Consider the following 144,179-nt stretch of genomic DNA (forward strand, 5'->3'; position numbering starts at 1 on the left):
TTCTTAACTCTAGATCTAGAAGAAGGCCAACCAATGCCCCTAACATTCAAAATGATTGACTTAATCATTAATAAGTAATTTATTAGAAGTTTGAGAAGGGGTACTTCTATGTGACTGCATATCCACATTTCTTTGTTTCTTATATTTTCTATTTTGCACAATATTATGATCATGATCATCATGCACCATACTAGAACCATGAGTTAAATCATTGCCACAACCTACACCATGAGAGGAAATTAAGGAAGTCTTACCACCCTTACTATTATCATGAGACATAAGGGTAAGAATAGACAATATTAGCACATTCATTGTTATTCTCATAGAATCAAAATAAGAAAAGTTTTTAATAGTAGCACAAGGTAATTGGAAAATTATTGACAAGATGTTATGTGAAAGTTCATTAGGGATGTTAAGCCCTTACGAATAGCCCAAAACTAACCAAGAGGGGGGGGGGGGTGAATTGGTATTTAAAATTTTCTCAATCAAAAACAGAATCTTAAACCAAAAAAAAAATTCACCACAAGAAATGAAAGTGCAAAAATTAAATATGAAAAATAATAAGAAAGATCACACAAATATTTATAGTGGTTCGATCAACTTGACCTAAGTCCACTCCTCGGAGCCTCTCCTCTAGGTATTGTACTAAACTCAATGACTCTCCTTTTTCTCCCACAGCAAGAAGGAGAAGCTTATACAAACCTCTTTTCCACCGACACCAGTGAGGCAGAGAACCTAACTCCTTTTGCTTCCTTTTAAAGCAGGTGGAGAACCTGACTCCTTTTATTTCCTCCTGAAGCAGTCATAAAACCTCGATTAACTACTGAAGTAGACTTCTCTAGAACCACCAACGAATAAGAGATGATGATTGGAGAAGATGACTCAGATCCTTACTTGGAGCAATATTTGTGAAACCCCTCACAAGATCATCTCTCTCTCTCTCTCTCTCCCTTACTCTACCTCTCCTATTGTTTCTCTCAGATCAAGAAAACATCTAAAGATACAATCTTGGGTAAAAAAGAGGTCTTATATATAAGAGCTTCAAAATTGCTCTTAATTGCAACAAACTAACATAATCATCCCTGAAGATATTCAGATCATCCCGTACGATTAGTTCAAATCATTGAGTATTATCCATAACATCACCCTAAATTCATGTGTGGATGATGCAAAAGAAAATTGATCATCCAGAATGATTTCACGATCATCCCAAATGATTAGTTCAAAATAATAAATATCGTTCACCAAAACACCCTGATTGCATGTCTAGAAGATGGAAAAATAATGGATCATCCAGAATGATTTGGGATTGGCCTGAAGGATTAGTGCAAAATAATGCAAATTGTCAAGAACATCATTCTGGTTGTCCAGGAAGAGACTAAGATTTGTTGAACAAATTGTCCCGTATGATCATGCAATCATCTAGGATGATATGATCGAGGAATCAAACCTTAAACGCTTTCGTTAATTACCAAACTAATTTAGGCATAATTATACTACATCCTTCAGGATGATGTTAAAAATTAAAATATGCCTAAATAAATCTAGCGGCTTTTTTTTTCTGATTTGAGCCTATCATCCCGGATGTTGTTAATATGGTCCAGGACAATTTACTTAATTGCGGCTGCCTTAATAATGATACCCTAATTAGTGTTTTTATTTTTAACTAATCATCCAGGATAATTTGGGATCATTCTGGATGATATGATCAAAAACAAAAAAACTCTAAAATAGTAAGATTTTTTTTCCCCGAGTGTGTGCGTGCAAAGTTACTTAGCATCAAGACTCATATTATTACAGTTGACTCAAGAAAAGGTAAAAGTCACTTGACATATATTATAAGCTGACTCAGTCCTAATCTACTCAATCTTGAGCTAGTATGATTTATAATTTGATCTAGTGAACCTAAAATATTAGTAGGCAACATAGTCGTAGAAAAATAGAACTGTCAAAACTATTTGCTATCATCAAAATTATAATTCTTGAATCCATATTCACAATAATCTCCCCCTTTTTTATGATGAAAAATAATCAAAACTAAATCAAACACAAATAGAAGTAAAATAGTATGATAGAATAACTCAAACATTACCAACTACTCCCCCTTTTAACATCACAAAAAGGAGAAAACCAGAAAAGAAAAGCATAACAAAAGACAAAAAAGAAGAACGAAAGCAAAGTGTTTTTTTTTTTTGGATCAAAGCATGAATATCATAAATTCTCCATGTTATTGAATTAAAAATTTATAAGAATCAATGAGTTAACATCATCAAAATTTGAAAAGCAGAATTGCCCATCCTTTTATCTCTAGCTCAAACTTCTCTCAGGGTAAATCATCTTTTGAAAATAAAAACCTAACTCAGAAAAACCAATTGGATAAAAAAAGAGATCTGTTCAAAATTTGGTTCCAAAAAAATATCTTATAGAATAATATACTAAGTAATTTGTCACAATCAAGAAATTCAAAATCAAGCCTTTAAAAATATCAAGTAACATATGAATTCTTCTAAGATTTAAAGGTTTGAAGAGAAGGAAGCTTGCCTTTGGTGGACTCATTTTATGCATCTTGTCAATTGATTTGCATATTATGTGCATCTTTTGATTTTTGATACACTTTGTGTATCTTTTAAAATTTTTTTTGGCAGCCATTGCACATCTTTTTTGTTTTTCTTCTTTTTGGGCTCATTTTATGCCCTTGATATTTTTGTAAAAGCTAGATCCCTTTTGAAACTCTTAAATTCTCTCAATTGTGTGTATATCTTCCAGATATTAGGGAAGAAAAAACTCACTCTCTAATATAAGGAAGAATAAATCATAAAACAAAATCAATTTTATATGATAAATGCAATGATAAGATTACAAATGTTTGAAAGTAATATAAAGACTTTGAATATTATTTATATATGATAGATTACTGTAGCAAGATAGAAAAGATCTCAATCGCAAAGTCCAGTTATTAATTTAAGATACACTTTTATTTAGAAAAGAAAATTACATGGCTAAAAGAGGTTAGAGGAAGGAAAACAATCAACAGTGTTTCTCCCTTTAATTGATTTAGAGATGTCAAACATTGACTACAAATTTTAAAAAAAAATAAGGCATAAAATATCATTTTAATAGTGATCACAAAGAAAAAGAAGAAAAACTAAAATAATAGAAATGAAAAATACAAAAAAGAATAACAAGTAAAAGTGAAACAAATAAAAGAGTAGAAAAACATCAACAAGCAACAAAACATAAATTTTGGAATTTATTAAACATCAAGTTTATGCATTTATGTCAATTACACCCAATCTGGTCCTTAAGATGCTGAAAATATCAAAAGCTAGTAGTTTAGCAAAGATATCAGTCAGTTTGATTCTCAGTTATCACATGATGTAACTCAATGTCTCCTTTGGTCATATGGTCTCTAATAAAGTGATGCCTTATGTCAATGTGTTTGGTCCTTAAATGTTGAATATGATTCTTAGAAATGCAGATGGCACTAGTTTTGTCACAAAGCATTGAAATTGTGCTTGCAGGTAATCCTAAACCTAGAATTTGTTGCTTCAAACTAAAGACTTAGGCCACACAACTTCTTAAGTCAATATACTCAGCTTCAGTAGTGAAAAGTGCAACAGAGTTTTATTTTCTACTAGACCATGAGACTAAGGACTGTCCTATGAATTAGAAAGTACCATAAGTACTCTTTCTATCCACCCTGCATCTTGAAAAATTAGAATCAGAATATCCAATAATCTCAAACAAAGTGTTGTGCCTAGGATACCAGATTTTTAACTTTTGGGTCCTTAAAAGATATCTAAGAATTCTCTTAACTACAATCAGGTGGGTTTCTTCAGGACCAGCTTGAAATCTAGTATAAAGACAAACAGTAAACACTATATCAAGTTGGCTAGCAGTCAAGTAGAGCAGTGATCCAATCATTCCTCTATACTTCTTTTGATTAAAAGATTTCCCATTTTAGTTCTTAACCAACTGAACACAAGTGGTCATGGGAGTATTTATTGGCTTAGCTTTTTCCATTTCATATTTCTTCAAGATATCCTTAATATATTTTGATTGATTTAGAAAGGTTCCATCATCCAATTATCTCATACTAAACCCCAAAAAGTAGGATAACTCTCCTATCATACTCATCTCAAACTCTTTACTCATTATTTTAGAAAAGTCATCACATAGCTTTTTATCAAAAGATCCAAAAAGTATATCATCTACATAGATCTAAACAATGAATAACTCATCTCCTACTTTCCTCTAAAACAGGGTGGTATTTATGCTCCCCTTAACAAACTCCCTCTCTAGTAAAAATGTGCTAAGCCTCTCAAACCATGCTATGGGAGCCTGTTTTAATCTATATAGGGTTTTTTTTAATTTGTAAATATGATTTGGAAATTGGGAACTCTCAAAAGCTGGGGGTTGACACATCCTCTTTTCTTACCCCATTTAAAAAGGTACTCTTGGCGTCCATTTGGAAAAGCTTATATCCCTTATAATAGGTAAAGGCTAGTACCAATCTAATGTCTTCTAATCTAGATACATGGGCAAAGGTCTCCTCAAAATCAATCCCCTCTATTTGGTTGTACCCCTTAGCCACTAATCTCTTCTTATTCCTAATCACCACACCAGAATCATTCATCTTATTCTTAAAGACCCATTTGGTTCCAACTACACTTTGTCCCTTTGGTCTTTCTATAAACTCCCAAACATCATTTCTAATCAATTGGATTAATTCCTCTTGCATGGCTAAGATCCAAAACTCATCAAATAAGGCTTGATTGATGTTGATAGGTTAAGTCATTGAGATAAAGGCAGAGTGGTTCATTTCCTTCCTAAGTCCATACATAGTTCTAACACTTTCAGAATGGTTTCCTAAGATCAATTCTTTAGGATGACTCAAAGAATATCTCCAATCCCTAGAAAAAGTGTGTGTAGATTATACCCTTTCCTCCAGATTTGCATTTTCTACTCCTTAGGTAATCTCACCTACTCCTTTAGTGTTTTAGGGCTCTACCCTCTTCTCATAATTTTTAACTCCTTGGGTAATCTCTCCAGCTTCATCTTTATCCTCGACTCTAGACTTCTTAGGATCAGATTCATCAAACACTAGATGCGTAGTCTCCTCCACCATCATTTGCCTTTTATTAAATACCCTAAAAGATTTCCCTATACTTGAATATCCTAAAAACACTCCTTCATCAAATTTTGAGTGAAATTTTCCTAAGTGTGACTTTACATTATTAAGAATAAAAACCTTACAACCGAAGACATGGAGGTGGGAAAGGTTGGGTGTCCTACCCTTAAGAATTTCATAGGGTGTCTTATCTAGTTTGCCTCTAACTTTCACCCTATTCAACATATAACAAGTTGTGTTTATCACTTCAGCCCAAAAGTATTTTGGAAGTGAATACTTTGTAAGAATAGCTCTAGCTGACTTAACTAAGGTCATGCTCTTTCTTTCAGCTACCCCGTTCTACTGAGGCATCCTATGATCTGAGAAGTTGTGTCTAATCCCTTTATCCTCATGAAAGTCTACAAATCTATCATTTTCAAACTCTCCCCCATGGTCACTATAGTTGGTCAAGATTTCATAACCTAGCTTTTTCTAAATCCAACTGGACAATGATATAAACTCATCAAAAGACTCACTCTTATGTGACAAAAATTTAATTCAAGTGAACCTCAAGTAATCATCGATACTCATAAATCCATAGACTTTCCCCCCTAAGCTGGCAGTACTAATGAGTCCAAACAAATCCATATGAAGGACTTCTAAAGGTCTAGAGGTGTTAATGTCCTTAATGGAATGAAAAGAGAATTAGACTTGCTTCCCTAGCTAGCAGGCATCACATAGGTGATCTTTGGTGAACTTAAGCTTGGGGACACCTCTAACTAGGCTTTTTTGGGTCATTCTTCTAAAATTTTTCATATTGGCATGACATAACCTCTTGTACCATAACCATGACTCATCAATCATAGTTTTTAAGAAAAATGAAGCAACATATTCAATGGTATTTAAATCAAGCATGTAAATGCTATTGATCTGCTTTCCTTGCAAAATAATATTGTTATTCACACTAATAAAGCATGTATTTGCCAAACAATTTATTATGAAGCCCTTATCGCATAGATAACTGATGCTTAGCAAGTTGTGTTTCAGTCCCTCTACAAGTAAAATATTTTTAATCAAAAGATTCTTGGAGTTTCCTATTATATATGTGCCCAACACTTTAATGCATCAAACTCATCGAGTAATAGGTTTTACTAATCTACTCCAATGGTATGCTTCTTCATAAAATTATGTGATGCGTGCAAAGATGGTTTATCATTTTTAAATGCATTGAGTTTTTCTAATTTCTTAAACTCCTTCTCTAACTCAATATGAGATGACTTCAAAGAATCATGTGCATCAGTTAATTTAATATGCTTTTTATTTAATGCATCAAACTCATCAAGTCAAGACATGTTATTACTATCAAGTGTGGGGTGATCTTTAAAAATAACTTCATTCTCTTTTTACAAATTTAAAAACCCCAATTTTAAACTAGAATGCAATTTCTTATGTTTCCTATATGATGCATGAATTTTTTAAGAAATTTCAAGTAATTGATCATAGGTTAGTTCACATACCTCTTCTTGATCAGACTTACCAAGATGATCGTCGGCCATCAAGTACAAATTTGTTGTATCCTCTTCAGCTTCAGTTTTAGAGGAGTCCAATGCATAATCCATCTAGAATGCATTTTGAAATCACATCTTATCCTTGTCTTTTCTAAACTTGGGTTTCTCCTCACCCTTTTTCTTGCTTGGGTGAGTCTTAAGTGTAGGACAATCAACTTTTACATGTCCCGATTTCCTGCATTCAAAATAAATCATATCATTAGAACTTTTAAAATGTTTTCTACCCTTACTTTTATTCCACTTATGATGGTGCTTTTGATTCTTCTTTAGAAAGCTTTTGAATTGCCTCATAATTAAGGCAACATCATCACTCTCAAACCCAAAAGAATTAGTGTCTGTATTATTATCCTTCAGCGCCACAATCTTCTCATTCTTTTTCTCACCTGCATCAAGTTGTCTTTGGATCACCCCTTGCTCGTAAGAAATGAGTGATCTAAGTAAGTTATTAATATAATAAGTATTCAAATCCTTATATTCAATTATTGCATAAATCTTTGCATCAATGGAAGAAGGCAAGCTTCTCAAAATTTTATTCACTTCTTCATAATTAATTAGATCTCTTCCTAAGGCATGCAATGAGGTGATAATTTGAGTAAACCTAGTATATATGTCAGAAGTCAATTCAGTAGGTTTCATATGAAAAAGTTCATAATCATGTAATAAAATATTCAGCATAAATCGCTTAACTTCATTTGTTTCTTCGTAATATACAATCTATCCCAAATTTCTTTATCAGTAGCACAAGTTGAAACACGTATGTAATCTTCTGATTTCAAAGCTTAGAAAAAGCAATTCAAGTATTTTTTTATTAAGTTGCACTAAATTCCTATCATCAAAAGTCTATTCAGTAAAAGTAAGTTTAGTTTTAATGCTATTAATTTCACAAGTTGGAGGTGAATATCCATCCTTAATAAGCATCCATATGCAATAGTTAATCGATTATAAAAACATAGACATGTGAGTTTTATAAAAATCAAAATCAAGCAAAGGTGGTTGGGTAATAGAATACCCTTCTGCAGTATTACAATAAAATGCAAAAAAATAGTAATAAAGAACACACATAAATTTATAGTGGTTTGATCAACTTGACATACATCCACTCCTTGGAGCCTCTCCTTTGGGTATTACACTAAACTTAGGGACTCTCCTTTTGCTCCCACAGCAAGACGGAGAAGCCTGTACAAACCTTCTTTCCACTGACACCAGCGAGGCAGAGAACCCAACTTCTTTTGCATCCTCCTGAAGTAGGAAGAGAACCCGACTCCTTTTGCTTCCTCTTAAAAAAAGCAGAGAACCTCTATCAATTATTAAAGTAGACCTCTCTAGAACAACCAAGGAATAAGGGATGATGACAGGAGAAGATGAATCAGATCCTTGATTGGATCAACCTTTGTGAATCCCCTCATAAACTCCCCCTCACAAGAACCTCTCTCTCTCCCCCTTACTTTCCCTCCCCTCTTGGCTCTCTCAGTTCAAGACAGTAGCAAAAGATGCAATCTTGGGTAAACAAGAGGTTTTTTATAGAAGAGCTTCAAAATTACTCTTAATTGTAACAAACCAATATAATCGTCCAGGATGATATTCAGATCATCTTGTATGATTAGTTCAAATCATTGAGTATCATCCAGAATATCACCTGAATGCATGTCTAGACGATGGAAAAGTAAACTGACTGTCTAGGACAATTTCATGATCAACCCAGACGATTAGTTCAAAATGAGAAATATCATCCAGCACATCTCCATAATTACATGTCTGGATGATGAAAAAATAACACATCATCCAGGACAATTTGGGATCAACTTGGATAATTAGTGCATAATAATACATATTATCTAGAACATCATTCTGGACATCCATGACGAGACTAAGGTTTGTTTAATGGATCATCTCGTCCAATCTTACGATCATCCAGGATGATATGATTGAGTAAATAAACCTTAATTGATTTCCTTAATTACCAAACTAATTTAGGCATAATTGCACTACATCATCCACGATGATGTCCATGATGTCCAAAAATAAAACATGCCTAAATAGATCTAGTAACTTATTCTTTCTTATTTAAGCATATCATCTCGGACATTGTTAATATCATCCAATATAATTTTCTTAATTACGACCACCTTAACCACGATGCCCTAATTAGGGTTTCTATTTTTAACTGATCTTCCAGGATAGTTTGGGATCATCCTGGATGATATGATAAAAAATAAAAAACTCTAAAACTGTCAAAATTTTTCCCCCGAGTGTGTGTGTATGGAAGGTTACTTAGCATGAGGACCCACATTATTATAATTGACTCAAGAAAAGGTAAAAGACACTTATTGTACACTGCAAGTTGACTTGGTCATAATTTACCCAATCTTGAGCTGGTTTGATCTGCAATATTATCTTGTGGATTTGAAATTTTAGTAGGCAAAATAGTCGTAGAAAAACAGAAGTGTCAAAACTATTTGCTATCATTAAAATTATAATTCCTGGATCTAGATTTGCAAAATTATGTTTATAATTGATAGCCACCATTTGCTCATCAATATTCTCAACACTATTAAAGACTTGGAAATTTATGCCTAAAATAGAAGTACGAGGATCATTAGTCACTCCCTCTAATGTTGATGGCTGGATTGCCTCTATGATGCTATAAGATTCATCCTTTCCCAAATCCCTAGAAAAAGCAAGATCATCATTATCATTCAAAGTATGATCATTGGATAGGAGAGCTGGTTGAGAATTAATCTCTATTAGTGTGTTAACATCCTACTCAAGCTTAAAAGTAATAAGAGGTTGAGAAGCATTCAAGATACTTTTTCCCTTAGAATTAATCTTTGGAGGGATCATTTAAATTTCATAAGTTAGGATGCAAAAAAAAACATTCACAAATAGAGTGACCATGCACCTTACAATGGTTTCAAAAAATTGGAATATTTTAAAATTCTACTTTTTGTAGATACCCACTATGCTCCGGACCAAGCCAAATTTCCCTAGGATGTCTTTTTTAAAATATCCATTTTAACTAAAATGTGAGCCAAAGATAAATGAGACACATACACATTAGCCTAATCCATTTGTAGTGGTTGACCAAAAATCACAGCTAACACAAATAAAATATGAGAGTTAACAAATGAAGCCTCAAATTTGAAAAAGAAATCCATACCAGTGTTATAAATTATTCTTTCTTGACATCAAAGTCTAGTGTACATTTAAGCAGATGCATTTAACATGCTTGAATGTAAAAAGCCATCCCGGAAAATATATGACTATAATCTAGGTCATTATTAAGTTGATTAGCAATGCGATGTCGGTCCAAAAGACCAATGAAAAAGGATCTAGTAAATTTCATATTGAAAAAAAAAACTTGTGAATAATATCAAGATTTTGACACATAAGTACAAATTTCCCAACCAACGTAAAAGCAAAGGGCGCAGCTAGCTGAGAGATAACATTCTCATCAAAATCAGAGCCAGAAATCCTTTAAAAGATGTTTAAACTAAATCTAGTTTCAAAGATGAAGAAGAAGATCCACTGACAACCACATCTTTAAATGAATGAGATTTACCATTAATGAATATGTTGGGTAAACCTATTGGTTTACCCAAATCTACAATCGAAAGATCAGTAAAGGGGATTAATGAAGATGGAGTTTCTAGCGCCCAAAAAACCTCAATATGAAATATAAATAACAAAACGAAAACAACAAAAATAGGAAAAACACCTATTTATGAACAAGCTAGAAAAAACCAGTAGGAACTCTTACATAAGGAAAAGAAGAGGGCCATCAAAAAACCATAAATGTCCTTCGTATAGCTAAAGTATGCTTATCGCTAGAGCGCACTATTAATTGGTATGAATGTAAATATTAGATTTATTAAATTTCCTTTCTTTTTTGGTGAAACCCACGGAGGGGCTTACGCATTAATAAAATAAAAAGGTTACAAGGTCCTTAACAGGGAACCTCAAGCTCACTAATGCTCGATAGAGCTACAAAAGAAAGTAAAGGAAAACTTATGAGCTGATGGTTCCCTAAACTAAGAGTTATAAAATAACCTAATAACAATCTAAGGTGGCCAGAAGGCATCACCCAAAAAAGGAAGATCTTATTAAAAATATCCAGCCCAATCTTCTTGCCAAAAAAATCAAAGTTGTCCATAAGATCCGAAATTTCTTATTCCTACATGAAAAAGGCACTTTAAAAGAAAAGCACACAATGCAAAAAAGAGTAATAACAAAGATAATTATAAGGATTTAAGAAAATAGATAATTGAGAGCTGTAGCCATGAGAGTAATAGAAAAAGAGACCATTAGAATATAAAATGGCAGAAGGCTCCTTCTAATTTATACCATTCCTTAACCCATCATAGGAAAGATCCAACATTAATAAAATTAAGGAATGAAGGCTTCTATACCAAATAAATATAGGCATTAGACCTATAGAGCTCGGGATGGAATAACCATTGTACCCATCATGAGGAAAACCCCATTGCCACTCAATCCAAAACCCAAACACTTTCAAGTACATCAAACAAAAGATGCAAATAAGGTGAGTAAAAGATTAGAATTCCATATAGTGCAACACTCCCATAATGTCAGCAGCAGAACATAACCTTTCCCAACCAGAGAAACAGCATAATATTAGGGTTTACAAATTAATTAGCCAAAAGATTTCTAATTATCATAAAATTTAAACCATTGGACCCTAAAGATATTAGGATTAAACCTTAAAATGTTTAAGCAATTCGAACATATCTATAATTTGTTATAATTTTTTAACTACACCTTTAGAGAATTAATTAGAGCAAACTAGACTATAAATTAAGGTCAAATCAAGAACAAACCCCTCATAATAGAATGCAAAATATACCTAATTTCATGTAATAATTTCAAATGGTTTACTAATTATGAATTTTCAAATTCATGGGTAAAAATTTGAACTATGAACTTCAAAATTTAATTCATGCCAGTGGTTTATTCAAATCAACTTGAAAAAAAATAGGGATGGTGGGCATACCTTAGGTTCACTCGAGCATAATTTGAATCCTTTATAGGGTACCTAAACATGCCAATTAAGCAAAATAAGAAAGAACCTATTCTAATTATCCTATTCAAACTACCCATCATCTGTCTTTAATTTTTAATACACTAGATAAGGTTCTTTTCACTGAATCGAAAGAGTGCTTATACGCCCAATTTAGATTGGTGAGTGAAGCGATATTAATTTTCTAGGCTTAAGCTAATTTTAAATGCAATTAAACCTAATCTAAATCAAATACACATTTAGACACTAATTCGATCGTATGACTTACACACAGTAGTAGATTAATATCTATTTAAAAGTGCATGGGCCTTATGCTATATTGTATTGATTTAGGTTCATTCAATCTCCTATCAAATGATTTTAATTAATCATTTAAAATAATAAGATCATCATATGGATTTAAAAAAGATTAAATCACAATCATTCTTTCAATTAATAGGTAACGGATAGATATGATTTTTTCTTTAACCTCCCATAAATAATAGATACCATTTATTAAATTTGATTTAGATCAAGGTATCTAGTGAACAATTATTTTTTGTAATGATCTAGGATGATCAGAAGAAGTAGAATTGCCAATCTAATGGTTAGATTTCTATGGATTGGTTATTCTCTTTACAATGTCCCACGCCCCTGTAGATTACGCTTGGGAATAAAAATTACCTTCACACAGTTGGGATATAAGGGGGGTTATGATTCCTCTACACTTGAATTAATCCAAGGAGTACTTCCGATTCAGACACCATTGGCTGAGGAAGTATGGATCAAAAGGTGAGTTTTAACCAACAGTAGTCTGTGAGAGCTCACTTCAACTCAGTCTTGGATGTTGGGAACATGCTAAGGAACACACCAAATTTAAAGCTGTCACTCTCACAAAGCTAAAAAAAAATAAATTCAAAAAGCCTTCTTAAAAGAAGATTATAGCATTTATAGGTTGATTATAACTATATGTAAATGGATATCTAGCCATCTTGATTCAAACTATGCTATAAGGCTGGTGCTAGACAATTGAATGAGATGCAAGAAGATATCGGGAGAAGGCTATGCACATGGGTTAAATTAATTAGGTTCTTTAAATTGAACCAATAAAAATAGCTCTTGTTCTAGAAGATTTTGCCACCTTAAGCTAGGCCAAGGGTGTTGCTATCCATGATCCGTAGTTTATTATTTTAATGATGACTAATAATATTGATTGAATAGTTATATTTCCTCACTAAATATTTTAGATATTTCTTTTGACTATTAGCACTAAAAATGCAAGTAAAACATATATTGCTCAAGGCTACTGGAAGCTCAAGAATGGGTAGAATAGAAATGTCAAGTAAACAGTCTCTTAAAAAAAAGGAAATAAAGTATGTACTTTTATTTTTCTTTATTTTTTATTTCTTGAGTCTAGCTGCATAAGAATGTATGCAATTGGATAACCGTGCACACATATAGGGGGAGTGAGAAAATTTTTAAAGTTAAAAATTTTTAGACTAATTATAATGTATGACTTACAATCGTACTGAACGATCAGTATAAAAAGAATGGGCTTAACGACTAATTGAATAATTAGTTTATATAAACTAATTATATAATATGATCTAGATAATACTATACTATTCATTTTGATCTAAAAACCTTAGTCTCCAAATAAATTAAGTAAGATATTTAAAGTTTGATTTTTGAACTAATCGTACTATACGATTTGATTCATACTATACAAAAATTTGAAATCTTTCTTAAATTAACCCACATAATTAGTCAATTAAATCATGGTCTAATTAATGATAATGCATCTTACTGTATGATCTTGAATGTACCGTATGATTGAGATATAAAATTTTTATGTCCCAAATATCATATTAAATGAAAACATGATTTTTGGACTAATTATATTGTATGATATTCATATAATACAAGATGACCAATTTGAAATTAACTAATTGTACTGTACGATGATAGTAGTTTTAGATGCATGATAGAGATGATATCTAATCATCCCAGGAATAATCCTATATGAATAGAAAAAAAGCTTACAGATCATACTAGATGATCTTTGGGTCGTATAGTATAATGGCTTCGAAAAGTTGAACAGTTTGTATGAACAATTATTTACATCATACTGAAAGGGCATAGTTTTTAAACTGATTATATTGTATAATGTTCAAACATATTGTACAATCAGTGACAGCCAACTTGAAGTTTTAGGGTTTCTTGAAGTCGAATACGTAAGCAATGTTTTGATAATCTCTTGGAAAAAGAGAGGATTATGTGACTACTAAAGGAACTCTGAGAGAGAAGCTTTTGAAAGAAGTCTAAGGTTTAATAGGAAGGAGAAGTTGAGGTTTATTGTGAATATATTTTCTGGGAATATAATTTTGATGATAGCAAATAGTTTTTGTTTCTCTACGACTGCCTTGCCTAATAATATTTCAGGTCTACAAAATCAAACTGTAATTAAACCAGCTCAACATTAGGTTGATTAGGACTGAGTCAGTTTTTAATATATGATATGTGTCTTGTACCCTTTCTTGAGTCCTTTGTAATAATATGGGTCCTAATGCTAAGTAATGTTTTTGACTAGTTTAGAGTTTTTTCTGATTACATCATTCGGGATGATCCACAAATTGGCCTAGATGATCAGTTAAAAATAGAAACCCTAATTAGGGCATCCTAGTTAAGGCAGTTATCATTAAGCATATCATTCCAGATGATGTTATCATTGGCTTGGATGATAGGCTCAAATCACAAAGAATCTGCCTCCAGATCTAAGGTATCTTTTATTTTTGACATCATCTTGGACATCATCCTGAATGATGCAGTATAATTATACCTAAATTAATCTTGTAATTAAATAAATCAATTAAGATTTGATTGCTCGATCGTATCATCCTGTACAATCACAGGATCAACCAGGATGATCAGTTCATAATCCTTAGTTGTTCCAGGACGATCAAATAATGGCTTGGTTCTTTTCAAGGTGATGCTCTAGATGATATGTACTGAATTGAACTAATCGACCAGGATGCTCGTGAGATTAGCCTAGATGATCAAGTTATTTTTATTTTGTTTAGACTTTTATTCAGGGCGATGGTCTGGACTATATTCAATGACTTGTATTAATTGTACAGAATGATAGCCTATCATTTTCAATTATACAAAAAAACCTTATGATCATCCCAAATCATCCTGGTTGATTGAGCTAAATTTGTACTAATCGTACAGGACAATATTTATATCGTACAGGATGATATTTATATCGTCCTGGATGATAAAGTCTGTTTGTTGTAATTAAGAGCTATTCTGAAGCTCTTCTATATAAGACCTCTTATTCTACCCAGGAGAGTATCTTTTTCTACTGTCCTAACCTGAGAGAGCCAATAGGAGAGGGAGAGCAACGGAGAGAGAGATGATCTTATTAGGGGGAGTTTGTGAGGGGTTTCACAAAGGATGCTCCGAGAAAGGATTCATCGTCATCTTCTCTGGTCATCATTCATGGTTCCATGGGGGTTCTAGAGAGGTTGACTTTAGTATCTGATTGAGGTTCTCTTCCTGCTTTAAGAGGAAGCAAAAGGAGTTGAGTTCTCTGCCTTCTTCAGGAGGAAGCAAAAGGAGTTGGGTTCTTTGCCTACTTTAGGAGGAAGCAAAAGGAGTTGGGTCTCTACCTCACCAAGGTTGGTGGAAAGGAGTTTTTGTATGGGATTCTCTGCCTTACTATGGGAGCAAAAGGAGAGACATTATATTTAGTGCAATACTTAGAGTAGAGGCTCCGGGGAGTGGATGTATGTCTTGTTGACTAAACCACTATAAAATCTGATGTGTTCTTTCTTATTATGCTTCCGCATTTAAATTTATGTATTTTGATTTTTGTGGTGAATCTTGGTTTGGTTGTGATTGTTCTTTCTCTTAAAGAATTTTTGAAAATATCAATTCACCCTCCTCTTGGCTAGCCTTGGGACTAGTTCATAAGGGGTTAGCATTCCTGTCAAACATTCAAGTGGTATCAGAGCGGGATTCATAAAATTTAGTTTTTGAAAACTTTTTAATTTCAATCAATGGCTAACTTTGGTAATCGTAAACTATGGAAGGATATTCTATTACATTTTTTTGACAATATTCCTTTTGATTTTGGAAAACTCACATGTCTACAAATTTACAATCGATTGACTATCGCATGTGGATGCTTGTTAAAGATGGATATTCACCACTAACTCATGAAATTAATGGCATTAAAACTTAACTTCCTTTTACAAAATGGAGTTTTGATGATAGGGATTTAGCACAACTTAATGTAAAATGCTTGAACTATTTTTTATATGCTTTAAAATTGGAAGAATATATGCGTGTTTTAACTTGTGCTACTGGTAAAGAAATTTCGGATAGATTGTGTATTACTTATGAAGGAACCAATGAAGTTAAATAATCTAGATTTAATATTTTATTACATAACTATGAACTTTTTATATGAAACCTTCTGAATCAATCTCTGAAATGTATAAAAGGTTTACTCAAATTGTCACCTCATTGCTTTCTTTAGGAAGAGAGCTAACTAACTATGAAAGGGTGAATAAAATTTTGACATGTTTGTCTTATTCCTTTGATGCTAATATCACTATGATTAATGAATCCAAAGATTTGAATACTTATTCTGTTGATAACTTAATTAGACCACTCATTTCTTATGAGTAAGAAGTGAACCAAAGACAACTTGATGCAGGTGAGAGAAAGAAGGAAAAATTAGGGCGGTGAAGGCCAAAAACATAAAAACTGATTCTTTTGGGTCTAAAAGTGATGATGTTTCCTTAATCATGAGGCAATTTAAAAGCTTTTTTTTTAAGGAAGAATCATAAGTACCATCAGAAATGAAATAAAGATATAGGTAGCAAAAATTATAAAAGTTCTTCTGATATTATTTATTTTGAATGCAGGAAGCCTAGACATGTCAAAGCTGATTGTCCTACACTTAATGATCACCCAAGCAAGGAGAAGGGTGAGGATAAACCCAAGTTCAGAAAAGACAAGGACAAGAAGCGGTTCAAAGGCTTTCTGGGCAAATTCTGCATCTTACTCATCTGAGACTGAAGCTGAAGAGGAGAAAATAAACTTGTGCTTGATGAGTGATCATCTTGATCGGTCTGACAAAGAAGAGGTATGTGAAACAACCTATGATCAATTACTTAAATTTTATGAGAATATTCTTACATCATATGGGAAACTTAATAAAACTCATGCTAGTCTGAAATTGGAATTCTCAAATTTACAAAAAGTGCATGAAATTTTAAGTAAATATTACATGCAAATTGATAGCAATCACATGTCATTACTTGATGAGTTTGATGAATTGAATAAAAAGCATTCTGAGTTGATTGTTGAGCATGATTCTTTGACAGAATCCTACAACTCACTTTAATCTGATTTTAAAACTTATATTGAAGAATATAAGCATAGGGAGCATTATTTAAATGTTGATAATGCTATTTTAGAAAGTGCTAACTCGAGGTTTAAAGCTGAATTGAATGCACTTGAGAGAAATAGGAAAACACCTACACTTGATCTAAAGACAAGACATAGGAAGAGGCAAATAACCCACACAAATTAGTAAATCTTTTTCTAGTATTAGATGTTTTTCATGTGGCATGCTATGACACATTTCATACACTTGCACTTTTCACCATAGTACACATTGGGTGTGGAGACCCAAATTGTATTATTCATAGCATAACACACATACATTGCATTCTTATTTTCATAAGAAGGGCCTCAAACCTGTTTGGATTCTTAAATCTGATATTTGATGACTTTGTAGGTGTGCTCTCACTAAAGACCTCTTGAGAGCATGTGGTACTTAGACAGTAGAGGCTCGTGGCTCTTAATTACATAAATTTGATGCTTAATAAATGTTGATTTTCATGTTTACTACCCTGTTATTTTTTATTCATTCTATTTTTTTTAGTTAGTTTTTTATTTTTGATGTTATTTTATAGTTGTTTCATTTTTATTATTTTTCTTTTAGTTTATTAGTTTTTCTTGTTTTTGGTCATAACTGAAATGATATTTTATGTCTTGTTTTTGTTCTTAAAAATTTGTAGTCAATGTCTGACATCCCTAAATCAATTAAAGGGAGAAACACCGTTGATTATTTTCCTCCCTCTAATCTCTTTTAGTGGTGTAATTTTCTTTTCTAAACAAAAGTCTATCTCAAATTAACAACTTGACTTTACAATTGAAATCTTTTTTATCTTGCTACAGTAATCTATCTTATATATATAATTTTCAAAGTCTTTATATTACTTTCAAATTCTTTAAAAACTTTTTGTTGCATTTATCATATGAATTTCATTCTATTTTGTTGTTTATTCTTTCCTTTATTAGAGAGTGAGTTTTTCTTCTCTAATATCTAGAAGTTATATTCACAACTGAGAGTTTTTAAGAGTTTTGAAAGGATCTAGCTTACAAAAATGACAAGTGCATAAAATTAACCCCAAAAAGAAAAGTGAGAAGATGCACAATGATCGCCAAAAAATTAAAAAATATACAAAGTGTATCAAAAATAAAAAGATGCGCAAAGTGCGCCAATCAATTGACAAGAGGCATAAAATGAGCTCACAAAAAGCAAGCTTCCCTCTCTTTCAAACTTTTAAATCTTAAAAGAATTCATGTGTCACTTGATATTTTTAAATGCTTGATTTCAAATTTTATGATTGTGACAAATTACTTTGGTATATTGTTCTATAAAATATTTTTTTTCTATAACTAAGTTTTGAACATATCTCGTTTTCTTATCCAATTGGTACTTCTGAGTTATGTCTTTTGTTTTCAAAAGATGATTTTGCACTGAAAGAAGTCCGAGCTAGGGTTAACAGAATCGAATATTCTACCATTTTTTTGGATTTCAATCATGTAAACTCAATGGTCTTACAAGTCTCTAAATTCAATCACTTGGAGAATTTATCATTTTCATGTCTTGTTTATTTAAAAATAATAATTATTTTTCTGTTTTCATTTATTTTTGTCTTTTTCTCACTATCTTTTTCATATTTTAATTTTATCTTTTACTGTTGTTTTTGTGTTTTTTAGGCCTTCTCTAATTATCCCACCTCTTAAATTTCATTTTTGTTCCCATCGTCCTCGACGATTTTTATATCACCCTAGATAATACAGTCAATCCACTCTTAACCCTTCATCTGATGGTTGATATGATTTTTTATGTTTATCATCGTCCTGGATGAAACTTAATCATCTTGGATGATCTGATCATATCATGCTTTGCTTATTGTGATCAGCTCAGATGATCCTCTTCTTCCTGGATGATGTTTTTAATCTTTGTTCAATTATTGGTAATCATCTTATATGATCCACCTATTCATCCTGAATGATACACATGGCAATGCGTTTAAACCCCTTAAACTTAGCTAGTACGATCAATTATTGATGATCATCCCAAACCACCTGTTCGTCCTAGACGAAACACATGGCAATATTTTAAATATTTTAAATATGGCTGATATGATTCATTATTATGCATCATCCTGGACAATCCACCTAATCGGCGATGATGATATTCTTTTTTAATGGTCATCCGACTTGACTCCTCGAGATAATCGCTTGTGTCTTATCATCCCGGATGATGTCTGATCGTCCTAGATGACTTTATTACCTTTTTGACCAATCATCCTAGATGCAATTATTTCTTCTAATCATCTTGGATGATTTTGTGATCATCCTGGAGGATCAATGCAATTCTTTTTAATCGAGGCATTCACATAAATTTTTCTCACCCAAGCCTTCTACCTTCATACATGCACTTCTAGTTTCTCTGTTTTCTTGATCATGGTTGGTGGAAAAAGGTCTTACATGGCCACTAGAAGCTCCTCACGGGTAACTCTTGACCCTCATCTTACCGAGGTGGCTGACTAAGTTGCCAATCAAAAGTATAAGATGGCTGGGATCACAGTATCCTAGACTGTTAACCCTCATATCCTTTCCTATCCTATTTTTTACTTATTTGCTCACACTTTCCTCACTTTTTTCCTTACTCTTACTGTCCCATTCAATTTGGAGTTACTATTTGAATTCTTTGCTAGCTTTCACATCAATTCCTCCTTCGCTACTCTTCAGTCTTATGTGAATAGACATCCTATCGAAATCATATATCAAGAACTCCTGTAACTGTCCACCACAGGAGACAAACTCCACATCCTGTGTCAACATCCTGACAACGACTAGGCTCTGGCTAATCACTTTCTAAGGAACATTAAAGCTTCCTATTATGTTGGAGAGTTTATCAGCTTACTCAAATATGCTAGGACAATCTAACATGTCCTTCGTACCTCAGTTCTTCTAAAAGCTGGTGATCTCATTCATATCACTCCAGTCCTTTCGATCACCACTTTCTAGAACATGGCCCACCGTAAGTTTAATGCAACTGATATAGTTTTTGGATACATTGAGCACCTGATGAGCATCCGAGATCCAACAAATAAGAGGAAGCCCAATCTTGCATTAGGACACATCATTACCTATGTCCTAGAATCTAACTACAACCTCCAAAATCCTACCCCAATAAACTATCAGCCTGCCTTCTACTCAAACAACTCCTTCCACATTCTTCAGAGTACTCGTCTCCACCCGGGCCACAAGGAAACTGAGGGAACTGAGGAGGAGCCAGCTCCTGCACCTATTCTTGCACCTACTCTGCTCCGCCAGCACTCACAGCTGGATCAGCTGGTAAAGCGGTTCGACCGGTGGGAGACTCACTTTGAGTCATATATTATTTCACAGGAGCAGCAACATGCAGAAGACATTGCTCGCTTTGACTCTTTCGTAACTCACCAACAATAGTAGCACGACCAGGATATGGCCTGGTTTGGGGAGCGGTTTGTGACTCTTTCTAGTTTCTTTCCGTCGCCACCACCACCAACTCATTTGGATGATCAAGGGTTGTCTTTCTTTTAGTTTGGTTGTGTGATGTTGTCTTTTCCTTATTGTAGTTTACTTTTTTTACTAGTTTCTATTTTGTTCCCTCCTCCTTTTTGTGATGTCAAAAAGGGGAGTAGTCATATTATTTTATGTTGTATTGTGATCATCCTTTTTATTTGTATTAGTTATACTATTTTAATCTCTTAGTAAAATTTGAACTTCTTGATTCAAACTATTTCTATTTTACTGCTTTGATTGTTTAATCATTTGCCATCGTCAAAAAGGAGGAGATTATTACGAATATGTTTTTAGGGAATATAATTTTGATGATAGCAAACACTTAAGCCTCTCTATGACTGTCTTGCCTACTAACATTTCAGGTCCACAAGATCAAACTGCAATTGAACCAGCCCATGAATGGGAAGATTAGGACTGAGTCAGTTTGTAATGTACGACATGCATCTTGTAACCTTTCTTGAGTCCTTTGTAACAATGTGTGTCCTGATGCTAAGTAACCTTGCATACATACACTTGGGGAGACATTTTTGACTATTTTAGAGTTTTATGTTTTTGGTCACATCATCTACGATGATCTATAAATTGGCCTAAACGATCAGTTAAAAATAAAAACCCTAATTAGGGCATCATGGTTAAGGAAGTCATCATTAAGCATATCATCCTAGACGATATTATCATCGGCCTGGATGATAGGCTTAAATCAGAAAGAATCTGCCTCTAGACATATTTAAGTATCTTTTATTTTTAGGCATTGTTTTGGAAGATGTAATATAATTATGCCTAAATTAATATAGTAATTAAGGAAAGCAATTAAGTTTTGATTGCTCAATCATATCATCCTAGACGATCACAGGATTGACCAGATGATCAGTTCACAAACTTTAGTTATTCCTGGATGATCAAACATTAGCCTAGTTCTATTCAAGGCAATACTTTGGATGATATATACTAAATTGAACTAATTATCCAGGACGATCGTGAGATCGACCTGTACGATCAAGTTATTTTTATATTGTCCAGACATCCATTCAAGGAGATGGTCTGGATGATATTCAATAACTTGTACTAATCAGACAGGATGATAGCCTGATGATATGAATAAAAAACATTCTAATCATCCCAAATCATTCTGGCTGATTGAGCTAAATTTGTACTAATTATACATGATGATATTTATATCGTCATGGATGATAAAATCAATTTATTGCAATTAAGAGCTATTCCAAAGCTCTTCTATATAAGACCTCTTATTCTACCTAAGATAGTATATTTTACTACTGTCCTGACCTTAGAGAGCTAAGAGGAGAGGGAGATCAAGGGAGAGAGAGAGAGGATCTTATGAGGGGGAGTTTATAAGGGGTTTCATAAAGGTTGCTCCAAGCAAGGATTCATCGTCGTCTTCTCCAGTCATTATCCCTAGTTCCTTGGGGGTTCTAAAGAGGTTGACTTCAGTATCTGATCGAGATTCTTTGCCTACTTTAGGAGGAAGAAAAAGGAGTTGGGTTCTCTGCCTGCTTCAAGATGAAGCAAAAAGAGTTGGGTTCTCTGCCTGCTTCAGGAGGAAGTAAAAGGAGTTGGGTTCTCTACCTCACCTGGGTTAGTGGAAAAGAGTTTTTATATGGGCTTCACTGCCTTGTTGTGGGAGCAAAGGGAGAGATATTGTGTTTGGTGCAAAACTCAGAGGAGAGGCTCCGGGGAGTGGACGTAAGTTTGGTTGATCGAACCACTATAAAATCTGGTGTGTTCTTTCTTATTGTGCTTTTGCATTTAAATTTCCACACTTTGATTTCTGTGGTGAATCTTGTTTTGGTTGTGATTATGCTTTTTCTTAAAGATTTTTTAAAAATTCTAATTCACCCCCCTCTTGGTTATCCTTGTGACTAGTTCATAAGGGCTTAACATCCCTATTGAACTTTCAAGATTGATCGTGAGGGAGGAGGAGTATGAAGGGATCACATGGTTGCTCCGACCATGCTACCCTCTTGCTCCTCATTTGGCATTAGTGAGTTCTTAAAGGATCTCTTAGGAGAGAGGATTCTAAGTCAAGTCCTCGAGGTTCTCCGCCTTCTATAGGAGGGAGAAAAATGATTTGAGGTTCTCTGTATATGAAAGGATTCAAGTTCTCTGCCATCTCCTAGAGGGAGAAAATGGATTCGGGGTTCTATGCATTCTCCACAAGGGAGAAAAATGATTCAAGGTTCACTGCCATCATAGGGGGAGGTGATATAGCTTCCAACACTCTGGCACATCAGGTTTAGTGAAAGTGAGTTATAAAGGCTTATTCGCCTTGCTGTGGAAGCAAAATGAGAGTCACTTTTTGTTAGTGCAAATCCCATAGTGGAGGACTCTATGGAGTGATGTAGGTTAAGGTTGAATGAATCACTATAAAATTTTTGCATGCTTTTCACATTTAGCTCCTAACTTTTCGCACTTAATTTATGTGATAAGTGCTTGGTAAAAATTTGATATTAATGTTTTATTGTATTATTTTGAATTTTATTATTAGTATTTTAATTGTTATTAAATTGTTAGCTTCTTGATAGGGCAATCAACTGTTTATTTTAAGGTTTTGAAAAAATTATAAAAAGAATATAATTCCTGCTTAGGATTTTTTAAATCCCAATTCACCCCCCCCCCTCCTTATTGAGCCTCAGGCTAGTTCTATAAGATTTAACAACCTTATCAAACTTTCAAGTGATATCAAAGAGGGTTTCAAAAATGATGTTTTAAATAACTTTTGAAAAAATAATCAATGACACATTTTAGTAATCGTAGCACTGTTGAGCTTTATTCGATAAATTGCCCACCTTTTTTTGACAATATACCGCTTGACTTTTTAAAATTTAGCATGTCTACTTTCTTACAGTTTATATATTATATTATGTGGATGTTAGTCCAAGAAGGATATTATGCACCTTTTTATCTTGTGAATGTCATCAAAATTAAATGACAATTTAATGAATGGAGTAACGAGGATAGGGGTTTAGCCCAACTAACTGCAAAATGCTTTTCACTAAAATCTAAAGATTATATGAGTCTATCCACTTGTATCACTAAATAAGATATTTGGGATAAACTATGCATAACATACGAAGGAACTAGTCAAGTAAAATAGTGTAAGAGAAATATCCTGCTTTATGACTACAAAAAATTTCACATGTTATCTAGGGAGTCAAATTCTAAAATGTATACTAGGTTTACACAAATTATGACATCCCTTTATGTGTTTGGTAGATAACTCATAAATTCTTAAAAAAGTCAATAAGATTCTATGTTGTCTACCTAATTCTTACGATTCAAAGATGACTACATTTGTTGAATCTAAATACTTTAATGTTTACCCATTTGACAATTTGTTTGGATCACTCATTTCCTATGAGCAAGGAGTGACTCAAAGGCAAAGTGATGCATGAGAGAATTATAGCACTAAAGAAAATGATTCAGATAATAATAGTTCTACAGTGGAGGAGGATGATGAAATCACCTTAATGACACGGTAGTTTAAGATCTTTTTGAAAAGAAAACAGAGGCGTCTTCAATAGTATTTGAGCAAAGGTAAAAGCAACAAAAATATTAAAGTTTCTACTAACACTAATTGCTCTGAATCCAAGAAATAAGGCCACCTCCGAACTGACTGTCTCAACTTGAAAACTCATTAGATCAAGGAGAAGGGTAAGAAAAGCCAAAGTTCAAGAGGGGTAAGCAAAAGAAACAAAAAGCTTTCTAGTCTGACTCTGCCTCAGAATCTTCAAAATCAAAAATAGAGGAGGAGGTAACAAACTTGTGTCTTATGGCTAATGATAATATTAATCAATCAGATCAAGATAAGGTATGCTAACTTTGCTATGATAAATTACTCATTATTTTTTAAAATATTCATCATTCGTATAGGAAGCTGAAAAAGATGCATGCTAGTCTTAATATTGAATTATCTACTTTGTAAAAAGAACATACTAGTTTAACCTTACTTGATGAGTATGATGCCTTAAACAAGAAGCATATCAACTAATGCACATGAATCCTTGAAAACATCACATGTTGAACTAGAGAAAGCATACATTGAAAATTGAAATGTACATTCTTGAAAGTGCAAATAAATTCATAGAAGCTAACTTAACTACACTTGAGAATTACAAACCAACACATATATTAGAATAATTTCATAAGTCCTAAATATAGCATGCATCATCTAAGCCTATGAAGAGGCACCATGACCCATATGGGTTAGTAAATCAATTTCCTGGTGTTAGGTGTTACTATTGTGGCATGGTAGGTCACATAGCCCGCACTTACACAATCTACCATAAGACACATCTGGTGTTGATGAAAAAATTGCATTCATCATCGCATAGCATGCATTCTTCCCATTCATTCAAGCATAAGTCAAACAAAACTCGCTTGAGTTCCCAAATCTAACCTTTGAATTACTATATAGGGCTACTCTTATAAAAGGTCTAGTAAGAGCATGTGGTATATAGATAGTGGATGCTCGAGGCACATGACTGGTGATATAAGCAATTCACCACATTGGAGGCCAGGTTAGAAGATAAGGTGAAACTAGGAGACAACACATGGAAAGTGGTGGGCTCTGGTATAATAGGAAATGCTAAAAGTTTTATTATTGAAAATGTTTTATTAACTAATGGTTTAAAGAATAACTTACTAAGTATTAGTCAATTGTGCGATAAAGGATTTGACATAACATTTCTTTCTAAAAAAATGCATGATTAGTTTAAATGAAAAACTTGTATTAGAAGGAAAACGAATGAATAATGTTTACATGATATATTTGAATTGGTTTAAAATTTTAAATTCTATATGTTTGAAAATAATTGTCATTGATTCTTGGCTATGGCATAGGATACTATGTCATGAAAGCATAAAAACTCTCAGGAAGATTACCCAAAAATAACTAGTTAGAGACATACCTAAGTTTGACTTCACTAAGAATCACCTTTGTGATGTCTGCCAACTAGGAAAATAATTCATGTCTTTATTTCATTTAATTAAGGACATCAACACGTCTAGGCCACTTGAAATCCTTCACATTAACCTATTTGGAGCTATTAGTATAGCCAGCCTAGGAGGACATATAGATTTTTAAGGGAAGGTGACTACTCTAGATTTAATTAGGTTAGATTCCTAACACATAAGAGTGAGTCATTTTAGGAATTTAAAACTTTCTCCACTTCAATTCAAAATAAATTAGGATGTGAAAATTCAATCGTTCATAATGTTCAAGGTACATAAATTAACAATGATATGTTTGAATCATTATGTCAAGAGATAGGTATAGAATATAACTTCTTTGTCCCGACGACCCCTCAACATAATAGAATAGCTAAGAGGGAAAATAGAACCTTGGTAGAAGCTATTAGGGCACTGCTAGCTAGATACAATCTCCATAGATACTATTGGGAAGAAGCAGTGAATACTGCTTGTTATATTTTAAATAGGGCGAATGCTAAATCCAAGCTGAATAGATACCATATGAATCCCTTAAGAGTAAAACACCTAATATTTCCCACATATATGTCTTTAGAAGTAAATGCTTTATCTTAATCAATGGAAAATCACCCTTAAAAAAATTTGATCTAAAATTTGATGAAGGAGTCTTCTTAGGTTATTCATCTTTATGGAAATCCTATAAAATCTTCAATAAGAAGTCCCTAGAAGTAGAAGAGTCTAGACATGATGTATTTGATGAATAAGATAGGACCTCTGAATCTCAATGTGAAGAAGAAGTAGTAGAGGTCATTAAAGGGGTAGAAACCATTTCTATAGGAGATATAGTAGAACCATAGGAGTATATGCTTAGTAATTGGAGATATTCTTCTAGTCATCTTAAAGAACTGATATTAAGAAACCCATTAGAAGGTGTTAGAATTGGGCATGAACTTAGGAGGGAGGTTAGTAATTATACATTTATCTCCATGATAGAACCCACCAACTTATGTCAAGCCTTATCTAATGAATTATGGATCCTAGCAAATGCAAGAGGAATTGAATTAATTTATAAAAAAATTATATATGATAATTAGTTAAAAGACCTAAGGACCAAAGTATTATTAGAACAAAGTGGGTGTTCAAAAATAAAAAGAAAGACACGAGAATGGTAGTGAGGAATAAGGCTAGATTAGTAGCTAAGGAATTTAATCAACTTGAAGGGAATGATTTTGGAGAAACTTTTGCCCCTATAGCTAGACTAGAAGTCATTATGGTACTTTTAGCCTTTGCTTGCTTTAAAGGATTTAAGTTATATGAAAGGGATGTTAAGAGTTCTTTCTTATATGGGATAATCAAAGTGGATGTATATGTTGAGAAATCCCCATGTTTTGAGAACTCAAAATTCCCAAATCATGTATTCAATGTATAAAAGGCCTTGTATTGATTGAAGCAAGCACCTCGAGCGTCATATGAAAGGTTGAACACATTCCTTCTAGATAGAGCCATTGTTAAGGGTAGTATATACACCACTCTCTTCCTAAAGAAAGAAGGAGAAAATCTACTCAAAGTGCAAATCTATCTCGATGATATACTAGTTGGATGTACAAATAAAAATCTTTGTGATAAATTCTTAAAAACTATGAATTAAAAGTTTAAAATGAGTATGATGGGAGAGCTAAACTATTTTCTTTGATTTAGTGTGAAGTAGATGGATGATGGAACCTTCCTTAGCCAATCTAAATATATCATGAATAATGGTAAGGCAATAAATACTCTCATGAGCTCTACTATATAGTTAGATAAGGACCCAAATGGAAAGTCAATAAATTAGAAGAAATAAAAAGGAATAATTGGATCACTTCTTTACTTGAATACTAGTATATCTAATATTATGTTAAGTGTTTGTCTCTATGTTAGATTTCAGACTGATCTAAAAGAATCTCACCTAATTATTGTTAAGAGAATCATTAGATATCTCTTAGGAACCTAAAACTTAGGAATTTAGTATCCTAGATATAGCACTTCCTTTAAAACAATAGTATATTTTGATTCAGACTTTGCAGGATGTAGGGTTAATAGGAAAAGAACTTTTAGAACCTGCCAATTTATATAACAATCCTTAGTTTCCTAGTCCAGTTGAAAATAAAACTCTATAGCCCTATCTACCACTGAAGTTGTATATATAGTTGTAGGGAGTTATGTTCCATAAGTCCTATACCTTAAACAACAAATTTTAGATCTTAGAGTACATGCAAGCTCCATTCAAATCATGTGTGATAACACTAGTGCCATTTGCTTATCAAAGAATCTTAGCCAATATTCAAGAACCAAACACATAGACATTAGGTAACATTTCATTAGACTATGTGATAAAGGGGATATATAGCTATATCATATAGCTTCTAAAAAAACCCTACCCTATGACACCTTTAGCACCTTGACAACTAGATTAGGTGTTATAGGCATTCATTCTTAAACTCATAATGATTCAAACTATGTCATTATTTGAAATCAAAGTGTTGTATGTGTTATTTTATTTAGTGTTTGTTAATTCATGTATTGTCATGCCTTTTTTTGTTTTAAAAAATAAAAATAAAAATAGCAAAAAAAATGTTTCATGATTATTACACACACTTTTCACTAGATCCATAAATTTGAAAACCATAATTTTCGTATTGTACAGTATGATCCCCTTTCATACTGTATAATAATATGTTCATTTATTAACAAATCACAACCATTAGCCAAATCAAAAGTCTGTATGAGTTCAAATATTGGTCATCATATTGTATGAACCACCCTTCATACTATATGAAACACGTGTGAGAATCATTCAGGATGAATGCAATATGGTCGATGTGATCATTATTGCATTTCGTACTGTTCAAATCTCTATTCGTACTATATGAAACACATTTTAAAATCTATTAGGATGAATTCAATACATTCTATACATTCATAATTATTGTTTGTATTGTATGAACACCTGTCTGTACTAAACAATGAAATAGTTAAATGACATTCAAATGACTCCTTAAGACAAATGTAATTCCTTAAGATCATACAATACAATATTGATCATACTATATAATTTTTTTGATAAGTCATCTAAACGATTTAACTCATCTGATGGTACTGTACGATATCACATTGTACTGTACGATTTGTAAAAATATATAAATTGAAGAGTTTTTCAAAGGTTTTAATCATTCAACTTCTCCTTCCTTCAAACTCATAGCCTCTCCAATTTAAACTCTTCAATAGCTTGTGGAAGAAAATGCAAGAGAATGACCCAAGGGAGCTCCTTCTCCACCTCCCATCACTTTGACGATCACTTTCTATCCGTGAGAGATTAAGATGCATACTATAAGTTCAAGGAGGTTTGAATCACCCCATCTAGAATGTTAAATTAACCAGCTCTTACTTCGAGGTGATGAACCTCTTGCCTCTACTACTCTCCAATTCCTACTCACACTAGCCTTTCCTTTCAATTCCAAACAACTATATGAATTCTTAGCCAACCTTATGCTCAACATAGAAACTTTTGCCATGACTTCATTTGTTTGTCGATAAACCATAGAGATCACCAAGGAAGATTTAGGGGAATATATCAGTCTTTCTAATGAAGGACCTCTTCCACAACTCTTAATCTCTACAACTAACTTTGATCGAAGTTCTATAAACTTGACTATTAGGAATGTGGCCATAAATCAACATAAACTCTTATACAACACCCAAAATTAGAATGCTCGGGTTATCCAGCATTTTCTTAGAACCTCAATTATACCCAAAGCTGAAGATAGTGTCAATATAACCCCACTTATTTCCATAGTCACCTACCTAATAATGTCGAATACCCAATTTAATGAAGTACAGATGATTATTGATTATATCCAAAATATGACTCCTATTTGACATCCCAATATTAGAAGAAATAAATATGGCATATTAAGACACATAATAGAGTATATCTTAGAAAAAAAATATCAAATCAACTACTCTGCTCCTCCCGATAATCTTCCCATTTTTCATATGAATGCCTCATTCTATATTCTTTTCAATCGGGAACAAGAGCATGATGAGCTAGATTTTATTGAAGAAGGGGAAGTTGTGCCTGTCGATGGACGTCCACCAATACCACCACATGTACCTGCCTACCCTCTTGATGACATAATTCAGAGGCTTAACCAATTAGAAACTAGGCTGGACTATAATATCCAACAACAATATTAGTAGCATAAGGAAGACATGGGATAATTTGGAGAAAAGTTCTCCCAAATTGAAGATCATTTCACCTCCATCCATAAATACTTTCAACAATCACCACCACCATCACCTAATCAGGATCCAACTGATTTCTAGTGTTTGTTTGTTATGTTTTACTATTTTTATTTGTTATAATGTTCACTTTGTTTGGTTTTCCTCCTCTTTTTTGTGATGTCAAAAGGAGGAGAAAATGTATGTTTTAGTTGAATAGAATCATGTATTTATTTTGCTGTATTTTATATTATTTTATTTTTCTTATGTCTTTCATTTAAAAAAAATGCAACCCCTAATTTTTAAATATTAAATCTATCACAAAGTGAGGGAAAACTTAGGAGAAGACAATTTTTATCTTTCCTATCAACCAATATTATTTTCCATTATCAATAAAGGGGATATTATTATAATCTAGGATCCCTAGTCTAAAATTTTGATGATGATAAATATTATTAATTGAATTGTTATCTTTTCTCATTGAATTTTTTAGATATTTCTTTTGTATGCATGCACTAACATTACAAGTAAAACATACACTACTCAAGGCAAATGGAAGCTTAAATTGGGTAGAATATGAATATCATGTAAATAAAGTGTGTAATTTTATTTTTCTTTATTTTCTATTTCTTGAGTTTAGCCATATATAAGTGTATGCAACTAGGTGACCAAACACATACACATAGAGGTAGTGAGAAGTTTTTTAAAGCTAAAGTTTTTGTACTAATTGTAATGTACGACTTACAATCGCATTGTATGATCAGTAGAGAAAAATGGGCTTAATAGAAAATTAAATAATTAGCTTTCATTAACTAATTAAATTATACGATCTAAATCATAATATATAATTTTTTATTATCTAAAAATCCTAGCCGCCAGATAAATTAAGTAAGATATTCAAAATTTTATTTTGGAACTAATCATATTGTATTATCTAATTTGTATTATACAAAAATTTGAAATCTTACTTAATTAACCCTCATAATTAGTCAATTAAATCATGGTTTAATTAATAATAGCCAATCGTTCTATATGATATTGATCATAGTGTACGATTGATAGAGATGAAATTTGATCATCTCAAAGATCGTATCAAATGATACCATGATTTTTGAACTAATCATATTATATGATATTTAAATTATACTGGACAACCTACTTAAATTCAACTAACCATACTAAACAATGATACTCGTACGAGATGATTGATAAAGAAGAATTCTAATCATATTGTATGAATAAAGAGAATGCTAACAGATCATATTATATGATGTATTCAAAAAGTTACCTAGTTCGTCTGAATAACTATTTATATCATACTGGATAGATCTAATTTTTAAACTAGTCGTACTATATGAACAATGATGACCAACTTGAATTTTTAAGATTTCTTGAAGCCCAATACTTAAGCAATGTTTTGAGAATCTCTTAAAAAAAAGAGAGGATTGTTTGACTGGTGAAGGTGCTCTAAGAGAGAAGCTTTGAAGGAAATCCAGGGTATGAGAGGAAGGAGAAGGTGAGGTTGAGCATGAGGGAGGAGTGTGAGATGATCACATAGTTGCTTCAAGCTAGCTACACCGTTACTCCTCCTCTGGCCTTTGTGAGTTCAAAAAGCCTCTCTTGGGAGAGATGCTTGTAAGTCAAGTCCTCAAGATAATCTGACTTCTTAGGAGGGAGAAAAATGTTTTGAGGTTCTCTACCAGTGAAAGGATTCCAGATCTCTACCATCTCCAAGAGGAATAAAAAGGATTTGTGGTTCTCTTCCTTCTCTAGGAGGGAGAAAAATGATTCAAGGTTTGCTTCTGTCACTATGGGAGGTGACAAAGCTTTCAGTACTCTGCCACACCAGGTTTGGTGAAAGTGAGTCTGTAAATACCGCCTTGTTGTGGGAGCAAAAGGATAGTCTCTTTTTGTTAGAGTAATTTTTGGAGTGGATGACTCCATAGAGTGGGCATAGATCAAGGTTGATTAAATCACTATAAAATTTTTATGTACATTTTATTTTCAGTACTTTACTTTCACACTTAATTTTTGTGATAACTGCTGAGTGAAAATTTGAGATTAATATTCCATTATTTTAATTAGAATTTCATTATCAATGTTTTAATTATTGTTAAATAGTTACCTTCTGCATTAGGTGATCAAACTTTTTATTTCAAGGTTTTGAAAATTTTATAAAGAGAATAGAATTCATGCTTATGATTTTTAAATTACCAATTCACCCCCCCCCCACCTCTTTTAGTGAGCCTCGGGTTAGTTCTGTTAGATTTAACAACCTTCTTAAACTTTCAATGGGATGGGTTGAGTTTAGGGGTTTAGGGACAAGGTTTGTAAGCTTAGTTCAAGTCAAATTGGTTTAGGATGCAAAATGGGTCAAATGGGTTTACTTAGGTTCACTTAGATAACCCAAGTTATCCCAAGTGATGAGTAAACTTGGTGATGTTAAGGGAGATTATAGGCAAAATTTACACATATAAGTTTAAGCCAATTTTATGTAGAATGAGAAATGGATCAAGTAACCTCACTTAGGTGCATTCAGTTTAGCTAATTTGGTTAATCCAAGTCAACCCAAGTGGTGACTAGGCTTAGTGAAGTTCATACATACTCTAGGAGCATAATGGTAGTATTTAAAGGTCAAGGGTCAAAAGGATTGAAGTATATGAAATGTAATTAACCATATGAAGCATTTGATCAAACTAGTTTAACTTATTTAACTTATTTAACTTAAGATTAACCTAGCCCAATGATTGCTCTTAGGGTTTGCAGAAGTTTATTGGAATATGTAAAAGAGTTTGGGAAGCATGCTATTGTTTAGATTGTAATAAATGTATGAAATAATTATTTTGGTTAAAATGGTCAACCATGGTTGATAATGGTTCACTATAAGTTCTAATAGATTTGACATGTTTATATAAGTGTTTGGAATGTTTAGGAAGCAATTTCATGGTGAGAAATGAATAGAATTAAGGTTTTGATACTTTAGGTCAAAAGGTGTTCAACTAGTCAATTTGACCTATTATTGTTAACCATGGTCAATCATGATCAACCATAACTTTAATTGGGTTAAGGCATGCTTAATGATGAATATATAAGCCCTAGGGATCAATCCTAGGGTTTTAAGTCATGTTTGAATCAAGTTTGTTGCATAGGTTTTCAATTTACATTTTAATGTTGAAGGGTTAAACTTGGTCAACTTAGATCAACATGTGTATCCGATTGAGCTCAAATCATTCAAATGATAATCATGAATAATTTTATATCACTTCCCAAGGTTTATGATGATGTTTAGTTCGCTATACCATGTTGACTGACACGAGATGTAATTATGTGGATGTTTGATTTTAAATTTAGCTTTTAATGGAGTTTAAAATTTGGAAGGGCAAGAGGGATACCCAAGACCACTAGGAATGATCAAAGGAGATGCTAGGTCAATATGCAATAGGCCAGACTAGGTCTTAGATGCTTCACCTAGGGTTTTTATCAGGCTGAGACATCTTACTAAAAAATAACTAACAATGCACTATAGATTATTGGAATATGTGAAAGTTTTTGGGAAGCATGCCAATGTTTAGATTGACGTGAATGTATAATAACTATTTTAGTTAAATTGGTCAACCATGGTTGATCATGGCTCACTATGAGTTCTAACATATTTGACATTTTTATTTAAGTGTTTGGAATATTTAGGAAGCAATTTCTTGGTGTGAAATGAATAGAATTATGGTTTGATACTTTAGGTCAAAGATGTTCAATTGGTCAATTTGACCAATTATGGTCAACCATGGTAAATCATGATCAACCATAACTTTAATTGGGTTGAAGAATGCTTAATGATGAATATAGAAAACCTAGAGATTAATCCTAAGGTTATAAGTCATGTTTGAATCAAGTTCCATGTATAGGTTTTCAATTTAGGTTTTAATGGGTTTAAGGGTTAAACTTGGTCAACCATGATCAACACATGTATCCCATTGAGCTCATTAAAATGATAATCATGAATAATTTTATATCACTTCCCAAGGTTTAGGATGAAGTTTAGTTTAATATACCATGTTGAGTTGTGACATGGGATGTAATTATGGGGAAGTTTGAATTTAAATTTAGGTTTTAATGGAGTTTGAAATTTGGGAGGGCAAGAGGGCTACCTAAGACAACCAGGAACGATCAAAGTAGATGTTAGGTCAATATGCAACTATCCAGACTAGGTTCTAGAGACTTCACCACGGGTTTTTATTGGGCTAGGGCATCCTACTAAAAAATGACTAATGATGCACTACAGATTATTGGAGTATGTGAAAGTGTTTGTGAAGCATGCCAATGTTTAGATTGAAGTGAAATTATGAAATAGCTATTTAGGTTAAAATGGTCAACCATGGTTGATAATGGCTCACTATGAGTTCTAATGGATTTAACATGTTTATATAAGTGTGTTTGGAATGTTTAGGAAGCAGATTCATAGTGTGAAATGAATAGAATTAAGAGTTCAATACTTTAGGTCAAACTGTGTCCAATTGGTCAATTTAACCAATTATGATCAACCATGATCAATCATGACTAACCATAACATTAATTGGGTTTGAAAATTGGGAGGGCAAGAGGGCTAACCAAGACCACTAGGAATGATTAAAGTAGATGCTAGGTCAATATGTAATTGGCCAGAACAGGTCATAGAGGCTTCACCTATGGTTTTTATTGGGCTAGGGAATCTTACTAAAAAATGACTAATAATGCACTGTAGATTTTGGATGTAGGATATTAATCTCATAGTAAAATGAGGTCAACAATTTTCATTTAAAAGACTTAGTTAATAACTTTTAATAACACACCTTTAAATTTTTACAAATAAGGTAAATTTTATAATTCATATAAGTGGTACTATAATGAACTTAGGCTAAATCAAGTCCTCTTGTGAATGATACTCATTATTTTTTACTTGACATGAGATGTACACATGCATAGAATTAGAGTTTAGAAATAAATATCCTATTTAAAATGTGTAGTGATCATACAGACTGATTTTCTAAATTCCTTATAGTAGCATTTTAACTTTGGAGTTGGTTTCCCATCTACAACACAAAATCCTCTAAAGAGTGCCTATTATCCTTATATTGGCTATTAAACTTTATATTTGAAGGATGATTAGGTCTAGGATTGGCATAATTCTATTGTCAAGGAGAATTTCAAGTGCCTACATTATTAGAATGTTGATTATTCCAACTAAAATTAGGATAGTTCTTCCAACCTATGTTATAGGTTAAGTATGATCACTTGGCAATCCATACGCAGGTTCTTCTAAAGGCATATTAACTCCTTAGGTTGCACTGACTCCTAAGCTATCTAGTATCCTAAAAATAACAATAACCTATGAGGTCAAAATCGACAACACGTTTGATTTATGCATGCTAGAAACCTTCTTATGGTTAATTCTATCATAATTCCATTGGATATTATTAGTGGTCATTTCCTTAATTAAATCATATGCTTTATCAAACGGCTTAAACATTAAAGAACCTCCAACTACGACATCTATAATAGCACTAAGAGAACCTGCCAAATCGCTAGAAAATATCTGAAAAGTCAACAAATCAAGTAAAGCATATTGTGGGCATTTTTTAAGTAACTTTTTAAATCGTGCCCAAGCCTCATAGACTGACTCCTTATCTAACTAGCTAAAAGATGTAATGTCATTTCTTAACTTGGCAGTATTTGAGAATGGGCTAAAAACTTTTATCCTAACTTATTCCTTATTAAAACAAAGCTTGCGGGTATGGAATTCAATCATAGCAAATAGAAATAATCTAAGTTTGATGGCATCAGCTCAAAATTCATTATACTTAAATGTTATACATATTTCTAAAAAACTGGCAATATGTAGATTAGGATCCATAGTAGGAGATCCCCCAAACCAAGCATTTTGAACCATTTGAATGATTGAAAGTTTAAGTTTGAAATTATTTGTTTAAATGTTTGTTCTATTAAAGCTTTGATGAAAATAATTTACTAAAGGGTTAGCGTATTTTCTTAATCGTCTAGGTTTATCATTTTCATTAATAGGGTTTTTACATGCTTTCTTTCTAATTTTTTCAAGTAATTTTAATTTTTTGGTCAAACTAGGTTAATACAGCTTAAACCTACTACGTATGCAATAAGTACTAAAGATTGTAAAAACTAATCTACCACTTTAAGGAGTGCTAAATAAGTTTCAAATTTTGATAAACAAAATTAGATGCAATAAGTAAATTTATCTTATAACAATACTAAAAATTGTATTAATAATCAACTAAATGATAATTTAGAACTAAACAAGGTTAAACATATACAAATAACTATTTATAGTATTTGAAAATAACTAAATTGATGTCAAGTCGTTGACATGGGTAGCATTATAGGGCATCTAAACTAATGTGTCAATTCACCAATCATTGTATCAGTTTATTGGTTCAACCATCAATAACTACCTCCCTCTGTGTCGTTGTGGTATTTGGTGCTATGATGCTAGTTCTGACATTCCAGTGCTCTTTCTCTGGTGCCTCAGCATATTGCTCACTATTCTAATATTTCTCTTTATCGGTCTGGTGTTTGCTTAGCATTGTAGTGCTATCAACTTTGGCACCACAATGCTTCAATTATAAAATAGTTTCTTTTTCTTGTATATACAAAAAGATTTATGTAGCATGATTATGAAAATAAGTGTATTTGATATTATGCATTTTTTCATTATAAGAGTATCATACAAAAATGATTCCGTGATGACTTCAATTACGAAGTCAACAAGGTTTACAAGACTACAGTAAAGCAAGGTGGTAAATTCACATTTTTTTCTCTATTTTCATTATGTAGCCGTTGTTAATATCATCCGCTCACTCATCTCACATCCTGTGTGTTAAAGGGTCATGTGAATCAGGGAATAGAATGAATATCTATAATTGCCTTCACAAGTAGTGCCAAATCGTGATGGGGATATTCCTTCATAAGAGTAGATGCCTGAAATGACTAGTCGATGACATCTAAAGGAGTTCGTGTAAGGATAAGTTTGATTAAGTTTTATTTAAAATTCTCTCTCTTCTTAATGATTATTTAATGGGCTTGATTAAGTTTTATTTACTATGAATTTGAGTTTGATTAATTTTTGTTCATTTATTTAAATTTTATTTGATTTAAATGTATATTGATCTGGATTTTAAGAATTCCATATGAAATTTAATTTCAAAACTAAATTTTATATGAATCAAATTAATTGTTTTAATTTAATGTAGCTTGCTTTGGAATTAAATTTTTTTTAATTTGAGTGTATATAATTTAAAATTTTCTGAATTTTATGCATTTCATTCCGTTAAATTTTATGCTTGCCAATTATGTACACTTTAAATTGATTTCAAACACTTATTTAACATTCTTATAAAGTGGTTAATTCAAGTTATATTATTTTTATTTAAGTTTTATAATGAGTACAATGTTTATGTTTCCTTAAAAAATTTATTCAAAGCTTGCATTTAGTTTTATGTTTTGGTAATTTTATATTTTTAGTTCAATATTTATAACCATATTTAGCACTTGCAGGTGACTTAATTTAACTTAAAGTGTAATAGACCCATAATTTCTAATGTTCATATTTTCTTCTAAATTTTTATATTAAGATTTGATTTAATTTTAGCCATAATTTTTTATAATTTAATTTGATACTAAAATTTAGCAATGCCATTGGAAGGTCCCAAGTCTTGAATGAGGAAAATTGAGGGTTTTATTAGGTGGTCGACAGCTAGCATAAAACTTGTAGAATAGTCATGACATAAATCATTTAATACATTATATTAATGCTAGGGCATGCCATGAAAGCGACACGCTGTTTGGCCTGAATATAATGAGAAGTGTGCAAAGGTTGTTGTATCGGCGCCTAGATATAGTGTTAAATAGGCAAGGGTTCCCACATCATAGACGATTGTGGGCAAAAAAGTTAGTCCATGTAACTAAAATTATGTTAGGATTGTGGAATGTATGCTCTCTTATATGCAAATTAATAGAATTAATTGATATTATGATTCATAGAAAGATAAATATTCTATGCATTCAGGAAACTAGATAGGTGGGAGATAAGACTAAGGAGATTAATAGTTTAGGGTAGAGTCGTACTAGAAATGGTGTAGGTATAATTATAGATAATATTTTGAAAGATAATATTGTAAAAAATTGATAGAATTTGAGATAGGATTATAACTTTGAAGATTATTGTGATGATAAGATTATTAATATTAAAAGTGCTTATACTCCTCAAGTAGGTTTGGACATGTTCTCAAAATTAAAATTTTGGAATGACTTAAAAGAATTAATGCAAAATATATGTTTTGAAGAAAGAGTTTTTAGTGGGGGAGATTTAAATGAACATGTTGGTAGAGAGATAGAGGATTTTAAAATCATTCATGGTGCATATGGGTTTGGAGCGACTACTAAAGGTGATAAGACTATATTAGGTTTTGCTCTAGCTTATGATTTTTTTATTACTAATATCTTATTTAAGAAAAGAGATCATGAGCATCTCATTACTTATGAGAATAAATATAATAAAACTCATATTGATTATTTTCTTGTAAAAAAATTAGATTATCTAGATTGATAATATTGTAAAGTCATTCCGAGTGAAATTCTATGTATCCAATACCGCTTATTAGTTTTGGACTTTAAGATGAAGGGGCAGAATATAAAAAATATAGCATATCATTATTTTAGGATTAGAAGCTTCCATTTGAAGAATTCCAACTAAAATATCTTTGAGAGTAAGATTCACGATCTTAAGATTTTGTTGGTGCATGAGAAAGCTAATTTTATGTGGGAAGTAGTAACATGTAATATTAAGAATGTTACAAAGGATGTGCTTGGAGTATCTAAAGGAAAGCTTTTCATAGTAAAAATAGGTGGTGGTGGAATCAAAATATGCAAAAAAAAAAAAAAATTAAAATTAAAAACAAGAAGCTCTATTATAAAAGTTGTTGGAGATATAAAAATTATGAATATTTTAAAAAATATAAAGTTTCACATAACGAGTCTAAGAAAGCATTCTGTGATGTAAGAACTTTATATTTTAATGATTTATATAATAGCTTATACACTAAGTAGGGGGAAAGATATATGCATAAGCTAGCCAAACAAAGAGATGGGAGTAGTAAGAATTTAGTTCAAGTGAAGTGCATTAAGGACAAAGATTAGAAAGTATATTTTTTAGAAGAGGATATTCAAAAAGGTGGATGATAAATTTTATAAAGCATTTCAATGAAGATTCTGAAAATACGATTGATTTTAGTGACATTAACACTCTAAATGAAAATAAATTTTTTTTAGTTTTTTCGGCGTATTACTAAACTTAAAGTTAGATAAGCATTAAAGAAAGTGAAGTGTGGGAAAACTGTTGGACTTGATGATATTCCAATAGAGGTGTTGAAATGCTTAAGGTATGAAGGAATTTTTTGGCTTACTAAATCTTCTAATATTATTTTGAAGACTAAAAAGATGTCAGATGTATGGAGAATAAGTATGTTGATTCCTATCTTTAAGAATAAAGGTGATACACAAGATTGTGCAAATTATAGAGGAATTAAGTTGAACTTTAAAACTATGGGAGAGAGTTAGAGAGCATAGGTTACGACGTGATACTAACGTTTCTCAATATCAATTTGGATTCCTGCCGGGTAGGTCTACTATGGAAGCCATACATTTATTAAGAGGTTTGATGGAGAAGTATAGAGAGAAAGGAAGATCTTCATATGATATTTAGTGATTTAGAGAAAGCATATGATAAAGTTTCAAGAGCACTGCTAGGGAGAGTTCTAGAAAAAAGAGGATTAATAATGCTTATATTCAAGTCATTATATATATATATATATATATATATATATATATGCTAAAAACAATGTGGTTTGACCAAGTATTTTCCAATTTTAGCTGGACTACAACAAGGATCAGCCTTAAGCCCATATCATTTTGCTTTTGTCGTGGTTGTTCTTACTAGAGATTTGCAAGAGGATGTTTCCTGGTGTATGCTTTTTGCTAATGATATTCTTCTTGTTGATAAGACTAAAGAGGGAGTTGAGGTAAACTTAAATTATGTAGGTCAATCTTAGAGTCTACTATTTTTTGTTTTTAGTATATCTAAAACTAAATACATAGAGTAATTTTATTAGTAATAGATCTATTAAGGGGTTTGTGTCTTTGAGTGATCAAGTCATTAAAAAGAGTACACGTTTTAGATATCTTTGGTCTACTATTCAGAGTGATGGTGAAATAGATGGGAATATTATTAGTAGAATACAAGTTGGATGGATGAAGTGGATGAATACATTGGGCTTATTGTGTGATAGAAAAGTACTACTTAAAAATCATGGAAAATTCTATAAGATGGTAGTTAGACCTGCAATGCTTTATGGTTCAAAATGTTGGCCACAAAAAAAGAAGCATGATATTAAGTTAAGTGTTGCGGAGAAGAAGATGATCATTTGGATGAGGGGCTTTACTCTTAGAGATAGGATATGAAATGAGCATATACATGAAAAGTTTGGAGTAGCTCCAATGGCAGATAAGATTAGAGAGAGTCTCCATAGATAATTTGGTCACATAAAATGGCAGCCTTCCGATAACCCGGTTATGAGAGTAGATGTATTAGATTTAACCTATGTTAAGAAAGGTTGTGGTAGACCTAAAAAGACTTGGTTAGAAATATTAAAAATGGCCTTTCTTTAAAAAAAAAAAAATTTAAAAAAAAAAAATAGAAATGACCTTTCTTTATTATATCTAAATGAAAATTTGATTTTTAATCGCATACAATAAAACAAAAGGATTCATGTAGCTAACCCCGCATAGTGGGATAAAGGCTTGTTGTTACTGTTGTTGTACTAAAATTATGTTTAGCATACTTGTAAAATGTTTGATTGCATTTGAAGTATTTTATTTAAATTTTAAGCTTCTTGCAACGTTTTTGTTTCATATTAATTTATATATGAAACTTGATTTCAGATTTTAGTTTTGCACTTGCTAACTATAGATGCATAATTTAATTCTAAAATCATGTTTAGCACACCTATAAGTACTTTATTTAAGTTCTATTCTTCTTTCCATTTTTGTTTTCATTGAAACTTGCAAGTGAAATTTAAATTTTAGATTGGTTTACATTTCTAAGCTCTAATGATACATATTCAATTTAATTTCAAGATTATGATTTTATTTGGGACAACTTTTTTATTACTTTTAAAAGCAATTTTTTAATTAAAAAATATCTAATTCAAAAAAATTTATACTAAAATGTTATTTTAGAAAGCAATAAAATTAAAAGCATAGCTTGCAAACTTGATCTTGGTATTGAGAGGATTTAAGATTGAACTCGTCGCTAGGATTGAATGTATTAGAACTCGATGTAAGTCTCATTATTCCTTAACACATCAATAGAGTGAAAAAAAAAACTTGAATTTTAATAATAAAAATCGATTGTGCCTGAGCTTGACTTGTGGGTTGACGCACCAAAACTAGGCATGAATAATTATTTATGCCTGAACTCGACCAACTAGTGTGCAAGCTCGGTGTATGAGAGAATATGCCCTTGCGAGTTCATTGGTAAGAAGAGTAATATGAAATCCTTGGATTATCCAAGTCTCGAACTCATCAATAGAAATATTATTAGCACTGCACTACCCTTTTTTCTTGAGCAAGCTAGCTTAATCCCTTCTACATGTAGGGCAAGCTTATCGCTTATTGGACCATGGAGCGAAGTCAGGCAGTGCCTTACATCAAACCTTAGCTTTTGTGGGGGTAACCACCAAGACTTAAGATCTATAAGGAACTCATGCACTACTCATTACAGATCATATCGGAATGGGGAAAGTCAACCAAAAGGGTTAGCTAATTTATATTAAACTCGTCGTCTTCTTTATTGGGCCTCACCTTACTCCAAGATTTACAGCCTTCATGAGGGTAATCACCTAGACTCACTAGCTATAGGGGACTTGCGTGTTATTATTTTGAAACATATCACAAAGGGGGAGTCGGCTTATATGGGCATTAATGGTTTTATGTAAGAGCTTGGTGTTTAGGTTTTCATGAATGGGTATCAGTGATGAATAAAGTGAGTTAGCCATATTTATTTTTGACATATGATAATAAATTTTTAATAATGAGACTAGATTCTCTCTCTCATTCATCTTATTTTATTATATCAAATTTAAATAGGGAATTGACCTCGCCTAAGCAAAGACTTCTCATAGGGCCTTTGGCTCGCCTGCAAGATTTTGTTTCTGTGGTTCTCGACTTTCATATAAGTAGTCTAATTTGCTTGATCAACACTCATCTATGTCAATTACATTTAGCAATTGCCAAACCATGCGCCTTAGGCTAGGGAATTTTTGTTCCAACTCTTGGGAGCACGTGTAAGGTTCGTGTCGAGTCACCCAACAATCAAGTGAATGCAAGTGCACCTTGTGGAATTTTGATCCATTAACTCACTCATGCGAGTTCCTAAGGGTAGGAAAAATGAGCTATATGAGCGAGTTTTCTCATTTGCATTCTTAGGGACACACAAGTTCCTCGAGCGTCGCTCATGTATAGGGGTAAGTTCCCCCAATATTTTGCATTAATGTTGTAAATTTCTAAGTTATTGATTTTTATTTACTTATACTAGAACTTGCTCCTTTAGAAATAGTAAAATAAATGGAATGGAAAATAATGTTCTGTTATTGTTGTTTAGTAAAAATTTGTAAATAAGATAATATAAGTACGAGGACTCCCCTATGGATAAAAGATTATCAGATTGTCGGCGACAGAGTGAGGTTGCCCCTCATTTTGATTTCTCTCCCCTTAGATGGAAGCTTGCCAACTACATGGTAGGTAAACACCATAGCTCTGAAATGTTCAATAGAGGCATACCAAAGATAGGGTTGTAGGTTGATAGGTCATCCATAATTATGAAGTCAACTATTGCAGTGTATCGGTGGTGTTCCTCACCCTAATGATGGGTAGGGAAAGTACTTCAATCTCCCTATGATCATCTGGGAAGCCATATAACGAACCTGCAGAGGAAGTGAGCTAAGAAGAATACAAGTTTATCTTTTTAAATGCAGTTCAAAAATTATATTTATAAAACTCCTTGCATCTATCAGAATATTGACGATCTAATAGTTGTCAATTATGGAAATGATCAAGTTGATGTCTTTAAAATGATTCCTTAATATGGGCTTGTTAACTTACCTAAAAGTGACTAGTAAGACATTTGTCGATGAAGCTAGCGAGGTTGATGTTGGGTTGACCTCCTTGATATTCATCTTCTTAGCATTTGTTGTCAAGTTCACTCGCTCTCCTCCCATAATTACAAGCACTACTCTTACAATATGCATTAATGCCTTCAACTTTTTTTCCATGATAAGTACTCCTATAAGACCTTGTAGGTGAAAACCCTCCTCCATGCATGGCCATGGTCCCTGTGAAAATCAGAGTACCTCAAAATGCCCTTGATGTGCATTATCTCCTTTATGCGCATTGGCTCTTATAGAACTCCTTATTCTGGAAAACCTCAACTAACTTGACCAAGATATTTTCAACGAAATTTAGGTGAGATATGTCAGTGGACGACATGCTAGTTATTCATGGTCTAGGTGAGTGATGTAAGTTAGCACCTCCACACTTAAGAGTGGGTGGTGTTGCAATCCTCAATGGCCTAAGTGTAGGGGCGCCCTTAGATGATCAGGGCAATGAAGAAATCATGATGGATGGGGTATTTGGTCCCTATTGTCCCTGGGATGAACTTTTTCATATCTCGTTATCATTTTTGCTCCCTCCTAGGAGTAACTTCATATTATTATATTCCTCGGCATTTACATGGTTGTTGGCCAATTCAATAGCTCAATGAGCATTCTTGGCTGCTGCTGTCCATAATGAATAGGAACCTCTTTTAGTCCTTGGGTCAAGGCAGCTTGGATGACTATAGGATTTAGGTCTTTTACTTCAAGCATTTTCCTCTGGAATTTCTCTATGAAGTTCCCTAGTTATCCTCGGGCTCCTACCTCATCTTGAGGAGAGAAGCTCTTTTAGGATTTTCTAACATCCTTCTGAACTCCAAGGAGGTGGAGTGAACCATCATAATGTCGACTCTTAAGAGTTGAGAAGAACATATGACATTTTACGACATAGTCAATGTCTAAGAGGGTGGTCATGGATTCAAAGGTGATAACATGGTTTATTAGGTCAATCGAGCCCATATAGAACTCTAAGTGTGTCACTTCAAACTTTAAAGGTGACCATGCTTCTGTGGTCTCCCATAAGAATGTGTTAGTGAGTTTAGGTTCGATTCTTTTAACTCGCCTGATCAAAATACTCCTTATCACTTGTCAAGGTGTGAGAGGGATAAGGCATTGGCTTCAAAGCCAGTGCTCTCGGTCATACAATCTCCTATGGTAGATGGTCGAGTTAAATGAGCCCTCAGGTGTACTATTCATTCATGCTTGTCCTTGGAGCCCGTCTCGTCTAAGGCATCTTAGATCGTCTTCATTATCATCTCCACCATCTTCATTAAGTCTCACAAAGTAGTCTAGTTATTATCAATATTCACTAATGGTTCGATGGCACCTGACTTGTTGAGGTTCACCTATTTCCTCATCTCTAGCATCCATTCACTAACCACATCTAAGAGAATGTTGAATTAAAATTTATCTATAAATGACACACAACTTGACTAATAGTCAAACCCTTAGAGGAGTGACCTGAAAATTATGTAAGAATGAAGAGAAAAGACAATGCTAAGAAAAAGCTAGAGAAACGTTATAATAATAACCTATATATTAACTACTACTACATATGATTCGTCCATATCATCATATACACTAATTAAAGATATTTAATGAATTGATCCTACATCATCCTCATATGAACAAAAATCTATCAGTGTAATCGTATTTAGAGAAATAAAACACATATAGGATATCAATGTTGAATAAAAGTGGATGTTTTATTTAAGAAAAAAACAAGATCCAAATTTGTTAATAGTTTAGTTATAGGAATTGAACTTGTGGATTGTGTTCCACAAAAGTGACACAACACATCTAGTTTCAAATTAAATTGATTCTTATCAATAACTATAATAATGTATAAGACCTCATGAGATCTTCAAGCTAAAAATTTCTTTTTACCTTCAATCATTTGCTTCATGTTTTAATAAATATCCAATCAAATTGGATGTCCTCTTTTATTTTCCTTCATATAATACAAAAATATTGCAACTTGATTCACCTTTATAATAGAATTAGTCAGCATATAAATTCATGGTTGTTAAAATATATTCTCAAATCATAATCAAACATGATTTGAATCATGCCCATACCTAGTTTGATCATGGTTCAAACACATTCTAACAAGCCACATTCAAACCATATTCAATCATGACTTGAATAAGTTTCGAGCATGGTTCAAACATGATTATTAAAAAAGTTCAAATATGTTCTAACAAGGCTCAAAAAAGTCTTTTCGAATTGTATCAAACTACGTGTTAGATCTCCATCAAAATAATATAATTTGTCATATGAAAGAAACATTAAAAAAAGTACTCATGTCTGATTAAATTGCTGCTAAATTGAATTTTTCAATTTAAGCTTCCTCGTTGCGGCCGCCTTGCCCTGCTGTGCTTGTAAAATGCAAATGAAAGGAAGATAAAAAGCAATGGAGAAAGCTGAATTTGATGTGGGTGGAACGTTGTTCTTCCTATATAATGAGAATATAAGCATGGTGGCAGTATTTTGACTAAAATAAATTTTTGGACATTTTTCTCTAAGAAAATAAATGACGGGTATATTTCAATAGCACAAATAGTTCTAGGGTCAGATGAAAATACTTCGCGTCCTTCATGCTGGTGGAATCATCTTATACACTTGAATTTCAAAGTCAGCCTCCCAAGGCTTTTTTTCTTTTGAGAAAACAGGAGAAACAGAATCACAACATAGTTATCATTTTTTTTTTAGAAGGGAACGATCCTAACGTACAAATTAGCTTACAACTAAGGCTTCATTTGGGACGGTTTTTTAACTACTTAAAGAAGCTTTTCAGTACAAAATTTTTAATTTTTGTACTAAAAAATTATTTTAAGAGCAGGAAGAAAGCTGTCTCAAAAAAAACCTAAATCTAAAAAAAAAAGAAACAAATATCCATACAACAAAAGAGAAAAAATAAACTTTAAATTTTCCTTTCCTCCGACATACTGCATTTGTCATTGGACAAAACACAAGAAAGAACGTTACATGAAGTTATGAGAGCTAAAAAACACAGTAGATCACAATCAAAAATCAATCTATAAAGAAAATAGAAAGTTAATATGCCTATTTAGTACAAAGAAACAATAACACACATAAGACCTAACCAAAGCTCAAAAACAATTGGATAAATCACAGTAATTCTAACCTTGAATATTATTTACAAATGAAGTTATTGCACCTGATAACCATAATAGATACCAGCGCTTCCAAAATAAGAATATAAAAAAACAAACACCGAAAAAGCTTGAATAGATGTGTAAATGAACGAAGAGGCACCTGTACATGAATCGATTACATGAACTTGAAGTGATGACTACTAACATGATAAGAGGGCAACCACCTTGCTTGCTGGAGCTTTTTCCCGTTTCTCGATATAAGCAGATGGGAACCAGCCAGCTTTCCCCTTGCATTCACCCTCTGACCATCCACTTTGAGTTGCCTTTTAATTCATAGCACGCCAGGAAAAAAGATCAGTGTATCGAAGAGTTTGATGAGATAGAACAAATATGAGGTAGATGTTATTCATTGAATGCTAAGTGAAAGTGAGAAATAGAATGAGTGGATGTATCTCTCTCTCTCTCTCTATTTCTCTCAATAACTCATTTAATGCACACAAAAATTGTAGAAACCCACTGAAATTTAATGCGATGCATTTTAAAGGACAATCCAAAACCAGTACATCAGCTGACTTAGGGCAGTTTTTAATTATATTCCTCAAGTTTCAAGGAACAAACACTTCTATCAAGAACAATGATGAAGAATATGATATTTGAACTAGTATTCTGACAGGCCTACTATATCTATAAGTGATAAAAAAAAGGAATTTAACCTATAATGAAATAAACTATAAAATTGAATTAAAAGAGACTCCTAAATCATATCAGGCTATAATTATCTGAAAGGAATAAAATTAAAAAGATATACCTGACGTACCACAACGTAATCACCAGCCGAGATGCTGAGCTCGCCATCTGTCTGAGCATCGAAGGAGTGAATAACCTATAGGTAGATGACGATGAGAATCAAAAACTTTTTGTATGATAAAATAGTGATGCGTCCAACTATCAAATTCCTAAAATTAAAATAAGAAATTAAAAAAAAAAAGGATGACAAAAATGTCATACAAAAGCTACCACAATAGAAGCTCTAGGCAAAGCAAATTTTGCCAAAAGCTTCAGTAAGATATGAAAACCAAAGAAAAAAAAAAAACAAAACAAAACAGATCTGAAGGAATTGACGCAAAATATAGTGGTTCTAAATTATAAAGGAAGCTCAATAGTTGTAGAAGCATCATAAGGAGAGCGCCCACCAAACACCATCTTCTTTATTCTTCTAAGAGAACATAATAAATGCTGCCTAAAGACACCGAGAGAAAACTGCTGAAAGATTTCCCTAACGCTAGGCTGTAGCACCTAAAAGTCAAAGCGGGAGCACATTTCCAAATCGATATCCTATTCTATTACTTTTTTAAAATAGCCACAGAAGAACCATCATAAGCTTTCATAATATTCATCATTATAAGCTTCATCTCAACTCAAATAAGGTAAGCTTTATGAATCCACGTTGTAAGTTCATTTTATTGGATAACGCATAGGTATCAACTCTATTTAAACCAAATCTCTTTGCATAATATGTAAATTGCTTTTTAGCTATATATCACACCCAGATGGGTAGCCTATTCCAATATCATTCAAACTGGAAAATTGGTCATTCTAATGTAACCTTGGAGGGGCTGATTCAAGGCTTTCATTTGGTGGGAGTTTAAGGATGTGGGAGAAACTCTTGAGTGGTTGAATTATTTAACACTGCCGTTGCCAGGTCCCAAGTCCTGGATGAGAAAAGTGGAGGGTTGCGTTAGGTAGTCGACAGCCAGCGTAAAACTTGTCGAACAATAATGACATGAATCCTTTAAGAAATTGTGTTAATGCTAGGGCGTCCCCTGGAAGCGACGCGCTGTATGGCCTGAATACAGTGACAAGTGTGCAAGGGCCGCTGCACCGACGCCCGGGTGCAGTGTTAAATAGGCAAGGGTTCCCACATCAAGGACGAATGTGGGCAAAGAAGCTAGTCCATGAAACTAAAATTAGGATAGGAACTTGGAATATAGGTTCTATTACAGGAAAATTAATGGAATTAATAGATATTATGATTCATAAGAAGTTAAATATTTTGTGCATTCAGGAAACTAAATGGGTTGGAGAGAAGGCTAAAGAAATTGATAGTTTAGGATTTAAACTTTGGTATTCGGGTATGAGTCGTACTAGAAATGGTGTAGGTGTTATTATAGATAAGAGTTTAAAGGATAATGTTATAAAAATTAATAGGATTGGAGATAGAATTATAGCTTTAAAGATTGTTGTTGATGATAAGATTGTTAATATTATAAGTGCTTATGCTCCTCAAGTAGGTTTGGATATGAGCTCTAAATTAAATTTTTGGAATGACTTAGAAGAATTAATACAAAATATACCTCTTGAAGAAAGAGTTTTTATTGGAGGAGATTTAAATGGACATGTTGGTAGAGAGGTAGATGATTTTAAAAGCATTCATGGTGGCCATGGATTTGGAACGACGAATGAAGGTGGCAAGACCATATTGGATTTTTGTTTAGCTTATGATTTTTCAATTGCTAATACCTTATTTAAGAAAAGGAATGAGCATCTCATCACTTATAAAAATGGATATAATACAACCCAGATTGACTATTTTCTTATTAGAAAATTAAATCGTTTAGATTGCAAAGATTGTAAAGTTATTCCGAGTGAAAATTTATGTACCCAACATCGATTATTAGTTTTGGACTTTAAGATAAAGGGGCATAAAATAAAAAATAAAGTAAAACAATTTTCTAGGATTAAATGGGGGCATTTAAAGAATATTAACAAAAATATTTTTGGAGATAAGATTTTAGATCGTAAGATTTTGTCTGTGCATGAGGATGCTAATATTATGTGGGAAAAAGTGGCTAGTGATATTAAGAATATTGCAAAAGATGTCCTTGGAGTATCAAAGGGAAAAGCTCCCAATAGTAAAAATAGTTGGTGGTGGAATCCAATCGTGCAAGAAAAGATAAAAAATAAGAAGCCTTGTATAAAAATTGGTTTAATTTTAAAATTCTGATATTGGAATATATAAAGTTGCTCGTAAGATGCTAAGAAAGCCATATGCGATGCAAAGACATTAAGCTTTTAGTGACTTATATAATAGATTAGATATTAAAGAAGGAGAGATACTGTATAAGTTAGCCAAACAAAGAGATAGAGTAGTAAGGATTTAGTTCAAAGTGAAGTGTATTAAAGATGAAGATCAAAAAATATTTTCTTAGAAGAATGATATTCAACAAAGATGGATGAGAATTTTTTTGCTAAACTTTTTAATGAAGATTGTGAAAATAAGATTGACTGTAAGTGACCTTAAGCGCCTAAATGAAAATAAAGATTTCTATTTTTATCGGCGTATTAGTAAAACTGAAGTTAGAGAGGCTTTAAAGAAAATGAAGGGTGGAAAGCTGTTGGACCTGATGATATCCCAATAGAGGTGTGGAATGCTTAGGAGATGAAAGGAATTTTCATGGCTTACTAAACTTTTTAATACTATTTTTGAAGACTAAAAAGATGCAGATAGTGGAGAATGAGTATGCTATTCCTATTTTTAAGAATAAAGGTGATCACAAGATTGTGCGAATTATAGAGGTATTAAAGTTAATGTGTCATACTTTAAAACTATGGGAGCGAGTTATGTAGCATAGTTGCGGCGTGATACTAATGTTTCTCAAAATCAATTTGAATTCATGCCGGGTAGGTCGACTATGGAAGCATACATTTATTAAGAGATTTGATGGAGAAATATAGAAGAAAATAAGGGGTCTACATATGAATTTATTGATTTAGAAAATCATATGATAAAGTTCCAAGAGATGCTAGGAAGTTCTTGAAAAGAAGGAGTAATAATGCTTATATTCAAATCATTAATAATATGTAATGCAGGAGCTATTACTTGTTGTTCAAACACAAGGTGATGGACCAAGTATTTCCATTTCGGTTGGGTTACATCAAGGATCAGCTTAAGCCCATATCTTTTGCTTTAGTCTTGGATGTTCTTCACTAGACATTTGCAAGAGATGTACCTGGTGTATGCTTTTTGCTGATGATATCTTCTTGTTGATAAGACTAGAGAGGGAGTTGAAGGTAAACTTGGATTATGGAGGTCAACCTTAGAGTCTAAAGGTTTTCCGCTTGAGTAGATCTAAACGGAATATATAGAGTGTAATTTTAAGTAGTAATGACCTACTGAAGGGATTGTACTTTGGGCGATCAAGTCATTAATAAGAGTACACGTTTTAGATATCTTGGTCCAATATGTCAAAGTGATGGTGAAATAGCTGGGGATATTATCAGCAGAATTCAAGTTGGATGGTTTAAGTGGAGGAATGCATCGGGCTGTTATGTGATAGAAATGTACCCCTCAAACTTAAGGGAAAATTCTATAAGATGGTAGTGAGGCCTGCAATGCTTTATGGTGCCGAATGTTGGCCTTTAAAAGAGAAGCATAATACTAAGTTAAGTGTGGCAGAGATGAGGATGCTCAGGTGGATGAGTGGCTTTACCCTTAGAGATAGGATACAAAATGAGCATATACGTGAAAAGGTTGGAGTAGCTTCAGTAGAAGATAGAATTAGAGAGAGTCGCCTTAGATGGTTTGGTCACATAAAACGACGGCCTTTCGATGACCCGGTTAGGAGAGTAGAGGTATTAGATTTGACTTATGTGAAGAAAGGTAGGGGTAGACCTAAAAAGACTTGGTTAGAAAATATTAGGAATGACCTTTCTTTATTAGGTTTAAATGAGAATTTGACTTTAATAGAACACAATGGAGAAAAAGGATTCATGTAGCCGACCCCACGTAGTGGGATAAAGGCTTGATGTTGTTGTTGTTGTTGTTGTTGTTGGTTGAAAGGAAAGGGTAATCAAAAGATAAGTTCATGGCCAACCCTTGAGCTCACCTTGGGGACCACTTGGGCCAAAGGTTTCTTATGGTATCGGATCCTAGGTATGGAACCACTTGGGCAAATTAAGGTAATGTTTTTAGACATGATCTTGAGTGGTTGGTGATGTTTCAATGATTTAGATGACATAGGATGGTGAAAAGCCAAGACTAGGTCAAGGGGATCTAATTTAGACAGATTTGATTAATCTTGGAATATTGTGTGAGAGGAGAGGTTTAAGGGTGCATGGATGGGCTGGAATGGCTGCATATTAGAAAAAATGTGTGGAGAGTAGATCTAGAGTAATGGGTGATAGAAAAGAAAGGTTTAAAGCTAGGTCAAAAGAACTTTGTTGTGGCGGATAGCTTTAAGTGAGATTTAGATTTTTTTTTTTTATTGGCCTTATGTCGTGGCGAAATGCTTTGGGATGATGCTAGGAAGATGTGCTAATATGCTATGAAAGATTGAAAAAGGGATCAACAAGAATTTAAAAGATACATATTGTCTTCCTACAAGAAAAACCCAAAAAAGGAGGTCAACCACCAAGTTCTTAACCCTTAAAATTTCACTTTTCCATCTTTTTTGGAAAATTTATTTTTTTTTCATTCACTCTAGCAAATATTTAAAGCATTACATCAGCTCTAAATTTTCAAAATTTAAAAATTTTAAAAAGGAAAAATGATAGGAATTACTAGCATTCACAAGTATTCCTAACCCAAATCAGTAAATCACAACAATTCTGTTGCAAGGGGGGGTCAACTCAAACCCAAAATAAGTTGGATTTGACTTCCCTTAAGCTTACAAGCTCAATGAAATTTGAGCGGGAATTTAGACTGGTCTTTAGTTCAATTATTGAACTAAGGGTTAACTCATTATTAGCTAAGTTTTAGTTCATAGTTATCTTTTAATTAATGTAATTTTATTATAATTTTTTATGTCTTAATTTATGTTGTCCCTTGGGATTCCAAAATGGCTTTTGGAATCCCAAGAAAGTTTGTTCTCCCATGCCGTGGCTCCTTAACTTCCACGGTTGGCTGTTGTTTTCCGTGCATGGCTCCTTGGTTCTCATGGTGGCTGCTGGTTTTCCGAATTGGGAGCCTTCCCGTGGCTTTTTGGCGCCTCGGTTCCGTGCGGCCTCTTGGGTTCCTGTGGCTGTTTCCTCGATTCCTTGGCTGGGCTGTTTTTCCGTGAAAAGTAAGGGGGCTTTTCCATGGCTTGTGTTGTTTGGATTCCTATGGGAATTAAATGTTGTGTCCGTTTGTATTCCCCCTTTCATACCTATAAATATGAAGTGTTATGTAATGTTTTGAAGAGTGATATATGAATTTTTGAAAGGAAATCTACGGATTTTCTTGGAGAAGCTTGCGAGCTTTGTCCACCTTCTTCTTCCACCTCCTTTGGAAATCTTGCGAGCTCTTTCACCCTTCTTCTTGGCTTCTAACCTCTTTCGTCTCTCCGCAAGTGACCACCCCATCTGTATCCTTCGTCTCTAAGTGAAGCAAGTTTAGGATGTCTTACTATTAGATTCAAGTTTGTAAGTCGTTTAATTTTAATTTGTGTTGTAAGTTTGGTTTTTTTAATTTCTAAGTCTGTTTTAGATTTGAAATGTAAAAATTTGTTCGTCTTATTACGTAGGAGTTTCTTATTTTCATTTCCTTTGTGGGCTGAGGTCCTCGGGTCCTCCATCCCCCAGATTTTTGCCCGCATCATTTGGTATCAGAGCAAGTTAGGAAGTCCTAGGATTTGGTTGTCAAGTTTTGTTTTAGTTTGTCAAGTTTTGTTTAAGTTTGTCAAGTCAAGTCTTGTTGTGAGTCTTAAAAAGTATTGTGAGTCTAAGTTTCTTTAGATTGAGTTTTTATTTGAGTCAAAGTTTATTGTTGAGTCTCTTTTTTTTTAAGGAAAAAGACAAAAGGACGGAAGAAAACAAGCCAGATGAAATTGAAGATCCTATGGATAGATGGATTCCATCTAAGTCAACAAATCCTCTAGAGTATGAATTGTACAAACTTCAATCATGGATGCACCTACGTACAGAAAGGTATATGAAGAAAAAGCAGCGTTTACAAGATAAATTCCTGAGAGAACGGGATGAGATCATGCAGAAATATAAAGATTTGATCAATGAATTGGATGCACCGTCTTCACCTCCTCAGAAGAATCAAAAGCTAACTCATCAAAAGATGAGTTCTCAAGAAGGGGAGTCTGATGTAGGCAAGGGGGGTCAACTCAAACCAATAATAAGTTGGATTTGACTTCCCTTAAGCTTACAAGCTCAATAAAATTTGAGCTGGAATTTAGCTCATTTATGAGTTGGTCTTTAGTTCATTTATTGAACTAAGGATTAGCTTATTATTAGCTAAGTTTTAATTCAAAGTTATCTTTTAATTAATGTAATATTATTATAGTTTTTTATGTCTTAATTTAAGTTGTCCCATGGGATTCCAAAATGGCTTTTGGAATCCCAAGGAAGTTTGTTGTCTCATGCCGTGGCTCCTTGGCTTCCACGGTTGGCTGCTGTTTTCCGTGCATGGCTCCTGGGTTCCTACGGTGGCTGCTTGTTTTTCGAACTGGGGGCCTTCCCGTTGCTTTTGGCGCCTCAGTTCCGTGCGGCCTCTTGGGTTCCCATGGCTGTTTCCTCGGTTCCCTGGCTGGGTTGTTTTTCGGTGAAAAGCAATGGGGTTTTTCCATGGCTTGTGTTATTTGGATTCCTATGGGAATTAAATGTTGTGTCCGTTTGTATTACTCCTTTCATGCCTATAAATATGAGGGGTTATGTAATGTTTTAAAGAGTGAAATATGAATTTTTGAAAGGAAATCTGCGAATTTTCTTGGAGAAGCTTGCGAGCTTTGTCCACCTTCTTCTTCCACCTCCTTTGGAAATCTTGCGAGCTCTTTCCAACCTTCTTCTTGGCTTCTAACCTCTTTCGTCTCTCCGCAAGTGACCACCCCATTTGTATCCTTCGTCTCTAAGTGAAGCAAGTTTAGGATGTCTTACTATTAGATTCAAGTTTGTAAGTCGTTTAATTTTAATGTGTTGTAAGTTTTGTTTTTTTAATTTCTAAGTCTGTTTTAGATTTGAAATGTAAAAGTTTGTTCGTCTTATTACGTAGGAGTTTCTTATTTTCATTTCCTTTGTGGGCTGAGGTCCTCGGGTCCCCCATCCACCGGATTTTTGCCCGCATCATTAATTAATGTAATAAAAAATTTGGGAAGTGGCCCAAATTCTTGATCACAAAAGAAAAACTTTTCTAGGTAATAGAAAAGACAAAATGACACAAAATAGACGAATAAAATAAAACAACAACTTTTCTTCATAATATAAAAGACTTACAAACTTAGACACTTACAAATGACTCAAACAAGACAAACACCTAAAGTTGCATTTCTTTGAGAAGAGGGATACAGGTGAGGTGGTCACTAGCGGAGAGACCAAAGAGGTTAGAAGCCGAGACGAAGGGTGGAAAGAGCTCGCAAGATTTCCAAAGTGGGGATGAGAAGGAGAATGGAACAAGCTCGCAAACTTTTCCAAGCAAACCTGCAGGTTATAGCTTCCAAAAATCACATTTTCACTTAACTTAAACATACACAAAACATCTATTATTTATAGACCAAATGAGAATACAAATAGCCACAAAACATTAATTTAAAAGCTAATTAAATAGGGAATATGAAAAGCCAACAGCCAATTCCAGGAAACGAAGCACCAAAGCCACAAAAAAGCCCCCAAAAAGTCACGGTAAAATAGCCCAAGCCAACCCGAAGAGGCAAACGCAAGAACCAAGGAGGCCCGCATGGAACCGAAGAACCAAGGCACGGGAAAGGCCACTCAGCACGGAAACCTAGCAGCCAATCGAGGAAACCAAGGAGCCAAGGCATGGAAAACCAAGAGCCATCCACGGGAACCAAAGAGACAACAAATAGGGGAATGAACCTTAATTTATGAGCTAAAAAGGCTCTCTACTAGACATTAATGAGCTAATATCTAGTAGAGGAAAGCATTTATGAGCTTGAAACATAAGAAGAGGCTCATTAATGAGCTGGCTCAAGTAGAACTTACAAAATTTTCAACTCAACTTGTTTTGACCCATTCCTTGCCTACATCAAGAAATCAGCCACAAAATAGGGAGAAACAAGAGATATTCACTAGAGATCTGAGAGAATTTGAAGCAAATCTCTTGTATTCCAATAGAAGATGCAAAACAACAAGCAAATATACAATTTCCTTCAATTCAAGAGAAATGAATTACTCTCCACAATCTCCAGCAACGCCAAGAGCCCAAAACAAACCCTTGATCTCAAACAAGATTCAAATTCAAGATGATCCCCAATTTCCCCCCAATCCCCTAATTAAACACAAAGGACAATTAAGAACTTCCAAAAACAGCCTCACATATTCAAAATTTCCCTCCTAAGATGAAATAAGCAAAGCCTGGCCCACCTCTAAATCCACCCCCCCCTTCTTTTTCTCTGTTTCACCGTGAATACACATGGACCGGTCCAAGCTGCATCGGTCCAGCCGGCCCCTCCTGGGCCGGCGGCACATCAATACTCCCCTCCCAATTAATCACCTTGTTTTCAAGGTGGAGGGAAGGAAATTGATCTATCATTCTATCCATTAATTTCTACGTGGCGTCGAAATCCGGGAGGCCTATCCATTTAATCAGTACTTCTTTGTTGCCCTTTTTGTTTGATCAGACTCCTGCCAGCTCTAGTGGTTCTACAACCACCTCTAAGTCCTCCGTCATGGTATCTGGAAGTTCTTCACTTGTGGCATGTTCCCCTATGGCCCTTCTCAGCTGAGACACATGGTATACTGGATTTATAGTGGCTGATGGGGGTAACTTCAGTCGGTATGCCACCGCACCGATCCTATTCAATACCTCATATGGCTCAAAGTACCTGGGTGCTAATTTCTGATTCCTTCTTCTTTCCACTGTCTGCGGCCGGTAGGGTCGTAATTTCAGGAACACCTTCTCCCCAATTCAAACTGCATGTTTGACCTTTGTGAATCCTCCTACTTTTTCAAGATCTGTTGGGCTCTCATCAAATGTTCCTTGAAATCCTTCAATACCTTGTCTCTTTCTTCCAAATACTGCTCAACTGACGACACGGGTGTACTACCTCTCCCATAGTGCACAAGGTGTGGAGGGTCCCTTCTGTACAGCACTTTGAATGGGGTCATCTGGGAGGCAGAGTGGTACAAGGTATTGTACCAATATTCAGCCCAAGGCAGCCACTTTGCCCACAGCCGCAAGGTCTCAGACACAAAACACCTCAAATAGATCTCCACACTTCGGTTCACCACCTCCGTTTACCCGTCTGTATGTGGGTGGTAAGCTGTGCTTCTCTTGAGGATCGTGCCCTGCATTCGGAACAACTCCTTCCAAAAGTGACTAAGGAATAACTTGTCTCGATCCGTCACTATCGATTCTGGAATCCCAAACAGCCTAACAATCTCCCTGATAAATGTCGCTGCCACTGACACTGCGGTGTAGGGATGTCGTAAGAAGATGAAGTGTGCATACTTATTAAGTCTGTCCACAAACACCATGAGAACAGAGTATCCTTCTGACCGTGGAAATCCGTCGATGAAGTCCATGGACACTTCCCCCCAAACTTTGTTTGGAAGTGCCAATGGTTGTAGCAGCCCTCCCGGAGCCATAGCCATGTATTTGTTCCTTTGGCACACTTCACACCTCGCCACCAGCTCCTCCACATCTTTATGCATCCCCTTCCAATAAAGTTCTGCTGCTAACCTCCTGTATGTCTTCTGAACTCCTGAATGGCCTCCAATTGGGCTACCGTGGAACTTCTGCAACAAGTGGGGGATATGTATGGAGGTTCATAGCATAACAAATCTCCCCTGATACAGTAGTCTCTCCCCCTCAAGGCAGTAACCCGGATGGCTACTCTTATTCCTCTTTAAATCCTCTCTGATCTTTCCCAATTCTGTGACGCCCCAGGCATCCAAAGTGAAAGGATTCGTCTGACAGTCTTAATCAATCTCCATTCCTACTCCCTTGCTCGGACATGAAATTGTTAACCACATATAATGAGCTTAAATAGCCCAGCAGGTCACCAAAGCCTACAACTGAAATCAAAGCACGGTACTGCTATCAATATGCATGTCAGTCAATCAAATCCATATCAGTCAATGGTCAATGAGTCTATGCAATACGGATTTATGCAATACAGAAATCCATAGTCAATGAAACCAGTCAATGCAGCAACAGGCAAATTGATAAATCTAGCTCAATCAATACACGTCAATCTCGAAGAAATCCGTATACAGAAGAAAATCAATCAATCCGTCAAAACAATCAATCCGTCAAATCAGTCGTGTCGAATCAATCAATCAAATCAAATCAAATCTATGCTATCTAGTCAATAAAATCAATCGGAAAAGCAATACGATAAATCTCAATTTATCCTATCAATAAATCAAATGTAGCAAGTCAATACAATGCAGAATCAATAGTATCAATGAGTCTATAAGCAATATCAATAAATCTATATCCATATCCGTAGCAATGAATCTATACAATATCTATATCCATCATATCCATATCAATGTCAATAATCAATAGTATTCATGCTCAAATGATCAATCAATGAAATCGATGAAATCGTACAATATAGTAAATCCGATCAAATCAATAAAGCAGAAATCGATAAAGCAGTAAATCTGTATGTCAATACAGTAAACATGCATTCAATACGATAATACTGGACAAGTACAATCAACTGGCTATGTTGCTGTTGTAGAATCCATATTGCTGTTGTAGATATCCATACGTTGGTTTCAAAAAAAAGAGTCGTCACTCTATTGCCCGTCGGCCGCCCGTCGGCATATCTATAAGAACTCCTTATGACTCCCATCCATATATCCATAATCAATGTTTAAAGGAAAGCCCGTCGGCCCACCATCCTGTACAGGTCAATTCAATCTCCAACCAACGTTCAACCAGGTTCCACTTATGTTCCAGTATCAATAATCAATCAATAATCAATTCAATAGTCAATATTAAAGCAATCATATTAATATTCACATTCATATCTATTCAATCTATCAATCTCAGACAAATCAGAAATCCTACGAAAATTCGGCAGAGTAACGGCAGTCTACCGATTTACACAAAAAAAAAACTGCAAAAAGCACTAATTTCCAAATTCACACAGAATATTCACAACATCAATATAAGGCTATTGTTCTACTGAATTCATATCAAATAACATCCTGATATTTTTCTATTCAATTAAAATCGCGTAGAACCAATTCCGACCAGTAAAATCATCGTAGAAAACACTCAAATCGTGTACAATATTCATATCTATAACATTCTAAAAGTTGTGCGATGAAAGTTGTCTCAATACAAAATCATGTCCAAAATTCGACTACGAAAATATAAAACAGTGCACAACTCGATCAAAAATCAATATCTCTGAAAACAGAAATAGGATTCGGAGTCCTTACAGCGAGACAAACAAATCTTCCAACTACGTCGTCGGACGAAAAGCGCTCCGCGGCCTCCGAAATCCGGCTTTTCCTTCTCTTCCTTCTCTTTCTCTCTCCTGCCTTCTCTTTCTCTCTCTTCAAATGATCCAAAATATCTCGAATCCGATATTTATCAACACTGATCGTCCCGGACGATCTACAATTCGTCCCGGTACGATGTGCTCTCTGGACAAATTTCGTACAGACGAAATTAAAATTCGTCCCGGGCGACTTGCTCTCTGGACAGATTTCGTACAGACGGATCGTCCCGATGCTCCAGGTTCGACAGACGAAAATGACAGATTTCTTCACAAATTTCTTCAGTTCGCCCAGTACTAAATCCAGTTCGTACAGACGAACTGCCCAAAAAAAAATCAGCTTTGTAAGGGTTTTACAAATTCCTCATCTAACATGCTTTCTTCCTGGATGGCCCCCCAGTCGACCATCAATGGTACAGACAAAGCTAACTCCTAGAGCTCTCCCACACATCTGGATAGATCGTCCGCTGCTTTGTTTTCCAAACCTGGCCTGTACTAGATCTCGAAGTCGTAACCCAAGAGTTTGAATAGCCACCGCTGGTGCTCCTTAGTCACCATCCTTTGCTCCAAGAGGAACTTCAAGCTCCTCTGATCAGTCCGCACGATAAAGTGCCTTCCCAAGAGATACGGCCACCACTTTTGAATAGCCAAGACAATGTCCATCGGCTCTCATTCATACACTGACTTCAATTTAGCTCTGGATGAAAGCACTTGACTGAAGTATGCTACTGGCCTGTGATTCTACATCAATACTGCACCTAGCCCATATCCCGATGCATCTGTCTCTACTGCTTGAATACCCTATTCATCAAGGATTGAAAAGTTGCAGGAGCGTTAGTCAATCCAAAGGGCATCACCAGAAATTCATAATGTCCCTCATATATCCTAAAAGATGTCTTCGGACCGTCAACCACTCTCATCCTGATCTGGTGGTATCCAGATTTCAAATCCAACTTGGAAAATACCACTACCCCATGTAGCTCATCCAACAACTCGTCAATCAATGGAATTGGGAACTTGTCTGATACAGTGCCCTTATTTAGAGCCCTATAATACACACAGAATCTCCAACTCCCATCCTTCTTCTAGACCAGGAGAACTGGACTAGCCGCTGGGTCTGATCATCCCCGCCTCCAGCATTTCCCGAATCAGCTTTTCAATCTCATCTTTCTGGATCTGTGGGTAACGATAAGGCCGGACACTGATCGGTGTTTCCCCTTCTTTCAAGGTGATGGTGTGCTCCAGCTCCCTCTGAGGAGGTAAACCCTGGAGGGTTTGAAATACCTCGTTGAACTGATGTATGAGCGGTTGCACTGATGATGGAACATTGCCCTCTTCCTCGAGTCTGACCCCTTCCAAGTGGTGCAACTCGACCAAGTAGCCTCCTCCCTCCCCCTTAATGGTTCTGATAAGGGATTTGAGAGAAACCCCAACCTTGGTCAGCCCAGCATCACCCTGAATAATCCTCCTTCTCCCCCCTATCACCAGCTCCATCCTCAGTGTCCCCCAGTTGATCTTGGTCTCTCCTAATGTCTACAACCATTTCATCCCCAATATGACGTCAGTGCTCCCCAGTTCCAAGGGGAGGAAGTCCTCCCTCACCTGGATCCCCTGAATCTTCAGCACCACTCCTCTACAAACTCCTCTCCCCATCTCCCACTTTCCTGGTGCCCATCATCACCCCATACCCTCCAGTATTCACTAACTCCATCCCCAGCAGCTCAATGATCTTGGTGGAAATGAAGTTGTGGGTTGCCCCACTATCTATCAGCACCAACACCTCACGGTCAACTATCTCTCCTCTCACTTTCATAGTGTGACTCAGAGTGAATCCCACTACAGAGTTCAGAGAGACTTCTACCACGTCTAGGTGCAGTTTCTCCTCCTCTTCAGATCTGCTCCCGCCTCCCTCCTCGTCTTCCTCGTCTTCACAGACAAGGAGAACCTGAAGAGTTCGGTCCTTGCACCTATGTCCCGGCATTTACTTCTCATCACACCTGAAGCACAACCCCTTTGCTCCTTTTCTATCAACTTTTTGAACTGCCCCCCATTTCCCCCTCCAGTCTTCTCCTTGGGTGCTTCCTTTTGACCCCCTGATGCTCCCCCTTTTGTTGGTAGGAAGGTGGTAGTCATCTTGTATGAGCCCCCATAATAGTTCCCTCGAGCTCCTCTTTCTGATTTCTTCTGATCTTACACCAATTGCGCCAGCCCCATAGCCTTCCCTAGGTTCCACGGCTCCAACACCCTGACTGCTGATCGGATCTCCGATTTCTGCCCTTTCATGAAATGACCTTCCAAGGCTGACTCTGAAATGTGATCTAATCTGCTAGCCAAGTACTTGAACTTGTCCCGATATTCTGTCACTGTCCCCTCCTGAGTCAGAGCAAAGAATTGCTCATAGAAGTCTCCTCCCCCATCGGCTCGGAAATTCTCTAGTAAGCAATCCTTGAACTCTCTCAAACTCCGGATGGGCTCCCTCCTATCATGCCACTGAAGGAAAGGCCAGGCCTTTCCTTCCAAACATAGTACCGCTGTCGTCAGCTTTTCTTCCTCTGTCAACCCGTTGACAGCGAAGTAACGCTCCACCTTGTAGATCCAACCATGGTCATCCTCACCCTCAAAGACGGGCATCTTCAGCTTCCTCACCTATGGATCTCCTCAGTTTCCCCGGTACCTCCGTAACCTCCCATTCCTCGAAGGAGAGAGTTCCCCAAGTGTCCCGATCATCCCTCCGACGGTTATACTCAAATCCCTCTTCATATTCTTCTCTTCTCCCTTCAAATCATCACCTCGACGCTGAATTCCTTCAAATTCAGCACCTCGACAATGACTTTCCTCCCTTCTTCCTTCCAAAACAGCCCCTCGATGTTGAATTCTTTCATATTCAGCATCTCGGCGATGAAATTCTCTTCTTCCCCCTTCAAAATCAGCACCTCGATGCTGGATTATTTCAAATTCAGCACCTCGGCGATTGAATTCTTCCCTCCTTCCGACCAAATCAGCCTCCCGTTGGTCGTATCCCCTACTCCTCTCTTCTCTAGAAAGCGGTTCTAGAGTGGGTATGTCATTATCCTCCTCCAAGATCTCCACCTCCGAATTCCTCCTTCCCCATAACAGGTTCGGATTTTCCTCCCATGACATGGCCGTCGGTGGTCTCTTGTACTTCCGATGTCGCCGGATTGGTCTTCATTTCAAGTAATTTCTTCATCATTTCTTCCATCACGGTGAACTTCCCCTCCAACCTTTCATTGTTGGAGGTGATTTGACTTTGGAAATCAAAAAATCTTCCCTCGAAATCGGATTTCAATTGTCCGATTTTGCCTTCCAAGACTTCTACCTTCTTCCCTGCCATCGTTCTTCCCAAGAATCTCAAAGATCTTATTCCGGGAACGAAGAAGCTGCTGAAATTTTCAGGATTTCAGCTGCCAACGGTCCCAAAAACGACGCTCTGATACCAATTTGATAGGAATTACTAACATTCACAAGTATTCCTAACCCAAATCAGTAAATCAAAACAATTTTGTTGCTGTCCACAGCAGAAATCAGCCACAAAATAGGGAGAAACAAGAGATATTCACTAAAAATCTGAGAGAAAACGAAGCAAATCTCTTGTATTCCAATAGAAGATGCAAAACAACAAGCAAAGATACAATTACCTTCAATTCGAGAGGAAGGAATTACTCTCCACAATCTCCGGCAACTCCAAGAGCCCAAAACAAATCCTAGATCTCAAACAAGATTCAAATTCAAGATAATCCCCAATTCCCCCCCAATCCCCTAATTAAACACAAAGGACAATTAAGAACTTCCTAAAACAGCCTCACATATTCAAAATTTCCCTCCTAAGATGAAATAAGCAAAGCCTGGCCCACCTCTAAATCCCGCCCCCCTTTTTCTCTGTTCCGCTGTGAATACACATGGACCGGTCCAGCCCGCCCCTCCTGCGCCGACGGCACATCAAAAAAGTTATGGCAAGCCAAGCAAATTGGAAGAGTAGAATCCACTTTAATCTTATACCTATAATCAAGGGATTGTGAATTTTTAGGAGGAAAATAGAGTGGCCAATCATATCACTTATTAATCAAGCCTAAAGATAATTGAAATATAGAAAAAAAAATCTCAAGAGTCCCATACAAAAATAACAAATTAAAAGTTGAAATTTCAAAATTTTTGGGCTAAAATTTTAAAATTCAACTTCTCATTTTTATTATATTCTTTTGAGTTCCATAGCAATAATCTTTAGTGATGCTTACTTAATGATGACCTCCAAACTCTTTATCACATTTTAAGCTCTTGATTTTGAAATCTTGTAGTGGAGCCTTCAAAATAAGCCTGATATTCTATATCATATTCCCAGTTGAAATGGATCAAGAAAGTGGAGAATTATTTTGCTTCGCAACCTAAGTTTATGCTTAACAATAACCAAAATGATAATGTCTAAGAAACTTGCCTAAGAAATCAGATTGGGAATACCATGAGATGAGTACCCTTGGACTTACGATGTCAACATCTACAACCACTACTATACATGCTCCTCGAATAAGGGGCAGCTTGTAGAACGTCATCAAATAAAGGTAACTTATATATACAGAAAATATGTCCTATGCAAACTGAAGGATATAACAAATCTTCTGACAGGTTCCTGCCTGCGTCAGATAATCTCAATAAATAGCAATTATCTCTCAAAGACTGCATTGACTAATGCCAGAAAACCAACATTTAACACCATTATGCCTTTTTTTACACCTTTAGTTACGCTCAATCCATCAAGTAGTGGGCAAAAAGATCAATGAAAACTTCATGCTTGGATGGATAGTTAATATAACAATGTTCCCATAATCAAAAGGACTACATTAAAGCATCGCAAAACGTATCCCATGTTGGCCTTTCATTTGTTCTTATTCTCCAATCTACTTAAAACAAAAAGCTGATCTGATCCTGATTATCAACACAAATAAAGCGCTTATGAAATAATTTAAATATTCAAACAAAATAAATAGATGATATTTAAAGCAAAAAAGAAGTAAATAAGATTTGTAGATTGGCAATAGCTAGCTCATGCAAAAGATGACACAAAGATTAGATGAAAATATGGTGCAACTTTTAGAAACCAAGCCTTTTCAGGTAAAAAAAGTTCATCTTCATCACTTTTCTATTCCTGCTTCATGTTGTTAAGTTTAGCGTATCCTCGTCTTAGCGTGAAATCAAAAATCCTGCAACCTACTAAGATCCTAGACATCGCAGCCTATTGGAACTTTTCCCAGTCCTTTGCCTCATTGATATCTCACCAATAGGAAAAATTATTCTATGCGGACGCCGAACGTGGTTCGAAGACAAACCAGAATGCACCACATCACCCCTTCGCTCAATACCGCGGCTCAATACTGCTCAGTACAGCTCGATACTGCTGATGTGACTGCATCTGATTAGCCGCAGGACGTAGAGTTGCGTCCGACCTACGCATAGAATAATTTCTCCACCAATAGGTGTCACACGTTAAATGTGCAATCACTTGGCAAGCTGACATACATGAAACATTAGCTTGCCATCTGTTATAATAACACATTAGCTTGCCATCTGTTACAAGTTATTATTTAATATATTTGAATATATAATATATAAAATATAAGATATTATATTAGAGTCATACATATATATAAATATATATATATATATATATGCATGGATACTATCCCTTTTTTCGCTCCCAATTACTATGAAAAGAATTTGAACTTCTACTTATTCCGATAGCAACAAAAGATCTTCATATTATGCGGGCTTTCAGAAGTGGTTTACTACCAAGTATAGTTATGTAGTTTTCGGCCAATCTATCTTTTCAACAAATAAATGGAAGCTTGACCTATCAATATCTATGTATTGGGCCGTCAATAATGAATTTTTATTAGAGTTCGGATACTTTATTGATCCACTTACTTCTATTGTGTCGATACTAATTACTATAATTGGAATCATGATTTTTATTTAAAATTACAATTATATCTGAATATCAAGGATATTTGAGATGTTTTTCTTATAAAAGTTTTTTCAATACTTCAATGTTGAGATTAGTTACTGGTTCCAATTTTGGGCACTAGGGGGAATGTGTTCACATTAACTGATAGGCTTTTATTACATTGTTTCCAACATTTACTACATCAATCTGTCGAAATTGATGATTACTTATATTAATTATGTAGCTTCTTAAGAGCTATATATTGGCTAATATCAAGCCACAATCAAGATATAGGAAACCTGCATTATTTTACTAAAAGCATATTGTGGTAAGATTAAGCCGTTCAAAGAGGATGTTAGTTCCTCTAGCTTAAGTTATGCTTTAGCAAAATATATCCTTGGCTCTTCAATTGAGTCTTTTGAATCCTTTATTGGGATTTAGAGAATACCTAATTAATTAGAGGAAGAAAAAAACCTAAAATAGTTTCTTGATTATTTGTATTTAGCCAATTTAGTTACAAGAGTATCACATTTCTTCAAATTCCACCGATGATATAAAATTGATCCCAAATTAGTCCCTCTAGCACTAAATTAGGATAAAAATTTTATGACCAAAGGACTAAATTCGGATCAATTTTGTATCCTAAATTTTGTCAATTTTTTGTGAGGAACTATTTGGGATAAGTTTTATATAGTCGAGGGATTAAATCGGAGAAATATAATACTCTGGAACTAAATTAGCCATAAAAATAGTAGAGACACTATTTTAAGCCATTTACCTAATTAAATCATTATGAGAAAAAATAAAAAAAATTATAAAAGAATATTAATGAACAAAACACAACAAGATTTTTCAACATGATTACCAGATTAATGACTACATCTAGTTGTCAGATGTTGCCACTATAGATTCAACTATTATTTTCTAGTAATGTTTCACATTCTTAATTTCTCAACATAAAATATAAAGGCATCCTATAATTGGATGCTACCGTTATAGTCAACTATGATTTTATTATTAGTAATTTACAACCATAATTTCTTAGACAAAATATCTTGATATCCTAAAGAAAAACATGTGAGAATATTTTTGTATGCATTAAACATCTAATAACAGAGTAAATGTTTCAGATTAGGTGGAAAGCCTTACTTCTGCAACATAATATGTACCACGTTGACCATTTGCTGGAATTTCCCTGGAATGATCCACCTTGGTATTTAGATTCTCATTATTTTTGTTTTCTGGGGATTCTGCAGAGTGATTTATCTTGATATCATCGGATGCATTCTCAGTATCTGCAAATGAGCCACTAGATTGACTGTTCCTATTCTCTACATTTTCATTTGGAGCCGTGGCATCAATATCGGCAGTTGGCAGATGTTGTTTAGTCTGATTTGTTAAATTTGAAGCAGATTCATCCTGAGGCTTTAATTGAACCATCTATGATAAAAAAAGAACACATTAGGTACTAGTAGGATTATGAAACAGATGCAAGCAATCAGGACATGTCGACTGCAACTGTCAAGGATTCAAGGCTAAAAATACTAGAAAGGCCAATAAATACCAGCACAATTTGATGCGGACATCTTATTTGGAAAATTTTTATTTAAATATTCTTCATGTATTTTGAGTATTTTAAATGTTATCATGTATTTTCTGATTTTTGTCCTTGTATGTGGGTATTTGTGATGTGTGTGCCTATGGGGCAAGTTTTCTTTATGTCTTTCCCTAGTTGCCCTCACTTATGTGATGTGTCATGTCTTTAAGTTAGGCATGATGGTATTTTGGTTGTCATGAGGATTTTGGCTATAAATAGCCCTCCTCTCCTCTTGTAATGCATGATGATTGATATATAAAAAGAAAAATTCTGGTTTTCTTGCTCTTTGTGAGTTGTTTGTGAGTTTTCCTCCATTCCTTAGTGGGTTGGATGAAGGTAAAGTCCTTTGGTTATGAAGGCCACGTAACACCCCAACAGTTGGCGTGCTCTTGGGTTCTATCCTTTCAATTTTCTTATTATTTTTTTCTTTCTCTTTGTTGCCATTCTTCTCTCCTTGCTGTCACATTTTTTTTACACTCAAAATAGTCCACTTTCACTAGCCGCCACCCCCCCCCCCCCTAAAAATACTAGCAAGGCCAATAAATAACAGCACAATTTGATGCGGACATCTTATTTGGAAAATTTTTATTTAACTATTCTTCATGTATTTTGAGTATTTTAAATGTTATCATGTATTTTCTGATTTTTGTCCTTGTATGTGGGTATTTGTGATGTGTATGCCTATGGGGCAAGTTTTCTTTATGTCTTTCCCTAGTTGCCCTCACTTATGTGATGTGTCATGTCTTTAAGTTAGGCATGATGGTCTTTTGGTTGTCATGAGGATTTTGGCTATAAATAGCCCTCCTCTCCTCTTGTAATGCATGATGATTGATATATAAAAAGAAAAATTATAGTTTTCTTGCTCTTTGTGAGTTGTTTGTGAGTTTTCCTCCATTCCTTAGTGGGTTGGATGAAGGTAAAGTCCTTTGGTTATGAAGGCCACGTACACCCCAACAATTGGCGTGCTCTTGGGTTCTATCCTTTCAATTTTCTTATTGTTTTTTTCTTTCTCTTTGTTGCCATTCTTCTCTCCTTGCTGTCACATTTTTTTACACTCAAAATAGTCCACTTTTCACTAGCCGCCGCACTTCCCCCGCCCCCCTCTCCAAACCCTTCCACAACATGCCCGTCCCCACACCCAGCAAATGAACTCTATCCCACCTCCCTTAACCAACCGCTACCCCAAATCATCCAAATCCAGTAACCACCGAGAGCCCTACCTCCACCACAAAATCAGCTCCCCAACTCCCAAGCCTTCAAAATGACTTTTCATATCCTTTGACCCTTCACATTCCACCAAACCTTAATTAGACTTTCAAATTCTGAAATCTAATTAATTTTAGAGTTTTCCCAAGCCACCTCACCCCTCCCAAAATCAGCCATTAATTCTCCCTCCACTTTTCCAAACCTTTCCATTATGACATCCACTTCCAATGTCATTTAATGAGCCATCTCATTAACTATTATTCCCTTTACCAAAGCTCCAATTAATTTCTCAACTTTCTCAGGCCTCCTCATTAATCCTATCTCATTTCCCTAGTCCCACTTAAATGTTATTAAGTGCAGCCATAACTTCTCCCACTACTCATACACCCTTTCCTATATGCTACCATTAAGTGTTGGGCTGCTATCTTATGTTGCTGGTCTGTTCCATAACACCCTCCCAACTGTGCCCTTGCTGCTACCCGAGGTTTCCCCTTGCTTCCCACGCCAAATCGCTGCTATTTTATCATGTTTTCGACTATGAACTTGACGAAATTCAAGAGTGATTGATAAAGGACACATGAGGCTTCAATCTAAGGTAATTTTCCCTACATATCTCTCTAGTGCTTGTTGTTTTAGGTGGTAATTTATATTGGAACTTAAATCTTAATTTTTTGCACATTTCCATATCCCTACTTGAGTGTATGTGTGAGGTGAACCTAAGTAGTGAAACATTCAAATATAAACATTGGGACTTTATTCCATGCTTCACAAGATATTTATTTTGCTCATTGAGTGAGATGTTTGGCATGCAATTAGTTTTTCTTTTCATTTAGTAAATTGCTATTTCTAAATCCTTTAAACTTTCTTTTCTTTTTCAATCAACCTGCTATTTTTCTTTTTTTCTTTTTTTTTTTTATAGCTCTTTACACCCTCACAATCACATGCAAAATAACCACCCGTGGGTTTGTCCTGCATCATCTGGTATCAGAGCATGGTTGCCTAGTTGCATGTGCTAGGACCCAACCCATTTTCACTTCAAGTGTGTGCTGAAGTTTTTGTTCAAGTGCTGCCCCCTTGAACCATCTCACCCTTTCTTCACTTGAGCCGTCCAAAATGTTTATATCTTATGTGTGTTTGTTGTCCTGACAATTTCAGCACCCTTAACCAACTTTTGGAGTGTGTTTTCCCTTGTCTTTGTGCTGCCCCTTGCACCCAATCATCATTAGGTATCACTTAGCGCTTCCCAATGGACCCGATAAGACTTCAAAAAAAATGTTCTAGTTAATCAAGTGAGCTATCTAACTAAAACCATAAAGGAGAAACATGTTGACTCCCCCCACTCTAGGTATGTGTCTCAATCTATCAATCATGTAGTCGGAAGATTACTTACTATGCTTATCAACATAGTACTGAGCCCAAGCCGCAACGACCTCACTTGGAGTCGCTAAACCGTTTGCCTACCTTTGATGGTTCTTCGGAACCTTACTACTTTAAGGAATGGGTTAGACAATTAGAAGACTATTTTGAATCACATCATATTCATAAGTCCCACCAGGTTAGTATTGCTAAGTCTCGCCTAAACAGTCATGCTAGTCAATTTTGGATGAGATTGGAAGATCATAAAGAGTCTTGTGGTGAATACCCTAATTCTGATTGGAAGGACATGAGACGATAACTTAAATTAAGATATATTCCCTCTACTTATGACCAACCCTCTGATTCTAAGATTAGGTCACCACCTGTTCATCAGACTTTTTGGTACTACACTCTGAAGAACCCTCCACGTGAAAGTCAGTCCTACTCACCTTTTACACTCTATTCTGATATCGTGACTCCCAATCCTCACCTAGTGGCAGTTACTCACTCCCCTACCTCTGTGTTTACCCCCAAGCCTGCCCAACATACTACTCCCACTCATGTATCTGTTTCTAATCAAGGAGTGCCACCAACACTAGTGATCTTCATCTGAAACACCACCCTACCTCTTCTGTTGGGCCAATCCGTGGACATCATTGTGGTCGAGTCCACCCATCCCTTAGTAACATCAGGGTTGCTACCCCACCCTGTAGGTCGTCACCTAGCCTTGATGGCAGACCCTCTATTGAGTTTTCTGTTGGATCGGTCCCATATGACTCTCCACTTGGGCAACTCCTAGCCATCCCAGTCAACTTTGTCTGAGCTCGCATCCTCTATGTGTGGTGGACCCTAATTTACCTCACCTTGAGGGTGACTTTTCCACCTTTCAACTTAATGTGAATTCTGAGGCTACCCAACCTTTGGCATCACCAGTCCTTGACCCTACAAGTGTGATTTTAACAAAGGAATGCATTAAAAAGAAAGAGTCCCCTAAACCTAAGACTGATTGCATCCATTTCGTGGATGCTAATGATATCATTGATAATGATGACTTCTTTGAGGACAAAACTGAAGTGATTGAATTAGATTCCCTGCATGACTTAAACCCTGATTTAGAAGATTTAGAACATTTAAACTTAATGTCTTAGCTCATCCCGATCCTAATTTCATTAAGGATATCCCTTCGGATAAGGTCTTTCTGGATGATATTAATTTGATCTCGAATGATACTGATCTGACCTTGAGTACAATGAAATTAAATTCGGAAAACATTAATTTGAATATGAATGATTATGAGCCTAATTTGAAAAATGAGCATCTCGTTTTATTTTATTTTTTTGGAGTCTATTTTGGGAGTTGCTCCTTTATATTTGCATTTGGAAGAGTGTGTCTTTCCTGATTGGGCTTATCCCACTATTTCCCGTACCAACTTTAATGTTAGAGAGTGTATTAACCCATACTTTTCTGTTATCTCTCTAACTGTTGTGCCCACATCTGTTCTGGACACTCTTCCCCATCTTTTGAGTCTCATACCCGCTGTTGACTCTTTGGGCCATCCTCTTGTGGTTATGGATCAGGACCCCTTGTCTTATCATATTCTTGATTCCTCCAATATGCCCTCCATGTTCTTGTCCTTCTCTGTTAAGGCCCATCTCTCTCCTAATTGGATGAATTTGCTACATTACCCTGCTGCCCCTAGGAGACTATATGTCACCTTAGTTGAAACTCCCTATGGAGATGTCCTTTTAGCTAAGAATGTCTTCATTGCTCCTCCTACACCAGTTCCCTTAAAGATGAAAACCTTTTGTCCTCTCATTTTGTGATTATTCCTTCTTTATTTCTATCTCTGTGTGCTTGTGAGCCAGTATATTTTTGTGTATTTCTCTTAGGTCTGTTTTCTTCCAAAAATCTTCCTCTGTTTAAACTTTTGTGTGCCGACAATTCATGTCAATTATTATACACACCAATTCTCTTGCATCACATATTTCTAATATTACCTATCTTGTTGAGTTTTGAAGTTTTGACACATGAATTTTTGCATAAAACATGTTGCATTTGCATTTCATATTGTTGTGTGTCCTTTGGTTTTGATTTATTTGAATTTTAAGCATATGCATTAATTATATGGGTTGCATAAAGATTTGAAGAAGATTAACAATATGCAACACTAATCTATGTTAATGATTAATTGGAATGGAAAATTTAAAGAATGAAGTTTTGGCGATTGAATGATCGAGAGCAATGTTGCACCGGTACGGATACGGTGACACGGATACGACATGATATTGATATGGGACACTGCAATTCTAACACATACAGGATAAGGGTAGGCACGGATACGGCATTATAATATATAAATCATACATAAAAAATAACAAATTAATCAAAGCATAACATTTGAAATGACAAAAAAAATTGAAAGCAACATCATTTGTAGCATTTTATCATATAATATCAAAATAAAAGTAAGCATTAAATATTTAAATGTCTAGTACAACAAAAACAAAAACATAAATTGTCCAGCATATGAAGTTTTTAATTAAAAGTACAAAGGATTGACACAATTAATCCACATGAATTTGAAACATGAAATTTTTTAATAAAAAGCAAGGTTTTAAAAGGCGAAATTGGGAATCGAGGCGTTTTTTCTAAGCGAGGCGAGGCATAAGCCTCGAGGCGGATCGAGGCGTAAGCCTCAAAACGATTAAAATAAATTAATTTAAAATTTTAAATAATGACAAAAAATAACAAAAATATTATGTGAACTATGAATTTGAAGATTTGTTTTAACATAATATTACTGGAATACAAGATTTAAAATAAACTCACTTAAAAATAAAACATCCCCTTAGGATCAAGACCCAAAGCAGGTTCATCATCACTTTGATTATCTTCGAAAGAATCTTCATAATTAATGTCAAAGTCATCCTCCAACTCTTCTTCATCTATAATATTTTTTCCTTTATCTCCTATATCAGTTAATATTTCATTAGCTCTAAAATGAAACAATAATAACATACAAAATAATTCATTATATTTAAGAATACCTTTAAATTTTTTTGAAGCTCCAATCTCACTTTGTTTCTTTCTTTTATATATTTGGATAGTTGCTTCATTGTCTTCTTCATTGAGAATAGGTTCATTAGACTCAGTGGGAGTCTCAGGACCAACCAAGGCATACAGAGGTGCGCCTTGGGCAATATCAGAATCCAGAACCTTGGCAGTTACAAGATTCAGTCCCTTCTTTGGCATAACGAGGTTGGGTTTGGGGTCTTCTTTGACCTGGAGCTGCGATGGCAGAAGCTTGATCTTCTTACCCGCATATTCAAACACGCAAGTGTTTGAACGCCCATAGATGTGAACAACATTGTCAAAGAGCCTGGCGCGCCCTAAGATGACTTGTCCAACATCCATAAACAGAATATCACATCACACGTTCTCCTTATAGTCAGCAAAGGAGATGGGTATGAGGCTGCGTTCCTTCACCTTTAAGGCAGTGGAGTTGACCCAAGCTACCTTATATGGATTGGGGTGAGGGATAACCAACAGGCTGAGCTTGGACACCATGCTGGATGAGACAGCATTGATGCAACTACCGCTATCCACTATGACCTTACAATTCTTATCCTTAAGCTTAGTGTAGGTATGGATGATAAGGACATCCGATCATGGAAAGTATATCAAAGACGTGGATGACTATCGATGGCCACGATCACACCGATCTATTTTTTATAATTATTGTATTAGTTTTATATTTTATGAGTTTTATTATTTTCTTCCGTTTATACCCTTGCTTAAAGGGTTTAGTCGTATGTGTGCCCTAGGGGCAAGTATGTCTTTTGTTTTCATTCATTATGTTTGGCTATATATAAGCCACTTGTATCTTTTTGGAAGGGGATGATTGATATATAAAAAGAAAAATTCTGGTTTTCTTGCTCTTTGTGAGTTGTTTGTGAGTTTTCCTCCATTCCTTAGTGGGTTGGATGAAGATAAAGTCCTTTGGTGATGAAGGCCACGTAACACCCTAACAGCCGGCGTGCTCTTGGGTTCTATCCTTTCAATTTTCTCACTGTTTTCTTCTTTCTCTTTGCTACCATTTTTCTCTCCTTGCTGTCACTTCTTTCTTTCACTCAAAACAGTCCACTTTCACTAGCCTCCCCCCTCCAAACCCCTTCCAACAACAGCCCGTCCCCACCACCCAGCAAATGACCCCTATCCCACCTCCCTTAACCAATGGCTACCCCAAATCATCCAAATCCAGTAACCACCGAGAGCCCTACCTCCACCACAAAATCAGCTCCCCAACTCCCAAGCCTTCAAAATGACTTTTCATATCCTTTGACCCTTTACATTCCACCAAACCTTAATTAGACTTTCAAATTCTGAAATCTAACTAATTTTGGAGATTTCCCAAGCCACCTCATCCCTCCCAAAATCAGCTATTAATTCTCCATCCACTTTCCCAAACCTTTCCATAATGACATCCACTTCCAATGTCATTTAATGAGCCATCTCATTAACTATTATTCCATTTACCAAAGCTCCAATTAATTTCTCAACTTTCCAATGCCTCCTCATTAATCCAAACTATTAATCCTATCTCATTTCTCTAGTCCCACTTAAATGTTATTAAGTGCAATCATAACTTCTCCCATTACTCATACACCCTTTCCTATGTGCTGCCATTAAGTGCTGGGCTGCTATCTTATGTTGCTGGTCTGTTCCATAACACCCTCCCAACTGTGCCCTTGCTGCTACCCAAGGTTTCCCCATGCTGCCCACGTCGAATCGCTGCTATTTTATCCTGTTTTCGGCTAAGAACTTGACGAAATTCAAGTGTGATTGATCAAGGACACATGAGGCTTCAATCTAAGGTAATTTTCCCTACATATCTCTCTAGTGTTTGTTGTTTTAGGTGGTAATTTATTTTGGAACTTAAATCTTAATTTTCTGCACATATCCATATCCCTACTTGAGTGTATGTGTGAGGTGAACCTAAGTAGTGCAACATTCAAATATTAACTTAGGGACTTTATTCCATGTTTCACAAGATATTTATTTTGCTCATTGAATGAGTTGTTTGGCATGCAATTAGTTTTTCTTTTCACTTAGTAAATTGCTATTTCTAAATCCTTTAAACTTTATTTTCTTTTTCAATCAACCTGCATTTTTTTTAATAGCTCTTTACACCCACACCCTCACAATCACATGCAAAATAACCACCCGTAGGTTTGTCCTGCATCACAATTTCTATTAAAAATGCCTTTAAGAATGAAAATCATTACCTCACTGTAGAGCTTGTCCAGAACTACAGCCGCCTTTTGATGAAACAATCTCTCAGCATCAACCTAATTGAGATGCGAGGTAGTTAGACAAATAGTTAAAAGAAGTTAAAAATGCTAATTGACCTTAATACCATAAAAGAAAATGCAAGATGCCATCCACAAGAGATATGGTGTATAGAAGCATCATAACACAAAAAAAAGGTCGGAGGAAAATATGCTGAGATGGGATAATTAATTCTTATTGTGTGTATTGTGTGATCCTAAAGGATGTTGGAATAAATGAAGTTCTTGAACTACTAGAGGAACTTAAAACCAACACAAAATTGTACTTATTTAGACCCTCGATGCGTCAGAAGCCTTGGCTTTGGTAGGAATCATATATGTGCCATGCACACATACATTTTAAGAACAGAAGTGTCCAATAGCATCTCAGCATCACATTTTCTAAAGCAATAGAGGTCTCTGGCGAGCGAGAAAATATTGTGTAGAGACAGGATGCAGAACGTCATCTAGAGACCAACCAGAATGTGCCACGTCAGCGGTACCGAGCTGCGGGGCCGACTGGTACCAAGCAGTACCAAGCTGTGGTACCGAGCACATGGGTGACGTGGCACATTATAGTTGGACTCTGTATGACGTTCGGTGTCCGCACCGAATAATTAATCTTGGCGAGCACCTTATCATTATCTAGTAATTTGCTAGAATCATTTCATTAGGTTATTTGACCTTTGTTATACAAATAGAGGGAAATATCTATAAAAATGAGCGCTTACGTAACTTCATACTTAAAGAATTGCATCTTCACACATTTTCCTTTTTATAAATCAAAATTGACGAAAATTTACTGTTTACCTATGGATAGACCTATTAAATGTTGAAAGTGAATTCTTATTTTATACACTGCATTTTGATTAATTCTTATTGTATATACTGTACATTTTGGTTCTTTCTTTTATGATTTATCAAAATAGCTCATAAATTTTGTTGACTATGTTGCAATGCTAATATCAGGCTGTGCAAGGACATTTCCCATGGACTTTAGATTATAATGTTTTTAATAGTCGGCACTAATGGAGAAAAAACACAATCTCATATTCCAACTCGAGCAATTTTGTGCATCCATACCATCTTTTAAGTAAATAAATATGCATTGAAACAAGAAAACAATGCATCAAGCTATATAATACTTTCTCTGATCTTTGAAATCTAAAACAACAGAAGCAATACCATTGCAAGAAGCCGCTGGAAAGTAACTTCTTGTTGTTGAGCCTCAACTGATAGCATAGCTTCTGTTGCTTCTCTTCCGAGTGCTGACAAAGCCCTTCTAAGCTCTGATAACTTCAATTCAGCATTTTCAAGCTTAGCAGCACTCTCTGTGCTATTAGCAACTTCCTTTGACCTCAGTTGGCGTTTTAGAACTTCAGCAGTCTAGCTGGCAAAATTTATTACCATACAGACGTCTAGAAGCATCAAATGTGTGGATTTATGAAAGAAATAATACCTGACCCTCGACATCCTGACTGATCTTCTTGTAGCGGTAAGTCAAGTGACGAGCATCCTCTAATGGAGCACCCATAACCATTGCCCTTAATGGTTCATAAACCTATTGAGGAAAAAGAACCTTAAACAATGAATTAGGAGACATTTACAAAATTGTACAAAAAATTCAAACTCAGCACAGCTGCTGCTAAATTCACGGATTTAAGTTTCATCTTAAAATTAAGAGCAGAAAAGTACATACCAAAAAACGTATAGCCAGTATATCCTTTTAATATTTCGATGCCCACGTATTACACTATATTTTATACCAATGGGCCATAATTTCAAGTAATTCTAAGATTGTTAAACATGTTTAATGCTTAACCGAAAGTATTTATCTATATGTTGTTACTGAGCCAGATTACCTGTTCACCAAGAACTCTCAGCAGATTCTCCCGCTCCATTTCCATTAAATTGTGAGAATTGCCAAAGTCACTAGAAGCCCTGGCAAGACCATACCCAGAAGCTTGATATTCATCTCCATATTTGCAACAATCTTGAGCTAGCTTTCTTACTGAAGAAATTTACCAAAAACAGATTTCAAATTGGAATTACAATTACTGTTAAAAAACTAATTGTGAGTTTAAAATCTGCTCACATATTTCTATTTGCTTGGAACTAACAGAAATAAAAGCTTCAACACCACGTGCAATATCCCGTTGCAAATGCTATCAAAGTGAAATGGAGAAAAAAAAAATCAGCAACTCAAGTTATTGCAGGCTACTAAGTTTCAACGGTCAAAATCCAAACAATATTGTCATTTTACCTTTGCTGCTCTAGTTGAGCTATACAGAACTAAAAGATTTTGGTGGCATTGATGTTCAGTTTCATCATGGAGGGCTGAATCATGCCCAAAACGCCCACTAAATTGCTTAAGGACTGCCTGTCAAACAAAAGATAACTTTACAAGTTGAGATCAGCAGGCTAGCTCTCTTCACTTGTTCTCTTACTTTCACGGAAATAGGTAACCGTGAGCAACGAGTTAAGTGAGGATAGGATGGTATAGTTTATCATCACAATTCTTCTAATTAAAGCATCATTAAGAACAAAATCTAATAAAACTATCATAATGGTGTCCTAAATTGAGAATGCTCTTACCTAGCAAAATGACTTTCAAAGCACCACCTAAATTTACCTGAGCAATCTCCATCAAAGCATCTTAAAGATCCGTTCATTAATAAAAGAACAATAATATGAATTTAAGGAATGCAAGCTCTATTACCAGATCAGATTGCCAGTTTCAAAAAAAGCTGCTGTTTTAATGGACCTTAAGTAAAGCAAGAGAACAGTTGAAAAATGTTACGACTCATGTTCTAGAAAAAAACTTTTGAAATCTAGTCTCAAGAAAAGTGGATGCAGTTACTAGACAAATCAGATTCAAATTAGGAAAAAACATGCATTATTAAAGAACTAATCGGCCAAAAAATTTACTAACTCTAGACTTACGATTCAAAGTGCAAAAGAAAATCAAGCAGATATGATCTAAAGATACTCTATCCTAGAAAGGGAAGTGTTTCTTGAACAAATATATTATTGTAAATTCTTTGTAAAAGTGGTTTGAAATTTAAATGAATAACAACTTTAGTAATTATCTGTGTGATTTAACGTAGAAAAATTATATTATATTATCTATTTCAAGGAGATAAGTTCGTAGTGAACTTGTTAGATGGAAAATTTTCAGAATAAATCTGGTGATAAACTCGGTGAACTAGCCCCATAGCAAACTCAGCTAATGAATTCCAAGAACTCAACTTCAATAGTGACCAAGCAAAAGTGGCTTAAGGACACACAGGGAAAGTTGGTGAACTCGTTCCATTGAAAATTCAACTCTTTTTCTTTGGTTAAAAAAAAGGTGAGAACAAACATGATTGAGATATTATTGAAGATGTTTGATTAAATAATCACAAATAGACTATGAACTTAAAGTCAACCAGCTATAAAACGAGAGCAGGCATTTTGAAAACATAGATCAATATTAAAAAAACCTTATTTCTTAAGCGACTACTTGACAAGATAAGAAAAATGTAGATCATATTCTTTGCAAACGGACCAGGCCACGGCTTCTATTTCGCGTCCCTCTGTAGCTCGTGTTCTTGTGGAACTTGATGTTTCTAAAAAATTTCCTTCGGAGGTTTGGTTAGACTCTGAGCTCAACGGCTACTTTCAAAAGGTGGAATTTGAAAACCTTCCTATTTTCTGTTCTCACTGTAAAATGCATGGCCACACTTTCAATGAATGTTATAGGTTGCACCCTCATCTTCGAAAAGGTAATGTTGTGGCTAAATCCTCTCACCAAATGTTGAAGTTCCTTCCGATAATGTTAACCTACAACCTGCGGTTCATATTGGTAATGTTAACCTGGATGTTGTGGAGAACGAAGGAATTATTTCTAGCTCTAAAGATGTCCCTTGTACTGATATTAATGGCTCTTTAAATACTTTGAATGATCTTGTACCTGTTTTACTAAACATTCCTGTTACGGCTCAGGTTTCTTGTGAGATTTCTCATCCTAAACAGCTCGAATCTAGTGGTGATGGTAATGACTCCCTTACTGATAAGGTATCCTTGGATAAGCAAGGGTTGATTGATTCTTCGTCTTTAATTGCTATTAATCCTGATGCTTCCATTATTAATCCTTTAACTACTAATGTTGGTGATGATTTATGCGATATTAGTAAGCAGGAACATGCTCATCCTAATCTTCAGATTATTCCTTTTGTTGGTGGTGAGTTCAGTCAAAAGGATTTAGTTGTTTTAGAGAATGCCCATCTTGGGTTACATATTACTGAGATGGATGGGGATGACTCTTTCGAGGATGGTGAGTTCCTCACCCGTGTTAATGGTACAGAATTTTTGCCGGATTGTAAGTCTCCTTCTAACTCTCTTCCTAACTATGATAACTTTACTAATAATGAGGACCTTGAATTTACTGCTACTTGTTTTGCTAAAGATGATTTGGATACTAGCTTTGTTAAAGGGCAAGGTAAACGTGGGAGAAAGAGTAAAAATTTTATGTTACAAACGGGAAGGAATACTAATCTTGTTTTAAAATCTAGTATCAGTACCAGATCTAAAAATATCCGTTAATTTGTTTTTATGGTTAAGTCGATTATTTGGAATGTAAGGGGCATTGGGAGTGCTTCATCTAAGCCACGGGTTAAGAATCTTTGTCGTATTCATGGTATCTCTATTCTGGTTTTGCTTGAACCCCTTGTTAATGTTTCCAAGTTAACTAGTACTGCTAAATTTCTTGGTTTTAAGCATGCGACGGCTAATTGTGCTAATAAGATTTGGGTTTTTTGGAAAGATCCGATTTATATCGATGTTATTGGTAATTTTAGCCAAGTGCTGCATTGTCATATTGATGTTTTTAATATTAAGTGTTATGCTTCTTTTGCTTATGCGACTTCTTCTCGTGGCATTAGGAAAGTTTTGTGGGATCAGTTAGCTGATTTTTGTAGTTTGCCTTATGGACCGTGGCTGGTAGGGGGTGATTTTAATGTCATCTCCTCTCCTTCTGACTGTTCTGGGGGTTCTTCCCCTAACTCTTATTCCATGGAAGATTTTAATAATATGATTATTCACTGTAATCTCATTGACATTGGTTATTCTGGTAATCAGTTTACCTGGAATAGAGGTCGGCTTTAGCAAAGATTGGATCACATTTTATTTAATAATTGCTGGATTAATTCTTTTACTTCTGTCTTTGTTGAGCATCTTAGCCGCACTCTCTCGGATCATTCTCCTTTGCTTCTTACTTTTAATGCTAATCAGATTAATGATGTTCCTCAATTTTGTTTTCAAAATATGTGGCTTCAGCATGAGTCATTTTTTGGTGTTGTTCAAGATAATTGGAATGCTTGTCTTCATCCTTATAATTCTATTGGGGGTATGAAAAGGCTTTGGTTTAAATTGAAGAGGCTTAAGCAAGTCTTAAATTGGTGGAACCGCCATGTTTTCAAAAATATTTTCACTAATATTTTAAATGCTGAAGATTTGGTTAATGATAGAGAAAGTTTTTGCCTTGATTATCCTACTGATGCTAATTTTGCCTCTCATAGAGAGGCTAAAGCTAACCTTTCTAATCTTCAGGCTCAAAAAGAGACTTTTTGGAAACAAAAGGTTGATTCTAAGTTCTTGGTGGAAGGTGATAATAATACTAAGATCTTTCATGCTCTGGTTAATCATAAACGTGCCTCTAATTCTATCCTTAAGATTGCTCGTGATGATGGGTCCCTTACAGATAATGGTGAGGAAATTTCTTTGTTGGCTATTCAGCATTTTACTAATAGACTCAATAAAAATTTTTCTCCTTCTAAATTGATTAACCCGGCTATTATTGCTTCTCTTGTTTCGGAGGTGGAGAATGTGATGCTTTCTAGCCCCCCTTCTTTTGAGGAATTTAAAACTACTGTTTTTTATATGAATTGCAATTCTGTGGCTGGCCCTGATGGTTTTACTACTAAATTTTTTTAAAAAACTTGGGATATTATTAAGAATGATCTTTGTGCTGCTGTCTTGGATTTCTTTGGGGGTCCATATGCTAAGTATTTTGCTTCTACTTCTATTTTTCTCATCTCTAAGAATTGTAATGCTTCTTGTTGGGATGATTATAGACCTATTAGTCTTTGCACTTGTGGGCTCCGAAAATTCGGCCCCAGCCTCCACTCGCTTTTCTTATTCGGCGAGGGAGTTTTAACGAACTAAGTTCCGAGGTAAATTTTGGAAGGCAGATGGGTTTGTAGATAAGACACTACCCAGAGATTTCGCCCTCATTTTGCGAGGACTTTATGATCTGAGTTCTGGTTTCCTATAGGCGCAAGCCCCTATAGTTAATTACCCCTCCCGATCACGAGAGAGAACTTTCGATTAAGGCTAGTCGTCAATCAGATAGTAGAGAATACGTGTTATCTGGCATATAGTAGCAGCAATGAGTTTGAGATTGGAAAGATTGGATTGGGAAAATTGGATTTAAATTTGGGTATTTGGAAATGTTTGGAAAGTTTGGAAATAGTTGAGAATTTGGGAACTTGAAATCTTGGAGGATTTGATATTAAAAATAGAAATTACACCATCTTGCACTTAAAGCGGATGGTGGGGGAATGGATGATGGGCCCGATCAAGATCCCATGGTTCCGTCATCCCGGGCCACCGTGGTCCCTGGTCTACTTAGTCAGAGGAGGTAGTCGACCCAACCTGACAGAAGGATCCTTGTCGGCAGCCATGGGTTGCTTCGTCCAAGGGAACCTTGTAGACCGGGGTTGGATGTTTGTCTAAGGGGACAAATTTGAATCCACCTTAGCTAACAGAGGGCTTTGTGCCCTATCGATCATATCCTATTGATTCATATCTCAAGGATTTAACGCCATTAAGAAGCGTATTGGCTCTGGCCATAACCGCTATCTGTGGTGCCATTTGGCGGCAAAACCACTCGGTTCAGAGGGCCCCGGGTCATAACCGTTTACCTGCAGTGCCATTTGGCGGCGAAACTGCCGGTTAGAGGACACGTACCACGTCCTTACTGGCAAAAGATTGTTTGAGAATGGATCCTAGTGATATTTTCGACTAGGCATTTGGCTCTTTGTGAGCTAGAGTAAATTTCAATTTGTCCGCCTCGACAAACTGTTGCGGAGGGCGGATGGATTTTGCTTTAAGTTTTTTTGATGGATTTATTTCATTTTAAAATATTTTTGGAATTTTGGGATTTTGAGATTTTGTGAGTTTTGGATATTTGTGGAATTTTGATACTTGTATGGACATTTGGATTTTGGATGATCTTTGGAATTTTTGGATTTGGATTTTTATGAGTTTTTGGCGAGCTATGAAATATTTGGAAATATTTGTGAACCCCTCCGGTTGAGATTTACATTCAACACGGCCATCATCGGGGTGTTTGGGGGTCATTTCTATTTGTAGCTTGAACCTTGTCAACTCAATCGAGCTATTGACTGAGGATTCGGGTTTCGTAGGCTTCGTGCCCTTTGATAGTGAATTCTTATTGTGTAGGCCTTAAAGGCCCGATATGAATGTTTTAAAGCAAATACGCCAGTCGCAACACTTTATATTGCTTAAGGTTCGAACCCTGTCGACTTCTATTGACCCGTATAGAAGGATCGACCTTGAATCACTTGTCAACCCGCGCATCATCCCTAAACGTCACGTGTGTACCAATAACACGCTCGCGGGGCCCATGCGGGTTTATTAATTATTTTTACCCCTTTAGTGTACCTATGTGTATACAATTTATAGTGCACGTGCAGGGGTACTTTGAAATAAATTGTAGACACCTTCTGTCTGCTTGTACGAATGTTGCAGATTGGTGGCTGGCGTAGCAGCTTCTGGATAGAATTATTCGCTGCTTCGTACAGGATGAACGTCGTGCACTATTTGTGATTTTTGTAGCGGGTCATAGTGCACTAACTATCTCTTGCCTTTTGCTTGTTGTTGATGTCTTGTGTTTTGTCGAAGATTATATTTTGCTTGTATATGACATTTTGCATACTATGAGAGACTTCTACATAATCGCTAGTATTATCCAAAATAATTTTTCGATCATCATAGCTCCCAAGGAATAGTTTGTATTGTGTACAAGTGAGCCGACCTCAATTGTAGTGACTATATCGCAACCTTAATTGCCAAACACCTCGGTATCTGTTCTTCCATTGGATGGTTGTTAGTTGTAGAGATGCCACAAGGAACCTATCACACTCGTAGAGCACATATCATTTATTTTACAGATCAATTTGATTAATGCCCGAGTTGCTTCAGTTCAAACATTCCTCATTTGTGTACACTTGAGATCTCTTTTACTATGTATTTTCTTGAGATCAAATTGTTGCTAATGATAGTAATACTATTGCATTTCTTTATGCGTCACTTGTAAGATTCATATAAGCGCCATACATCTTTCCTCGTAGTTATGCTCATATATGCTTATGTATGCATTCACAATTATGTCATATTGACCTACATTTGTAAATAAGCATCACAATTGTGTGAAGATTGTTGGGAGTCTCTACCGATTATTTTTTTCATCTGAAATTCAATTGGTCTTCTCCTTGCATTGTGATTATATACTCACTTATTAATGTATATACAGCAATTTGATTATTACCCAAACTTGGGTTTAGTTATTTTAAGATTGAAATCATCCATAACCCTTCATTTGAGTTCAAAGATGAGTTCTTATCCAGTGTTTATAGTCTCGCTTTGTGTTCGAGTGCAAGTTCTATATCCTTGCCAAATTGTTCAAGTTTATGTCACTTCGCATGAGTTCCGAGTCCGATCCAATAAATGGAGTTCAAATCAAGTTCTATGTCTTTGCCCAAATTGCATCAAGTTCATAGATTCTTTTGATGTTCAAAAGCTTACAAGTTAATTTTAAGTTCTCTGTGTTGTCTTATAGCTTGAGTCCAAATTCATTAAAAAGTCCTTGCAAGTCAGGATTGTCTCTTTACTTGGTTCGAACCAAGCTCTTGCAAAACATGATTCAAGTTCGTTATTCTATGTATGTGCTTAAAGTCCCTGTTGTTACTGATTCAAGTCCAAATGCACAAGTTTCAAGTTCAATCTCATTTGCACATTTTTTATTATGGGATTCAAGTTAATTAAGTAGATTAAGTAAGTCACAAATCTACATCTGCTCAAGTCTTGTCTGTATTGTCAAACAAATATTTTCGGCAGCCTCCCGGCGTCTCCCCGATTTAGGGAAAACAAGAGGCAGCACTACCGCCACGCACCAAAAACGGTGACGGTGGTGTTTGTAAGACCTCAACGACGGTTGCCTATTATTATTTGTTCTCCCACCACTGGCCACAAATGACGTGTCATGTGGGTTTTAAAAAGTATTTTATATAAAAGACTAATCATGTTTGCGTATTCCCCTTGCCCGGGGTACTTATAATGGACCCCCGTTACGCATACGTGCCGCCATGGGTCCGATCCCTACCAATGGCCAACAAAGCGTGCATAGACAGTCGTACCGATTTGCCACTTGAATACATGAAGTAGGGTTTTGAGTTTAGAAGATTCATACCTACCGACGTGGGATTAGTCCGTGGATGACACATGGATCGAGGTCCACTCGCCCTACTCAAATGCGTAGGTGTCCGCACGAGTTCCCTCCTACCACGGCCAACAAAGGCGTCTTAGTGGTTTTTGCCGTGTCCGACACGACGAACCGAGGTAAAGAGAGTGGAGGGGATTAATTTTATTTTATTAACCTTAATTTATAATAATTAAATTAATTAAAAGAATATGAAAATAATTATTATTTAGTAATATATTATACTATATCGATAATTAGTAGTTAATTATAATTAAAATAATTAATTTTGATTAATTAAAATTAATTAATAATAATTAATTAAAAGATAATTAGTTGTGATTAAATAATTAATCATAACTAATCATCATTATTTAATTAATTATAATTAAAATAATTTATTTTAATTAATTAAAACTAATTACATATTAATTTTAATTAACTATAATCAAGATAATTAATCATAATTAAATAACTAATTATAAACAATTATCATTATCATTAATTAATAATTATTAATTTATAATTAAAAATAATTATATAATAATTATAATAATAATAAAAAAACAAATCATTTTCTTCTCCCTTTTCTGTTCGGCATAGTAACGGGATTTGGCCGAAAGAGCGTGAAAGGGAGGGAATTACCTTCACGGTAAGGGAGCTCCCGTTGTTTGCTTCCGCTCAAAATGTTGTAACTTCCGATCCCAATAGGAGATGGAGATCGTGGAAGGAGCAAAGTCGAAGGGCACGAAGGAGCTGAAGAAGGGCTCGGGTCTCTCTCTCTCGGTTTGGGCTGAAGGTCGGAGGAGGACGGGGAGTCGTGGATGTCGGGAGGAGAAGCAGGTAAGGGGGCGATGGGATGGGAGTTGGGGTCGGTCGTGGAAGCAGGGGCGTTCGATCGTGGGATTCGCGAACGAGAAAAGAGCAGCCGGAGGTGTCCACTCGATTGGCTTTTAAAGGCGTTGAAGAGCGACGATCGAGAGCGGGATTCATGCAGGAATCGCGGAGATGAGACGCAAGCGGCGCCGACTCAGCGTATCCTCGGCAGGATTCGTGGACCCGATGGCTTACAGGTATTTTGATTGATTTTTTTTTTGTTCTGTTGGTGAATACCTAGAGGTCAACAGCACTTTTTTCAATAAACTGCTTTCTAAAATTTTCATGTCTAGGTTATCTACTGTTCTTCCCAACATCATTTATCAGTTTCAAATGGGCTTTGTTAAAGGTCGTTCTATTTATGATAATATTTTGCTAGCTCAAGAATTTTGCCATGATTTGGATAATAAGGTGAGGAGTGGTAATTCTATCCTCAAGCTGTACATTTCCAAAGCTTATGATAATATTAATTGGCAGTTCATTTATAACATCCTGCAGTCTTTTGGTTTCAATTTAGATTTTATTAATCTTATTAAGAACTGTATTGAGGGGTCCTACTTTTCTATGATTATTAATGGCAAAAGTTCGGGTCTTTTTAAGTCTTCTCATGGGTTAAGACAAGGTGACCATATGTCCCCGGCGCTCTTTATTATTGTTATTGACTACCTTTCTAGGAGTATCGCTAGCATGTTTGATTGTCATCCTAACATGTTTTTCAAAACTAAGGGGGGCTTCCCTATTTCTCACCTGTGTTTTGCTAATGATTTTATCATTTTCATGAATGCCTCTCGGCCTAATAGTGTTAGACTTATGAAATTTTTTCAAGATTTCTACAATAGTAGTGGTTTATCCTTAAATAATCACAAAAGTTGTTTTATTATCCCTAATAGTATGAAGAGGAACCGTATTCCTATCATCAAGAATCTTACTGGTTTTGTGCATGGGCAGTTAGCTATTAAGTACCTTGGTATTCCTTTATTTAAGGGTATGAAAAAGTCTTTTTTATTCAATGATTTAATTGCTTCTGTTCAGCATAAACTTATGTCTTGGGAATCTAATTTTTTGAGTTATGGGGGTAGGCTTACTCTTATTAAAAGTGTTCTATGTTCTCTTCCTGTTTATTATTTTCAAACTATGCTTCCCACTAAATGGGTGTGTAATCGTATTGATATTATCCTTAACAAGTTTTTTTGGAAAAGTGCTGCTACTAACACTAAAATTACGTGGGCCTCCTAGGATAAATGCTATGGTATTTTGAATGAGGGAGGCCTTGGCTGTAAATCTATGCACGATCTGACTCATGCTTTTTCTTATAAACTCTGGTTCAATTTCCGTGCTAATCTTTCTTTATGGGCTAAGTTTATGAATTCTAAATACTGTGGTATGAAGCATCCTTCTACTTGCTATGTTAATAATGGTGATTCCAAAGTTTGCATAGAATGTGTTAGATTAAATTGGAGGTGGAGCCTCTCATTTCATGGGGCCTTGGTTGTGGTAATGTTTTTTTCTAGCAGGATAATTGGCTGAATCTGGATTCTATTGACTCTCTTATTAATTCGTCCTCCATTGAGAATGTTAAGGTGAGCCACTTTATTTCTAACAATGGTTGGGATGTTAATAAGCTTACCGATGTGGTTCCTAATGCTATTATTCAAGTGATTCTCTCTATTCCGATTAACACTGATTCTAATAATGTTATCTTATTTAAGTTAGCAAATGATGGCTTATTTAGACTGAAAGATGCTTGGCATAATTTTAGAATTAAAAAGGAGGTGAGTTTAATTTACTCTAGGATCTGGCATAAAAATATCCCAGCTACGGTCTCTACCTTTGTTTGGAGAATTTTAAATAATTTTATTCTTACGGATGATATTATGTCTAAACGTGGTTTTTTCATTACTTCTAAGTGTCATTGATGTTTCCATATCGAGAATATGCACCATGTCTTTGTGTCTGGGCCTATTGCGATTAAAACCTGGTGTTTCTTTGATGATCTTTTTAAGCTTAACAAGTTTAAGGGGACTTTGTCTATTAATGAGCTGATTCAAATTTGGGAGGTGAATTATAAAGGTCATGTTAGGAATGTTACCTTTTCTTTGATCTTTTGGTATCTTTGGTTGGAAAGGAACAATGATGTGTTCAATGGTATTAAAATGGAGGCGTCCAGAGTTATTCATAATGTGAAAGACAAGTTATTTCGCCTAGTTTCTATTAATTTAATCTCTAGGAAAGGCTTTTATCAGTATTATCATGTTGCTTCCACCCTTGGTTCTAATTTGCAACAGTTTTCTACTAATTCTAGGCCTCGGGTGGTTGTTTGGGTTAAGCCGAGGATGGGCACTTTTAAACTTAATATTGGTACTGAGGTGGTTAACACTTCTTTAGGATGTGGTGGTATTATTAGAGATGGCTATGGTAATTTCATCATTGGTTTTGCGGGGCCTCATTCTGGCAATTTTCGGTTGGCCATTTTGAACTCTATTATCTATGGGTTAAATTGTTGTCTTTCTCTAGGTATTTACAGCATTACTATTGAGGTTAACTGTCTTCTGGATGTTCAATGTTTAATTTGTGATGTGGATGGTCCTTGTGCTCCTGAGGTGTTTTACATTAATCGTGCTATCAAGTTCTTAACTATTAATGTTCATACTGATTTTTCTTATGTGCCTAAAGATGGGAATGCCTGTGCTAGGTGGCTTGCTCGGGTTAGCGCAGGTAATTCTGGTTTTAATGACTTTGTGGAAGCTAATTCACCTCTTCCCCTTAGAGGCCTTATTAATCTGGATAAAATTTCTACGCCTTATGTTAGTATTTAGTTGGCTCTTGTCCAGCTTTTGGGTTTTGTTTTATGTCCAGCTACTCTGCTGTTTTGCTTTGGCTTGCTGAGTTTTTTTTGGTTGATGGCCTTTGTTCTGATTTATGGTCTAGAGAATCTGGTTGTGTTTGTCCATTTGGGTTCCTGGCTCCATTCTGTTGGTTGGAGCTTTGTCTGTAGGTTTTGGTTGCTGGTTGTGTTTTTTTCCTTCTTCGTTAATTTGGGGTTGTTTGCTGGGTTGTCTGTTGGTTTTTGTTTTCCTTTTCTGGGTTGGGTTTGGCATTTTGGTTTCCTGCTCTTATTTTGTTGTTGGGTGGGAGCCTTGTTGTTTGGATTCGTTGTTGGTGCGGGTTGGTTTTGATTGTTGCTGTTCCTCCGTTTCCATGGTGGATTACTTGGGTTCTTCTGGCCCTTGCTGGACTCTTAATATTTTGATCTGCTATTATGCTGGTGGTTATTCTGCGATCTTTGTTTTAGGGCCTTTTTTGGGGGTCTACCACAATTTTGATGGTTTGAGGTGGGGTGACCTTATCTGTTCTAAGGGGTTTTTGCTGTCCATTTGTGATATGTCTGGTTGGAAGAGGGCGGGTTTTAATGTTATTCTTTTCAGGGCTATTTATTTTACTCAATTCTTGTTGGTCTTTTGCAGGGATACCTTACAAATTTCCTTTGAGTGGGATTATTTCTTTATTGGTATGTGCCCATCTTCGCTCTTTTCCTTTGTGTTGTTTTTTCTTCTTTTTTGCAGGTGTTTTTTGGATCCTTCAGTATTGCAGTAATTTTTGGATATGGTAGCCTATGCTGATTGTTGTTTTGATCTGTCTCCCCATTTTTTGAGTGTTCACCCTTGAGCACCGTAGAATGTACCTAGGCTTCATTGTATTCTAGTTTAGTAGGGATCTTGAACTTTTAGGTTTTTTTTATTTTTGGATTGTAGCTCTTTTGAGCATTAGTCAAGCTCGAGGTCCCTTTAAGGACCTTGTAATTTCTCCTGTATATTAACGCGTAGGCCCCGCCGTGGGTTTCCCCTAAAAAAAAAATCTCGCTTATAAGAAGCAACAAGTGGCTCGTAGTGCAGCACTATAATTCATCTACAAGCAAGTACATTCAACCTTACAAGCTACAATGGTTAGCGAAGATGTATTCAAAAAGTCTGAGGCAAATGTTTCCTTCATACAATCAACATCACTGGATTGGGAGAGAATACACCGACTCTCTTCAAACCGAAGAATTTGACATGCAACAAATACATCAGTCTCCTTGTGGCCAATCTGTAAACAACACTAGTCTACATCTAGGAACATATATATTGTCTATATGTAATGATAAAAGATTCTTCTTGCATACAATCACTTGCTCGTGGATCAAAGCAGAAATGTTTACAAGCAATAATGAATATACCAATTCACTTACAAACAATATGTTGGGAGATCACAACCTCTCTCTAAAGTCAACTTGCAAGCACAACCAATGCTCCATAATGCATACAGTAAGTAACTCATGAAGGTGATGATGGTTTAGAATGCACAACAAAGATGTTAACCCGTGCCACCAAAGGAGGTTCTGATGATAATACTAGTAAATATAGTAAATCATTAATCAACTTGCATGTGGATGATGGCGGGGATATCATTTATGATGAAACCCCTATGCATATGGGTACTCATGCGACGCAAATATTTGAAAGAAATGGCAATGATCTATAATACATGTGCAATCCTACAAGCTATTGTAGGGGAACCCTTCATTCTTATAATGATCATATCTATCAATAACAATGGTGAATGCATTGTTAGTATGATAGATTCTTTGTAGGAAAGATATGGAAGATCATGATGAATACAAGGACTTACCATCAATAGTGGAAAGTACATGTTATGCATAATAGTATACACAAGCGGGTTATGATCAACATGTTGTGAAAACCACAACACCCTTATAATCAATCACTGTTCAACGTTAAACAAATACATTGAGCCATTACAAGCAAAGATGGAGGATATATAGTGGATGTAGCCTCCTACGAGATGTAGGCTCTTACGAGTTATCGTAGAAAACCCATTGCACGCTTGATCTGATATTCACAAGCAAGATGCTAAAGGATCACAACAAATGCAAGCACCTACGGGTTAAAGTATGAGATTCGTTAGTGCACTACAATCCACCTGCAAAAAACAACAAGTAATGCACGACAGTCTATCTATACAAAGCAGCAAATAACTCAATCTACAAGCTGCTACGCCACACCACCAAATCTGCAACCTTCGTACAAGCAGACAGAAGACGTCAACAAAGTCTGAAATAAATGCCCCCGCACATACACTATAATATGTATGCACATAGGTACACTAAAGGGGTAAATACAATCACAAAACCTGGATGAGCCCCGGCGAGCATGTTATGGGTATACAAGTGACGTCTAGTGATGCTACGCGGGCTAAATGATGAATCTATGTTCGAACTCAATTCTTCCCGATATGGTTCGAAACATTAAATAAGTATGCGGTCACGAGGTCGATCAGGATATTTATTTTATACATTCATATTAGACCTTCAAGGTCCTTTATAAGAAAGATTCATCAATAAAATCTTTCACTCGCATGGGGCCCGACGAGCATGTTATTGGTGCACACGTAACGTCTAGAGATGCTGCGCGGGTCAACAAATTTGAACTCGATCCTCCTATGTAGGTAAAAAGGAGTCGACAGGATTTAATTATAAAATACCCCCAAGCACCCGCATGGGCCCCGACAAGCGTGTTATAAGTATACACATGACGTCAGGGGATACTGTGCGGCTCAAAAAGTAAATTCAAGTTCGAACCCGATTCTTCTATGCAGATCAATAGGAGTTGACAGGATTCGAACCATCAAATAAATATACGGTTATGGGGACAGATATATTTATTTTAATACATTCATATTAGGCTTTCAAAGTCTATAATAATGAAAATTCACTAACAAAGCATAAAGCCTACAAAACTCAATTCTCTATCGATAACTTAAGAGAGTCGATAAGGTTCAATCCATAAATATAAGAGACTTCAAAGTCACCCCGATGATGGCCGTGTTGAATGTTTATCACAACCGGAGGGGTTCAAAAACCATCTCAAATGCCTATAAACTTCCACAAAATTCAAATTCCTACAAAAATATAAGTGACTTAAAAGTCACCTCGATGATGGCCATGTTGAATGCTAATCTCAACTGGAGGGGTCAATTCCAAATAATTCAAAATACCACTCCAAATACACAAAAATCCAAACTTCCAAAAATCATCAAAATCCAGATATTTAAATTTGAAATCAACCGTCAAAATACTTAAAGTAAAATTCATCCACCCTCTGCAACAGTTTGTCGGGGTGGATAGACAAATTAAAGTTACTTCAGCTCACATGGAGCTAATGCCTAGTCGAAAATATCACAATGATCCATTCTTAAACAATCTCCTGCAAGTAAGAACGTGGTACGTGTCCTCTAACCGGCGATTTTGCCGCCAAATAGCACCGCAGGATAAACAGTTATGACCCGGGGCCCCCTAAACTAAGTGATTTTGCCGACAAATGGCACCACGAAATACCGATTATGGACAGAGCCAATACGTTTCTTAGTAGCATCAAATCCTTGAGATATGAATCAGTAGGATATGATCGATATGGCACAAAGCCCTCTGTTAGCTATGGCGGATTCAAATTTATCCCCTTAGACAAATATCCATCCCAGGTTTACAAGATACTCTTGGATGAAGCAACCCATGGTTGCCGACAATGATCCTTCTGTCAGGTTGGGTCGACTACCTCTTCTGACTAAGTAAAACAGGGACAATGATAGCCTGGGATGACGAAACTATGGGATCTTGATCGGGTCCATCATCCATTCCCCCACCATCCGCTTTAAGTGCAAGATGGTGCAATTTTCAATTTTTAAATATCAAATCATACAACCTTCCAATTTCCACATTTTTATGTCAATGCTGCTACTATATGCCAGATGCACGTATCTCTATGTATATGATTAACGACTAACCTTAATCGAAAGTTTCCTCTCATGATTGGGAGGGGTAATTAACTATAGGGGCTTGCGCCTATAAGAAACAAGAACTCAGATCATAAAGTCTTTACAAAATGAGGGCGAAATCTCTGGATAGTGTCTTATCTACAAACTCATCTGCCTTCCAAAATTTAACCCGGAACTTAATTCCGTTAAAACTCCCCTAAAGAAGGAAAAGCAACATCGGGCGGAGGCCGGAGCTAAATGTTTGGAGACCACAAATTTAATCTCAGCCTAGGATTAAGTTTAAAAGTTATGAGTCCGTTCCTTAAAACCAGGGCCCTAAGCAGACATATAGGCTACATTTAAGCTTGAGTGTCATTATAAGTAAACTGAGGTAAAGTAAATAAAATCTCATACCTCCTAAATATTTTTAATAATATGAGTTTCAATAATTTAACTCTTAACAAAATTAAAATTTTCATTTAAGGATTACACTTGAAGTCAATTAACTTCAAATACTTATGTACAAAAGATATTTTATGATGAATAAAACGTCATCTTTTAAACTCCACTGCAAAAAAGATTTGCATAACAATAAGGGCAATCCATTATAAGTGGCGAGTTGATGCATCCTGAAAGTAAAAACAGCAAATAAAAGAGAAGAATAGTATGGGAATACAAAGATATGACTGATTTTTTTATTTCTCTTTCAATAATAAAGCAAGATACAATTGATCTACTATTCGAGAGATAGATCAGCTCTCCCACAAACCCTAGACGCTGCTAGGAACTCACAACAAACTCTAGGATAATAAACTCAGCAATATCATACCCTAAACCATAGACAAACTCCACCATAAACAGACCTACCTAAAACACAAAAATAAAAAATATCCCTAAAAAACAATAACATAATTAGAACCTTCATAATCAGCAAAAACATAATTTATGAAACCTTTCTAGATAAATAGAACATTCCTAATCAACATATATATAATTTAGGAAACCTTCCTAAATAATTAAATATGATTTAGGAAACATTCCTAAATAATTAAACTTGATTTAGAAAATTTTCTTAAATAATTAAATATATTTTAGGAAACCTTCCTAAATAATTAAACACTTCCTCAATAACATAAATACAATTAGAAAACTTTCCTAAACAACTTCCCCATTGATTAGGAACATTCCAGAATAATTTCTCTTGATTAAGAACTTTCCTAAACAACTAGCTCTTGAATAGGTATCTTCCTAAATAGTTCCCCCTTCCTAGCTAGGGGGGTGCCCTAGCATATCAATACTGTCTCCCCAAAAAAGCACCTAATCCTCATGATACCAATTTGATGCATCTTGAAAGTAAGAACAACAAATAAAAGAGAAGAATAATGTGAAAACGCAAAAATAGGGCTGATTGTTTTATTTCTCCTTCAAAAATAAAGCAATGTACAATTGATTTACTATTCGAGAGGTATATCAGCTCTCCCACAAATCCTAAACGCCACTAGGAACTCACAACAAATACTAGAAAAATAAACTCGGCAATATCATACCCTAAACCATAGATAAACTCCCCCTTACATAGCCCTAAAACACAATTAGAACCTTCTTTATAAGTATATACATAATTTAAGAAACCTCTCTAAATAAATAGAACATTTCTAATCAGCATAAACATAATTTAGGAAATCTACCTAAATAATTAAACATGAATTAAAAAAGTTTCCTAAACAATTAAACATGATGTAGGAAACTTACCTAAACAATTAAACATATCTTAGGAAACTTTTATATACAATTAAACACTTCTTAAATAGCATAAACACAATTAGGAAACTTTCTTAAATAGCTCCCCCTTGATTAGGAACCCTCCTAAATAATTTTCTTAATTAGTAACTTTCTTAAAAAACTCCCTCTTGGGTAGGAACCTTCCTAAACATCTCCCCATTCTTGGCTATGGGCCCCTCAGCATATCAATACTCCCTCCCAAAAAATGCACCTTGTTCTAAGGTTGAAGGATGGGAACTATCTCCTAATCAGCTCGAAAGGTTCCCATGTGACTTCATGCTCTGGCAAATCCTTTCCCTTGATAAGTACCTTCTGAACAATAAACCCATGATGTTGAGAACGAATTGAGAGATTTTTGTTAAGGGGAACAAAATGCACGACACACTTATGCCTAACAGGAACAAAATGCACGTTGAAGTTGACGTTATTTTGCGTCGACCCGACCCCGATCAAGTCAATTCGAGCCTGAATGGGCCTGGTCGTGCTCAATTAACTTAATAGAGCGTCGTCCAGCAAAATTTAACTTAAATTGGAACCTAATTTAATCAAATTAAATCCAATTTTATCAAATTAAAATCAAATTAATTGAAATTGACCTAAATCGATCGAATCGACTCAAATACAGTTCAAATCAAACCCAATCAAGCCTCGTCGAACTAAATTCAACGCCAATTCAAGTTAAATTTTACAAAACTGACTATCGGACGCAATTGAACCAAAATGGGTTTGGGCCGAGTCCAATTTGAACCTAGTTTCAACTCAATTGGTCCAATCTCAACCAAATTAAACTTTCCAAATAAGTTTCTTCATCTAACGGCTCAGATTTATCCAAAGTTTCAAACTTTGCCACCATTTTCCAGTCAAATCTTCTCATTTCGGAGAACGACTATAGTAGAGAACGTAGAAATACCTTATTCTGCCACAAAAAATCTCTATCTTTCGGCATAATCACTCGAGCAGGCATGGCCTTGTTTTGGCTCATGGAGAAAGCGGAGAAAACGTGAGGAAGAGCGGATTATATTTCCATTCCATTCATCCCTTTCTATGTGTGTTCGTCCAAGCCATAGCATAAGAAAGAAAAGGAGTGAGCGGGAAATAAAGGTCTTCGTGCCCTATTCTTTTTGTCCCCAAGCAGCAAGCAGAGAGAAGAGAAAGAAGAGTTGAACGACTCTTCTTGGCTTCGTGTGGTTCTACCAGGTGGAACCGGGCCGGCTCCCTTTCATGTCTCTCCCAGGCGGACCGAAGACCCCGTCCAAGTCGTGACTCTCCCAGGTGTTTGAGCATCTTCGGCCGCAAAACCCTTCCAGACGTCCGAGCCCTCTCAGACCGTCGAACATCCTCAGGCTGTCGGGCTCTTTTAGAACCACTATAGCTCTTCTTTGCTGCAATTAGAGAAGGCGGAAGGCTTCTTCTCCTTCCTCCTTAAACTTCGATGGAGGAGGTTTTTGGAAGCTTTCAAACAGCAAAGGCGACTTCCAGAGGATCTTGGACGGTGGTGACGACATCTGGAGTAGCTATGACAGTGGTCTTCTTCCTTCCAAAGCAGCTTGGACAACAACCCTCTTAGTCTTTCTTGCCTTTTGACAAGCGAGTGCATTGTGGTTTGCGCCGTGACAACCCTGCGAGGTAAAACCCTTAAAACTTAGCGAAACCTAGGTTCTTAAAGCCAATGGTTGTATAGCTGACGGTCCAAAGCCTTAGGTCCCCAGAAACCTTGTATTTTACTTTCTAAACCTAAGAAAATCCCATTTAATTGGGGAAATACTGTGGTTTTCATCTAATGGCCCTCATGTGAGAGCCAAAAGAAGTTGTCGTTGCGTGTAGGTATGTTTGATTGATTCCCACATCTCTCAATTGCATGCATTAGCATTCATATTGCTTTCCAACCGTCACCTACAAATGAACCATAAACTAGGTGATGTTTTCCCATCTCAAGACAAATATTGAGGTGTAGGTTTCCTTACATTGCTAGGCATGTTTTTCTCCTTAAATCAAACGTCATGACAAAATTTACAAGAAATTTGGGGTTTCACACTTGTTAAATTTGTAGATTTTCCATGATTTTGATGAATGCTCAAAATGTACTAAGGTTGATTTCAAATATATAGCATACTTGTTGTAATATTTAACATGAATCCCCAAAGATTTATGTTGCAAATCCTAGGATTGGTAGAGCTATTGAAATTCATATTTGGTGTCTTGTGAAGCCTATGGAGATCATAACAAATAAGCACCTCAAATTCATAGAATCCCTATAATTGGAGATGTTTGTTCATGCTTCTAATGCACCAACATATAAAAAAGTTCCCAAGCTTCAACTAGTTTGATTGTATGCATCTTTCTTTCAAAGCTTAGATTATAAAAGTGATTTACATATACAAAGTACACATATGTGTTGAAGCTTGTAAACTTTTGTAGAATTTTGCAAATGTTTGGAGGTAAATTTAATCATTTCGGAAAGAATCTTATGTTGTGAGATTTCTCATTAATCCCCCAAGGTCTATGTTGGAATCCCACATGGAAAACAAAATTGATTAAGCTCATAGACAATATTTTGCAAGTAAAAATAGAAGTGAACATTTTAGATTGTTGCATGTCTAAAGATTTGCAAACTCACTAACATGTTTATCGAATCTCTAAATACTTGTGAAAGAAGGGTGGAATACTTTATGATTTTCAAAAGCTCATAGATTGTACCCCACTACATACTAAAGTTGATAATCATATTTGATGCAATTTAAAAGTTGGTTGATTAATGATGAACAATTTAAACATCAAAACATCTCAGACAATAAAAATGATGAATATTTTCATGCAACTCCTATGTTTCTTCTAGATCATATCAAATTGATCTTTAGGATATTCCTAGAAGCTTCCAAGTCTCCTAGATCATATTAAAATTGATTTAGAAAACTCTTTAAAACTTTAGGATTCAATCAACTCTTTCCGTGAGTCCAAAACATTCATGGAAGAATGGGAAACTTTCTTTCTCATGCACATCCTTCTTCAAACTTGATGCTTGGAACTTCCTCAAAGTTTTAAGTTCTATGTTGCATGAGTTAACAAATATAAAGAGTTTTCTTTCAAAAGCTTTTTTCTCCTCATGTGTAATCTTTTGGAGCTTTAGCACAAATACTCTTTGAATAAGATAATGTATCAAAAATTTTATTGTATGAACAATCGCATAGAACTCAACATCGTAAGTCAAATATCGGGATCGGGTATCATTGAGTTTTCGCTAAAAAAGGCAATAGGTTGACCCTCTTGACTAAGGACAGCTCCTATGCCTACATGGGATGTTTCATAGCCTACTCCGAACATCTTGTTAAAATCAGGTAACCTAAGAGCAAGTGTTTGGCTCATTTTTGTCTTAATCAAATGAAATACTTATTCAGCTTCAGGGGTCCACCTAAAAGTTCCTTATTAAGACAGTCAGAGATGAATGAAATCAAAATACTAAAATTTTTCATAAATCTTCAATAAAAAGAGGCTAATCCATGAAATCCTCTTACTTCACTAATAGTGTTCAGAGTTGGCCAGCTCTGGATTGATTCATTTTTAATGGGGTTCACTTTAATATCATCATCAGAGATAATATATCCAAGGAAAGTAAAACTAGGAGTCATAAAAGAGCACTTTTTCAAGTTGATGTATAAGCATTGTTCTCCTAAAGTTTGAAGGGCGTGTCTCACATGTCTAAGATGGTGGGACAAGTGCTATAAATCAGGATGTCATCAAAGTAAACCACAACAAATTTTCTAATAAAATGACGGAGGATATGATTCATGGTTCGCATAAATGTGCTAGGAGCATTTGATAGGCCAAAGGGTATGACAAGCCATTAGTAGAGTCCTTTCATTGTTTTGTGCATGAGAGTTGCTTAGATTTAGGGCATCCATATTATTATCCATTGTTTCCATTTGTTGTTGGTTAGCCATTTGTGGCATAATCATTTGTTGTCATTCCACTTCTTGAATGTTTTGATTATTCTTTTTTTTAAGGGAAAGAAAGACTCTCACTACAACCTAGGCTCTGATACCAAATTGATGAAATATAAGTTTTTAAAACCAAGTAGGAGAACATTATGATTACAACAGGACACTTCCCTTCAATAAACATAAACCAATAACAACAGAAAAAAACTTAATAGAAAACAAAATTACTATGAAACTTTGCAAGAAACAAACTAAAACACAAACTTCTCTCAGAACAACCTAGAAAGTCACCTCATATGAAAATCTAAAAATTAAAGAATAGTGCTCAAAATAAAAATCAAACCAAAGGTTCGCCACATAAATCTTGATCCAACACCGGTCGGCAATCCTCCGGCAAATACCAACAAACCGGCTCAGCAGCACACCACACTCTCAATATTTGGAGAAGGATACAAGTGGAAAGGAAACCGTGGAGAGATGAAATAGATAAAAAACTAGAAAAAGAAATAGGAGAAGGAAGAAAATAGCTCTCAAGCTAGGAAGATAACCCTCATATTTAGAATAGATTTCAGCTAACAATAACCACTTTTCCATCAGCAAAAAGCCCCACTTATAGGAGAAAATAAACCCAACCGCCCACATAAATGTGCCACCCCAAGCAAACAATAGGAGCCAATAATATGAGCCAAACCCAATAAGAAAATAACAGTCCAATATTAAATGCCCACTTAGACAATAAGGAAGCAAGTAAACAAATTCATCATGAGTGGAGAACCAAAGGAGAGAAATTACCAAAGTGAACAAAATCTAAGCATGATCATGGTTTGATTTCCATCATATGGCATATATAAAAAAACATAGTCCAAAATTACATAACATTCAAAGCATAAGAAATAAAATACAAAATATAAAATGATAATTATTGATTGTATCATTGAGGCAGGGCTCCTGACTTGGGGTGGAAATATTTGTCCACCCAATCGCTCTAAGTTGAGCATTAGATTTTATCCTGACCTTCCTTGACAATTTAACACTGGAGGTGGAAGCTTCAGCATTGTGTCTCTTAGGAACAAAACTAATCTTCTCAGGAATCTCTCCTTCATTCCTCTTCTAATTGGTCAGATCAATAACAATTGACTTCAGTTTAGGGTCAAGAGAATTTCCCTTGGCCAATGTCCCACCCAGTATTGGGCTTCTCATAATGAACAATAGATTTGTCCACGTTCTAGCTAGCAGAGTCAACATTAATTGGCTTTGGTCTAGGCTTAAAAGCCTTTTTCTTGGCCAAGGGAATTGCAAGAGGTTCAACCGACTGTCTTGAAAACACAGAAGATCGATAGGCAATGGCATTCTTAGTTGTTATCTTCCTAGTTGATACAACTTCACTAGGAATGAACTCGAACACTTCAGAAATAGTTCCTAATTGTAACGTGGTACCAGCACGGCCATTATAGATGACAATTTGGGAGAACTGGACTCTTGCTCCTTCCCAAAGTTAAATAGTCATCATGCTTTTGACAGACGACATTTCAGTAACCTACAATAGAACTTACATGGATTAGAGACAACCTAATATTTTTTTGGACAAAAATATATATATACATTTCATCCAGAGATGGAGATAAAAGTAATCCCCAGCGGAGTCGTCAGAAATCTATTCGCTTAAGAATAATTAAGCGTGAATCTTGCTCTCGCAAGCTGAAGGTTCCAATTTTCTTGAGGTTGATTGGATTTTAAATTAATCAAATTTCCTTTGAGAGTAATGACAAGGTTTATTTAGATCTGGTTTTTATATCCTATGAGCGCAAGCCCTCATAATTAATTATCCCTCCTAACACATTAGAAGTACACTCTCGATTAAGGATGAAATATATTTAGTCTGTGCAAGGAGTGTGAAAATGTGCAACAATATTTTAATCTTAGTTATAGGGGATAAAGGTATACCCGGTCAAGATCTCATGGTTTCGTTGTCCCGGATATATCATGGGTTTCAGTCTACCAACACTAACAACCATTGATTGTAGTGTCCAAGGAATCTGATTTGGCATTCATGGGTTGCTTCTTCTCAAGGATCCCGAGTAAATTGAAATAGGGAAATATGAATTTTAATTTTGTTTGGTTTGTGTTGGAGCTTATGGCTCTGCTTAAGAGTTGCCCGTGTGATTGGATTTGGGTAGGGGGCTTACGGATTTTCTTTAAAAGTAGTCCTAATAATAGTTCTTACGAGCTCTATTAGAGGTAGCTCAAATAGTGAATCTTACAACTTAGTCCTATTGACTAAGATGCCCATGGGAGATTTGGACATTTAGGCTTATAGATTCAGAAGTTGTTTGATGATTGGTCTTACGACCAAGACCTGTAAGCTAAGTGGCATATATAATAGGTCTTACAACATAGCCATAAACTAGGATGCCCGTATGAGGGGTCGAAGCTTATGTTATCACCTAAACATTTATATCAGAAGTCGGACTTACTGCTTTCATTGAAAGTTGTTAGAGTGTTAATCAGGGATTAAGGGTCAGGTCATTTTGGCCTAAAGATATCCCCTAAAGTCGAACTTAAAACTTTCATTAAAAGTTGTTGGAGTGTTAATCAAGGATTAGGGGTTAAGTCATTTTTGCCTAAAAATTTCCCCTAAAGTCATCTTACGACTTTCATTGAAAGTTGTCAGGTTAGGGGTTTAGGGTTCTACACAATTTAGAGTTTTGACACCATCATCAATGTCTTATTGTTTTATGCTTGTAATTTTTTCTACAACAGTAGTTTGCCACTCTAATTTAGCAATTTTGTTTGTTTTTTATTAGTTTTTCAGTACTTTGTTCTACCTGTATTAACTAGATTTACTCTTTTCAACGTTAACTTTATTTATGATGGGTTGACTTTTATCTATTTGTTTGCAGGTGCTCGTATATAGATAGAATAAAAATGATCTACATATGATATTTATAGATTTAGAGAAAGTATATAATAAAGTTCCAAGAGAAATGTTATGGAGAGTTCTAGAAAAGAAATGAGTTAAAACTGCTTATATTAAAATCATAAAGAATATCTATGCAAAAGTTGTTACTTATGTTCAAACACAAGGGGATTTGACAAAGAATTTTCCTATTTTAGTTGAATTACATAAAGGATCAACTTTAAGCCCATATCATTTTGCTTTAGTCATGGACGTTCTTATTATACATTTGCAAGAGGATGTACCCTAGTGTACGCTTTACTGATGATATTTTTCCTATTGATAAGACTAGAGAGAGAGTTGAAGCTAAACTTGAATTATAGAGGTCAACCATAGAGTCTAAAGGATTTCGTTTGAGTAGATCTAAAACCGAATACATGAACTATATTTTTAGTAATAATAAATCTAGTGAAGGGATTGTGACTTTGGGAGATCATGTCATTAATAAGAGTACATGTTTTAGATATCTTAGATCAATTTTTTATAATGATGATGAAATAAATGGGGATATTATTAGTAGAATTCAAATTGGATAGTTAAAATGGAGGAATGCCTCAGGACTGTTGTGTGATAGAAAAGTACCTCTCAAATTTTAAGGAAAATTTTTATAAGATAGTGGTGAGACTTGCAATACTTTATGGCGCAAAATGTTGGCCATTAAAAGATAAGCATAAAATTAAGTTAAGTATTACAGAGATGAGGATGCTTAGGTGGATAAGTGGTTTTACTATTAGAAATATAATATGAAACGAGTATATACATGAAAAGATTGGAGTTGCTCCAGTAGCAGATAAGATTAGAGAGAGTAACCTTATATGGTTTGGTCACATAAAACATCTGCCTTCCAATGACCCGGTTAGGAAAGTAGAAGTAATAGATTTGGCTTAAGTTAAGAAAGGTAGAGAAAGATCTAAAAATGACATTTTTATTATATTTAAATGAGAATTTGACTCTTAACATGGCACAATGGAGAAAAAATATTCATGCAGCCGACACCATATGGTGGGATAAAGGCTTGATGTTGCCAAATACCCAAAAAAATGGTAGCTACTCTAGTTAAATGCTTCAAGGAAATAAGTAATAGGCAAGCAATCAACAACAAAATATCCTAACCAGCCAAAATTGAGCAAGTTTCCTACCAAAAGTTGAGAGAGTTAAGCAGCGCTTATGGTAACTTAAGTCATTATTTCTAAAACGAATATAAAAGTTGAAAACTGAAATTATCATTGTTTTTTCTTGAGTCTAGATTTCGAATCTTCTCGTATCCCTTTCACTCCGCAAAAAAATTAAGGCATCAGCTCCAAACTAGAGCGTGCACTTGTCCTATAAAAAAAAGGGAATTAAAAAGTTGAAAATTAGGAATTTCTAACATCGCAATCAAATCAACTCTTTTATTTGAACGTCAGACGGGTAATTGGCAACATTAGTAGAGACAAATACTCACTGATCTGCCCAATCCTTAGAGCTTTATCCATGTTTAAGGAATTAATAGGATAAATAGTAACATTTAAAGATGTGATCTATCATACTTCAGTTAAGCATAATATCCATTGATCTATCACACTTCAGTTAAGCATAATATCCATTCGATCAAAATTATCGAAAAAAAAATACTTAAAAAAATGCTTAACGTTAGGAATAGTTAAATCTGGACTGAATCACTGATCAAATCATATTACCTGCTGCTGTTTCGCCACTTGCTCCCGTAGCTTGCTTGCCTGCTTCCGTATAGCCTCCATAAGCTCTCTCTCTCTCTCTCTCTCTCTCTCTCTCTCTCTCTCTCTCTCTCTCTCTCTCTGGAAAGCTCAATGCAAAAAGGAGCAGTTACAACAATCCGAACCTAGTCAAATCCGAAGCTATTCGGGCCACTCAGTTCAACTTGCTAATTAAACCCTAAGAGCTGGATATGTTCTAGCTGCGATGTTTCTGGTGTTGCTGTGAAAAAGCTGAAGCCTTGAAAGAGTGGGGTTTGGAAATAGAAATCGTCAAGAGATAGTACAGCGTGGAAGAGCGGGGAAGCGACCGTCCGGCGCACATGCGGCACTGGGACGCAATTACGCACCTGCAGATGTTATTTCGGAAAGTAGATGGCAGTGGAGCCAAAACAATAAATATAATATTAAAAGGATCTTTCCTGCGAAGAGAAAGTTTTTAAACAAATATAAAAGTTCTAAAAAATCGATATGACGTCAAATCGACAGAATTTTTTTTTTTTTTTTTTTTTTTTTTTTGATGGAAGCCTCTATATTCATAGCCAGTATATTAAAAAAAATATTACAAAAAAATAGGCAAAAAAAAATCGAAACTCTAAGCTCAATTTACTATGAGAGCTGAGTTAAAAAGAACTAAAAATGAACAACAAAAAACAAACCCACAAAAAAGCAGACAGTGGGAACCTATGGGCTCAGGTAATGTCGGAACCAACCAAATCGAGTATAGAAAAACCTGATGAATAATAGCGACTGAACTTGGAGTTACCCCTGGTTGCCATCATATCAAAAAGGAACAAAGTTCCGCAGGGTGCATATAGATGATAGGTCAATTGCAGAACAGTAAGAATGTTGCGTCGAGTCCATATAGGGGGGAAGGGAAGCAACTGGTCGGTTCCACTTATCATAGGCCAGAAACAACAAAATTCTAGCCAACTGTTACTAATGTAAATTGTTGTTGAGGCGCATGGGAAAAGAAGATAATAACAAATCATAATTTTTCCATTGAGAGACCTTTGCTCGGACTGCCATACTGATTTTGCAACAAATCGAAAAGGTAACTTTTGTATTCCAGCGTAGCGTCTATCATTCCTTTCCCTCTAGAGAAAATAATCCTAGCAGCAAATAGCTAAAAAATAGAAATTCTTTTGTAGTGCGTTAAAATGCTGCACATCATCAAAAAATTCAAAGAGCTACAACATTGAAGGCCTGAAGAGGAAACCATCCAAGTGTAGCAGAAGGCTAGACAAAATCTTAAAAGAGAAATCACACTGAAACAAAAAAGGTGTGTAGTGCTTTCAATCTTCAAAAGGAAAAGAGAACAAGTGGGATGAATGTGATTGTTTCTGTTGCTTAACACATCTGCAGTTTTTAACCCACCACAAGCTGCCAACCAAGCGAAAGCAGAATACCTAAGGGCAGCTTTTTAATGCCAAATGTATTTGTGCCAGGGTGCTTGAGATAAATCATAAAAATAATGCAATCTAAAGGTTTTGAAACAAGGCTTATCATTCACATTCCAGAAAATGATATCAGCAAGGCAATCTAGAATAATAACAAAAGATAGTTTATGGATAACATGATGGGGCAAAAAATTCTTAAGTTTCCAACGACCTTGGTATATAAAGTCATGCACAGCAACAAAGCCAGGAGGAGGTTGATAAAGGAAGTCTGAAACCGCCAAACCATTTACCCAAGGGTCTCAGTACATATAAAGCTTGTTATTTTCAGCGGCCACATGGAGCTTAATATTGTGATTAATAAGTACAGCAGTGCTACAAATAAATTTTCAAAATTTGGAAGCTTTAGGAGGGGATTTCCAGCATGAGACGAATTTGGATCTCAGCCAATCAACCACTAAGGAGTCTAAATTAAACATTCGCCATATGAAGGTGCATCCATAATTATGATAAAGGGAACGTATGCCAGGGATCCCCAACCCACCAAGCCTAGTTGGCTAGCAGGTATCACTCCAAGCAATAAGATGGAGTTTCCTTTCAGAAGAGGTTCCATGGAAGAGGAACCTTGAGCAAAGTTTGTTTATGATTTTGCAGCATAGCGTAGGTAATATGGCCCCTCTAATCAAGTATGCCAAGGTATTGGCAATAGTAAACTTAAGGAATTGGATTCTTCCTACAAAAGACAAAAATTTAACTTTCCACCCATCAAGTAAAGTAGGAAACCTACTCAGTAGTGGGAAGAAGTGAGCTTTTTGGGGGATATAAGAAGTACGAAATATTTTAGAGATTGGTCGACAAGGGAGAAACTAAGAATTTAATTAATATTGTTGGCTAACAGAGAATTCTTGTTGAAAATAATAGAACATTTAGCTTTGTTGATATGAAGCCCATAAGAATCAGCGAAGGTGTTAAGCACCTAAATTAAGCCATAAGTATTACTTAAGGAAGATTGGCCAAACACCAAAATGTTGCAGTCCATGACCCTTACTCTAAGATTTTGATGATGACAAGTAATGTCGAATAAATTATTATTCATTGAATATTTTTTAGTTTTGCTCTTGTCTATGAGTACTAATATTTCAGAGAGATCATGAATTACTCAGGACAACAAGAAGCCTTAAGACTGGGTAGAGTAGGATTTGGAGTTTATAACCCTGTAATTTTTCTTTTATTATTATTTTTGTTTTCTTGAGTCTGGCCACAAATTGTATGCAAAACTATGCAACATGTACACACACAGGGAGAGAGGTTTTTAAAAATGAAGAAAATTTTTTCTCTAATAATCATACTATGTGAGTTTCAATCGTATTATACGATTTGCTCTAGCTCAACAGCTACTTGTGAACAAATCATACTATACAATACATATCGTATTGTACGATGTGTTTCTAATTAAAAACCCTAGCTGTCAGATTAATTTAAGCAAGTTCTTAATTCATAAATTTTGAACTAATCGTACAGTACGATCCTATCATACAATACAAGTTTTTGAATACTTACTTAAATTAACCCTATGATTAGCAAATCAAATTAATGATTAATTATTGATTGGTAATCATACTATATGATATGGTTCATACAGTACAAGGTACTAAGGCTATTTATATTCATCCCGAACATCATATCAGACGATCCTTTATTTTTTGTACTAATCATACTAGACGATGTTCAAATCATACCTGATGATATGAAGCTTTTAGCATATCATACTATATGAAGTCGATCGAACCAGATGTGGACCTCCGAAAAGAGCACCGCGCGAACGGGTCGATTGGAAGGGCAGATTGGATCGTGCATACGACTAACCATTGAGGATAGGGGCTGTCGCCAACACACCCCGATGGGTAGCAATATACACGACCTAGTCACGGGTTTCCCCCATCAGACGCAAAAGCTCGAATGGGGTTTAGTAGATGTGGGACCAAGTTTCACATGGGCACAAGCCCCCGTGGTTAATTACATCCCAGGCCGAAGCCTGAGAAAACTCTCGATTAAGGATTATATATTATCCTCTCCTAAAGTGGGATCGGCACAAGGGTATATACTAGGAAATTCTACTCAAAGGGAAGAAAGGTCCAAAAGGCTGAATCAACATGCGTGGCTCATACCAGCATTCGGAGGCTCTAGGGTACTAAACAGAAACTGGAGAAAGGAAAATCAGGCAATCAGTCACATGCGTGAGAGAAAGATGGAGGTGGCGTCATCCTGTGACGCAGATAAGTAGGATTTAGGATCCCTGAAAAGAAGAGACCTACCTACTATTTAAGGCATACTATAAGATCGAATGTAGTTGTCTCGAATCCTAAATCTAGTTTGGACTTAGTATTCGACACACACTAAGACCAGTGTCCTAGCTAATGCGATGCAAAGATCTGGACTTATCCTGGCCTGGATGGGGGAGCCAGCTAACCACCTAGTCGCTTTAAAACCATGATATCCAGTCAGTTATGAAAGATGGGTGGGTGGTACGGTTATTAAAAATAGGACCGACATCTAGAGAATTTCCTAAGTGGCCCTGGACCTATGTGGGTTAGATGCTCCTAGCTAATGCAATTAAATTTTAATTAGTTTGTTACTAATGCAATGCATGCTAGTTGAATTGTCAGCTCATGAATGCTATAGAACTATAAAAACATGCTTATAAAAAATAATTTTTTTTAAAAGACTGGGTCTCCCTAGGTCCGGCACTTCATCCTCATAGGCCAGATTATCCGGACTCAACCCGCAGGCAGGGAGATGTCTTATAACAAGGCAAGAATGATGCAGTAATATGCATGCGACCCCGGACGATTCTGGCAATTCCCTAGGTTCGTTAAGTTTCTATATTATTTAGAACTTAAAATTTTAGAAGTTAGTTATGAGTAGAAAATTTTGTGGTCCTTAAAGAGCCTAACGGAAATCCAAGCGAAAATAAAAGCGACATGCAAGAAACAAACCTAGAAAAAGCAGGCAATTTCTACTGCGCAATCAGGAAAACACATCAATATAAATCCCAAAATAAATCATCTAAATGTCCATAGGCAAACTGCCCTTATTACAACCAGAATTTGCAGAAAGTAAAGTGGCCGGGCACCACTGCCAACAACCCGGATTTCTAAGCCTATGACAGACGCAAATGACTTTGAGTGGGATATTGGTCTTCAGTCTTTTTTGGATCACTCCTCCTTGGACTCCTTGGAACTCTCCTCCTTGGACTCCTTGGCTTGAATATCCAAACAAAGAGACAATCATCCCTTAGTAGGGGGCATTATTGTCTTTTCTCTTTGGATATCTAAAGCCATCCACTCGATCTCCCGAATGGAAGAAGACTCTCCCCTATGAGGATGCCTTCTTCTTTTGGGATTCAAGTGGGATAAGAATATCCACACTCAAAGTTCATTTTCACAACTCTTCATACAACAACAACAACAACAACAACATCATCAAGCCTTTATCCCACTACGTGGGGTCGGCTACATGAATCTTTTTTCTCCATTGTGTCCTATTAAAAGCCAAATTCTCGTTTAAATCTAATAAAGAAAGGTCATTCCTAATATTTTCTAACCAAGTTTTTTTAGGTCTACCCCTACCTTTCTTAACACAAGTCAAATCTAATACCTCTACTCTCCTAACTGGGTCGTCGGAAGGCCGCCTTTTTATGTGACCAAACCATCTAAGCTTTTGGCTTTTCGATCTTTGAAAATGATACTACAAGAATGGATGATGGAAGTCAAAGGGATTATAATTGAGGGAGACAATTACAATGTTGTCAAGTATCTGCAAGGTTCGGTTGATAAAGCATTTGGAAAAATGGATAATGACATGGCGGAAGACTTATCTTTTTTGAAAGATTTTGAGAATTTTTTATTTCATTTTTCTCATAGAAAATGTAATAAGTTAGCCGATTTTTGTGCTAACTTTGCTTTACTTGGTGATTTTTTTTGGATGATCTAAGTTTTAATAAGTTTCCTCCTTTTCTTTCTTTGTTAAAAGAGGATTGTGATAGTTTTTCTATCACTTAGTAGTTTGTAATAGGTTTTTTTTTAATGCAAAAGGCTCCTAAAAAAAATCATTCTTATTGAACAGGGAAGAGAAAAATGGGTAATATTGAAGATGATGAAGATTTGACATTCATAGATACAATTGGAGATGAAGATGCCTCCACTGAAGACCTATTTAATGATGGGACATGATTGAATTTTAGATGTTCTTTCTTATTTATACTTTGGGAGTTTTGATAGACTTCAATTTGTAGTTTTGTACTTTGAATTATGCTATAAGATGCATATATTGCATCTATTTTATTATTTTCCACTAAGTTCACTTCTCAATTAGATGTTTTTATTGTATCATAAACTCTTACTATTATTTATCTGCTATAATACTGAAATTCGCAGTTATGCAATTCTTCGTCCATGAGGCTTATGCGTCACACAGCCTCGAGGCTTATTTACGCAATTTTAAACCTTGATAAGCACCCTAATCCTCTTTGTAATAACACCAAGAGCCCGACATACTCCATGACAACATTAGTAAAAACCCATGCATGTTTCACAATAGTAATGTCTTGAGAACTCCAAGATCAATTCTCCTTCCCTATGAGTGCCTCTATTCCAAAAGTAGCAGCTTCACTGCAAAAAACCATTACTTCATCCTTTACATCTAAAGCTACTTCCATGGAAGGAGATTTGTCGAAAACCATCACAATCTCCTTTTCAAAAAAAGCAATGTCACTTGTATAAGAGAACTCTATGTCCTTATCTTCCCAACTCCAATAGCCAGGGCCCAATCATCATCATTCCTACAATTGCAATGGAGAACCCACATCATCATTATCTACAACTACAAATCATCATTTCTCATAGCCACATCAAAAAAATTCATCATCAACAAATAGGATTCCATCAACTTCCTTCTTACAACAAGCACTTTTCGTTCAAGAAAGATGGTTGAATCTATGAAATCAACATAATTAATAAGACATGATCATAATCTTTTCTTGCACAATTGGATTCCACCACCAACTATTTTTACTATTAGGAGCTTTTCCCTTAGATACTCCAAGCACATCTTTTGCAATATTCTTAATATCACTAGCACTTTTTCCCACATAACATTAGCATCCTCATGCACAGACAAAATCTTAAGATCTAAAATCTTACTCACAAAAATATTTTGGTTAATATTCTTTAAATGCCCCCATCTAATCCTCGAAAAACATTTTACTTTATTTTTTATTTTATGCCCCTTTATCTTAAAGTCCAAAACCAATTTTTATAACAACTCTTCATAATTTATTATAAATTTTACATCAAATATAAAGCAGAAAAAAAAAATTCTAAAAAAACCTACATGGTTATCCTAATAAAAATCCCAAGCAATTGTATATAAAAATAAAAATACTCAAACCATTGACCCTGTGCCAAGCCATGCTCTTAATTATGAGGGCTAAGCAGCTCCACCTGTATAGTTATAATTATTAATTTTAGCCCTCATTTTTATTTGGGGGGGAGCTGAGCAAGCACCTGCATAAAATATTATTAGAAATCATGATAATGCTCCCCCCTTTTTATTATTATTGAGCATGGCCACCTACACGGGAAAATAATATATATATGACGTTTCTAACCTAGGGGTCATATATATATTGTTCACATGCAGTGAAAACCTAGGAAAATAAGCACACACACCAACAATTTTTCAAACAGCATGCAGTGAAAACCACGGAAAGCTCCGGCACACAGTAGAAAAGTAAAACCCAGCGGCCTAACCTAGATCAAGAAGTGATGCCCTAGCAAACAATTCTATGTGTGTGTAAGGCTGGTGTGGTTTGGATAGGTCCTAAGAAGGGTAGTTAGTTAAAGTTTTCTAGAATTCAGGTTTGTTGGGAGTCTGAAAAGGATATTTTATTTGAAATTCAAATATTAGTGGAATTTGATCCATTTTAATTATTTCAGTTTGTTGATCAGTTTTAAGAGCTTAGGATATTCGTATTTGAAGTTTAAATTGCATTAGTCAATTTTGGAAAGTTTTAGGTCCTCCTAGGAACTAAGCTAAGGGTCCAAAAAGTCATTATGGGAAAAAGGCTAAGTCTGGGATTCCTAACACCCTAGGAAAATACTAGACCTTAAGAGGAGTAGTTAGACATGTAGTAGGCTGAAATCGGAGTTTCCTATCCAAAGTTATGAATTTTCTAAGTTTCGGGCCCTAAATGAACTACGGTTGACCAAAAAGTTGACTTTCTAATCTAGGCCAACTTCTGGAATCCTAAAATTTTTAATAAATACTATATCCTAATAGGAGTCCAATGCAAGTGAGTTTGCCTAATTTGGAGTTTTCTACAATTAGTTATGAATTTTCTAAAATCGGGGTAATTAAGGAAATTTTCTAAATTAACTAGGAAAGAACCAATTTTACTGTTTTGATCCAAATGAGCTCCAAACTGATTGGGATCACTCCCAAAGGTCATGAATGACCTGAGAAAGTGATCCCAAATGTTTGGGGAAAATTTGGGACTTTTAATAATTTTTAATGAATTATTAGGGGCAAAATGGTAAATTCCACCTATGGTCAAATTAAGGGTCAACCTAGAGTCAAACTGAGGAGCCCTATTTATCTAAGGTCAAAGATCAGATTATAAAAAATTCAAGGTATGGTGGGTAATTTTCTGACCTAGGATGTATTTATTGTATTTTTCAGAAGGTCTCGGGGCCTTATTTAACCAGTTAATTAGGGTTAGTTAACTAAGGGTCTAACAAGCCCTAAAAATTCCTAGAAAATTCTGGGAGGTTTATGATGTCACTAAGTTTAAGTATTGAAGTTTTCATGTCAATCGGGGATCTATCCTAGCTCCTAGAAAAACTTCTAAGTTCGCTAGACGGGTCCTTAATTTTTGTCCTTAAGGTGTCACTACGTTATATGGGTTTGAATCGAAGTTTTAGCTAACCCTCAAGGTAATAAATGCATGGGAGTACAAAAATGAAATAAACACACCATGTCCTTAGATCTAGGAGAGCCTAGACTAAGTGCTCGTGGTGCGACCTACACATGCAATCTACGAAAAATAAAAGGAAAGACACCTAATAGAGGAATTAGTGAATGATTGGAACTCAATCACCAACTAATCATCTCCCCCATGATTGCTCTTCATATCTAAAACCCATGTTTAAAATTTTATGAAATAGCGGATCTCCCAAAAATAGGATTTAATTATAAGTAATTTTAAAATAGTTTCAAAATACTTATAAATATAAATATACCTTTTTGGAAAATAAAGTAATTGAAAAATAAGTCAATTCATAATACATAGATATAGGGAGACCCACTGATCACTCAATCGACGCCTCAAAATGATTTGAAAATAGTTTGTATTCTGAAAATAATCATTATGCTACTTAAATAATAGTTAAGTAATCAAATATTTCCCCAAGTCAGAAATCTGCCAAAACAGCCAAAATTAGAGGCTGAAAATGGTTTCAAAATAAAATACACATTTTTCTGAAAATATCGAGGGGTTATACGCAAAAATCCGATTTAAAACGACGAAGATATGATTTTCCGAAGTTTAAACATAATAAAAGAATATTTTAAAATAGTGCTGTTTTATTGTTTTTGGAATAACAGAAAATATAAACATATATTTTATCTAAAAAAAGTCCTAAAATATGCAGAATTCAAAATACACCCAAAACAAAGTGCTGTGCATCAAAATCCGACTTAAAACGATAAAGTTACGCAATTTCAAAGTTTAAATATAATAATTAAATAATTTCAAAATAGTGCAATTTGCTGTTTTAAAAATAACTGCCTACAGATCCAAACATTCTAAGTAAAATTGGTTCCAAAATGTGCAGAATTCAAATACGTTCAAATCAAGGTGTTGTGCGTCGACAGCGGACTTAAAACGAGAAAGATATGATTTTTAGAAGTTTAAATGCAATAACTAGGTTTAAAAATAATTTAAAATAAATAATATTTAACCATAATTATTTAAAATAGTATAAAGTAATAGCTTAATAGTTATGAAACTTAAAATAATTTAAAATATATAATAATAGTAATATTTTAATTATTAATGATATTTTAGATAATTTAATTAATTATAATAGTTAAAATAATATCTAATGAAAAAAAATACATTTTTTTTATATTTAAGTAAATATAGTAATATAATAATAAAAAAAAAATAAAAAAATAGTAACAAAACATGATGTAACATAATATAATTATTAATGTTATAATTAAAATAATACTATTATTATATAATAATAAATAAATAAATAAATAAATAAATAAAAACCAAAATAATATTTTTTAAATATTTTCTCTCACTGTTTTTAAAATAATTTAAAACACACAAATCATTTTCATAAAAAAATTTTTTACCATGTAGGGAATGAAAATACGAACAAAACGAGGTATTATACGTCAAAATTGGACGAAAAACAAATTTTTTATGATTTTTTTGAAGATTTCTGGTTTAAAATATACTTAAAATATAATTTAAGCTAATTTTTTAATATTAAATTCGTCGGCGGGACACGTGGCGCATCCTGGTTGGCTGGCGCGATTCGGGCCAATCATTGGCGGCGACGCAATGATTGCACCGCCAGCCAATGATTGCGGCGATCATGCCGCAATCATGGCCCGTGTACCGCGGCCACTTAGCCACGTCGGACACGGCTCTGTGCCGTCCGATTGTCCGTTGAAACGATCAATCGGCTGAGATCGTGCCGGACCGAGCGCCGAACGATGGGAGCGGATCCGCGGTTAGGAGAGACCGCGGGATCCCGCGATCAGAGCCGTTGATCTCGGAATCAACGGCTCAAACGGCGCGAAGGCCATGCATAGCCCGTCTAACGCCCTAGGGGTGTTTTTTGTCGATTTCTCTCGATTGAGTGAATGAAATCGAACGAAACTTTAGATCTGGGATCTAATAGCGAAGAGCATTCATGGGGGATGCGAAACAAGGTCTAAAACACACTTAATCAAATGCTAATTAACCTCATGTGTTCTAACTAGGGTTTAGGATTATACCGAAAATACTCGATGAAATTGAGAGATTTCTGGCTTGTTGCACTTGTAGACTGTCCACGCTCCTAGTTGTAGAAGAAACCGCATTTTGAAACCCCCATTAATGGATCGATCGGAAGAAGCCTTGGAACGTTGTAGCCTTCGGTTCGCCGGAAAGCTCGCCGCCGGCGACTCCAAACGCTCGGTTCTGGCTTGGGGAAGGTGGAGGGGACCTAAGGGAGCTCTCACACAAAATATCTCGGATCAAGAGCGGCTAGGTCAGAAGCAAGAGCAAAAAGTCCTAAATTAGACTAAAATTCTCCTATTTAAACCTCCTAGCTTTATTATTGATGGCTTGGATTTAATCAGAGGGTCATTAGGAGGGAAATAAGATAGATTCCACGGGATTTTGAATTTCAAAATGTTCATGAGCAATTAAATCCATTAATGGGGGTTTAATGAGCTCTAAATAAGTTATTTTAACCTATTAAAGACTTGGTTTGACCAAGTCAATGATTGACTTGGTCAAACCAGTCAAGAAAATCAAGGGAATCAATGGGTTGAGCCATAGGGTAGGTTCGAATCAATTCAGAATTGATTTGGGCTCAAAAGGTCCAAATTGATCAACCTTGGTTGACTTGGTCAACCGGGTTGACCCAGGGTCCAAGTCAGGGTCCAACAGACTCGACTCGACTCATTGAACATATTGGGGAGGGTCTGGGGGTCTGACTTGGTCAATTTGACCAAGTCAACCCTTTGACCACGGGTCTGGGCAAAATCGAGGTCAACACCAGATAATGAACAAAGATGAGTTATCGTCGTCCCAGCATTCATCCTGTATGAACAGAAGGAATTTAACATATCATATTGGACGATGTTATATCATTTTGTACGATATTGTTCAGAAAAAATTACATGTTCGTACTTCTTCGTACCAGGACAAAGGCTATTTTGAACTGATCGTACTGTATGATCTCGGATTGTACTATACAAACAGAAACAACTATATTAAAAATTAGGGTTTCTTGGAGCCTAATTTAAATATCTAAACTTCTATTTTTTAAGAATAATCTATGAGAGAGGAACGTGACTAGAAGGGGATTTTCTTGTGAGAGAGCTCTTGAGAAGATTTTGGGGTTTGTGAGAGGAAGGAGAAGGTAGGCTTTTTGCTGCACGTTGCTCCTCCTATGGCCTGAGAAAATATTGTGGGAGGCATTCCAAGGGAGAGATCCTTCAATGTCCATGTCCTCTAAGGTACTCTGCCTTCTCTAGGAGGGAGAAAAATAAGAAAGTTCGCTGCCGTCACTAGGAGGGTGACATAGCACTTGATAATCCGCAACACCGGGTTGGTGAAAGTGAGGTTTGTAAAGGCTTCTTCGCCATGCTATGGGGGCAAAAGTAGAATTACTATTTAGTAGTGAAATTCCGGGACTGGAGGATCCGGGGAGTGGATGTAGGTTAAGTAACTGAACCACTATAAATTCTCTGGTGTGATTTTTCTCTTACTGCACTTTATTTACATTTTGCATTTTACTTTCGTTAAAATTATTTGTTGAAAATCATAGTGGAATTCTTTGTTGAGTAAGTTAAAATTTCACCTCTTAGTGTTGCAATCGTGTTTTAAGAATTAGCTTCGGCATCAATTTAATATTATTGTTTAAAATTTAAAAACATTAAAAAAAATAGAACTCCTATTTAGATTTATCTTTTTATTGTAACAATTTTTCCAATTCACCCCCCCCCTTCCCCCCTCCTTACGCATCTTATACTTTCAATTGGTATCAGAGTAGTTTTTTAAAAATAGTGTTTTAGAAAACCTTGAAAAATCAATCATGGCTCTTTTTGGTAATCATAATACTACAGAAGGGTTATTCTATAACCCGTCCACCTCTATTTGATAATATTATGTTTGATTTTTGGAAAATTAGAATGTCTATAATTTTATAATCTATAGACTATTATATATGGAAGTTGGTTCAAGAAGGTTATATTGCATCGTTTAAACTTGTGAATTACATGAAAAGTCGAGTATCTTTTAGTGAATGGAGCAATAAGGATAGGGATCTAGCGCAATTAAATGCAAAGTGCTTAAATTATTTCTTTTGTGTATTAAAATCTTAGGACTACATGAGAGTATCTACATATGCTACTAGTAAGAAAATTTGGGATAGATTGTACATCATGTACGAAGGAACTAGTGAGGTTAAATAGTCTAGACATAACATTTTATTGCATGATTACAAACTTTTCTGTTTGAAACCCAGCGAAACCATATCTAACATATACACTAGGTTCAGCCAAATTGTGACATCCTTGCATGCATTAGGCAGAGAAATTTCTAATTCTGAAAAAGTTAATAAGATTCTTAGATGCTTACCGAGTTTCTATGATACTATGTAATTACTGAATCCAAAGATCTAAATGTTTATTCTATTGATAATTTGCTTGGGTCACTCATTGCGTACGATCAAGGAGTGAGTCAAAGGTAAAATAATGCAGGTGAAAAGAAGGAGCGGATGGTTGCATTGAAAGCAAACAACTCAAAAAGTGAAAGTTCTGTAGCAGAGGAAGAAGATGACATATCCTTGATGACCCGACAGTTCAAGAATGTTCTTAAAAGAAAATAAAGGTGTCATCAGAATAACTAGAACATAGGTAAAAGCTCAAGAACTACTAAAGTTTCATCTGATATGATTTATTTTGAGTGTAGGATTCCAGATCACCTCCGAGCTTATTGCCCCAACTTAAAGAGTCAACCAACTAAGAAAAAAGGCGAGGAGAAAGCGAAATATAAGAAAGGGAAGATGATGACACAAAAGGCATTTTGGGCCGACTCTGCCTCATAATCATTAGAAAAAGAAGCAGAGGAGGAGGTAATGAATTTATGTATAATGGCTAATGATAATCATGATCAACCAGATCAAGATGAGATATGTCAACTGTCATATGAAATTTTATTTGTTATTTCTGAGAAAATCCATGACCCATATAGAAAGTTAAATAAAATGCATTCTAGTATTAATATTGAGTTTGGTACTTTACAAATTGAGCATGCTAACTTAGTTAAAGAAAATTCTAATTTAGATAGAGATCACATATCCCTACAAGATGAGTTTGGTGCATTAAATAAGAATTATATTGAATTAACTGATGCATACAAATCCTTGAAAATATCGCATATTGAATTAGAAACAAAGTATAAGAGATTAGAGGAACTTACATAACAGATAGATAGCAATGAACATCATTTGAAATTTGAAAATGTAAATCTTAAACATGCAAATAAATTTTTACAAGTCAAGATAAAGGCTTTAAATGAAAATAAAATACCACCTTCACTTGAAGAGTTTTGCAATTCATCACAACAGCAAGAATCATTAAAACCTAGGAAGAGGCATCACCACCCACATAGGTTAGTGAGCCCTTTTAATGGTATTTGCTGTTTTTCTTGTGGCATGCTAGGTCACATAACCCACACTTGAATGATTCACCATAGGACACACCTAGTGTGGAGACCTAAACTGCATTCATCACATCACAGCATACATACATATCATTCATGCAAGCATAAGGAGGAACCCAAACTCACACTAGATCCCATATCTAACCCTTGAATGACATTATAGGGATGCTCTCACAAAAGACCTAGTGAGAGCATGTGGTACCTGGATAATGGCTGCTTGAGACATATGACTGGAGACATGAAAAAGTTTATTATACTGGAGACCAGGATCGAAGGCAAAGTGATGTTGGGAGATAACACCACTAGGAAAGTGGTGGGCACGGGTATTGTTGAAAATGCTAAGAATTTTTTAATTGAGAATGTTTATTACTTGATAGTTTAAAGCATAATTTATTAAGTATTAGTCAATTGTGTGACAAAGATTTTGACATAAAATTTTTTTCTAACAAATGCCTGAGTAGTTTAAATGACAAACTTATTTTAGAAGGAAAATGAATGAATAATATTTACATGTTAGATCTTGATTGTATTGAAAATTCAAATTCACTTTGTTTAAAAATAATAATAGATGACTCGTGGCTATGGCATAGGAGACTATGTCATGCTAGTATGAAAACTTTAGGAAATATCATCGAAAAAAACTTAGTTAGAGGCGTACCTAAGTTAAAATTCACTAAGGACCATCTCTATGATGCCTGCCAACTAGGAAAATAAATAAAATTTTTATTTCATTCAATCAACGATGTGCATACATCTAAGCCACTAGAAATCCTTCACTTGGACCTATTTGGATCGGTTGGCAAAGCTAGCCTAAATGAGAAGCATTATGGATTTGTAATTATAAATGACTTCACTAGATTCACTTGCGTAAGATTTCTAACACATAAGAATGAGGCGTTTGAGAAATTTAAGACTTTTTTCACCTGGATTCAATGGAAATTAGGATGTAAAATCTCAATAATCCATAGTGATCATGGTAGAGAATTTCAAAATGAAAGATTTAAATCATTCTATCAAGAGATAAAAAAAGAGCATAATTTCTGTGCCCCTAGAACTCCTCGGCAAAATGGAATAGCTGAAAAAAATAATATAACCTTGGTAGAAGCTGCCAGGGCGATGTTAGCTGAGTATACTCTTCCTAGATACTTTTGGGCAGAAGTGATAAACACGGCGTGTTATGTCATAAATAGGGTGAACATTAGATCGAAGTTGAATAAAACTCCTTATGAACTCCTTAAGGGTCGGACACCGAATCATTTTGCACTTACATGTGTTTGGTTGCAAATATTTTATCTTAATTAATGGAAAACTTCCCTTAGAAAAATTTGATCCCAAGTCTGATGAGGGTGTCTTCTTAGGTTATTCATCTGTAGGTAAGGCCTATAAAATCTTCAATAAGAGAACTTTAGTTGTAGAAGAGTCCACCCATATAGTGTTTGATGAATCAGATAAGCCCTCTGAATCTAAAATTGAAGAAGATGAAATAGAATTAATTCAGGGAGTAGAAACTATGACCATAGGAGAAAGAGGAAAACCTCAGGAAGACTTGCTTAGAGAATGGAGATACACTTTTATTCATCCTAAAGAATTAATTTTAGGAGACCCATCAGAAGGTGTGAGAACTAGGCACAGACTTAGGAAGGAGGTTAGGAGGTTAGTCATTCGGCATTCATCTTAATGATAGAACCCACAAGCATTGATCAAGCTTTAAGAGATGAATTTTGGATCCTAGCAATACAAGAGGAATTGAAACAATTCACCAGGAATAATGTTTGGGAGTTAGTCAAGAGACCTAAGGAACAGAGTGTAGTTGGAACAAAATGGGTCTATACAAATAAGGTGAATAACTCAAGAATCATAGTAAGAAATAAGGTCAGACTAGCAGCTAAGGGGTATAACCAAATTGAGGGGATAGACTTTAAAGAAACCTTTGCCCTAGTAGCTAGACTAGAAGCCATAAGGGTGCTTTTAGCATTTGCTTTCTTCAAAAGTTTTAAACTATATCAAATGGACGTAAAGAGTGTTTTTCTGAACGGGATAATCAAAGAGGATGTTTATGTTGAGCAACCCATGGATTTGAAAGTTCACAATTTTAAAACCATGTATTCAATTAAAAAAGGCACTATATGGGTTAAAGCAAGCACCTAGAGCCTGGTACAAAAAACTTAGCTTATTCTTAATGGATATAAGATTTGTTAAGGGTAGTGTGGACATCGCACTCTTTTTACAAAAGGTTAAAGTTGAAATTCTCATTGTTTAGATTTATGTGGATGACATTTTATTTAGATCTTCAGATAAAAATTTATGTAATGAATTATCAAAAATAATGAGCAATAAATTCAAAATGAGCATGATGGGAGAGCTTAATTACTTTCTTGATTTTAGTGTAAAACATATGAATAATAGAACCATTCTTAGCCAAATAAAATACATTAAGGATATTCTGAAAAAAATATAAAATGGATAGTGCTAAGCCCATGAACACTCCAATGAGCTCTATGATTCAACTAGATAAAGAACCGAATGGAAAATCAGTAGACCAAAAAAAATATAGAAGTATAATCAGATCTCTCCTCTACATAACTTCTAGTAGACCGGACATAATATTTAGTGTGAGCCTCTATGCTCGTTTTCAAGTTGATCCTAAAGAGTCTCACTTATCTGCGGTTAAGAGAATCCTTAGATATCAACTAGGAACCCAAAACTTAAAAATTTGGTATCCTTGGCACAATACTTCTTTTGAAATCTTAAGGTACTCAGATTCTAATTTTGCAGGATATAGGATAGATAAAAAAAGTACCTCTGGCACCTGCTAATTCATAGGATAATTTTTAGTTTCTTAGTCCAGTAGGAAGTAAAATTCGATAGCCCTCTCCACAGTCGAGGAGGAATATATTGTAGTAGGAAGTTGTGTTACATAAGTACCATGGTTGAAACAACTTCTTGATCTTGGATTACCCGTCAGAACCATCCCAATCATGTGTGATAATATGAGTATAATCTGCATCTCTAAAAATCCAATTTAATACTCTATAACAAAATAAATAGATATTAGACATCACTTCATAAGAGATCAAGTAGCTAAAGGAGACATATAATTACAACATATAACTACAAGAGATCAATTGGCAGACATTTTCAAGAAACCACTAGCCTATGACACCTTTAACACTTTGAGGAAAAGAATATGTGTCATAGACATTCATGCGTGATAAAAAAAAGAAAAAAAAATGGTCTAAGATGTTTCCTGATCATCACACACTCACCACACAAAACTCTATAAATTGAAAATTTTTTCTCTCTAATCGTACTGTACGACTCAAGTTCGTATTGTATGATCTATAAACTACACAAATCACATATCGTACTATATCGTACTATATGATTATCATCATATTGTATAATTATCATCGTACTATATGATTATCATCGTATTGTATGATTATCATCGTATTGTACTATTATCATCATACTGTACGAGATACGTGGCTATGCATTCAAACTATTTGGTATGATATAATTTCACATCATACAATACGATATCTCTTCTTTGTAATATACGATCCACATCAGCCAAACGGATGAGGACGACTTAAAGTGGGTCGATATGATATAATTGCAGTTCGTACTATAAACACTCATTCGTACTATACAATGCTTTTTGTCAAAGGTCATACCGACGAACCTCGAGATGATTATAATTTCTTTATATTATACTGTACGATACGTATCATATTGTATGATATGTATCGCACTGTATGATTTGACTACCTTTTCCTAATTATTTGTCCAGACGACATTATTGCCCATTATACTGTACAATAGTCCAAAAACTCTATAAAATGGATGGGTCCTAAGATCATTTCACTCAGTCCTTAGCCACTTTACTCACTCTCACATATTTTCACTAAATGGCAAGCTCGAACAAGCGCGATCGTCTCGTCCTTAGAAGCTTGTCTTCCTCTCATCATCCCAATGATTATTTCCTATTGGACAAAGATGAAGAAGCCTACCACAAATTCAAGGCATGCAAAATTACCCCATCTCGGATGTTGAATCAAGATGCTTTAAATTTTGAGGTAATAAGTTTATTCATGTCCAACACCTTATAATTCCTCCTTGCCCTTGCCATCCCGTACAACTCTGAACTTTTATTTGAATTCATGGCCAACCTAACTATAAATATCAAAAGAATAACCCTCACCTCCTTTGTCTGCCGACAACGTGTCGAAATCAGTAAAGCAGATCTTGCCCAATATATTGGGCTGTCTACTGAAGGTCCTAGAGCTCATTCCTTCCTTACAAATAAATTTGATTGGAGTGCCACAAATTTAGTCCTTAGGAATATAGCTTTTTTACCAACACCAACCACTTGTTCAGTCACTAACCTGAAATGTCAAAATTATTCAACACGTTCTTTGAGCTTCAATCATACCCAATGCTAGCGATAGAATCTGCATAACCCCAATCTTATCAGTTATTACCTATCTCATTATGTCAAACACCAAATTTGATGAGGCCGATTTGATCATTAATTATATCCGGAACATGACCTTAGTTCGCCTATCTACCACACGTAGAAAACTCAACCTAGCCCTTAGTCATATTATAGGTTACATTCTTCAATACAAATATTAATTAACCTATCTTGATGAACTTAACAATCTACCCATTTTCTATAAAGATGCCTCCTTTTGTATTTTATTTCATCGGGGGCAAGAGCCGGATGAATCAGATTTTGATGAAGAAGAAGGAGAGACTGCTCCAATAGAAGCTCCAATTCCACCAAGAGGGCATGCACCACCCTGAGGACCTGCATCGGCCTATCCTCATGATGCCCTAGTTGAACGATTCGACCAACTACAAAGCCGCCTTAATGCTCACATTAAAAAATAGCATAAAAAACACGATGAGGACATGTGATGGTTCGAAGAAAGATTCTCTTCAATTGATCAATAATTCACATCCATCCACCACTACTTCCAGCCACCTCCACCTCCACCTAATCAGGATCCTACTTTTTGACTTGTTTCCGTTTTGTGTTATTTTTCTGAGTATTGTTTGTTACTTCTCTTTTTGGTGATGTCAAAAGGGGGAGAATTTTATTGTGTGCTTTAGTTAGTATGTCCTATTTATCATGTTATTTTTCATTCTAATGAAATGTTTTTTATTATCTGTTCCTGATTTTATTCATGATGTTTTAATTAATTAAAAAAAAATCTTTGTATATTTTGCTTATCAATAACATTATTTGACATCATAAAAAAGAGGGAGATTGTTGTAGTCCATGACCCCTACTCTGAGATTTTTATGATGATAAATAATATCGATTGAATTATTATTCATTGAATATTTTTTATTTATGCTCTTTTCTATGAATACTAAAGTTTCAGGGAGATCATAAATTACTCTGGACAACAAGAAGGCTCAAGACTGGGTAGAGTAGGATTTTGAGTTTATAACCCTATAATTTTTTATTATTATTATTTTTCTTTTCTTGAGTCTGGCCACAAATTATATGCAAAACTGAGCAACCATGCAAACATATAGGGGGAAAGGTTTTTAAAAATGAAGAAAATTTTTTCTTTATTGATCTTACTGTACAAGTTTCAATCATGTTGTACGATCTGCTCTGGCTCAACGCCTATCTATGAACAAGTTGTAATGTACGATACGTATCATAATGTACGATGTGTTTCTAATTAAAAACCTTTGCCACCAAATTAATTTAAGTAAGTTTTTAATTCATAAAATTTGAATTGATAGTACAATACAATCCTATCGTATAATATAAGTTTTTGAATACTTACTTAAATTAACCCTGTGATTAGTAAATTAAATCAAGGATTTATTACTGATTGGTAATTGTACTGTATGATATGGTTCCTATAGTACGAGGTACAAAGGTTGTTTTTGATCATCCTGAACATTATATTGGACTATCCCTTGATTTTTGTACTAATCATACTAGACGATGTTCAAATAGTACCGATTATATGAATATTTTAGTATATTATATTGTATAAAGTCGATCGTACCATACAATGAAAAGAGATGAGTTCTCATAGTACATTCATCCTGTACGAACAAAAGGAATTTAACATATTGTACTGGATGATTTTATATCATACTGTATGATATTGTTCAGAAAAATTACCTGTTCGTACTCCTACGTACTAGGACGAAGGCTGTTTTGAACTGATTATACTGTACGATCTTGGATCATATTATATGAATAAAAAAAGCTATATTGAAAATTAGGGTTTCTTGGAGCTTAATTTAAATATCTAAACTTTATTTTTTTAGAATAATATGTGAGAGAGGAATGTGACTAGAAGGGGATTTTCTTGTGAGAGAGCTCTTGAGAAGATTTTGGGGTTTGTGAGAGGAAGGAGAAGGAGGGCTTTGTGAGGGAGATCACACGGTTGCTCCTAGCTTGCTGCACGTTGCTCCACCTATGGCTTGAGAAGATCTTGTGGGAGGCTTTATAAGGGAGAGATCCTTTAAGGTTTGTGTCCTCTAAGGTACTCTGCCTTCTCTAGGAGGTAGAAAAATGAGAAGGTTCACTACCATCACCGGGAGGGTGACATAGCACTTGGTACTCCGCCACACTGAGTTGGTGAAAGTGAGGTTTATAAAGGCTACTCCACCTTGCTTTGGGGGAAAAAAGGAGAATTACTATTTAGTAATGAAATTCGCGGAGTGGACTCCGGGGAGTGGACGTAACACAAGTCATTTATTTACATTTTTCATTTTACTTTCATTAAAAATGCTTGTTGAAAATCATAATGGAATTCTTTGTTGAGTAAGTTAAAATTTTATCTTTTAATGTTGCAATCATGTTTTAAACATTAGCTTTTGCATCAATTTAATATTCTTGTTTAAAATTAAAAAAAAAAAAAAAAAAATAGAACACCTATTTCGATTTGTCTTTTTATTGCAACAAATTTTCAGTTCACCCCCTCTTGGCGCATCTTGTACTTTCACAAAACATCGTCAGCATAAAGCAAGTGGTTGAAAGAAGATGAACCACAAGAGATACCCAAAAATGTTCATAATCCAGGGCACAAGAGAAGACATCCATTACAATTGCAAAAAGAAGAGGGGAAAGGGGCAACCTTGGCGTAATTCAGATGATGAAATAAAGAAACCTTCAAGGGCACCATTAATGCAAATAGAAAACGGAACATCTAAAATGCATCCCTTAATCCAAGAAATGAATTTATCTGGGAAGCCTTTCTTTTGTAGCCTAGAGAGAAGGAATTCCCGAGAGACCATGTCAAAGGCCTTTCTAATGTCTAACTTGGCACCAAAAATTTTCTTACTAACTTTGGCATTGAATTCACTCAAAATTTCAGAGGCTAGAACAATATTATCATAAGCAATAATTTTTTGGACAAAATTAGCTTGACTCTTATGGACAATAATAGACATGATGCTTTTCATACGGTTGGAAATAGTTTTGGCAATAATCTTGTAGAAAATGTTATAGAGGGAGATGGGCCAAAAGCCATTAATGTAGGAAGAATGAGAATGTTTTCGGATAAGAGTTATGGCAGTGGCTTTGGCACATTTTGGAAGGTGTCCACAAGTGAAAAAATATTTAACTTGATTACAAACATACAAACTAATGACATCCCAAGTGGATTTATCAAATTCAAAGGTGAATCTGTTAGGTCCTAGGGCAGAAGAAGAGGGCCTTGCAAAAACAACCTCCTTAATTTCAATATAAGTAACTGATGCGTTAAGAGGGTCTAAGAGATGATCAGGGATAGTGGCACCAGTGGGAATGGTATTAGTGGAAACATTGGGAGGTTTAGGGGAGTTATAGATGTTTTAGAAATATTGAATAACAAATTAGCAATATCATAGGAAGAAGTGAACTGACCATAAGCAGTGGAAACCTCCTTGATGCAGATAGAGTTAAATCTAGAGTTAATTCTGGCATACAAAAAGCCTAAGTCATCTTCCCCATCAGTTAACCATTTAGTTTTTTCTCTCTGAATGATCCATGAACTCCATGCCTTATTCAGAAAAGAAAGAGATGAATTAATCTCTTTGAGAGTAGCAATTAGGGTAGTGTTTGAAGGACTAACTTTAATTTAATCAAGGCAAGTTTTCTCGTAAAGCTCCGGAGTAGTAATTCTATCCTTCAGAAAAGATGAATTAGCCCAATTCATCTTCTTGAGGCAAGATTTAAGAGATTGTAATTTGGAATACAGATTGTCAATCGGGGTACCCTCATAGTGAGAGGAGAAAGTAATAATGACATTACTCCAAAACCGAGACATATTGATCCAGTAATTCTTAAACTAGAATCTACCAACTCTAACTCGAGTGACACAGGAGTGAAGCACCAAAGGAGAGTGATCTAAGCATAGGGGGGATTCAACTTTATAAAAGGAAGATGGAAATTTCTCCAACCAAGCCTGGTTAATCAGTATTCTATCAAGCTTGATATGAATGGGGTCATCTAACCGTTGGTTAAACCATGTATAATACAAGCTTGATGAAGCAAGGTCAATAGTGCTAGTACTAAATATCCAATTATTCATTTCCCCAAGATGAATAAAGCAAGTTGGCTTGCCCCTAGACTTATTCTTTGTTGACCTTAATTTCACCCCACCCTTGGTCAAAGAGTTTAACTTGGTCAAATTGACCAAGCCAGAACCCAAGACCACTCCCATTCAATTTAATGGATCAAACCAAGTTTGTTGAGCCCAAACCTAGGCCTTGGGTCAACCTGGTTGACCAGGTCAACCCAGATTGACCCAATTGACCCAAATCCCCTTCACTTGATTTCAAATCAATCTCAAGGCTTCCTTGCCTCAATCCCCCACCTCCCTTAGGTTAAGTGGGTAAAACCTGACTTATTGAGTCTATACCTATGCCCTAGGGCAACCTGTTTGACCATATTAAACTAGGTTGACCCAATTAGCCTAATTAAGCCCAATTCAAATTCCAACTCAATTCAAACCTATCTTGGACTCAACCCCTCCCCCCTTAGGTGAAATTGACCATGTTGATTAGGTCAACCTTTGACTTTGTCAACTCAAGTCTTCATTGGTCAAATTTGACCTATTTAAGTCAAATTAGATCCATTTAAGGCATTTAAACCTTTACTAAGGCCTCGACTCAAACCACGGATAAATCAACTTTATTTTCCTCCTAATTAGCCATAGGGTTGATCCTAGCCATCCATCCAAGGCTTGAGAGTATAAATAGGAGAATTAGGGTTCTTAGAGACGTCCTTTGCTATTTTTCTATCTCCAAGCCTCCTTAGCAAAATATTTTGTGCTTTAGCTTCCACAACTCTCCTCTACCTCTCAAAAGTCGAACCCAATTGGTCAAGGCCACCTTCAGCAAGATCTTGGGCAAACCAAGACTAAATCCCTTCCAAGGCATTTTCCTGTCAATACAGTGCATTTCGAAAAGCAATTTCTTCTACAAAAAGGAGTGTGAACAGTCTACAAGTACAACAAGCCATTAAACAGGTTAAACTATCTATAAACTGAGGTGAAATCGTTAACCCTAAATTAGGACACTTAGATATAAATAGCTTTTCACACAGTGCTTTTCATGCCGCGAAAACGGACCCCCATGAATGCTCTTCATGCATAGAATCTACGTTTAAAATTTTATTTGATTTGGTTCACCTAATCGCAAGAATGAAGTGATTATTACTTTAGGGTTTTTTGCTTTACGTTACTTAGAACCATGTGAGATCCGGGCCATTGATCTTTTGATCAATGGTGTAGAGTCCATCGAACCGCAAATTTTTCGAGTTTGTGTAGCGCTTTTGTTGTTCAGATCCCGGTCCAACTCTATCTGAACCATCCATCTAGAATCATGGAAGATCTGACTATTTTGTGCCTCGGCTGACTCGTTTTAGATCGAAACCACGTCAACAATTTTGATTTGGTAAAGACTTTCGTCAACACAATCATTATGCCACTATGCAATCATTATCCGCGGACCGCGTAACCAACCTGAACTTGCCGTGTATCTGACCGTTGCTACCGTTGTTTTATTTATATTCAATATATTTTTTAAATTCTTTTTTAAATAAAAAAAATTAAATAGTTATTTAAAAATATTTTTAAACCCAAAAAATTTCATATAATATATTATTTTATTAAAAAATTATTATCTTTAATTTAAAAATAAATTTAATTTAAATTATTAATTATACTATAAATTATATTAATTATTAAATATTCTATCTTTTTAATTAATAAATAATTATAAATAATTAAAATATGAATTTTTTAAAAATAATGAAAATTTCATTTTAAAAATAATTTTATTAATTTTCAGAATGATTTAATATAATTTTAGAAATGATATTAATATATTTAGTTAATATTTAATTATTTTAATAATTACTATACTATTTTAATAATTAATATTTAGTAATATTTATTATTGATAATCATTTTTAACTAATATATATTAATATATATATATTATTTCCAAATTTAGGAGATTATTTTTCATTATTTAATTTTAAAATTAAGATTAATAATTATTATTATTTTAGTATTTGTTTTAAAATAACTAAATATTTAAATACTTAATTAAAATTGACTAAATTATAAATTTTATTATTTTTCTATAATTCAAAAAAAATTTTTTAAAAATTCAAGATCCTTTAATATTTAATTAATTTATTTAACAATTATTAATATTAACTATTTTTAAATTATTTTAATTCTTTTTGATTGTTTTAAGCTTTAAATATTCAGAAAGATTATTTAAATCTTAAAAATATGTTTAATCTCTCTATTTTTTTAAAAATTAAGTATTTTAATCTAAATTATTTTCAAATATTAGAACCTATTTTTAATTATTTACTTATTGTTAATTACTTAAACACTTAAATATTATTTATAAATAATAAATTAAGTATTTTAAATATAAATTTTATAAATTATTTCATACTTAGTGACCAGACATCTCTCATCTATACAATGTATATGTATCTTGACTATTTGAAAGAACCTATTTTTTAAATTTATTTAATTTATTCCTAATATATATTATATATTATATATATGCTTTAATTTTGAGAGATCTACTTATGAATTTTTTGAACATGGCTATGTATGTGAACAACATTTACAGGGGAAGAGATTAGTGAATGATTGGACTTCAATCATTCACTAATCATATTATTAATTTCACTTAATTACAGTTTAGTCTCTTTTTTTTTTTTGCATTTGTAGGATGCATGAGCTCTTAGTTTAGGCCCATCTTTTTTTAAGACATGTGTGTTATTTTTTGCTGCATTTCCATTTAATGTTACCCCAAGGGTTTGTCATTAAACTTGATTTAAACCTACTTAATGTAGTGAACTCCTAAGAATAATAATTAAGGATTCATCTAGAAAAAATAGAGAAATTCTAGGAGCTAGGATAGACCTCTGATGTACATAAAATTTGAAACATTTAAACTTAGTTACATCCTAAACCTAAAATTTTCTAGGAATTTTTAGGATCTTAGACCTCTTAATTAAAAAAACCCTATAACCCTTTAATTATGCCCAATAACTTTGGAAATTTTTAATTATTCAAATTAAATATAAAAATTAACTATATATATCAAATTATTCAAAATTCAATCCTTAACTCAAAAAAATTAAAGTCCCTTAATTAGACTTCAATATGAACCTTACTTTAATTTTGAATAAAAATTATATTTTTAATAAAATTAAATAATTAAAAATTATTGAAATTTCCAAAAAATTTCAAAACACTGGTAAATTCTTTAGGTTTTTCTAACTTTTGGGGGGGGGGGGGGGGGGGTGATTCTAAGAGGTTTAGAGCTGATTTGGTTCAAAATCCCTAAAACACTCTAAATTACACAATTTTAATAAGTCATTAAATGCTCTAACTTTAAAAATTCACAACTAATTTCAGAAAAATTCAAATTAGGCAAACCAAGAGGCATTCAACTTTAATTAAAATCTTGTATTTATTTAAAATCATATATTTCCATAAATCAACCTAAATTAAAAAGTCAACACTCTGTTTAACCGTAGTTCGATAACTTCTAAAATTCAAAACTTCGCATAGAAAATTTTAAATCTAGCAAACTTAAAGTCTAATTACTCATAAGATCTAATATTTAATAAAAATACTAGAGCCCTAAAACCTAGCTATTTCTAAAAGTCACCCCTTTGACCCCTTTAGCCTAATTGATAGGATGACCCTAGACCTTCTAAAATCTGCTAATTCAACTTAAACTTTAAATAATAGTACCCTAAGTATTAAAACTGATCCACCAACTAAATAAATTAAAATTTACCCTAAGACATTAATATTTAAACTTGAATCAAAACTTTCCATTTTGTCCTTTAACAAATTGTATCACCAAACAACTTGAATTAAATACTTGATATAGGACATATCCAAAGCCACACAAGCCTACTACAAACATATAGAATTATTTATTAGGGCACCACTTCTTATTTTAGGTTAGGCCGGTGCTTTTCCTTTTCTACTTTTGTGATGTGACACTCTTGTATTTTTTTTTATGTGACACTCTTGTATGTAAAACATGTGCTGGTTATTTTGACTTACTATTGTGATTATTATGTTGCTCTTTTATTACTACACTTTCCTTATAATGTGATGTGTACGATAGATTACCCATAGGTTAGGGGCAATCTTGATAGTTATGATGTCTTATGTAGGTGGCATGCTCATGTAGTGTTAAAATAAAGGGGTCTAAAATAAATAATAATCATATAATTGCTTGCTAGAGGTACTTTAGATGCTTAGCACCCAAAAATAAATAAGAGCATGGCCAAGTATGGCTGATAATAAGTACTTTTTATTTCATTTATAACTACTTATGATTTTTTATTTTGACTGCTCAGGATAACTATACAGGAGAGTCTTGATTTTCTTTTTGATGATGTTATTTGTAATGTAATATATCGAGTTATGAAAGTCTTTAAAAGTGAGTCATTTCAAATACCAGGGATCCAAAAGGAAAAAGAAATGCCCCTCATAGGAAATTTCTTTTTCATTTGGGTACCCTTCTGAAGGAAGAACCATACGAAGACTAAAGGAAGACGATCCATAGGAGAGCTTGAAGACGAAGATGAAGATGAAATGCCTTACTTTAAGACTATCGTCATTCAATATGATTAAAATCTAGGTTGCTTTTGGTGGTGCCTGACCACCATTATTTTTATGTAGACCCCGGGTTATACTATATATGACACTTGCCATTGACTTTTTTTACTTTGGTGATTTTATTTATATTGATGTGTTTATTTTTATTTATTCCATAGAAATTGCTTGTTTTTCTTAGGGTTCTTTCTTGCATGTGTGTGCGCCTGATTTTGTTAGGCTCTTTAAGGATTAAAATCTTTTCTACTCATAACTAAAATTTAATATTTGAGGAATTAAATAAGATAGAAATATAATGATATAGGGAATAGTCGTAATCGTCTGGGGTCACATGCATATTATTGCATCTTTTTCTCTCCTTGCTTTAAGACACTCCCCCCTACGGGTAGAGTCCAGATAATCTGACCTATGAGGATGAGATGCTCGATCTAGGAAAGTCTAGTCAATCTAAATAAATATTTTTATAAGCCTTCTTTTTAAAATTTCATGTATACTTGATTTGGAAGCTTTAACTAACATGCATTGTATTAGAAACTAATTAAATAAAAATTTTAATTACATTTGCTGTAAAAGTATTCACCCTATATAAGTACATGACAACTTAAGAAACTCTCTAGATGTCAGCCTTAATTTCCAAAAATTGTGCCACCCACCCATCTTTCATAAAGACTATACTACATGGATTTTCTATGCTTAGGTGATTAGTTGACATTCCTTTTTCAGTAGGATATAAGTCCAGGATGCTTTAGCTAGGACACGGGTATTAGTATTAAGTATAAAATACTAAATCCACTCTAGATTTAAGGTTTAAGGCTACTACTATTAGTGTCTCGTAGTATGCCTCATTGGTGGGTAAGTCCCCTATTACGAATCTATTTTCAGGGAATATAATTTTGATGATATCAAACACTTCTATTTTTCTATGACTTTCTTGCATACTAATATTTTAGGTCCACAAGATTAAACTGTAATTTGAACCAGCTCAAGATCGAATAGATTAGGTATGAGTCAGTTTGTAATCTTTTATCTTTTCTTGAGACAATTATAAACAAAGTGGTTCCTAATGCTAAGTAACCTTGCACACACACACTTAGTAGAAATTTTTTGATTATTTTTACAGTTTACTTTTTTTTATCACATTATCTGGGATGATCCATAAATTGGCTTGGATGATCAGTTAAAAATAGAAACCCTAATTATGGCATCATGGTTAAGAAAATCGTCATTAAACGCATCGTCTTGGACGGTACTCGTATCGGTCAGGATGATAGGCTCAAATCAGAAAGAATCACCCACCAAATCTATTTAGGTAACTTTTTTTTAGACATCATCTTGGATGATATAGTATAATTATGCCTAAATTAATCTAGTAATTAAGGAAAGCAATTAAGGTTTGATTTCTTGATCATATTGTCCAAGACGATCACAAAATTGGTCGGGACGATCAGTTCAAAAACCTTAGTTATTCTTGGATGATCAAATATCAGCCAGCTTCTATTTAGGGCGATGCTTTAGATGATATGCACTGAATTAAACTAATCATCTAGGATGATCATAAGATCGACCAGGATGATCAGGTTATTTTTTTTATCTTCCAAACATCTATTTAGAGTGATGTTCTGGATGATATTCAATGACTTGTACTAATCATACATAATGATAACCTATCATCTTAGATGATATGAACAAAAACCTTATGATCGTCCTAAATCGTTCTGGTTGATTAAGATTAATTTATACTAATTTACATTATGATATTTATATCATCTTGGATGATAATGTTGGTTTGTTGCAATTAATAACTATTATGAAGCTCTTCTATTTAAGACATATTGTTCTACCCAAGAGATCATCTTTTGATGCTGTCTTGACCTGAGAGAGCCTAGAAGAGAGGAAGAGAAAGGGAGAGAGAGAGAGGATCTTATGAAGGGGAGTTTGTGAGGGGTTTCACAAAGGTTGCTCCAAGAAAAGATCCAATTTATCTTCTCTAATCATCCTCCCTAGTCCTTGGAGGTTCAAGAGAGATCTACTTCAACAATCAATCAAGGTTCTCTGCCTTCTTTAGGAGGAAGCAAAAGGAGTCGGGTTCTCTGCCTCACCGATGTTGGTGGAAAGGAAGTTCGTAAAGGCTTCTCCGCCTTGCTGTGGGAGTAAAAGGAGAGTCACTGAATTTAGTGCAATACTCAGACGGTGCCTCTAGGGAGTGGATGTAGGTTGAGTTGAACAAACCACTATAAATTTATATGTTTTTTATTACTATATTTTTCGCATTTTATTTCCGCACTTTGGTTTTCTTTGTGGTGAACTTTGGTTTGAATTTGTGTTTTGATTAATTTTTTTTAAATACCAATTCACCCCCCACTTAGTTAGCCTTGGGCTAGTTCATAAGGGCTTAACATCCCTAACAAACTTTTAAATGGTATAAGAGCGGGATTCATAAAATTGAGTTTTTGAAAACTTTTGAATTTCGATCCATAGCTAACTCCGGTAATCGTAATACTACGGAAGGGTATTCTATTACCTAACCACCTTTATTTGATATTATTTCTTTTGATTTTTGGAAAACTTGCATGTTTATATTTTTATAATCGATAGGTTATCGCATGTGGATGCTTGTTAAAGATTGTTATACAAATATGACTGGTAAAATTAATGGCGTTACTATTCTACTTCCTTTCACTAAATGGACTCTTAATGATAGAGCTTTAGCACAACTTAATGTGAAATGTTTGAATTATTTTTTTTTTTATGTTTTAAAATTTGAAGATTACATGAGTGTTAAAACTTATACTACTGGTAAAGAAATTTGAGATAAATGTGTATAACTTATGAAGGAACCAAAGAAGTTAAACAATGAAGAATGAATATTTTATTACATGACTATGAACTTTTTCTCATAAAACCTAATGAATCAATTTCTGATGTGTATACTAGATTTACTCAAATTTTCACCTCACTATATGCTTTAGAAATATAACTCATAAATTATAAAAAGGTTAATAAAATGTTAAGATGTTTGCCTTCTTCCTTTGATGCTAAAATTACTATAATTTCTGAATCTAAAAATTTGAATACTTATTATATTGATAACTTACTTGGATCACTCATTGCTTATGAGCAAGGGATAAATCAAATAAATCTTGATGTAGGTTAGAAAAAGAAGGAGAAAACTATGGTACTAGAGGCCAATGACACGGACACTGACTCTTCTGGGTTTAAAACCGATGATGATGCCTTAATCACAAAGAAATTCAATAACTTTCTATGGAAGAAGTATAAGAATCATCAGAAGTGGATCAAAGGAAAGGCTAGCAAAATTTTTAAGAATTCTAATTATATGATCTATTTTGGTTGCAGGAAGCTGGGATACATTAAAGCTGATTATCCTATAATTAAAGCTCACTTAAGAAAAGATAAGGGTGAGAAGAAACCCAAGTTCAAAAAAGCCAAGGAGAGGTTCCAAAAGGAATCCTGGGAGGATTCTACATTAGACTCCTCTAAGATTGAACCTGAAGAGGAGACATAAACTTGTGCTTGATGGGTGACGATCATCTTGGTCAAAGTGACTAAGAAGAGGTATGTGAACTAACCTATGAGCAACTACTTGAAGTTTCTAAACAAATTCATGCAATGTATATGAAACTTAAGAAATCACATGCTAGTTTAAAATTAGAGTATTTAAATTTTCCAAATAAGCATGAAATTTTACTTAAAGATCACTCTACAATTGATAGTAATCACAAGTCACTACTTGATGAGTTTGATGCATTAAACAAACAGTATAACTTAATTATTTGATGCACATGATTCCTTGAAGTCATCTAATATTAAGTTAGAAAGAGAGTTAAAGAAATTAGAGAATCTCAAAGCTTTTGAAAGAAACAAATCAATATTGCATGCATTATATAACTTTAAAAGGAAGCATCACCACCCGAGTATATAGTAAACCCTTTTCCTGGTGTTAAATGTTTTTCATATGGCATGTTAGGATAAATCTCACATACTTGCATTGTTCTATGTAGTACATATTTGGTGTGGAGACCAAAATTGCATGATTCACAGTATAACACACATAATTTGTATTCTTCTTTTCATAAGAAGGGACCCAAACCTGTTTAGGTTTCTCATTATGACGTTTAATGATTTTATAGGATTGGTGTCACAAAAGGCCTTGTGAGAGTATGTGATACATGGACAGTAGATGCTCATAATACATGACTGGAGATGCTAACCAATTCATTTTATTAGAGGCCAGGGCTAGAGGCAAGGTTACTCTTAGAGACAATACCACTTGGAAATTAGTGGGCGCAGGTATAATCGGAAACTCCAAGAATCTTTTGATTGAAAATATTTTATTTGTAGATAGATTGAAACACAACATGCTCAACATCAACTAGCTTTATGATAAGGGCTTCATCATAAAATTCTTGTCCAATACTTATATTATAAGCTTAAATAATAATATTATTTTATAGAGAAAGCGAATCAACAATATTTACATGACTGACTTAAATAATATTGAATGTGCTGCTTCATCTTGCTTAAAAATTGCTAATGATGATTCATGATAATGACACAGGAGATTATGTCATGCCAGTATGAAAACCCTTAGGAGAGTGACACAAAAAGACCTAGTTAGAGTTATCCCTAAGCTTAAGTTCTCTAAAGACCACCTTTGTGATGCCTGCCAACTAGGGAAGCAAGCCCAATCCTCTTTTCACTCCAATATGGGTATTAGCACCTCTAGACCTTTAGAAGTCCTTCACATGAATTTGTTTGGATGCATTAGCACTGCCAGCTTAGGGGAAAAAGTCTATAGATTTATGATTGTCGATGACTACTCGAGGTTTACTTTGATTAGATTTCTGTGACTTAAGAAGGAGTCTTTTGATGAGTTTAGATCATTCTTCAATTGGATTCAGAAAAAGCTTAGATTGTGAGATTTTGACCATCCATAGTGACCATAGGGGAGAGTTTGAAAATAAGAGATTTAAAGACTTCAGTGAGGACAAGGGGATTAGTCACAACTTCTCAGCTCCTAGGACCCTTCAGTAGAATGAGATAGCTGAAAGAAAGAATTGAACCTTAGTTGAAGTCGTTAGAGTCATGGTTGTTGAGTATTCACTTCTAAAGTACTTTTGGATTGAAGCGGTAAACACAGCTTGTTATGTATTGAATAGGGTGAATGTTAGAGCCAAACTTGATTAGACACCCTATGAGATCCTTAAGAGTAGGACACCCAACCTTTCCCACCTCCATGTATTTGGCTGCAAGGTTTTCATTCTTAATAATGGGAAGTCACACTTAGAAAAATTTGACCCAAAATCTAATGAAAGAGTGTTCTTAGGATATTCAAGTGTGGGAAAATCCTTTAGGGTGTTTAATAAGAGGACTTTGGTGGTGGAGGATACTATTCATGTAGTGTTTGATGAATCTGATCCTAAGAAGTCTAGAGTTGAGGATGAAGACGAAGTTGGAGAGATTACCCAAGGAGTTGAAAATTTGGAGAAGAAGGTAGAGCCCTAAAACACTGAAGGAGTAGGTGAGATTACCTAAGGAGTAGAAAATACAAATTTGGAGGAAATGGTTAAACCTACACACACCTTGCCTAGAGATTGGAGATATTCTTTGAGTCATCCTAAAGAACTGATCATAGGAGACCCTTATAAAGGTGTTAGGACTAGGCATGGACTTAGGAAGGAAGTGAACCACTTTGCCTTTATCTCAATGATTGAACCCACTAACATCAATCAAGCCCTTTCTAATGAGTTTTGGATCTTAGTCATGTAAGAGGAATTAAACCAATTTATTAAGAATGATGTTTGGGAGCTTGTAGAAAGATCAAAGGGATAAAGTGTAATTTGAACCAAATGGGTCTTTAAGAATAAAATGAATGATTTTGGTGTGGTGGTTAGGAATAAGACTAGGTTGGTGGCTAAGGGGTACAACCAAATAGAAGGGATTAATTTTGAGGAGACCTTTGCCCTTGTAGCTAGATTGAAGCCATTAGAGTTCTACTAGCCTTTGCATGTTATAAGGGATTTAAGCTTTTCTAAATAGATGTTAAGTGTGCCTTTTTAAATAGGGTAATAAAAGAGGATGTGTTTGTAGAGCAACCCCTAGGTTTTGAGAGTTCCCAATTTCTAAATCATATTTTTAAATTAAAAAAAGGCCTTATATAGATTAAAGCAGGCACCCAGAGCTTGGTATGAGAGGCTTAGCACATTCTTACTAGAGAGGGAGTTTGTTAAGGGGAGCATAGACACCACCCTTTTTGAGGAAAGTGGGAGATGAATTACTCATTGTTCAGATCTATATCAATGATATACTTTTTTGATCTTCTAATAAAAGGCTATATGATGATTTTTCTAAAATAATGAGTAGGAAATTTGAGATGAGTATGATGGGAGAGTTATCCTATTTTTTGAGGTTTAGCATAAGATAACTAGATGAAGGAACCTTTATAAATCAATCAATGTACATAAAAAATATCTTGAAGAAATATGAAATGGATAAAGCTAAGCCAATTAATACTCCCATGACCTTTAGTGTTCAGTTGGATAAAGACACAAATGGAAAATCAGTTGATCAAAAAAAGTATAGAAGGATGATTGGATCCTTACTTCACTTGACTGCTAGCCGACTTGATATAATGTTTAGTGTTTATCTTTGTGCTAGATTTCAAGTTGATCATAAAGAATCCCACTTGACTGCAGTTAAAAGAATTCTTAGATATCTCTTAAGGGCCCAAAACTTTGGAATCTAGTATACTAGGTATAACACTTCTTTTGAGATTATTAAATATTTTGATTCTAATTTTATAGGATGTAGGGTGGATAGAAAGAGCACTTCTAAAACTTGTCATTTCGTAGGACAGTCTTTAGTCTTTTGATATAGTAGAAAACAAAACTCTATTGCACTTTTCATTGCTGAAGCTGAGTACATTGCCTTAGGAAGTTATGTGGCCCAAGTCCTTTGGTCGAAACATTTAAGGACTAAATACATTGACATAAGGTATCACTTTATTAGAGACCATGTGACCAAAAGAGACATTAAGCTACACCATGTGACAACTAAGAATCAATTAACTGATATCTTTACTAAACCACTGGCTTTTGATACTTTCAACACCTTAAGGATCAGATTCGGTGTGATTGACATAAATGCATGAACTTGATATTTACTGATTTTTGAATCTTCTATTTTGTTGCTTTTTTATTTTTATTTCACTTTACTTACATTACTTTTTTTACTAGTTTTTGTTTCTCTTCTTTATTTTATTTCTATTATTTTAGTTTTTCTTCTTTTGTGATCACTGCTGAAATGATATTTTATATCATATTTTTATTTTTTGAAATTTTGTAGTCAATGTTTTACATCTCTTAATCTATTAAAGGAAAAAAATACCGTTGATTGTTTCTCTTCCTCTAACCTCTTTTAGTGGTGTAATTGTCTTTTATAAATAAAAGCCTTTCTCAAATTATTAACTAGATTTTGCAATTGAATTCTTTTTTATCTTGTTATAATAATCTATATTATATTTGAAATATTCAAAGTCTTTATATTTAATTCAAAATTTTTCATCATCCTATCATTGCATTTATAATATGATTTTGATTCTACTTTGTGATTTTTTCTTCCTTATATTAGAGAGTGAGTTTTTCTTCTAAAATATCTGTAAGATATACTCACAACTGAGAGTATTTAAGAGTTTTAAAAAGGGATTTAGTTTACAAAAATAAAAAAAAGTGGCCAATGATGCCAAATCAAAAGATGTGCAATGACGCCAAATTGAGAAATACATACAAAATGTATCAAAAAATCAAAAGATACGCAAAGTGCGCCATTCAATTGACAAGAGGCTTAAAATGAGCCCACCAAAAGCAAGTCCTCTTCTCTTTCAAACTTTTAAAACTTAGAAGAAATCATGAGTCACTTGATATTTTCAAAGGCTTGATTTTAAATTTTGTAATTATGATAAATTACTTTGATACATTATTCTATAAGATATTTTTCTGAAACCATGCCTTGAATGGATCTCTTTTTCTTATCCAATTGGTTTTTCTGAGTTAGGTCTTTTGATTTCAAAAGATGATTTTGCCTGAAGAGAAGTCCAAGCTAGAGTTAACAAGATCAGATATTCTACCATTTTTGAGTTTTGATGATGTTAACTCATTGGTCTTTCATGTCTTTAAAATCAATCACATGGAGACTGTGTCATATTCATGCTTTGATTAAAAAAAAACTTTGCTTTCACTCTTCATTTTCTACTTTTTTCTTTTCTATTTTTTTTTCTCATTTTTTATGATGTCAAAAGGGGGAGTGCTGTTTAAAGTTATTTTTATTTTTGATTGTTTTTTCCATCATAAAAAAGGGAGAGATTATTATAAATCTATTTTCAGAGAATATAATTTTGATGATAACAAATACTTCTGTTTCTCTACGACTGCCTTGCCTACTAATATTTCAGGTCCATAAGATCAAAATATAATTTGAACCAGCTCAAGATTGAATAAACTAGGTCTGAGTCAATTTGTAATCTTTTACCTTTTCTTGAGTCAATTATAAATAAAGTGGTTCCTAATGCTAAGTAACCTAGCACACACACACTTAAGAGAAATTTTTTGTCTATTTTTAGAGTTTACTATTTTTGATTATAATGTCTAGGACAATCCATAAATTGGTCTAGATGATCAGTTAAAAATAGAAACCATAATTAGGGTATCCTGGTTAAGACTGTCGTTATTAAGCATATCATCCTAGGCGATATTCATATCAGTCGGGACGATAGGCTCAAATAAAAAAGAATCAACCACCAGATCTATTTAGGTAACTTTTTTTTTTAGACATCGTCTAGGACATTGTCCTGAATGATGTAGTATAATTATGCCTAAATTAATCTAGTAATTAAGGTTTAATTGCTCAATCATATCATCCTGGATGATCTTAGGATTGGTCAGGATGATTAGTTTTGAAACCTTAGTTATTCTTGGACGACCAAATATCTGCCAGCTTCTATTCAGGGCGATGCTCTAGACAATATGCACTAAATTAAACTAATCATTCAGGATGATCGCAAGAACGGTCGGGACGATCAGGTTATTTTCCTATCATCCAGCCATCCATTCAGGGCGATGTTCTGGATGGTATTCAACGATTTGCACTAATCGTATAAGATGATATCCTATCATCCTGGATGATTTGAACAAAAACCTTCTGATCATCCCAAATTATCCTGGCTGATTGAGCTTAATTTCTACTGATCGTATAGGATGATATTTATATCATTTTGGATGATAATATTGATTTATTGCAATTAAGAACTATTCTTAAGCTCTTCTATTTAAGACCTCTTATTTTACCCAAGAGATTATCTTTTATTGCTGTCTTGACCCGAGAGAGGCTAGAGGAGAGGGAGAGAAAGGGACAGAGAGAAAGAGGATCTTTTGAGGGGGAGTTTGTGAGGGGTTTCACAAAGGTTGCTCCAAGCAAGGATCCAAGTCATCTTCTCCATTCATCATCCCTAATCCTTCGAGGTTTGAGAGAGATCTACTTCAGTAATCAATCAAGGTACTCTGTCTGCTTCAAGAGGAAGCAAAAGGAGTTGGGTTCTCTGCCTCACTGGTGTTGGTGGAAAGGAGGTTTGTAAAGGCTTCTCCGTCTTACTATGGGAGCAAAAGGAGAGTCACTGAGTTTAGTTCAATACTCGAAGGACACCTCCAGGGAGTGGACGTAGGTTGAGTTGATCAAACCACTATAAATTTCTATGTTCTTTATTACTGCTTTTTTGCATTTAATTTCTGCCCTTTGATTTTATTTGTGGTGAACTTTGGTTTGAATTTGTGTTTTGATTGAGAAATTTTTTAAATACCAATTCACCCCCTCTTGGTTAGCCTTAGTCTAGTTCATAAGTGCTTAGCATCCATAATGAACTTTCATCCCCTATTCTTTAGGGGCTATAAACTCTACCTATCCACGTCATTTGGATGATGCCATCTCCATCCTTCTCTCTTGTATATTGTGAGTGCATTGCTTTATTTTCTCCACTTTCTTCTCATTATCTTATGGATGTTGATGTGAGTCGTATATGTTGACTAAGCCAGGTTGAACCCTTTTATTTCCTTTGAGTTGGAACTTCCTAGTCTCCTCCATATGTGCCAATCTCATTTAAAAGGATTTTATATGATCCTTAATCGAGATTCTTCTTAGGCCCTTACTTAAGATTTAATTAATCATGGGGGAATGCACCTGTGGGAAATTGAGTCCCCCAATCAAATAAATCCCACTCAAGTTGATGTACCGGGTGAGGGAAACCTCATCGTTCTGTTAGGTCTTACATATTATTACCCATCAGGGTGTGTATGAGAGAACCACTATCCTCAATGGTTAATCATATACACGATCTAATATTTCCTTCCATTGGCCTGCTTGTAAAGAGTGTGATGGCCTGCGATCATCTCATCCTTTGGGGTGGTGCGACCATACCCTTTCATGCTCTATACCCCACTGAGCGGTACCCTTTTGGAGGTCCACATTTAAAGGTTAGAAGATCAATCTAACCTTTAGGCGACCAAGATTTCTTCATTTTGAATGCTCAAGTACGTGTGTTTGGGGCAAACTGAGTAGTCGACGAGGGAGAAGCTCCTGTTTTTAGGGACATTGAATGCTAAATTATATGCCAAGAAGGACATCTTAGAGGGGAGAGGGATGAAAGAGAGGGAGAACATGTTGGTAATATGGTTTTTAATAGTGAGGTTAGAAATGAAGTTAAGCCCAGAGGGAGGTGAGGGGAAAGGGGCAGCAATTCCAGGATTAAGGGGGGAATCCGAAAGGTAGGTGGAGGGATCCATAAAGAGGGAGGCGGTGCGGGGAGGGGAAGCCCCTTCGTAGATAGGCGGCTTGGCAAAGGAAGGCGGGAAAAGGGCTAGAGTAGCAAACCCTAGCAGAGCGAGCTATGGTTCATCGGACCATTGTCGTCTGTCGACTATAGTCCCTCCGACCAATGTTGCTCACCAACTACGGTCCCTCGGACCAATGTTGCTCGCCTACTACGGTCCCTTCGACCAAAATAGACTGTCGGCTATGGTCTCCCCGACCTCTATCACCCACCTATTACAGTCCTTCCAACCACTATTGCTTGTCAACTATGGTCCCTCAGACCTCTGTCGCCCACCAACTTGTCCCTCCGTCCTCCTTTGTCCTGCCAACCAAATGAACATGCCAACTTCCTTTTAAGAATAGCTCCCCTATTATTGGATTCTTCTAACCAACATATTGTAATGTGCTCTATATAATGTATATTTACTACATCATGCTAAGGCCTTCCCCCTATGGTAGGGCCTCATTTGTAAAGTGGAACCATTTTAACTGGGCTAGACTATGCGATTTTTTCCATTTTCAGGATTTTCCATGTAATTCATGGTGTCTCTTATTACTCTCACACTCCTCTCTCTTTTTTGTCTGTGAGTTGGATCTTCGTGCAAAGCTTAGACGTTAAATATCTCTCTACTGTCGTGAATATTCAAATATGCAACAAATATAATAATATTATAAAAATTATATAATTATATAATTTTATGATTAAAAATATAAAGGATTCATACATAATATTTTTGTTATAACTTTAAATTTAAATATTTTTTAAAATTTAAATTGTATTTTTAATCAAAATTTACAAAATATTTTTTATTTTTGTTATAAGCAAATAATTTAATATAAATTATTATTAATTTATGCTACATATTTAGATATAATTTATACATATAAATTATACAATAAATTTACATTATAATTTTTATATACAAATCATTTAGGTGTATACTTAAATATATAAAAATTAAATATTTATAATATATAATCAATTAAAAAAATTAAAAAGATACAAAATAATTTTATCAACTAAAAAAAATTATTCATATTATAAAATTAATTAAAACTTGTTTAAAAAAAATAAAGATGAGTTGTAAACAATTTTTCTTTTTTATTATGACTATTTAGTCCACATCATTTGGAAAGTTATACTTTGTATAGTTTATATAATTTTTTGCCTTTGCACATAAGAGGACCTCGCATAGAGTGGTAGAGTCATATGAGAATGTTGAATTCTTTTATTTGGTAATTTTTAATTATTTTCATTTAATCTTCATTTAAAAAGTTTAATATATAATATTTATATTAACTTATTAAGTTCAAAATTTAGAAATTAGGCTGAATTTTTAAATTTAGGAGGGATTTTTAAAACTTAATCAAAATTTAGAAAAAAAATGAAACGTTTAACATTTAAATAAAATTTAGGTGGTTATTTTTTTTTAATATTTAAATTTAATAAATAAAATAAAATTATTTTAAAATATTAATAATTATTCGAGCCAGCTTGCGAGCTCACAGGTCAAGCCGGCTCAAGCTCGAACTCGAGCTTGTTTACTAAACAAGCTCGACAAGCTTGGCTTACGAGCTCATAAACGAGTCGAGCTCGAGCCCCTCGTTGGATCCGCTGGTCTGGATTGATATTAGAGGCATGAGATGTTTTGGGTTAAAACATATTTTTAATTTTAACACTTTTTTAATTTATTTTAAGATGTATGCAATAGTGAAAATTCAATTAAGAAGAAATTTAAAAAATAGTTTAATTCCGTTTTTAGTTAAGTAAGGCATAACTGTAAGGTGAATTTTTTTTGAGATTACACCAAATCACGTTGACATATTGGGCAAAAATTGGCCCATAGGCCATAGGTTATTTTTTATACAATTTTAAAATCCTTATCTATCTATTTGATAATTTTGTGTTAATTGTAAATTAAAAATATGTTGTGATTATTATTTTATAATTATGTGCATTACACAGATTTCAATTTTGTTATTAGTTTAATTAATCATTATAAGAAACTTTATGGTGATATGCTATTAAATTGTACGTAACATGATAGAACATTTTTTTTGTAATAATATGAGATATTTTAATGTAAGTATTCTTTTTTTTTTTGTTAATTTTATATTTTTATGTCCTTTGTGTAGAAACCGAAGGTTTAGATACCTCAGGTTCTTTCATCAAATATAGAAAGCAACATGAATAGTAACCAACATAACAAGAACACAAAGATTAAAAAGCTTTCTCTTAATAATTTACTGTTGCAATGCTAGTGAATATAAACATAAAAGCAAGTAAATAAGTAAAGTACTAGGCTACCATTAGATAGTTGCATAAAGTGTAAAAGGCTGTAACAAAGACAGAAAAGGAGGCTGCTATTCCAGAAGGTGCACAGGAGCAGATGTCAGCTGGATGGTAGTGGAAGTGAAACTACATTATGCTTGTCACCGTCTTCTCAAGTTAATGGGCAGAAAAATCATTAACTTGCTGCGAAGAGACTGTCAAACCTTATGGAATAGTGTGACTTTGTAAAGACATTTGCAACAACTGACTTCTTTTCTATATGAGGTCACTAGGAATTACCTAGGTTACTTTCTAGTGACCTAATGATTGGAAGGTGTCCACTTCTCAATCATACAGGTCACAGTCAAAATCAAGTACAAGTCTAATCAAATCCAGTTCCACCCTTCAATTCAATCTATAGTCCAGCCTTCCACCAACTTTCAATCAACTTTCAAATCATATCCAATCAATCTCAATCATTCATTTGATTTTCATTGATGTGGATAATTCAAACTAAACTAGTCAACTCCAAAATCCAATCCAAATCCAAGTTTCCAAACCAAATCCCAGGGTTAAGGACCCAAGTCTTGAAACCCTTTATGTGTAAATTTTATATCACTTGGAAACCTAATCAAATGACCTCTAATTTGGGTCTTTCAATTGCATCTTATTTACATATGTCTCTAAGATCAACCCACCAAATTTGAACCCATCATGAGCTCTCTAGCCCCAGAAACTAGATTGATTCCCAAAGGCTGCAAAACCTTCAAATTTATGGGCATATGCCACTAGACTTGTCATTCAGTGGAATTTGACATTGCAACTCTTTCCAAACCCTCCAACCACACCTATGACCTTTGTCATAACTTTTTGATCAGTAACCTATACATTTTTGGAACTAGTTTGACCAGGGGTCAAGATGACCAAAATGACATTTAAAGGGATTTTTTGTCTTTTCCCCAAAATTTAATATGGTCTTCCCATACAAAATTTCAAAACTCATCCCAATGGATCCTAATTATCATTCGGAATACATTGGACCTAAGCCCACCTTTTGGTTTGATATGGTTGACCAATTCAGCATGGTTGACCAAAAAGGCCCTTAAGGGTTTAAACACCCATTTCAAACCAAATGACATCCTCTTGATTTGAAGCCACCTCCATTGAGTTCATATGATCAATTTGAACTCAATGGACCCAACCCTTGACCCTAGGTGAACTTGGTTCAAGTCAACCAAGTTTGACCAATCCTTCTATACACTCCCACCCTCTCAAACCTCTTTACCAAGACTTCTCCAAACCCATTGAAACCCATGGGGTGACCCATTGGGTCCTCAAGAGACCTCTCTTGAAGACCCAAGCCTTGGGCTCACATGGGTTAGCCATTTGGCTTAACCCAAGTATCCAAAGAGAGGTTAACCTTGAGCCAAATTCCAACCCTAGCTCAATTAAACCAAAGTAATGGTGGTATAGAGTTCTTGTTTGACCCAATACACCTTCCATAGTTGACCCAACTCTTGGGTTAAGTTGTGTTAGGAACATGGCTAACCCAAAGTGGCCAAAACCACCTTGGGTGGAGCTATTTCTCAACCTAACACTAATTAAACCCAACCAACACCTCCATTGGGTGGCCTTAGGTCCAACACACCTACCCTAGTTAGCCCAGCCCTTGTGCTGACTAGGGCCCAAGCTCTAAGCTAGCCCAAAGTGGTCAAAACTACCTCGACCTGAGCCATTTCCCACCTAAGAGTAATTCAAGCCCAATTAATACTTGCATTGGGTGCCCCTTGACCCAATACGTCTTCCACCTCAATCCCACCATCTGACTTGACCAAGGTTGAGCCCAAATTGACCCAAACCACACAGGTTTGGGTCAAGCCAAGCACATCTCAACAATTGGGCTTCCCCATGCCCAATTGAGTTCACTCTTGAGCTAAAGGGATGTCTAGATGCCTTTCAACCTTATCTTGACCCAATCCCTAGCTGGTGGCGACCAGAATGAATGAGAATTTAGCTTTGATGAGCTTGAGCTATGCTCAAAGGCTTCCATAGCCTGGTATTACTGGGCTTGAGCTAACGAGGCTCTAGGATGATGTCTCCTTCCACCAAGAGACCATCTAGCAGTTGCCCTGACCAATCATGACCATCCATGGCCACGGGGTTAGCTTGAATAGGGCACTCTCACCTAGGCCCTCTCATTCAATTTTAGCATTTCAAAAACACTCCCCAGAGCTCCCTGGACATTCCCTTGCCAATCCCCAACTTCCCAACCTCTCCCAGCCATCTATTTGGGTGAGCTCT

At 34.9% G+C, this 144,179-nt stretch overlaps 1 protein-coding gene across 2 annotated transcripts; it reads right to left on the reverse strand.

Moving 5' to 3' along the window:
* Positions 1–46,123: 46,123 nt before the first annotated feature.
* On the reverse strand, positions 46,124–102,076 carry LOC110110085 (SH3 domain-containing protein 2). Of its 2 annotated transcripts, none has more exons than XM_020841392.2 (10): positions 101,646–102,076; positions 76,330–76,446; positions 76,162–76,231; positions 75,929–76,077; positions 75,526–75,627; positions 75,252–75,452; positions 74,025–74,087; positions 65,730–66,020; positions 47,044–47,109; positions 46,124–46,549 (listed from the first exon to the last, which is right to left on the reverse strand). In XM_020841392.2, the coding sequence occupies exons 1-10, from the start codon at positions 101,703–101,705 to the stop codon at positions 46,427–46,429; spliced, it is 1,242 nt and encodes a 413-aa protein (XP_020697051.1). In that variant the 5' UTR covers positions 101,706–102,076; the 3' UTR covers positions 46,124–46,426. The 2 variants fall into 2 exon arrangements, with proteins under 2 accessions (XP_020697051.1, XP_020697050.1); XM_020841391.2 differs by having other exon boundaries at positions 47,035–47,109.
* Between the last annotated feature and the right edge of the window lie 42,103 nt (positions 102,077–144,179).

The sequence above is a fragment of the Dendrobium catenatum genome, unplaced genomic scaffold (assembly GCF_001605985.2).
Source record: "Dendrobium catenatum unplaced genomic scaffold, ASM160598v2 fragScaff_scaffold_227, whole genome shotgun sequence".
NCBI lineage: Eukaryota > Viridiplantae > Streptophyta > Magnoliopsida > Asparagales > Orchidaceae > Dendrobium > Dendrobium catenatum.

Bases quoted from the DNA above. Each gene is read 5' to 3' on its own strand.
- LOC110110085 (XM_020841391.2), bottom strand. From the start codon at position 101,705: ATGGAGGCTATACGGAAGCAGGCAAGCAAGCTACGGGAGCAAGTGGCG. The intron at 76,447-101,645 runs GTAATATGATTT...TTTGTTTGACAG, and splicing joins AAGTGGCGAAACAGCAGCAG to GCAGTCCTTAAGCAATTTAG. The intron at 46,550-47,034 runs GTATATCTTTTT...ATGAATTAAAAG, and splicing joins ATTACGTTGTGGTACGTCAG to GCAACTCAAAGTGGATGGTC.